This window comes from Lissotriton vulgaris, chromosome 12 (assembly GCF_964263255.1).
Source record: "Lissotriton vulgaris chromosome 12, aLisVul1.2, whole genome shotgun sequence".
In the NCBI taxonomy this organism is placed as follows: Eukaryota; Metazoa; Chordata; class Amphibia; order Caudata; family Salamandridae; genus Lissotriton; species Lissotriton vulgaris.
The window spans coordinates 3924215-4068393 of record NC_141700.1 but is presented as its reverse complement, the minus strand read 5'-3'; the positions used below and the strand labels follow the sequence as shown (position 1 = coordinate 4068393).

Below are 144179 nucleotides of genomic sequence, written 5' to 3'. Positions count from 1 at the left end.
GTGCTTTAAGGAAGCTTGCATAGTTGCAGCCTCTGCTGTATCTGTTTTTGGTCAGTTAATGACACTTCAAATTATGAAAAAGCCTGCTAAAGCGTCTTCCATTCCCTCATCCATTTCGTTTCTCTACCTCTTGTTGCTGCCTTTGCTCTTCAACATTTTTTTCTCCCCTCTCTCTGCCTTTATGTCTTGCTTTCCTTCTCTTCCCCTTTGATTCTTTCACACTTTGTTTTATCCCTGTGCATTCCTTCTTCCACCTGCTGCTTGCCCTTGTTTTCTCAGACTGAAATTCTTGGTGTCACTTTTAGTTTCCTGTATTTCCCATCCCCCTGCTGCACATATGTGGCCCAGTCTGAGTTGATTTAACAGCCTCTCCGATGCCCAGGTTGCTGCAGTCTGAGCTGAACTTGCATATCAGCCCCGCGATGAGCACCAGTTCCAGAAAATGTTTTATACTAATTTAATATGGGAAGCCGCTTATGTTGTCAATAACATGGAAAAATATACAGAGGGAACAATGATGAACTGCTTTTACTGAGGCAGAAAGGGAAACAGGGTATTTCAGGTATTACATGCTTGCTGCCTGGCCTAGGCTGAGGGTCAGACTGGGGTCGGAAAATTAATCCTGGCTGCAATGCGGCCTATTTCCAAAGCAAATTTGCCCACTGGAATTTCTGGTTTATAAATTCTGGCACGGCGTTTCTTCAAGTGCACACAAACTAAGTAGGGAACAGCAGCCAGGATATAAATACACAGGCTGTGTGAAGTTGTAGCAATATTTAAAATCTTCATCTTGACTCGAGTGAAAATGTCACGAGTCTGTGATTTGCGCCCTACATAACTCTGGTTCCCCAGCAGTCGTGGTGAAAAGGCTGGGCATCCACATTGATGGTAATCTGTCTATGAAGAAGCAAGTGTCTTCCGTGGTGGGCACATTCGTCGGCCTCCTTAGGCAACAGCGAAACATTTCCCAACTGTTGTCTTTTTCTACCTTGAGGAGCGTGGTGTCTGCAATGATCCTAGGACGTTTGGATTATGGGAATGCCCTCTATGTTGGGCTTCCCCAGCAACAACTCTCAAGACTGCAGATAGTCATGAATGATGCCGCTAGATTGATTTTTAAAAAACCCAGGAGTACGCATGCCTCTCCTCTCCTGTGTCAACTGCACTGGCTCCCCATCAGGCAAAGGATAATATTTAAAGGTTTATGCATTGCGCACAAGGCAGTTTATGGCAATGCGCCCAGTTACATCAAAGCCAGATTGTTGCAGTACACCCCTAGGAGGTCTCTGCACTCGTCTGAGGATACTCTTTTGGTTAGCCCTCGCTACGGCCTGTCCACCTTGGGTGGACGAGCCTTTTCAACTATCCTTCCGGTAGCTTGGAACAAACTGCCATTCTGCCTTCGGAAGGAGTCCAATCTACTGCCGTTTAGGCGGATGTTAAAAACTGTGCTTTTTCAGGATGCATGGGGCTTTCTGTAATCTGACTGCCTGTTTCTTGTAATGTTCGGTCTTTCCAAGTACAAGCGCTTAGAGACCTATTGGTGATAACGTGCTATATAAATTGAATAAATAAATAAATAAATAAATACTGCGCCACAAATTTCATTCATTTTCACCTGTTTGCTTAAGTTGTTCTGCGAGGAGCCTATGTGTTCATTAAGATGCACTCCTGTTTTCCGACGAGACTGTGGGCCACAAAACATTTATTTAAGTTGTCCCTTTCAAACTCCACTTGTCAAATTAAACCCGTTAATGAGCGTGCAGTGATTCAGGCCTACTTGAACTTGTGAAGAGGGTCGTCCGAGGCATGGCACAACATGGCGGGCAGCAATAACGTTCGACAGTCATGATGTGCATGTGGAGGCTACGTCTGTGAAAGCACGTAGGCACTATGGTGGCATTGCGCTCCTGGGCTAAACCCCGGATTATGCAGATGGCATTTGTAACCCCCCTGGGAGTTTGGCTGTGGCTGGAATAAGGTTCACTTGCTGCATTCTGGTAGGCGTCAAAAGACGCATATTATTTCATTGGCCCACATTCTCACAACATGATAATAAGCTTGCTCAGCACACGGCCACCGCTATCTTTCCCACATCGTGCGCGGCGACCCTGGCTACTCCTAACGGCGCACCGGGGTGCTGCGGCGCACAGTTTGGTTTGGGAACCACTGACTTAAGGCTTTTCCTATCAGCTCCTTCCGCACCTTTGAATGCCTATCTCTTGAGCTTTAATTACACCAGCGCTCACCCCTCAGATTCCATGCCATTTACCACCTGCGTTGTAGCGGCCCTTCGTTTATGAAGGAAAACACTGACTTCATCAGCGACCAATACTCGCAAAGTGACAATCAGACCTTCGTGGGTGACTTCAATCTCCACTGGGGCGTAATGCAAGACTCTTCTGCGAATTTGCTGGCCACCTTCCTCTCTGCAAACGATCCTATCCAACACTGCACAGAATCAACTAACTCTAAGGGCTCAATCCTGGACCTCGTTATTTCTAAAGCAGGCATGCTTTCTATCGCTTCCCCCATTCATGTAGACTGGTCTGACCACCTCCTCGTCCCTTTCTCTCTTCACCTATCACACTCTATAACTCTTGGCCAACCCAAGAGGGCTACCTCCTGGTCTGTGACACTAAAAATATTGACGTTGGTTCCCTCTGTGAATCAGCTTTGCTATCACTTCCAAGGCTAGACCCGAACCTAGATGTTGACTATCTCACCTCCCAATGCCTCACAGTCCTTGCAGTCGAAATCAACAACGTCGCACCTCTCCAAAGCAAAAATAAAAGGCCCAATCCCTCAGCACCTTGGTTCAGCAAATCCCTCTATGAAGAAAGGAAGCACCTAAGATTCCTGGAGAAACAATGGAGGCAAGCGCCCTCCACGCTTCGTTCAGCAAGATCCAAGTACCACAAGCACATCTTCCTTTTGAAAGCGTCGCACTTCAGAACCCTTCTTGACTCAGCCAAAAATAGACCCAAAAAACTATTTGATCTCATCAAGAATACTAACTGCTCTCCCCCAACCTCCAAGTTGGAGGATTCTACAAAGAAAGCAGCGGATTTCGCTATATTCTTTGACAAAAAAGTGAAATCACTTGTGGATCAGGTCGCTCATCCTACCCCTCCAGAGGAGCGCAAATCCTTAGCCATTTGGCAGAACTTTGACCCCATCTCTGAAGATGCCCTCCTCAAATGCATCCTCGTAACAAAGCCCTACAACCATTCTCTTGCCCCATCCCTAGTGCCATTGCCATTGACTTCTATACCCATTCTCTTTCCTATTGGACCACTCTGGTCAACCTCTCCCTCTGGCAAGGCTCCCTTTCTGTCTCCTTCAAAACTGGGCAGGTCACCCCTCTGCTTAAAAAACCCACTGCTGATGCGAATGACCTCAACAACTTCCGCCCCATCACCAACCTTCCCTTTCTTGCGAAGATCACAGAAAGATGTGTAGCGAAACAACTCTCTTGTCATATCAAGGTCAATGATCTTCTTGACAATTTTCAGTCCTGCTTCATCCAAAACTGCAGCACTGAAACAGCCCTACTGCAAGTGATTGATGATGCGATGCGGATACTCGATTCGGGAGGGTCCTGTCTTCTAATTCTCCTTGACCTTTCTGCAGCTTTTAACACTGTCAATCACAACACTCTCCTCAACACTCTTCAGCAGAGAATGGGCATGGAGGGCACTGTGCTTAAATGGTTTGCCTCCTTCCTCTCTGATAGATCCCAAATGATCAAAATAGCGAATAGTCTTTCATCTCCTTTGGCGGTTGGTCAAGGTGTTCCTCAAGGCTCTATACTTGCACCCACATTGTTCAATCTCTATTTACAACCACTGGGAAATCTCCTAAGCAAATCCGGGATCCACTATCATCTATATGCGGACGACACTCAAATTTACCTCAAGGTTGCTCCACTTACGATCTCTCCATCCTAAGCTCTACTCTCGACTCCATTCAAAACTGGATGTCAACTCATCAACTGATTCGGAATCCCTCCAAAACTGAATTCCTCCTCCTCTCCTCCTCACTCTCTCCTCCCCCGGTTCAATCATGGATGGACCAGATGAATCTACTTAACAATAAATCCATCATTGTCGACAGTGCAAAACCCCTTGGAGTCATACTCGACACAAAACTCAATCTAATCTCCCACATCAATTCCATTGCAAAGGCTGCTCAATACCAACTGCACCTTCTTTGGGGAATTTGTCGCTTCTTCCCGGAGCAAGACCTTAAAACCCTGGTCCAATCGCTGGTCCTCTCCAGACTGGACTACTGCAATTCTCTTCTTACTGGCCTCCCCAAGTCTCACCTTTAATCTGTTCTCCATTCAGCAGCTCGTTTCATTTATGGGGCCAAAAGAAGCGACCACATCACACCCATGTTATCCACCCTCCGCTGGCTTTCCATCGAGGCAAGATCTATCTACAAGACTGCCTGTATCACCCAAAAAAACCTTGCACTCCTCCTCTCCTCGCTACCTGGCGAATAAACTGAAACTCTCTGGATGCTCTAGACCAGCACGTCATGTGGAAAATTTACTGCTTGAACCACCCACTTTCAAGAGGGAAAGATCGATGGCCCAATCCTTTTCAGGCAACGCGGTGATAATCTGGAACTCACTTCCGCCTCAGCTCTGGACCACCACCTCCTCCAAGGCCTTCAAAACTGACCTCAAAATTCTCCTCCTTCAAAGACACTTCCAAATTTAATTCACACCCTCTCTTTTATCTGAAGGAAGACCTTCCATTATAAAAAATTCTATTCTCCGTGACTATGGAAGTGCCTTCCCAGTGTGTTCTTGTGGTTTGAGTGTCTGCCATTTATTGCAGTATTATCCTTCTACCTGTGTTTGGTACTCTTTTGTAACATGCACACGTCACTTTTCTCTTGTAGCACACTGTTTGCTACCTCTTACATTTTGTTTGCTTTAGACACTTGCACAAGTGCCACCATTGCCTACGTAACGTTTGTTCTTGTGTTTGAGCTTCTGCCATTTATTGCAGTACTATACCTCTACTTGTACTTTGTACGCTTGTGTAACCTGCACACATGTCACTTTTTCCTCCTGTTATGTACTGTTTGCTACCTCTTGTATTTGTTTACTCACGATTGTCACTTTTGCCTCATGTAACCTAACGTTTGCTTTTGTAATTTGTTCACTTGTAATTTTATCCTCATGCATTAGTACTGTTCCTACTGTGAAGCGCTCTGACACCTTCGGGTAAAGTCTGCGCTATACAAAAATGCATAAAATAAACAAATAAAAGAGGGGACAAGGGGGCAGTCCTGTTTCGTCCCCCTGTGAAGATGGAAGATGGCTGATTGTTTTTTATTAACAACTACTTGCGCAAGGGGGTCCGCATACAGGAGTTGCACCCAACTGGTAAAATTAGGACCAAACCCAAGTTTCTCCAGGACGGCAAAGAGATATGGCCACTCAATGGTGTCAAACGCCATGATAGCATCCAAGGACGCCACCATTGCATCTTCTCTTATGGTATTCATCCTTCCCGTTACACCATGCAATCGTTGCAAGTTTAAAGATGTATTTCTAGACGGCATGAAGCCCGATTGGTCAGGATGGACTAGTTGGGAAATAACCCAGACCAGCCGGGTTGCCAGCAGTTTGGCCAAAATTTTGACCTCTGCATTCAGCAGTAATATAGGTTGGTATGAGGAGCATTTATTTTTGGGTTTTCCGTCTTTATATATCACTACCAGAGTGGCTATCCTTTGGTCTTGCGGAAGGTGTCCCTTCTCAAGACTTTCCTCATACATTGTCTTAAGGTGGGGGGCAATTCTATCCGGTCGCAGCTTGTAGAGCTCGATCGGTAGACCATTTGGGCCCATCGCCGACCCTGTCTGGAGAGCAAGTATAGCCTGAGCTATTTCTTCCTGTGTGAGGTCCGCATCTAGCAGAGTTCTATCATCCTCCGCTAGCACCGGTAGATGCATTTCGGACACTAACCCTTTCACTTCCCTTTCCTGCCTAGTGATCCAGGATGTATAGAGCTGCTCGTAATACTTGGCATATTCGTCCGCAATGTCTTGAGTATCTGTAAGACAGTCACCAGCGTCCACTAGTAGCTCTGTGACTAGCTGGCTCGCCAATTCTCTCCGGTCTAGCCACGACAATAGTTTCCCGGCTTTGTCCCCTATCTCGTGTATGCGACCTAACTTGTGCCTATTCAGTGTTCTCGCTATGTCTCTCACCTCTCTTCTGTACTCCTCTTTCTTCAAATTAAGAATGTGAGTCTCATCCTGCTTGTCTGATGTAGTGACTTCACTCTCTAATTTCAGTATCTTTTCCTCTAACCTGAGTAAACCTGCACTCATTTCCTTTTTTGCTCCCGCTATCTGGGACACTGCATGACCCCGTATCACCGTGTTGAAGGCTTCCCAGAGGACCTGCGCTGATTCGACAGATCCTTCGTTCTCTCTAAACTAATGTTCTATTTCCTCAGTGATCTTCAGTTTAATCTTCGAGTTTCAGAGGTGCCAAGGGCGCTAATCTAGTACCATCGCCTTTCCCAATTTCCACTTGCGCCCGTACAGTGGAATGATCTGATATGCCCCTTGCTAGATCAAATCAAATCAAATCAGGAACATTTATTTAGCGCACACATCACCCAAAGGTCTCATTGTGCTGTAGAACGGCTCCTGAGTTGTCAGCATAAGAATGACAGAGCTAAGGGTCGAACAGCCATGTTTTTAGATTGTGACGGAAATGGTTATGGTCAGAGATGATACGTAGGTGTAAAGGCAGTTTGTTCCACAGAGTGGGAGCAAGAAAGGAAAAAGGCTCGGATCTCCTTAACGTTTCGTACTTGATCCGCCAGGGTAAGGATATAGTCGATCAGAGAGACTAATATGGGCCCCAGAGTGAAATGTAAAAGTGTATCTCAGTGGGGTGGTGAACCCTCCATGCATCCACTAGTCCCATTGCGTCTATGAAGTGTGGGAGTATTAGTTGCGATGGGGCTATATCCCTGGGTGGATAACGGTCTAACCTCTCCGACATCACTGAAATAAGGTCTCCCCCTATTATCAATTTCCCAAAGAGGAACGTTAGCATTACTTACCCTAGATCTCGGAAAGCTGCCTCTTGCAGGCCTGGCAGTGAGCATACCGATATTAGGGTCAGCACTTCGCCCTCCCAAGTCCCAGACACCGCTGCATATCTCCCCAAGTTATCGGTGCACGTATGATCTATGGTCATGGGGAAAGACCGTTTCTTCAGAATACCCACTCCCCCGACTCCGTGGAAAACCCTGAGTTTACCACCAGCTGATAGCCCCATCTAGCCAAGGCCTTGCACATATTTTCTATATGATAGGTATTGTTAATTATACATGAGATGGCATGTATTCTTTGTACATCAATAAATGTAATCAGGCATGTATTTTGAAGCCCTGATGATGATTCTGCATTCATCACGGATCGAAACGTCATCGACCTTAAACACTCTAACCCTTTAAATATGTGTATATGACTTCTGGGTGCAGCAGTGTCGCCTTGATGTAAATAAGTGACCCCCATTGTGGATACAACTGACGGCCATTTAATGTCTCATGCCTGTTTGTTTTCATGTTTTTCACACCTATTGAGGATTACCCCAGTGGGGTTAATGTTCCACACATATATATGTTTGATTAAAAATGTATTACATATCCATTTTTCATTACTCCTGGACATTATTCTTGTCTCCAAAGCATTATTATCTATTCATTGACTGTAGGGACCTTTGTTCCTGAAAATATATACTACCCTTGGTCTCTATCGATTCTGGGTTTCCCTTGTACTTATTAACTCTATTAAGGAAATGGGCATTAAGCTCCGCCCACTTTCCGCCCATCTATTTAATTGGCTCCTGTTACTGTCCTTTGTAAATGGTGGCTTTTCATTGGTCAATAGGCTTAGTTGTCCCTCCTTAGTACCACCTTTCATGTTGTTGTAACCTCCCACGAGGACTGGCCCTCTTACTGTGTTTTATTTACAGTTTATGAGGACTATTTCGTTAAGTGACTTTCTCCTGTGTCTGGCGCGACATGCTTTCCTGCAACCGCTTTAATCATTTAAGCTGTGTGGCTGCGCTTTAACTTGTTTTATGTGTAGTGTTTCAAGAATGGCGGCTGTGTTGTTAATGCTGCTCATGCCATATTATATTGTGTTGTTTTAAGACGTGCTTTGCTGTATTTTTTCAAGCGCGGGGCACGCTTTAAGTTCCATAAGGGCAGCCGTGCATTTCTTTTGTTATCGCCCAAATCAACCAACATAGTCACAATTGCGCCAGCGGCCTGCAACCCCTTATTCCCGCCTCAACCCCGGGTGCCACACTTTAGGTTTAGGCACGGCGCCGGTTTTTCACTTTACTATTAACACGCCAGCTTCACCTTTAAGAAAGGTGGGCACGCCCTTTTTTCCCGTTTTGTTATGTGCGGCTCACTGGCATGATGCAATTCAGCTCTAACAGTGGCTGCTGCATACCTTTCTTACAGCATGGCTTGCTTAATAATTTCTTTATTGAAATTAAACTTTGCTAGGCCGCGGCACGCCACGCTTGATATTCGTGGTGGTCGCACAGCTTTCTCCGCGGCTCGAGCTGACTCTTTCCCCGCCGCTCAGGAGAAAGGGCTGCCGTTACAGGCCACCCGCCTGCAGCCGATTCATGCCCCTCGCACCAGGGGACATAAGAAAGCCGCTCCCTTGCTGACAGGGAAATGATAGAGTGGAAGGACCATTCCCCGCATATATGGTTGCTAGAGCGCGCAGTTTTCCCCAGGTCACCCGGGATACCAATTCTCTAACACGCACTGGGCCCTTGGCGTGAAGAACTCATTAATTTCGTTTGGGTGAAACTGGGTGAGGATTTCTCCTCCTGCACGCTGCTAGGAGTAATCAAGTTTGGATTTACCTCTGCTTACCATGCACCCGACTTACCACAGGCGCAATTCTTTGACGGACCTGGAGCTGTTAAGGAAAAGTAGACAGGCCTAACATCCAATACACCTTAAAATCCACAATATACTTTCCACAGTTTTGTAAAATGACCACAGACACCTGATTAAGTTCGAGTTTTTATATAAGAATTCAAAGTGAAGAAGCCAGAATAATAAGCGATACACAGAGTAATATATCAAACATCAAAATCAATACCAAAAGATAACTTTGCACAAACAATATGACCATTTAGAATATATGGGAAACTACAGGGAGAAGTTTAGCACATACTATTCACTGCAACTTTACACTAGAACATAGGATGGGAATGGGACCTAGAACATGTACTTAACCTAAGTATTGAACTATTCTTGCTACTTTCACTGCAATCCACTAAAGGAAAGGGAAAAACGGGAACATGCTATGGTTTTATAACATCGATGAATTTCTAAAGGAGAGGGGGAGAGAAGGAACCAACTAAAATTCAGGCACATATATGTTCAATGGCAATAAGGCAATAACACAGGTAAGAATGCTTTAACCGATCAGAGAGAGAGAGAGAGAGAGAGAGAGATACGCAAACCCACAATCTATATTTACCTAATTCAGACTGAAGACCAACCCTGGCCACGGGTCAGTTGGGAAGACGGGGACAGGGACCCTCAGGAAAGGAATGCCAGACTGTGAGCAGGTACAGCTCACGGAGAGTAAGGACAGGATACCCCTCAGGTTCGGATCAAGGACTGGGCCTCCCAGGGTACGACCAACACCCACAGCTTCGGACAGCAACGCCTGCGTTACCCCCTCCTGCAAGTAATCCGCCAGAAACCCTGATTGGATTTCGAATTCCCCAGCAAAGTGCTTCGCCAGCACTTAGGATTTTCCACCCCTTGGGAGTTTGTGGAAAGTATGGACAAAGTGCTCCGCAGCACTTTCAGAATGAGCACCTATTGAGATCGTAGGGTCAGTGACAGGTCTGCTACTCGGACAAGTCGGACAATTTTCATAAGCTAAACTAGGGTAATTATACAATTTTGGGGACCCTCAGACCACCCCCTAATGTTGCAAGTGACAGTTTCCCATATTGTGATTGGTCAGGAGAGGTGGTGTGGTCTTTACCACCTCCTAGAATTCAGTTTCACATGATAAATATGCAATTTTGAATACCCGCCCCTCAGGTTCACGTTCCCATGCATAGAATACAGCAGTACAGAACAGTTTTCAATAGGTAGCAACAGTCTTGCTACTTCCAAGGTGAGGCGCCGTATTCCCAGCGACGTTCCCAGGCGCATTGTGCTTCAGGAGCCAGCTGGCTAGGTTTAGCTTCTGCGCAGTTGGAACTTTCTCCGGTCACGTGACAGTGCCCAGCAGAGCTTCAAGTATGGCTCCGCTCATGAATACCCAGCCCACAAAGACGCGGTACATGAAAAGTAAGCGAAAACAAATTAGAATCATACATAAAAATGATCGCACTGTATACCACGATAAGAGATAACCAACCCTTACTTTATAATAACTATAGCATTAGGGATTAATGCGAAAGAATAGATAGGCTAAAAGCTGCTGCAGTAAGCAGAGAGCGTGGTGAGAGACAAGCGGCCATATTCAGCATCAATGCGCATGAGCACAGAATCCCTCCAGAATGCGAGTGCGTCACATCACATGGGTATGACCGACGCATGTGCAGACTGAATTGCGGCAAAGCAGCCATTTTCAGTGCAAGCTTCGTTAGTACGTGAAAAGACAAACAAGCAAGCATCCTAGGGACACCCGCGTGTAGGGGAAAACACTTTACAAATGACGAACAATGGTGTTAATATTATTATTCCATTTAGACAAGGGTTTTGCATACGAGCAAGGCGCTATACGTGCGAATCCTTGCTTCATCAATCCCCTCTTTGATGATATTTACTATCATCACTACATGAAGGAAACAGATGCCAACTTTCTCATTCATTCATATCGTCCATTTCGATTTCAATAAACTTATTGTTTAGTTTTCTTTCAGCTTCCTTATGAGAGTGGTGATTTTTCGCCTTTTTATAAATTGCACTTTTCAGCTCTTCTAATTCTAATTCATCAATGTTTCTTTTCACCCCCCTCGGATTGACTGTATATTTCTTCTTACACTTCTGACATTTGCAGCAGATAAAAATGATCAATACAATCACACCTATTATGACTATTGGCATCAGTATTTTCCACAAAATATTTCTACCTAGATTAGTAAACCAACTACCTATCGAGGAGAGACCTCCAGTCAGTCTCGTCCAGGCACTGTCAACCTCTAATGGTTTGAGTTCCTTTTCCAAATTAGTTATGTTCCTCACATATTGTTTTAATTCGATACTCTTGTCAGGAATGTAGGTGCAACAATGTTGCGCCTTCAGCATTCTACAGACTCCGCCCTCTTTTGCTAATAGGGTGTCAAGGGCAAGACGGTTTTGTAAAACCATTGATCTGATCGCAACCATTTCAGTATTGACCAGCAGGAAACCAGCAGCAGTGTCCGTTGATAACCGGTCCACTACTGTAGACAATTTGCAGATTCTATGGGTGTTCAGAACTACCCCCATTCCAGGTATCAGTGCACTAAAAATATCACCTACAATTTCGCCAACACTTTCGCGTCTACTACGCACTAAGCCATTAGTTTCATCATCGCTTCCAGCTGCATTGGTCACATGGTATATTTTCGGGAAAACAATGCCAAAGTAGCAGCTCCCATACCAGTGATCCGGCAATTTGAAATAAGCCTTGTTCCCACATATATAATATATTCCGGGAAACACAGGTTCTGACCCATTTTTGAAACCCCAACCTCCAATTACCTTATAATTATGTTCACACTCGCTGGAACCGATGAATACATTGTTATAGTACTCTGTCCTTTCCCTATGAATACAAAGTTTCCCCTTTCTTTCAAAATCCAGCAACAAGGCAGGACTGGCTTCGCCTTCTGAGGTGTTATTCATGTGCTCAGCCCACTTAGGGATTCTATCCTTCTCGTCATTTGCCTTCTTCTGAAACTTTTCTCTCCTTCTGTCTGCCATCTTTATAAACATCTTTTCCTGCTCTTGCAGTGAACAGGTCAGATTGTCTTCCCTTGCTTGATCTAAGTCTATGTTACCTATAGTCAGGAAATATTCTCCCATATAGCGGGTCACGTCACTTGTAGTATGTACACGGTTCAAATGTCCTCTAACAGGAAGTTCAGAAAATACTACGTCATCATTTGAATAATAGTACTGCAAGGTGCTTCTATAGAACAAGCTAGCTAATATACTACAGGATATTCCATAGGTCAAAGGTAGGTGGTGGTATGTCACGCCTTCAGCCACTGAAGTTGGCAGCTTCATGCAGACATAACAGTCCTCTATTTCCATAGCTTCTACATAATGCACTAACAAGTTAGCAAAAACATTTAAGTGCGTCCTGTTCTTCATTTTGTGAAAATGTAGTCCATCCTCATCTGGTGCTTCTAAATCAGGTCGTGTGTGTGTCAGTCCTACTCTTTGGTCGCGTCTTTCTAGTCTTCGTGGTGTTTCTGCAGTCTGTACAACCCCTACATCTACTGCTTCGGGTTCAGTAGGGGACAAGTTAGGATTCTTACTTATCATAAAAGGTAGAAAAACTGTTAGTCCTATCCACATTACTATTAGCATAGCTACACTGCACAAGCATATCTTACAACAGGTTTTGAGACACCCACAGCGGGATCTCCCAGAGACACTCGGATCAGACATATTTAGCTTACAGGTGGCTTTTGCTACCCCTCTTCGTTTCTCTGCACCAAAGGCTCACTTCGGGCTCTCTTAAGGAGGGTCTTCGTCCGAACTCCGATCAGCAATGGACTCGTGGTCACTGTTGCCACTGTGGTGAGGCTCGTCAATCTCTTCCAATACAAAGTACGTCCACTCAGGGCTCCGATACAGTCGGTTCTGTTTCTTTATTCTGTCGCTCTTTCTCAGCGATTTGCCTTGGGCTGCATTCCTTTCACTTAAAGCCCTTTTTCGGTCTTTATCGTTTTCTTCGACTGTCTTTAGTCTGAGCCTTAGTCTCTTGACGTATCGAGGTGTACTTCTTCCTCCGTGCCTCCCAGTGGTTGAGGAGACTTCTCCTTCTTCGTGCACTCTTTTCACTTTTTGTTGTGGCACTTCTGTTTTCCTGCCTGTCTGACTAGTTCCAGGTCTTTCGTCTATTTCTTCTGCCTGGTCGCTAATCTGTCCCTGCTCAGATTCAAATCGCACTTTCTTTTTACCTTTTGTTACTGTTGTTTCCGTTGTCTGAGCACTCGGATCTAGTTCTATCTGTTCCTGTTCATGCTCTTCGACCTCTTCGCTTTCTTCTGCATGAACGTCAGCCCTAATTTCTAACTGTCCCTTTCTCGGCTCCGGAGTTTCAGGAGGAGTCTCGAGATTTTGATCTGACCCTACTTGGCCTATGTCCTGATCAGGTGTGTTGTGGCTTTCGTTGACCTGACCTGCTTCTTCTATTTCTGACTCACCTGGACTATCCCACTCACTGTCTAAGTAAGAATATTTCCGGGTTCGTATTGGATCATGAACCGGTTCGTCGGCGGGATACCATTCAACGTCTCGACTTGTGCTCGGCAGTTCAATGTCAGCTAGCTCCGGACTCTCTTCCTCGGAGGTCTCTTCAGCTGTGCTGCCTTCAGCTCCAGTCGCGTTTTCTCCAGATACCCGCTTTGTGTGGCTGGCGTGGATCCACTTCGGTACACCAGCGCACTTCACAGCAGTGGTAGTGACGAGGATCACTTGTCGTCGCTTTCCCCACCTTGGCTTCAAGCAGCTGCTCCGGGTGTGTTTCTTTAACACCACCCAGTCTCCTGGCTGCAGGTTGTGTGCTGGAGTCTTTGGCCACTCGTCTTCAGTCTCTCCAATCTGCTGAGAGAGAGAACGCACTTGGTCACCCAACTGCTTGCAGTATTCTAGCACCATATCATCAGAAATGCTTAGCAGTTTGTTTCCGGGTACCCATGCCTGGCGCATCACTCTTCCCATCAACACTTCATGGGGACTCAGGCCAGTCTTTCGATTTGGGATACTTCTCAAACTCATCAGCACCAGGGGTAAAGCTTCTATCCAGTTCATTTTTGTGGAATCACACATTTTTCCCAGTCTGGACTTCAGAGTGCCATTTATTTGTTCCACTACCCCAGAAGCCTCTGGGCGGTAGGCGCAGTGCAATCTCTGCTTCATTTTGAATGCTCTACAGAGTTCCAATAAGACATCGTTGGCAAAATGCCCACCTTGGTCCGTTTCGATTGTCTCTGGGATCCCATACCTAGGTATCAACTCCCTGAGCAATAGCTTGGCTGTGGTGATAGCGTCATTTTTCTTAGCTGGATATGCTTCCACCCACCTAGAGAATAGACAAACTATGACTAAAACATATCTGTATCCGTTGCATCTGGGCATGGTTATGAAGTCTGCCTGTATTCTTACGAAGGGACCTACTGCCTTTCCAATATTACTCTGTTTCACTACAGTCTTCTTTCCTGCATTGAATTGCTGACACACTAGGCACCTCTGGCAAAACCTGTCCGCCTGGTCCCTGAACCCTGAATTGCAGAACACTTGTTCAAACACCCGACACATCGCATCTCTTCCCATATGTGTTGGCTCATGTATCATTCTGACCATGGGGTCGATCAAGCTATCAGGCAGTACAGGCACCCCATCCGGATTTACCACTACACCATCTTCTCGCAACTCGCATTCCTTTGCGGCCCACCTGCCTTTTTCTTGCCTGTCTGTGGCTTGTTGTATCTCTCTTAATTCTTCCCACGTTGACACATTATCAAACAACATAAGTTGGCAGCTGGTTCCATCCCACCGGGCAATTTGTAGGGACATCTGGTGTCGGGCACAAAACTGTGCAATTTTGTCAGCGTACCTATTACCGGCAGTCACGTCGTCATTTCCAGACCTGTGAGCCGCACACTTGACCACAGCCAATTCTTTGGGCAATTGGATAGCTTTCCCATTTCGGATAGGTGTGCCAGAGGAAGTCATGAATTCTCTTTGCAACCACAATTGGCCGAAGTCATGAACAACCCCGAAACAGTACTGACTGTCGGTGTAAACAGTAATTCTTTTGTTTTTTCCCCTCTTGCATGCTCGAGTTAACGCTATAAGCTCCGCCACTTGTGCAGATTTCACCTCGCGCATGTAAGATGCCTCGATGACTCCTGTCAGAGTAACCACAGCATAGGCAGCACTCAGACTCCCACTCTCATGTCTCAAACACGAGCCATCCACAAACATGGTTTTATCCCCGTCCCGTAGTGCTATTTCACGAATGTCAGGACGGGGCTTGGTGCTATATTCAGTCAGATCAATGCAATTATGTTCCCCACCCTCATCCGATTCTGCATCCAGAGGGACAGGTAACAGTGTCGCAGGATTTAGGACATTGCACCGGGAGATAGTTATATTTTCAGCACCAATCAAAATTCTCTCATACTTAGTCAGCCGACTAGGTGTGAGGTACTGGGTCCTAGTTCTAGTCAGTAGGATGACAACAGAGTGAGGAACATAGACAGTGACGGGATGTCCCATGACAATGCTCTCGCTCTGTTCCAGACTGACGCAAGTAGCAGCAACGGCTTTTAAGCAGCCAGGCAGTCCAGCCGCCACTGGATCTAGGGTGGCCGAAAAGTAGGCGACTGGCCTTCTGACTGATCCGTGCTCCTGGGTTAGGACTGAAAGAGCACAATTTTCTCTGGTGTCACAGAACAGTTCAAAGGGTCTATTGTACTCAGGCATACCCAATGCAGGTGCGGTACACAGACAGTTTCTCAGAGTTACCCAAGCATTCATACTTTCACTGTCCCAATGGACGGGGTCTTCCACTCCTTTCTTTGTCATATTTATCAGGGGTCGGGCTAGAGCCGCAAAACCTGCAATCCATTGCCTGCAGTAACCCACAACTCCCAAGAACATTCTCACCTCTTTCTGAGTTTTGGGCAGTTCCATTGCTCTAATTATTTTGATTCTTTCGGTAGTTACTTTCCTGATTCCTTTTTCTATCTGGTGCCCCAGATACTTCACTGAGTTTTTACAAAACTGCAATTTGTCAGGCGACACTTTATGTCCTCCCTTTCCTAGGTGATTCAGCAAGGCAATGGTGTCAGTGACACAGTCAGACTGGGTTTTAGATGCCACTAACAGGTCATCTATGTACTGCACCAAAACAGACTCTCTTGGCAGCACTAGGGATTCAAGGCACTTTTTCAGTATCTGGTTGAAAATCGAGGGACTTTCGGTGTACCCTTGAGGGACGCGATTCCAGACATAGATATGGCTGTCGAATTCAAAACTGAAAAGGAATTTGCTTTCAGGGTGTAATGGGATGGAAAAGAACGCGTGGCACAGATCAATGACAGTGAACCATTCTGCATTCCAGGGAATCTGGTAGAGAATGACTGCAGGGTTGGGTACAATGGGACAGCAAGGTACGACAATTTGGTTTACCTTGCGCAGATCTTGCACTACCCTGTACTTCCCACTAGGCTTTTTGATCCCAATGATAGGCGAATTACAGGGGCTGCTCAACACTTCTTCTATTATTTCTGCTTCTAGCAGCCTCGTTATTTCAGTCGCTACTCCTGCCTTCACTTCTGCACTCATCTTGTACTGTCTTGTTTTGGGGTATACAGCATTTGCTTTGATTGTTATTTTAACCGGGTCCACATTTGCCATCAGGCCTACATCTTTTCCCGTGAAATCCCACACTTCGGGTACTACTCTTAGCTGGAGTTCCTCAGGTAAATCCTCAATTGTCAAAGGCTTGATATCAGCATCTTGTCTGACCAACATTAGTTTGTACAGGCCATCTTCATCAGGGGTCTGAATTTCAACGCCATTTGGTGTGCAGTAAATGGTACAACGCATCTTGCACAACAAATCGCGTCCCAGTAGATTTACAGGACTGGAATCACAGACCACAAATCTGTGCATTTCCTTGAAATTTCCTATAGAAATTTCCATTGGTTCAGTTACAGGGGTACTTATTATCTGATTTGATACGCCCACTACTTGGATCGCTTCTCCCGAGAGGGGTAGGTTAGGAACATCCACTGTTCTTACAGTAGATCTGGTAGCACCAGTGTCCAACAGAAAGGTGACGTCTTTGCCTTCAACCTTTCCTTCAATGTATGGTCCAGTCTGGTCTACCGGTAAGGAGGCGCCAAGTACGCACTCCTCATCCTCCCCTCTCAGGCCCCGTCAATCTTGATCTTCACAAAGGAAGGTATCACTTAGCAGGTACTGTGGAATGACTGCATTTCTTTCACTCTCAACCTCCCATACTTCCGCCCTCTCATTCTGCTGACCCTGACTCTTAAAATTCTGTCTAGGAGCGCGAGGTACTGGAGGTAATTTTACCTGTTGCTGTGTTTTCCTTGTCCCCTCTTTCGGCACCTGTGGATTTAAACCATTTACAGGGGTATTACCAGCCTGTAGGTGTGGACACTCGTCTCTCCAATGCCCCATCTGGCCGCACCCATGGCACGGAAACTTTTTCATGGCCTCCTCACGACTCATTTTAGGTCTGGGCTTTCCTCCCCCCCCAGAATTGGTATTCTGAACATTATTATCAGAAGTCATTTTACTTAACTGTTTTTCTTGCTGTTCAGCTAATTTCACCTGTGCCCACATCACTTTCTCCTTGAGGGCTTTCTTTTTATTTTCGATTTCATCTTCGCAGTATTTTGCATATTTCAGGACATCATCTATGGGCTTTCCCTGCCAACTGATTTTGTTATCTCGAATCCACTGTGATATTTCAGGCCTTAATCCTAGCACAAATCTGTAACTGAAATGGGTCATGTCTTTCATGTCCACATTATCAATACCACTGTAAGTTTTGAATACCTGTAGTAACCTTTCGTAAAATGAATGCACTGTCTCATCGCGTTCTTGGGTTGTTCTATCTATTCGGGTCCAGTCTGTCTCTTTGGCTGGCACCTTTTTCTTAAGATACTGTATGACCTGGTCATATTTTCTCATCACATCCGGTGAAGGGGCTCCCGTTCTCTCATCTCTGGGATATTCATCATTAGGCCAATCAATTTCTATCTTACATTCCGTCCACAGATCCACAGGGACCACAATATCGAAAAACCCATCCAGGTCTTTCAACAGGCATTTCTGAACCTTTATGAACCGCTCTACCTGTCGGTACCAGTCAACTGGTTTCTCACGTAATTTCGGGAAGTCATTCGTAAATGACACAATGTCTTGTCTGGACCAAGGGACATGGACATACTTTCCTCCCGGGACCTCCCTCATGGGACACAACTTTTCTGTTGGGGTTACTTCCTTTAATACAAATTCTGAAGTTACTGACCCAGCCCTGCTGCCTTCCTTTTTCTTTGCCCACCTTGTTCTCCACTTCCCCACTTCGCCCCATTTCTGTAGGAGTTTTAATAATTCCTTTACTTGGATCTGTTTCCCCATCACATTCAGGCTTTCTAAGTCTTTGTCTGAGAAGTCTACTCTGTAAGGTTTCTGAAGAACTTTGGAGCGACTAACATCAACTCCCATTTCTGTAGCGGCATCCATTATCTTTTCGTGGAGCACCCTAGCACTCCGGGTAAGATTTTTACTGATGAATAGTAACTCTTCTTCATTATACGAGCTCAGGCGCTCAACTCCCACGTTCCCAGCCATCATTTCTTCTATTTCTATTCTTAATTTATATATTTCCAATGTTTTAGGTTGAGAAGTGGTCTCTTTCTCTATCTCCTTTGTCCACCGGTCTAATTCTTCAGGGGAAACTAATGAGGCGTTCCTAATTCCAGATGCACTTTCAATCACCACTTCCCTTTGTCTGGGCTGACTCCTTGTCCCTATTACACTGGCCCTCGACTCCCTTATGGGCAAATCCATTAGACTTCCAGATTCACACTCACTTTCCTGATCCTCATCTATGAATACTTCTTTCCTCGGGGTCTGGCAGCTAGGAGTAGGCAGTATTGGGGTGATGACAGGAGGAAGGGGACTAATCAAGTCATTTTTATACATTGGGATAGCAGGACCAATAGTTACCGGAATGGTCAAGGCCTCAGGATGGGGATGCATCTGTGCAATGGTTCTGGCTAAATCCTCTCGTTGTTTACAGAGGACTTCTCTCTCTTTTTCCTGCAACCCCCTTTCAACAGTATTGCCATGTAATACCTGGGGTACTAAGGATGGATAAATACTCGGGGCAGTCGGGGTAACCAATCGAGGGGGACTTTCCCCGAATGGCTGATAATTCGGGACTGTGGACTTGGGTCTGCAAAACTCATCCCTTCCACTAGGTTTACTGCTTGTAGCTATCCTGTCTGTATCACTTTCCCTCCTACTCCGGGGGTAATTGGTAACAGAGCTTTGAGAATGCATCGAATCTGATTCGGCTACATAGGGAGGTGGATCCTTCATTAACAAGTCTTCCAGGTGTTCATCTTCTACATCCCCCATAGGTGCTAGGTGATGGGTTTTTGCTTTACATTTTCCTTTTTTCTCCTCTAATACTCCCATCATGGGAAACAGTCCTTCAGTTAACATAGACTGCCTCCACTGTTTCATTTTCTGCTCTTTGGTTGGCGTTGGAAGTCTGGGATACCACTTACTCACTCCTTTATCCATTCGGGGTTTATCTCGCTCTGCAGCCTCAATCTCCCATTCCTCCAAAGCTTCGTACTGGGTCAACCTAGGTCTCGGGTGTAATTCATTCATGCGGGTCCTTAAGTTAAACAGGATCCGACCATTAAATGTACCTTCAACAGGGAATGCCAGGACTCCGTCATCTATAGTATACTTTGCCCAATTTTCTAGCCAGACACAAGTATGATACCCTTTATCAAACAACATAAAAGAGGCAGGGGTATTTGGCGGGGGAATGAGTACACCTTCTCTCGTTCTAATGGGCTTGTCAGTTTTGAAAAAATTCTTTACTTTATCCGAAAATGACAATTTTCTCTTTATTCCATACATCATGTGCGGTCTACCTTGTATAAGCTGATCCTTATAAAATCCTAGGTATTTGGGATTCGGTATGAAGTCTGGATACCACATATAATCTTCGGGATTCTCTTTGAACTCGGCTTGATCAATTTTGTTTACTTTTGTACTTCCAATGCTAGCGCGACTTTTATTTCGCGCCACCCAATCAGGTCAGAGAATACAACTACGGTCAACCAATGGGTGCGCGGCCTTTTCGCAAGACAGAGTCTCCCGTTTCGGCACTCACCCCTCCTTCACAAATTTAGCTCCGCTACACGCCCGCTGTCCTGACCAATACCAGCGCGGCACGGAGTGACGTCAGAGCAGCTCTCCGACTGACTCCCGCCTTCACAAGGTAACGGAAACTTTTTACTCTCTCTAAAGTGCGAGTGCAAGTTTTAGTTAACAATACGCAACGTTTGCCACTATGTCTGAGTGTTCTAAAAAGAGAAAAGACTTTTCTTTCGCTACTAGTAAACCACTTCTGTCTACTTTTCATTCACTCTGGATAGACTTCTTTGCCTGTCCCTTCACACTAGTAACATAGAACCCGTTATTCTTCTAGCTCATCCACCTTAGTCGGGGATATGTACTGAGCCAGGATTTCACCAGCGAACTATTTTACTTACCAGACAAGCCTCGGAGACCCTACTACTCCTTCCGTATGCGACCCTTACTAGGTGATATCGCAATGAAAGTTTTATAATGGACTCGTAGCTATCATTCACTCCAGAAACAAAGGTCCTAATTAGTGCTTCCAGTTATCCTTAACCCTGCACTAATTATTCAAACTTAGTGACTTCAACAGCTAACCGGATTCTACTCACCGTTAGCTAAAATACTTCCCCGGGGATTCAGACTACACTGAACATTTACAAACAATTCTGGGTTAATTCAACATGCAGTATTTATAACAGCAATGCAAATTCATGAACATTTACGTATAAAAACACATTTCAAAATTATTGTAAAAATACAGTAACAATCAGCAGCACGTTTTTGTATTCACGGTTTGTTTATGACTATCCTGTCTACCTAATCTAACTAGTCCAAACCATCCTCTGCTACCAGAAATTACTGCTAGAGCGCGCAGTTTTCCCCAGGTCACCCGGGATACCAATTCTCTAACACGCACTGGGCCCTTGGCGTGAAGAACTCATTAATTTCGTTTGGGTGAAACTGGGTGAGGATTTCTCCTCCTGCACGCTGCTAGGAGTAATCAAGTTTGGATTTACCTCTGCTTACCATGCACCCGACTTACCACAGGCGCAATTCTTTGACGGACCTGGAGCTGTTAAGGAAAAGTAGACAGGCCTAACATCCAATACACCTTAAAATCCACAATATACTTTCCACAGTTTTGTAAAATGACCACAGACACCTGATTAAGTTCGAGTTTTTATATAAGAATTCAAAGTGAAGAAGCCAGAATAATAAGCGATACACAGAGTAATATATCAAACATCAAAATCAATACCAAAAGATAACTTTGCACAAACAATATGACCATTTAGAATATATGGGAAACTACAGGGAGAAGTTTAGCACATACTATTCACTGCAACTTTACACTAGAACATAGGATGGGAATGGGACCTAGAACATGTACTTAACCTAAGTATTGAACTATTCTTGCTACTTTCACTGCAATCCACTAAAGGAAAGGGAAAAACGGGAACATGCTATGGTTTTATAACATCGATGAATTTCTAAAGGAGAGGGGGAGAGAAGGAACCAACTAAAATTCAGGCACATATATGTTCAATGGCAATAAGGCAATAACACAGGTAAGAATGCTTTAACCGATCAGAGAGAGAGAGAGAGAGAGAGAGAGATACGCAAACCCACAATCTATATTTACCTAATTCAGACTGAAGACCAACCCTGGCCACGGGTCAGTTGGGAAGACGGGGACAGGGACCCTCAGGAAAGGAATACCAGACTGTGAGCAGGTACAGCTCACGGAGAGTAAGGACAGGATACCCCTCAGGTTCGGATCAAGGACTGGGCCTCCCAGGGTACGACCAACACCCACAGCTTCGGACAGCAACGCCTGCGTTACCCCCTCCTGCAAGTAATCCGCCAGAAACCCTGATTGGATTTCGAATTCCCCAGCAAAGTGCTTCGCCAGCACTTAGGATTTTCCACCCCTTGGGAGTTTGTGGAAAGTATGGACAAAGTGCTCCGCAGCACTTTCAGAATGAGCACCTATTGAGATCGTAGGGTCAGTGACAGGTCTGCTACTCGGACAAGTCGGACAATTTTCATAAGCTAAACTAGGGTAATTATACAATTTTGGGGACCCTCAGACCACCCCCTAATGTTGCAAGTGACAGTTTCCCATATTGTGATTGGTCAGGAGAGGTGGTGTGGTCTTTACCACCTCCTAGAATTCAGTTTCACATGATAAATATGCAATTTTGAATACCCGCCCCTCAGGTTCACGTTCCCATGCATAGAATACAGCAGTACAGAACAGTTTTCAATAGGTAGCAACAGTCTTGCTACTTCCAAGGTGAGGCGCCGTATTCCCAGCGACGTTCCCAGGCGCATTGTGCTTCAGGAGCCAGCTGGCTAGGTTTAGCTTCTGCGCAGTTGGAACTTTCTCCGGTCACGTGACAGTGCCCAGCAGAGCTTCAAGTATGGCTCCGCTCATGAATACCCAGCCCACAAAGACGCGGTACATGAAAAGTAAGCGAAAACAAATTAGAATCATACATAAAAATGATCGCACTGTATACCACGATAAGAGATAACCAACCCTTACTTTATAATAACTATAGCATTAGGGATTAATGCGAAAGAATAGATAGGCTAAAAGCTGCTGCAGTAAGCAGAGAGCGTGGTGAGAGACAAGCGGCCATATTCAGCATCAATGCGCATGAGCACAGAATCCCTCCAGAATGCGAGTGCGTCACATCACATGGGTATGACCGACGCATGCGCAGACTGAATTGCGGCAAAGCAGCCATTTTCAGTGCAAGCTTCGTTAGTACGTGAAAAGACAAACAAGCAAGCATCCTAGGGACACCCGCGTGTAGGGGAAAACACTTTACAAATGACGAACAATGGTGTTAATATTATTATTCCATTTAGACAAGGGTTTTGCATACGAGCAAGGCGCTATACGTGCGAATCCTTGCTTCATCATGGTATGTACAGCAAAGGGACGGCAGGTCGCTGTGCACAGCATGCCCCTCCCCTTCAATATACGAAGGTCTTTGCTGCTGATTGTGCGCTATGTTTGTGCTCCTGGGTGTGTTTCAGCTTTGCCTTCGAGTGCATATTAACCAAAGCACGGCATGTAAGGCTGGCAGCTGCTGTACTTCCGTAAGCCTTCCAGTGCATATTAACCAAAGCACGGCATGTAAGGCTGGCAGCTGCTGTACTTGCGTAAGCCTTCCAGTGCATATTAACCAAAGCACGGCATGTAAGGCTTGCAGCTGCTGTACTTCCGTAAGCCTTCCAGTGCATATTAACCAAAGCACGGCAGGTAAGGCTGGCAGCCGCTGTACCTCCGTAAGCCTTCCAGTGCATATTAACCAAAGCACGGCAGGTAAGGCTTGCAGCTGCTGTACTTGCGTAAGCCTTCCAGTGCATATTAACCAAAGCACGGCATGTAAGGCTTGCAGCTGCTGTACTTGCTTAAGCCTTCCAGTGCATATTAACCAAAGCACGGCATGTAAGGCTTGCAGCTGCTGTACTTCCGTAAGCCTTCCAGTGCGTATTAACCAAAGCACGGCATGTAAGGCTTGCAGCTGCTGTACTTGCGTAAGCCTTCCAGTGCGTATTAACCAAAGCACGGCATGTAAGGCTTGCAGCTGCTGTACCTGCGTAAGCCTTCCAGTGCGTATTAACCAAAGCACGGCATGTAAGGCTTGCAGCTGCTGTACTTCCGTAAGCCTTCCAGTGCATATTAACCAAAGCACGGCATGTAAGGCTTGCAGCTGCTGTACCTGCGTAAGCCTTCCAGTGCATATTAACCAAAGCACGGCATGTAAGGCTTGCAGCTGCTGTACTTCTGTAAGCCTTCCAGTGCGTATTAACCAAAGCACGGCATGTAAGGCTTGCAGCTGCTGTACTTCTGTAAGCCTTCCAGTGCGTATTAACCAAAGCACGGCATGTAAGGCTTGCAGCTGCTGTACTTGCGTAAGCCTTCCAATGCGTATTAAACAAAGCACGGCATGTAAGGCTTGCAGCTGCTGTACTTCCGTAAGCCTTCCAGTGCGTATTAACCAAAGCACGGCATGTAAGGCTTGCAGCTGCTGTACTTCCGTAAGCCTTCCAGTGCGTATTAACCAAAGCACGGCATGTAAGGCTTGCAGCTGCTGTACCTGCGTAAGCCTTCCAGTGCGTATTAACCAAAGCACGGCATGTAAGGCTTGCAGCTGCTGTACTTGCGTAAGCCTTCCAGTGCATATTAACCAAAGCACAGCATGTAAGGCTTGCAGCTGCTGTACTTGCGTAAGCCTTCCAGTGCGTATTAACCAAAGCACGGCATGTAAGGCTTGCAGCTGCTGTACCTGCGTAAGCCTTCCAGTGCGTATTAACCAAAGCACGGCATGTAAGGCTTGCAGCTGCTGTACTTGCGTAAGCCTTCCAGTGCGTATTAACCAAAGCACGCCATGTAAGGCTTGCAGCTGCTGTACTTCCGTAAGCCTTCCAGTGCGTATTAACAAAAGCACGGCATGTAAGGCTTGCAGCTGCTGTACTTGCATAAGCCTTCCAGTGCATATTAAACAAAGCACGGCATGTAAGACTTGCAGCTGCTGTACTTGCGTAAGCCTTCCAGTGCATATTAACCAAAGCATGGCAGGTAAGTCTTGCAGCTGCTGTACTTGCGTATGCCTTCCAGTGCATATTAACCAAAGCACGGCATGTAAGGCTTGCAGCAGCTGTACTTCCGTAAGCCTTCCAGTGCATATTAACCAAAGCACGGCATGTAAGGCTTGCAGCTGCTGTACTTCCGTAAGCCTTCCAGTGCATAATAACCAAAGCACGGCATGTAAGGCTTGCAGCTGCTGTACTTCCGTAAGCCTTCCAGTGCATATTAACCAAAGCACGGCATGTAAGGCTTGCAGCTGCTGTACCTGCGTAAGCCTTCCAATGCGTATTAACCAAAGCACGGCAGGTAAGGCTTGCAGCTGCTGTACTTCCGTAAGCCTTCCAGTGCGTATTAACCAAAGCACGGCATGTAAGGCTTGCAGCTGCTGTACTTCCGTAAGCCTTCCAGTGCGTATTAACCAAAGCACGGCATGTAAGGCTTGCAGCTGCTGTACTTCCGTAAGCCTTCCAGTGCATATTAACCAAAGCACGGCATGTAAGGCTTGCAGCTGCTGTACCTGCGTAAGCCTTCCAGTGCATATTAACCAAAGCACGGCATGTAAGGCTTGCAGCTGCTGTACTTCTGTAAGCCTTCCAGTGCATATTAACCAAAGCACGGCATGTAAGGCTTGCAGCTGCTGTACCTGCGTAAGCCTTCCAATGCGTATTAAACAAAGCACGGCATGTAAGGCTTGCAGCTGCTGTACTTCCGTAAGCATTCCAGTGCGTATTAACCAAAGCACGGCATGTAAGGCTTGCAGCTGCTGTACTTCCGTAAGCCTTCCAGTGCGTATTAACCAAAGCACGGCATGTAAGGCTTGCAGCTGCCGTACCTGCGTAAGCCTTCCAGTGCGTATTAACCAAAGCACGGCATGTAAGGCTTGCAGCTGCTGTACTTGCGTAAGCCTTCCAGTGCATATTAACCAAAGCACAGCATGTAAGGCTTGCAGCTGCTGTACTTGCGTAAGCCTTCCTGTGCGTATTAACCAAAGCACGGCATGTAAGGCTTGCAGCTGCTGTACCCGCGTAAGCCTTCCAGTGCGTATTAACCAAAGCACGGCATGTAAGGCTTGCAGCTGCTGTACTTGCGTAAGCCTTCTAGTGCGTATTAACCAAAGCACGCCATGTAAGGCTTGCAGCTGCTGTACTTCCGTAAGCCTTCCAGTGCGTATTAACCAAAGCACGGCATGTAAGGCTTGCAGCTGCTGTACTTGCATAAGCCTTCCAGTGCATATTAAACAAAGCACGGCATGTAAGACTTGCAGCTGCTGTACTTGCGTAAGCCTTCCAGTGCATATTAACCAAAGCATGGCAGGTAAGTCTTGCAGCTGCTGTACTTGCGTAAGCCTTCCAGTGCATATTAACCAAAGCATGGCATGTAAGGCTTGCAGCTGCTGTACTTCCGTAAGCCTTCCAGTGCATATTAACCAAAGCACGGCATGTAAGGCTTGCAGCTGCTGTACTTCCGTAAGCGTTCCAGTGCATAATAACCAAAGCACGGCATGTAAGGCTTGCAGCTGCTGTACTTCTGTAAGCCTTCCAGTGCATATTAACCAAAGCACGGCATGTAAGGCTTGCAGCTGCTGTACCTGCGTAAGCATTCCAATGCGTATTAACCAAAGCATGGCAGGTAAGGCTTGCAGCTGCTGTACTTCCGTAAGCCTTCCAGTGCATATTAACCAAAGCATGGCAGGTAAGGCTTGCAGCTGCTGTACCTGCGTAAGCCTTCCAATGCGTATTAACCAAAGCACGGCAGGTAAGGCTTGCAGCTGCTGTACTTCCGTAAGCCTTCCAGTGCATATTAACCAAAGCATGGCAGGTAAGGCTTGCAGCTGCTGTACCTGCGTAAGCCTTCCAATGCGTATTAACCAAAGCATGGCAGGTAAGGCTTGCAGCTGCTGTACCTGCGTAAGCCTTCCAGTGCATATTAACCAAAGCATGGCAGGTAAGGCTTGCAGCTGCTGTACCTGCGTAAGCCTTCCAGTGCATATTAACCAAAGCACGGCATGTAAGGCTTGCAGCTGCTGTACTTGCGTAAGCCTTCCAGTGCATATTAACCAAAGCACGGCATGTAAGGCTTGCAGCTGCTGTACTTGCGTAAGCCTTCCAGTGCATATTAACCAAAGCACGGCAGGTAAGTCTTGCAGCTGCTGTACTTGCGTAAGCCTTCCAGTGCATATTAACCAAAGCACGGCATGTAAGGCTGGCAGCTGCTGTACTTGCGTAAGCCTTCCAGTGCATATTAACCAAAGCACGACATGTAAGGCTTGCAGCTGCTGTACCTGCGTAAGCCTTCCAATGCGTATTAACCAAAGCACGGCATGTAAGTCTTGCAGCTGCTGTACTTGCGTAAGCCTTCCAGTGCATATTAACCAAAGCACGACATGTAAGGCTTGCAGCTGCTGTACTTGCGTAAGCCTTCCAGTGCATATTAACCAAAGCACGACATGTAAGGCTTGCAGCTGCTGTACTTCCGTAAGCCTTCCAGTGCATATTAACCAAAGCATGGCAGGTAAGTCTTGCAGCTGCTGTACTTCCGTAAGCCTTCCAGTGCATATTAACCAAAGCACGGCATGTAAGGCTTGCAGCTGCTGTACTTCCGTAAGCCTTCCAGTGCATATTAACCAAAGCACGGCATGTAAGGCTTGCAGCTGCTGTACTTCCGTAAGCCTTCCAGTGCATATTAACCAAAGCACGGCATGTAAGGCTTGCAGCTGCTGTACTTCCGTAAGCCTTCCAGTGCATATTAAACAAAGCACGGCATGTAAGACTTGCAGCTGCTGTACTTGCGTAAGCCTTCCAGTGCATATTAACCAAAGCACGGCATGTAAGGCTTGCAGCTGCTGTACTTCCGTAAGCCTTCCAGTGCATATTAACCAAAGCACGGCATGTAAGGCTTGCAGCTGCTGTACTTGCGTAAGCCTTCCAGTGCATATTAACCAAAGCACGGCATGTAAGGCTTGCAGCTGCTGTACTTCCGTAAGCCTTCCAGTGCATATTAACCAAAGCACGGCATGTAAGGCTTGCAGCAGCTGTACTTCCGTAAGCCTTCCAGTGCATATTAACCAAAGATGGCTGCCCCACTGTTATACCCTCTTCCATTTCCAAGTCCCTGTTCAATGCCAATCCCCTTCCCCAAACATGCCACCGCAGTTTGAGGAAGAAGTATACACCGTATTGACCGGTAAGTCTATCCCCCGTCACCATGTGTATGACCTTGATTGTTATACGTTCCCACAGTACAGAACTTAGACCGGTTATCCTTTCTTCTAGGTTCCTTCCCAACCCTTACGCGATCAAATCCTTTTGATGCGTATTACCAAAGGCTCCCGACTCTGGTAAGCAGTTGTTCATCCGCGGCTCACAACGACCGCTTTACGCCCATGGAATATTGTTATTAATTTCCCCGATTTATTCCAGGGCATCCCGTTCACCATACTTCACTACGTGATCGAACCCTTTGACGCATATATCAAAAGGCTCCCTACTTTGGTAAGCAGCTTTTCACTCACGGTTCACAGCGACCGTCTGACGCCCGTGGAATATTGTTACTAATTTCTCCTTTTATTCCAGGGCAGCCCGTTCACCTCACTTCCCTCGAGCACGCACCCACAAGCTTGCCAGGGTCACTACCCCGAGGTAAGCCCTGGCTCCCTTGAATTACTGCGCCGCCCTCACTTTTAAATCTTCACTTGAACTTCGGCGTCGGTAACCACTTTTAATGAACCGGACACGCGCCACCTCTCAAATACTGTCACACCCCTCTGAACCAATCCTTGGGTTCTCCAGATTCACTGCGCCGCACTAATTTTAATATTGTTTGAACCACGCGCAATTGAATCTCAATGCATGCAACTTCAGGCACGGTGCCGGTAACCTGACACGCGCCATTTCCCAATACAGTCACAACCCCTGGTTGCAATCCTGATTACCTTACAAGTCACAAGAATTTACGCTCGTAATAGGGTGTCTAATTCTCCGGCTAGCAAACCGGTTATGCGCCGTCTTCTCACTTTTGATTGTTATAGTCACCAGTTTTTATTATTATTATTTTCACTGCGCCGTTACCAATTATTCACTTAAACCTCTATCTCGAGGCACTTGAATACTGCGGTTATGCATGACCATGCAGCTCACGTCTTCACTTCATTTAAATTCCGTGGACACCACAGCTCTTCTATGCACCACGAGATTGTAAGATTACTCTAATCTGTATGTTCCTGTAAAGTAATTGCTCTATGTTTCCCTTTTCCTAGGCAATCAAAGCTTTTATTTTTTAGGCATTAATCAAATGTCCTGATGATGATCCCCATGATTAAATAGTGGGATCGAAACGTCGTCGACCTTTATATGCACCCTATACAGAACGTATATCAATTGCCATGTTTTTGTAAAGGTGCCTTTTGAATTTTCTGTCTCATCTGAAATTACAGAAAATCTGCAGCTTTTGCCTAAAAGCCCTGTTCTTCTCTTTGGTTATTCACAGTATTAATCTGTATGTGCTTGGGTACAGGCTTGTGCCCCACTACGTTGATTTGTTGAAGGAATTCCCCTATTGTATTCTTCTTCATTAAGTAAAAACTGTGACCTCTGCTGGCTGGACATGTCAAAAGTAATATAGAATCGATTGTGTCTGTATTTATTGTTTTGATGAAATTCCTTTGCATGGGACCATGTTGCTTTGCGTATTAACCAAAGCACAGCATGGAAGGCTGGCAGCTGCTGTACTTCCGTTGAGTGGGCACTGAGAATCTGTTATGTCGGGGTAGGTTGAGTGGAATATGTCTCATTACAACGCGAGGCATTACATTGCGTGCTTTTACAACGTGGTCGTTACAACGACCGCATTGTTATACAGACCCTTCAGGATATCGCGATTTCGCGATTTGCCGCAAAATCGGCACTTTTTAAAAAATGCCGCGATTTTTACAAAAATGCCCACGAAATCGGCATTTTTGTAGAAATCGTGCATTTTTCGCTATATCCTGGGGGGTCTGCTTTATGTGGCTATCGCCTGTGCCCCTGTCTCCGATGCTGCACCAAAGCTCCTCAGATACTCAGCAGCATTGAAGCGTCACAGCGGGATGGCAAACCTCACACCTCCAGCCCTTGATGACCTGTTAAGAGGTGCTTCGAAGGTGACTGAGACGGAGGGGCTGCAGGTTCAGGAGCTGCGACATCTATTCACATGGAAACAGCCCTGAAAGTGTCATGTCTCTGCTATTTAAAGGGGGGCTCACACATTCCATTTCTACCCAGGGCCCCAAACATCCGAGACTCGGCCAGATTACACCCCTGATTACACCGAGGCAGCACGTGGTTCTCTTCACAGAGCGTAATTACTGTCACTAAATTGTAAGCAAACCTCGGTTCTTCAAACATGCAGTCTATAATTTAAGAAAATACAGAAATGGCACAATCGCACCCACACTGATTAACAGAGTATGGAGGACAATCAGTTCAATCAGTTCTCTTAGAGTATCTCCTGTAAGTACTGTACATCACAGTGGGGGATGGCATTTTGGACAGAGAGCCTGTCTTCTCGTTGTCTTGTGCAGGAGGGGGCGAGGAGCCCAAGATGATACTAGAATACTGCATGCCCACCCCTGTGCCCACCCTGGTAGATCCTGTTCCCTCTCCTGTGATGGCTCCTGCCCTCCCCTCAGTGACGGCTCCTGTCCCCCCATGTGGTGGCTCCAGTCCACCTACACCTGTGATGGCTCTTGTCCCCCCCTGTGGTGGATCCTGTCTCCGCCCTGGGTGGCTTCTGTCCCAGTCCTGGAACGGCCCCTGCAGCGAGGGTGAAGTTCTTGGTGGGCCTCTTCTCAAAAGGGCTCAGCTCAAAATTAATATGGAAAGGTCGGCGAGTAAGTAAGTGAAGGGATGGGTGAATGGCTGGATAAATTAGTGAAAGGGTGAATGGATGAATGAAAGATGTAATAAATGGATAATGAGAGAGGATGGATGGATTGATGAGAGGGGAAGGATGGAGAGAAAATGTAAATAGCTGGATGTATGGGTGGAAGGGTAGCTGGATGATGGATGAGGGGAAAGATGGATGAGGGTAAGGATGATGGATGAGGAGATGGATGGATGGAGGGGAAGGATGGATGGATGAGGGGAAGGATGGATGGATGGATGGATGAGGAGAAGGATGGATGGATGGATGGGTGGGGGGAAGGATGGATGATGGATGAAAGGAAGGATGGATGAGGGGAAGGATGGATGGACGAGGGGAAGGATGGATGAGAGGAAGGATGGATGGATGAGGGGATGGATAGAGGGGAAGGATGGGTGGGTGAAAGGATGGATGGATGATGAGGGGATGGATGGATGGATGGATGGATGGTTGATGCGGGGTGGGTGAAAGGATGGATGATGAGGGGAAGGGTGGATGGATGGATGATGATGGAATGGATGGACGATGAGGGGGCGGGTGAAAGGATGGATGGATGATGAGGGGAAGGATGGATGGATGATGAGGGGAAGGATGGATGGATGGGTGGGTGAAAGGATGGATGGATGATGAGGGGATGGTTGATGAGGGGGTGGGTGAAAGGATGGATGATGAGGGGAAGGCTGGATAGATGGATGATGAGGGAATGGATGTATGATGAGGGGGCGGGTGAAAGGATGGATGGATGATGAGGGGAAGGATGGATGGATGGATGATGAGGGGAAGGATGGATGGATGAAGAGTGGGTGGGTAGATGGATGGATGGATGATGAGGGAAAAGGATGGATGGATGATGATGAGGGAAAAGCATGGATGGGTGATGAGGGGAAGGATGGATGATGAGGGGAAGGACAGATGGATGGATGGATGGATGGATGAGTGAAAGGATGGATGGAAGGAAGGATGGCTAAGTGAAAGGGTCAATGGAGAGAGAAAGAGAGGATGGATGGATGACTAAAATAGTGGATGGGTGGAAGGATTAGTAAAAGGATGGCTGGATTGGTGAAAGGGTAAATGGCTGAATGGATGAGTGAATGGATGGATGGGATGAAGAGTGGATGGATAAGTGTACAGATGGATAGGGTGAAAGGGTTGATGGATAATGGAGATGAGTGAAAGGATGGATGAGGGGATGGATGAAGGGATGGATGAGTGAAATGATAGATGGAAGGATACATGATGGATAGGTTTGCAAACGGTTGAATATGTTTGGAAATGGCTGGGCTTACTTATTTACTATTGCGCGACCTCTGATGTGTCTGTAAAACGTACCTATTGTCCTGAAGTTTTGTCCTGAATTTTGACCTCCTGTCCTGAATTTGTGTTCTGAATTTTGACCCTTTGTCCTGAATTTTTACACTCACCGTCCTGAATTTGTACCAATGCCAGTTGGTCACCCTATTCGCTGGCTTGGAGACGGAGCGCCGTGCAGAGATGTCTGTCCCTTAAGATAAACAGACAGAACCACTCAGCCGAGAGAGCTGAGGCGCACACGGTATGGGGTATCTGCAGAGGCGCGCTGGACAAGGGATGAAGTCAGAGGGTTGAGCTCACCTATTGCAGACCATTTCCCCCTGGGAGTGAGCCATGGGAAAAATCCTAGAGGCGAGAAATTTAACATGGGCGTCAAGTGGCCCCATGTCATGGGTGTCAACTTCAACCAGTCCCCGCTTTTAAATCGGAGACGATTTGCAGGCTGACATTTTGCAACGAAACTACAAGTACCAACATGCAGTTCGCTACTGTTTAACAAGTGACCATTTGGCGGTTTTGACTGCTCTTTCTCTAGTGGTTAGGTCTGTCGAACGGGCATCCGGTGGGATATCAGGTTGTGTTAAAAATACACTGTACTATTTAACGTGCTTACTAATAAAAGGGGCGATAGGTATAGCCATCATTAGTGCAGCAGGTACAGTGGCACCAAGCTCTAAGGCTATTGCAAGACACAAACTGACCTGCAATGGTACGCCTCTTCTGGCGCAGGGCTTTGCAACGTGACGCATCTGGGAGATGCGTCACGTAGTAAATACCCCGCACCATGGTGCATCTTTTGCGCCGCCGCTGCGTCACAAAAGTGACGCAACGGCGGCGTAAAAGCAACGCAAGGGGCTTGTAAATCTGCCCCAAAGTGTCTACATTGTAAAGAAACCAAATATACATAGCTTCATGTTGTTAAATAACTAAAAAAACTAAGATATCTGTGTTTGTTGTAGGAAAAATGGCCACATAAAATGCCGCAAAATTGCCGCTAAATTTCCATATTTGTGCTGCTAAATTTCCATTTTTGTGCCGCTAAATTTGCTAATCCATGCCGCTATATCCTGGGGGGGTCGGTCTGGTTATACAACACAGTACCATTACAATGCAAGTCCTTACAATGACATGCTCTAGATGGTGTGCTGGACTTACGAATAGTATAATTTTATATTCCAACTCCAGTGTGTGCAACAATAGGGATGGTGTTGGAATAGTAAATTATACTATTCCTTAGTTTAGAGTGCCATCTAGAGCAAGTTGTTGTACCGACTTGCGTTGTAATGGTACCGCGTTGTAACAATGCGGTTGTTGTAACTGATGCGTCGTAAAGGTTACGGGATGAGATTACCGCATTGTAAAGGTTGCTTACCGTGCAGTGGGTGTGGTGGGGTCAGGAGAGCACATTCACAGCCCTTGATTATTACAGTCCAGCTTTTGCAGTTGTAAGACGAAATTCGATAATACAACAAAGTACATATTCAAGGTTGTTTCTGCAGCTTTTTACACCTCTGAGTCAACAACACAGTGCGGCTGCATAAATGGTGCAATTAATACAAAAACTGTTTTTATGCACATAAAAGATTATTTTATTGCAAACAAGCAAAAATGAAAAGGAATGAGCAAATACAAGAGAATGAACTGCTAGAAGTCCAACAACTTGGTTGGCGTTAAGGACACAGCTTTGGTTACTTTTTTCCTTGCCGCCATTCCTAGGTTTGACTTTTAATCACCCGGAAACAGAGAAACCCAGCTTCCCCGCCAAGCACAGTGTGATCTCGAGCGCATGTTCCAATACCTTCTTTCCTTTATTTACAAAGATAACAGGAATACAGGAATGGTCTAAGCACCAGCTTTAAAAACAGTGCAGCCAGTATTGGGTCCCATATTACAGGCTGGGAGCGTACACAGCCTTCTGCACAGTTGTGTGCCTAGGGGTACCCTTTGTAATGGAACTGCAGAAGCTTCTGTGCTTCCTGGTCGCCACGTGTGGGATAATGAAAGTACTTCATTTTCTTTTGTGATAGTAGTCGGGCTTGTGTGTCTATAGCATGCACAGAACACTGGCAACAGATATAAATATTCTATTGTGTTTATAGTCGCCACATAATTGAACTCCACTGCAAAACAAAACACATGGTTAAAAGACATTTCATTTATAACGCCAATAGCTCCAACTCCAATGCAAGACCAATTGCATTGCAGATGCTTGTGATTCTTAAAAAAACTACTTAACTGATTTATAGTAAATCATAAAAGCACTCTTTTTAGACCAAGATCAAGTTTCCTGCTAAACTTGGTGTAATTCCAGTCAGCAATTTTTGCAGTAATTCTTTTTAAAAGGTCTATTGAAATTGCTTGGGGATATTGTGTTTTGGGACCCCCCTTTTTCTCAGCGCTACTCAACGGATCACCCTAAGAATTTCCATGCACAAACTAGACAAAAAAAGGTACCTTTTTTTAAAGTTTTGTGAAGATTCATCAAATGGCGCCAGTTATTCAAAATGAAGAAAAAAAACACTTTCTATGGAAATGCAGACCTAACTAGAACTACCCAGTTGCAACCATTTTATATATATATAAATATATTCACCAAAAACTAAAGGTTACAGGGACGTTATAGTTAGGTTCAGCTTTTACTCACAAAACAATAGAAATGCAGCAGTTCTAGTTATCTCAAGAAACTATAACTGCAATGCACTTTTCTCCTCAATTATTATACTGCAAATGGTGCAGTGATTTTACCAATGATGTCATAGAAGCTGCAAACTCTGAACATATGGGTATGTGTTAAGAGCCCTCAGCTTTAGAACCAGCCTGTTAAATGTGCATTTCGCCTTAGAAAAGCCATCACAAATAGCCAGGGGCCCTGGACTAGCAGCTAAACCCATCAAAGGCTTATCTGGGCAATTGGGGAGGACTAAAGGCACAATGGGCTTGGAGCCTCAAGGGTTAGTCGATGTCTCAGAAGTGGCCCGTCCAAGGGCAGCGATCGGGTAATTTAACTGGGAAAGCGTGAGTCCAACGCCAGATGCGTGACACTTGCATGGGCGTAGGAAGTGTGGGGGACGCGGGGGACATATCCCCCCCAGATTTTGGAGTGGGGGGGACACGGGGGACAAAGGAATTTCCCTCTCCTGTGAATCGCAGGGCCATTAGCACGCGAAAGCGCATAATGGCCCTGTACTTGACTTGTGACCTGCCTCAAATTACCTGTGATCAGCTGCATGCCTGATAGGGCTAAAAGGGATTAACACCCCCCGCCCCCTCCCTTCAACCCCCTTCTCCCTCGTTGTGTGTCTCAAGCCGGGGCTGCTGCAGCTCGAGTGTCTGTGCGCTCTGCTGGACAGTGTCTGGTGTCTGCCTCTGTCTCTGCTAACATGTTTTTCACAGGTCTTTAAAAGACCATTTATATTCATTTGGAACTGGCTAAGAAGGCTTTGTTGTTTTGTTAACTTATTCCAGAACCCCCTGTGTCCCCACTCCGCCTATTCTCTATTCCTTACTTACTTAATTTTATTTTTACTGTCACAGTAGGAGAATGCATTTAATGAAAAGGCATCTCACAAGTAGGGAAGCCACCTTTCCAAAAGAAAAATACCTACCATTTGTTGTTTGCAGAGTCCGCAAGAGAACTTTTTGTTGAGAATATATTGTTGCTTGATTTTTGTTGTTGTAATTTAGTCTTTAATGTTGGTTTTTCAGGGCTATAACACTGCTTTGTTGGAATCTTTTAAACCTGAATAACTATTTTCCTGTGGAGGCATTCATTTTTAAAAATTGAGTGCAATTCTAACAGTTTTAAAAATGTACACGCTTTTGTTTTACTTGCATACTGTGATCATTATTGCTTAGCTTCAAAATCAGTGTTCAGCCGTTGAAGTGCTTGCTCTTCCACATGCAAAGCGCGGTCCCATTTTATGTTAGTTTTCAGTGCCTTATGGACAATGCAGTTTAAAGACGTGCAGGCATTCTCTCTGGGATTTGCAGCTTGGAGTTCATACCCTGACTAATGAACCTCTGGCAGTACCCCAATAATTTGACATTACAGTCTCAAAGTTTGGACACCAGGGGTGGGGGAGAGGGGGTGGGACTTGACAACTTCTGCAACAATAGGAGCTAGAATCAGGATAATTTCTCTCATTGTTGACCTCTGTTAATGTTAGTTTTTTCTGACTTCACTCACACTTTGTTGATGATAATTGCTCAGAAGTGACCACAAGCATGTGTGAGCACTGTTAAAAGATTCTACAAAACCAGAAACAAATTTGTGGAGCAGTTATAAACATGCAGTACATTTTTCATTGAAACGAGTTTGATTACTTTCAGTTATGTGCAACATATGTTCTGAAGCGGATATCTGTTGCTAGCAAGGCTTGCATTTTGTAAATTCAAAGAGAAAAACGTTATTGACCAACGATTTTCTTAGGATGCAGCCAGGCAAATGTGAACCTGAAACCATGTTTTTGTAGTTTACCACAGTGGTGACCAGTATGCAATTGATGCTTGAACTCCTGTTCGGCTTTGCAGTTTTCTAGTGCAGGGGCTACTGCGTCTGGAGCTGGCAAGAGTGCCTGTAACATGTTGGAGACCAGAAGACTATTTCTATGGCACTCAGCATAACAGAGTAAATGATTTTGCGGATTCAAAGCAGGCAAAGAATGGAGGGGGATTGCTGGTGAAAGGGTGCAAGGTCAGCAGTCTATGTATGAAGTTGTATGGAGGCTTCTCTACTGTGGCACAGAACGGAGAGAAGGTCCCATCCCCCACCTGATACAGCAGAGAGAGGAAAGGATGGCACCCCAAACTGAATATTGGTGAGCAGGGTATGGTCCTCAGAGAGAGCAGAGGAAACAGGCAAAAGGAGGACTCTGTTGGGACTGGACAGTAGAATTTCTTTGTAAATGAATCCTTTGATTTCCCCGTTTGGCATCCACTGCCATGTTGAGAGAACTTCCGACAAATGGATTTTAGGTCACACCTGAAGCTGCTTTCATAAGATATACAAGTTTAGTAATTTCCTTAGGGCAATAAGGCAGTGCTCCACATTCCCATCTACTGGCTCGTAAAGCACTGTTCACATTTGGTTTGCAGTTGAATGTGATTTTCAGAAGTAAGCAGGGAGCACCTACTAGGACGAGTCATACTGTGCACTCCAATTGAAACTCAGGAATTGTGTTCAGAAGCACCTCCAGGCAACCAATGGTGCAACAGGTATGCTAGAGGATGCTTGAAGACATTATAAAAATAAAGGCAGTGAGGCACTCAGCACGACAACATCAGAGGGGAGGGTTATTTGGATCTGATGCCGGTTTGCTGACGATGTGCTGAGATAGTGGAGGAAATCAAGTGATGGAATTCTGGGGGTGGGGGGGGTCTCCCGTTTAGAGGTGCGTGTTCCCCCTGTGAAGGTAATCCTCATAATTGTCTCGGGATGCTGGGACCCTGGACATGGATGACTTATGAGTGTGCAGCTCATGTATGTCAAGTAGGATGTGTGTGGAGTTTAAATGCTAGAGGAAACTGTGGTCTCTCAGGAATCCATTTTGATTTCCTGTACTGGCGAAGTGGATAAGGTAGTGGTTGTAGAGAGCCTCAACATCATTCTGAATTAAGGGTTTCTCCAATGCATTACTAAAGTCCTCTGAGGTGGACCAGACTCTATGGATTGGAACGAAGGAGACAAAGGTCCTTTTGTAGTGTTGAGAAACCCTTTCCCCCTCCATCTCCATTCTTCCCTAACAGTGTTACCAACAGCAAGTTGAGGGAAATTGAATGGAGAAGCCTCTCCATCTTATGAGCCTTAGTTTTAGGTCCCCTCTGACAGGAAACCTCCCAGATAAGAAACCTCCCTGATATGAAACACCCAACATAACCTTGCCTTCCTGCTGGCACTGAAGCAAAGGCTATGGCTGTAAGAAATACACCAAAGACGGGGACTATCTGAAACAGCTCACAGAGCTGAGTTTTTCTTCTGACTTGCTAAAAGTATGGGGCAGAAACCACTAGCCAATGTGCCAGGCTTTCCCTGGAACCAGAATCTGAGGTCCCTTACAAGTGGAGAACGAGAAACTCTTCTGTGCGCCACGGTATGGAGTCACTGACTGACAACTCCACTTTGCTAGGTGCTGGGAACAGAGACTGGAAAGTTCTGCAACCTGCACTCTCAGGCTGTGTTGTGATATATTGATACCCTGGTGCCCCTGCAACGTGCCCAGAAGCAGAAGTGTTTGTGACGGCTAAGTACTCAAAAAATCATTTCCTCCTGTGATTCCGCCCCTTACCCCCTCAAATAAAAGCCAACGTACCAGTAGCTGTAATTGGATTTATGTAGCGCTTACTCCCCCTGGCAAGGCGTGGAGTTCTTTACGACAAGTAGAATGCTACTCTGGAACACAAGGTTAGTGGTTAGTTCAGTGGTTATTGTTAATTATTGTGATTAGTACTGTGCTCTCAAGGAAAAGTGCATACATTTACACCAATTATTTTGTGATGTATTAATACCAGGTGGTGTGCTCATTCGAGGAGGCTCTGTGCTTTTAGGTGAATGGTTGGTGAGGTAGATAGGCTGGTAGAGATTAGTTAATGTTGCATTACAGGGATAGGGTCTTAAGGAGGAGAGGTTGTAATTGATGACATGAGGTATCAGCCAATTGCTGAATTACAATAAGAAGGATTGAGACAGAGGAGGCCATTCTCAGAAATAGAAGGTATGCAGAGGATGCAAGGCCAGAAGAGGGTCACTCAGGAGAAAGAAAGGAGAGGAATCAAGCAAGAGTAATTAAATGTAAATTTTTCATGCAGGGTTGGGGAACATATTGGGAGAAGGCTTTCTGAGTTAGCAATTAGTCAGAGAATGTAGGCTGTAGCAAGAAACAATATTACACATAGAGCTCCATATCCGAGGAAGATAGCTTAAACATGTGATTCTGAGTGCAGACATCATTTAAACATTAAGAGTTCAATCCTGCTGTACGCCAAGCTCTGGGTAGCCTTTTTAAGCATAGTCTGGAGTATCCCAACCTTGGTACGTGGTCTGTACACTGCACAGGGGAGCTGGCACAGACAAAAGAGAAGTTCTCATGTAAAGGTCTTTCTTCACTCTTCTGTAAATAGATGTTTTCACTTACTCAATAAAAATAATTTTTTTGTCACTGGTTGAGATTGCCTCTCCAGTATGCAAACATATGTATACCCTGTTTAATCACCTAATCCCGTCCAAGTGTATGTTGTGTGTAACTATTGTAGTACATACAGTATACATGTATGCAAAGCAGTGATGAAGGCCTATGTGTTCCATTTGGACATCCCAAGAATGTTTCTGTTCACAAGTCATGGGTGAAGTTGTTTTCCCAGACAGTGGAAGTGTATCAGGATGCAAAAGGGAGGCTTGATGTTTAGAAAGTCTGACAACATTTGTCAGTCTCAACAGAATAAACCAAAACACCTTGAGAAAACTGGCCATAAACCCAGATTTCTTACAGCGATCAGTGGTTGCTTTGACCCCCATTTGGATCACCTCTGTGAGGCAAGGTGGGATCTTCACTTTGAGTGTTGGGTTCCTGCTTGGGATTGAGCAATATCTCACACTGAAAACCCCCCGATCATCTTAAGATACAGTGAAGCAGAGCCTCTTCATCTACCAGAGTTTAATGGCATACTTCCTTCAGAGGCACAAGTATGCGCACCAGAAACCTAGCCTGTCTCGGCCAAGTCAGTGCACAATCACTGAGTCGGACTGCCTTGTGTTGTAGGGATGACACACCACTAAAAGCAGCATAGCTTTCAACCTCGCTTGCAAACAGCAGACGGGGCCTGCAGATGACTGTGAAGACGGAAACAAGGTACAGTGCAAAAGCAAGGCATTGCAGCAATAACTTTGGAACACATCACTCTATATCACTATCCATTGGGAGGGTCAACAGAGTACAACTCAGCAGCCTTTCCCTCCTGCAAGAGTACACGGATGCCAGTGCCTTTTAAATAGCACAAGTCAGTACTGGCTGCCCTCTGCTTATGGAAAAAATGTCTTACTATTTGCATGCCATATTAATGCCCTCTAACATTTATGTACAGTATTGAATTGTGTGTTGAGATGAAGTGATTTTTCCTCTAAGTAAACACCCTTGATGGACAATTATTGAAAACACACACCCACCAACACACACAAACATCCACACACACACCAAACCCCCCTTTCTCTTTCTCTCTTTTCGCAGTTAACTTTGTTTCCAACAGAAAGGTAAAGACCCAGGACATCAGTGATAAAAGCCTATTATTGATGAAATCGGAGCCTGGTAACCTTTCATTGCTGTGGGATTCCTGAAAAATGTGCAATTGCAAACTGAACAGTGTTTTTGTCACAGATGTAGCACCTTTGTAACTGTAACTTAAATTAATACCCACACCAAAGATCCTTTTGTGGGCCCTACTTCTACTAGCACAAATGTAACTAAAAGGCTTCAGTCTGTGGCCAGGCTCTCTACTGTGCATATACAACCCACAAGTCAATACAATGCTGAGTTGCTACAGGTGTCTGGGTATACACCCTGCATTCAGACACCTCACCCCTCATTCTCATCACTCACCCTTCATTTTCACGCTCACCCTGCACTCACAGCGATCACACTGCTCACCATGCACTAACGCCATTCACCCTCCTCCTACCCTGCACCCACTTAAGCATACCTCTTACCCTGCATGCACATGACACTCCACTCACTTGTCATTTTCACTGCTCACCCTGCACTCACATCCATCACACTGAACTCACGCTGTTCCTGTCTACTCGCACATTCATCCTCCTCTTACCCTGCGCTCACACAAGCACACCACTTACTTTGTACTCACAGCGACCACACTGCACTCATGTCCCTCACGCTGTTCTCCCTCCACTTACCCTGTGGTCACATGAACACACCTTTTACCCTGTACTTACAGTGATTGGGCTGCACTCACACCACTCACGCTTTTCACCCTGCACTTACACGAGCACACCACTCATCCTGCAATCATGTGCCGCTTCAATCACCTGTCAGTCTAACTGCTAAATTTGCAGTCTCACTCAAGCAAGCACATTTCTCACTAAGCATTAATTTCTCCAACTCTGCACTTTCACCCGCACCCAAACTCATATGTCACAACACTTACCCTGCAGTCACTCCTCTCACCCTACTCTTCCACTGTCACATCGCTCACTGTGCACTCACATAGGCATTCCTGTCACTTGCACAGCTCACTATTCACTCACATCTTCACACACATCTTCACTGACATCTTGACTTACATCTTGGCTCCCATGGGCACAACATTCACCCTGAACTCATATTACACAAACAAACACAGCACTCACCCTGGAGTCAAACCTCTCACCCTGCACTCACACAGGCAAATCTCTCAGCCTGCATTCATCAAGGCACCCTTTTCATCCTTCGTGCACACAGGGACAATAGTCTGCCGGAACACATCACTTACTCTGCACTAACTACACTCCACATGCACTCACCAGACACTCTCACAAATCACCCTTCACCCTTGCCGCTCACCCTGTACCACACACAGGCACACCACTCATCCTGTACTCACACCACCTTGCATTTGCTCCTATCACTGCACTCACTCCTCCCACCCGACACTCACATGGGCCCTCCTCTCACATTGCAGGCACGCAGCTCACCTGACACTCACAGTGGCAAATTTTTCACCCTACACTCTCGCCACTCATGCTACATTCACTCACACTATTCACCATCAACTAGCACTTACATGAGCACACCTCTAACTCTACACATATACAACATTTTACAACTCTCATGAATCTACAAATATTTCTACAAAGGCACCCTTAAGAATAACTGCTCTTTCCATGGTACTACATGCCTAATTAATCCCATCTACACCAAAGGGGCTGGTGAAGGAACAGAGGGTGGACTGACAATGTGTGACGGCACGAGGAGGGAGACTAGGGCGGAGGCTTTGGGATATGGTGCTGGGTTGAAAAAAGTGTGACAGCTTTAGCAATTCCTGGCTTTCCATTTACTACAATGCTTCATCCCGAGACATGTCGGTTTGTTTTTACATTGCAAGTTGGGTCTCAAAGAAACTAAAATGTAAAGTGTAAAGGATGCAATTCCTAGTTGTCGAAGAAGTCCAGCATTTCATTAGTTCAGTTGGATGCTGTGATACTACATGTTAATACTGTAAACTGCTTGATCCACAAATGAAACCAAATGTAAGCCTTGCAGAGCTATTTTAAGGAAGTGCATTTTTCATTCATATCATACTTGTAACAAACATTGACAAAGCAATATATTACTATTTTGAATAATGTATAGAGAATCTGTTTTTATTAAGTTTCCCTAAAGGGTAAGGCAGGTAAAGCAGTAGCAGCAGGGCAAGCTTTTCCAACACAATAAAAGCAAATTTACTAATTGAAGTGTGAGTGGCAGTGTGTGTGTTTGTGAGAGTGTGACAGAGTACAATGTTACAAGAGTGCAAGAGATATAGTGTGAAAGTGTGTGAGAATGTGTGTGTGTGAATGTATGCATGCTATGCCTACAGAGGGATTTTTTAGAGGTACCCAAGACTATTGCTGCAGTATCCATGGTCACTTTTTGGCACTGTCATATTGAATGTACTCATTGGCATACGGGGCTCGACCATGAAAAAATTAGGACCTTGGCAAAGTGGAAGGTATTTCTGACATAAGACATTTGAAAAAAATTCAAATTTACTCCTAAAAAAGCCAGGCCTCCTTGGTGCGCCTTGAAAGTACTGGAATATTTTAAGAATGCCCCATAAGGGTCTGCCACGTTTTAGAAATGAGATCCCACAAATTACAAAACATTGTCAGGGAAGAAGTCAACTCTCCCTTAAATCTTCTACAAGAAACTTGGTAAATTGTTTTGCTTGCTGCAATCTGGGGGAAGTATCCCACCCCACCAATTACATGGATGATTTTCCTCATATAATGGCTATAAGGTTAGGTCTGACCCCGTTTCAGGAAATGCTTGTGCTGCCCCATTGCTGGGAGCTTGACAAGCTTTAGGGCAACCGCACCTCGCGTTGACTTTGATGAGGGACACTGAGTTTAAAAATAATTTTTGTTTTAAAAGCAAATGAACTTCCTTGTGCATCAGGCAGTTTTAGGGCAACAATAAAAATGTCAAGATAACTCTAGTGATTAATGTTCCTACTAGTGAGAGTTCGAAATTTTGTCTAGTGAAAGTTTTGGCTCATCGTAAAGTAGTGCGGAGGGTTAATTTGGCTGCTGCAAAGAACATGTTCCATGCAGATCACAAACTTGAGTGAACTATGAGTAGCACTATGAACAATAGACATGATTTTTCCACATTTGGTCTAAGTACTTTATGAATGCAAATAACAATAAAGCATAATGTGACTAGATTCCTGCCTTTCTCAATATTTTTCTTCAAAACTATCCGAATATATTCGTTTACGGGGCGTACGGTCTCATGCAATGGGCGATTTGTATAGGGACGCTGGAAAGTCCACAAGGTTGTCCCTGTCCCCCCCAGAAATTTAGTGTCTCCTACGCCCCTGGACACTTGGAAGGTACTCCTGTGACACATAGGCATATTCCGTGTCTTCGGGTAGTCAAGGGCGCCGCAGAGGCGCGGGCACGGCCCCGCCCGCTCTGCAGACGCTGCAGCCAGCCGAGCAGGCCCCGGTGCCACACCCGGACCGCGGGTCCCGCTCAGCCGAGCCCAGCCCGAGGCGCGCGTGCGGCCGGGGAATGTTTAGGCGATCCAGAGGCACGTGCGGACTCCGCAGCCAATCAACGGCGCGCAGCTGGGGCTAGCGCTGGGATTGGCTGAGGTCCGGTCAATGCTCCAGTCCGACGTCACACACACAGCACGAGCCCCTCCCGGCGCGTGACGACCGGTGCTGACAGTGGGCGGGATCCGTCGAATGTAACCCCAGTACTTCCGGGTCGCCTGTGTCTGATCCCATGTGCGGCGAAGGTTTCGGCGGCGACGTGACCCGGAAGTACTGGACTGCGGGCGAGTGCGGATAGGAAGCGATCGGTGGCGGAGAGCGGACGCTGGGCTGAGGCGAGCCCGGGACCCCGCGGAGCCGCCACACATGAAGCGCCGGCATGAGCCCCCCCGGACACGTCCTGTGCACCTGGAATGGCCGCCTCTGGCCGGCCAAGGTGAGGCGGGGGAGGGACAGCGAGGACCCCGGGACGGGGAGCGGAGCGGGCCCCGCCGAGCCAGTCACAGCAGCGCCCCCTCGGGTCCTGGCTGAGGGGATCCTGCACGGAGGGGAGGGGTCTGACCTGTCCTCCCCCCTCAGGGCTCACCCTCAGGGGCACTGGGGGTCCTGGGTTCAGTGGTCCTTCCTGAGGGGTTCTGACCTAAGCAGCTGCAATGACCTGCTTCCAAGGCCTGGAGTGAGGGGATCTGACCCATGCATCCTCCCCTGAGGTCTCACACACAGACGTCACTGGAGGCCCTGGATGAGGAGGGTCCTGGGGTGAGGGGGTCTGGCCCATGCATCCTCCCCTGAGGTCTCACACACAGACGTCACTGGAGGCCCTGGATGAGGAGGGTCCTGGGGTGAGGGGGTCTGGCCCATGCATCCTCCCCTGAGGTCTCACACACAGACGTCACTGGAGGCCCTGGATGAGGAGGGTCCTGGGGTGAGGGGATCTGACCCATGCATCCTCCCCTGAGGTCTCACACACAGACGTCACTGGAGGCCCTGGATGAGGAGGGTCCTGGGGTGAGGGGATCTGACCCATGCATCCTCCCCTGAGGTCTCACACACAGACGTCACTGGAGGCCCTGGATGAGGAGGGTCCTGGGGTGAGGGGATCTGACCCATGCATCCTCCCCTGAGGTCTCACACACAGACGTCACTGGAGGCCCTGGATGAGGAGGGTCCTGGGGTGAGGGGATCTGACCCATGCATCCTCCCCCGAGGTCTCACACACAGACGTCACTGGAGGCCCTGGATGAGGAGGGTCCTGGGGTGAGGGGATCTGACCCATGCATCCTCCCCTGAGGTCTCACACACAGACGTCACTGGAGGCCCTGGATGAGGAGGGTCCTGGGGTGAGGGGATCTGGCCCATGCATCCTCCCCTGAGGTATCACACACAGACGTCACTGGAGGCCCTGGATGAGGAGGGTCCTGGGGTGAGGGGATCTGACCCATGCATCCTCCCCTGAGGTCTCACACACAGACGTCACTGGAGGCCCTGGATGAGGAGGGTCCTGGGGTGAGGGGATCTGACCCATGCATCCTCCCCTGGGGTCTCACACACAGACGTCACTGGAGGCCCTGGATGAGGAGGGTCCTGGGGTGAGGGGATCTGGCCCATGCATCCTCCCCTGAGGTCTCACACACAGACGTCACTGGAGGCCCTGGATGAGGAGGGTCCTGGGGTGAGGGGATCTGGCCCATGCATCCTCCCCTGAGGTATCACACACAGACGTCACTGGAGGCCCTGGATGAGGAGGGTCCTGGGGTGAGGGGATCTGACCCATGCATCCTCCCCTGAGGTCTCACACACAGACGTCACTGGAGGCCCTGGATGAGGAGGGTCCTGGGGTGAGGGGATCTGACCCATGCATCCTCCCCTGAGGTCTCACACACAGACGTCACTGGAGGCCCTGGATGAGGAGGGTCCTGGGGTGAGGGGGTCTGGCCCATGCATCCTCCCCTGAGGTCTCACACACAGACGTCACTGGAGGCCCTGGATGAGGAGGGTCCTGGGGTGAGGGGATCTGACCCATGCATCCTCCCCTGAGGTCTCTCACACAGACGTCACTGGAGGCCCTGGATGAGGAGGGTCCTGGGGTGAGGGGATCTGACCCATGCATCCTCCCCTGAGGTCTCACACACAGACGTCACTGGAGGCCCTGGATGAGGAGGGTCCTGGGGTGAGGGGATCTGACCCATGCATCCTCCCCTGAGGTCTCTCACACAGACGTCACTGGAGGCCCTGGATGAGGAGGGTCCTGGGGTGAGGGGATCTAACTGTGCAGCCTCCCCTGAGGTCTCACCTGCAGAGTCACTGACTTGTGCAGCCTCCCCCGAGGTTTCTCCCTCAGAGGCACTGGGGGTCCTGGGCTGAGGGGTCTGACCTGTGCAGCTGCAATGACTTGCATCCAAGGCCTGGGGTGAGGGGTCTGACCTGTACATCCTCCCCTGAGGCCTCACCTGCAGTGGCACTGGGGTTTTGGGCTGAGGGGTTCTTGCTGAGGGCTTATGTAGCTGCAGTGCCTTGCATCTAAGACACGGGGGTCCTGGACTGTGGTGGGTCTAACATGTGCAGCTGCAAGACCTTGCATCCGAGGTCCTTGTACTCCTGGGCTCAGCGGGTTTGACCTATGCAGTCTCCCTAAAATCTAACCGACAGGGGCTGAGGGGCCTGACTTGGCAGCTGCAAGGCGTTGCATCTGTGGCAGTGGAAGTGGAGGGTCCTGGCTGTGTGAAAGGAGTGTGGCCTATGTAAGGTTAGGTCCCTCCTATTGTGTTGTGGTGTGTCTCTAAATGTGTCGAGATGGCTCTGGGACACAGCGCCTAGACTTTGTTTTTTCAGATCATTGTTGTAATTAATGTCTGATGGTCCAATTGGCTCAATTAAATTGAACCAAGAACACTACTCCCAGAAAGCATTGATGTGAGATCAGAGAACTGTAAAAGTTGTCCCGGTGGCATGAATATCTTAGGGTAGATTGCAGAGCCTCGCCTCCGTTTCTCCGCCCTGAGAAGGATAAAGTGAACTCCACTGAGAGCAGTCCTTGAATAATCTACTCACACTCTCACTATGACAGGTTAGATTTTATCAGGGTGAGCTATTTCTTGGGCTTACTGGCCATTTTTGGCAAGATAGCTTGAGCTTGCAAAGAAAAGGTGCTCTGAAAGTGAATGAGCAATAAATATTCATTTAATTCTTGTTTTTATTTTCTCACATTTACTGTGGATTCAAAGTAAGGAGCAAATGCCATTTTACGTCTTCTTACAAATTGCTCATTATTTACCCTGGATTTTGCAATTTACTTTTCTTTATTTTGCTTCAAAAGTAGATGATTTTGTAAAGTTAACTGTCTGACAATCTTGCTTGTAGCACACATTTAAATAGCTTGTAAATGAACTGTACACATTTTTCTTTTTTTAAATAATGGGGGAAGCACTTTTTAGGTCTCGTAGAGAGACCTAATGCCGTCCATCCACAAAGCTGACTTTTTACGATCCGGATTTTTTACGAGTGCATGTGCTCTCTTGCACGAGCTTGCCCGAGCCATCTGCCTGCCTCCTGCCTTGAAGGCAATCTGCTTCTCCGCCTACCTGGCAGCCAAACGCTCTTCAAAGGGTTTGCTCCACGCCCCCGCCTGCACCACTCTCCATACTTCTCCTCCCACCTCCCACGGCCGTCCTTTCTGCCCGCCTCGCACACCACATCAAAGCGTCCAGATCACAGCCTGTGCCTTCTCTCCCTACCCTTAACCCTGCCCCCACCACCTCTCGATATTGCTGCTTGTTTTTCGTGCGTTCTTTCTATATTCTGTTTTATCTGTCTTTGCCGACCTTTTTTCCTCTCCTCCATCTTTTATTCTTTCTTCTCATCCACCCTCCTCTCTTCACTGTTTCCTGCATTGTCCGCCCATATTTGCTCCTATTACCCGTTCTCTACTTCTGTTCTTTTTCTTGTTTACATTTCACTGTCTGTTCACTTCTGTCTCTGCAGTAAATTTGATCATAATATCAATAATATAATAAAAACGAATAATAGCATTAAATTTTTGCTCTAGAACATTCCACGGTTTCTGCATCTTTGCACCTGTGTACATGTGTAACAGTTGTTACTGTTACCTAATTCAAGGGCCCTCTTGTTATACGTATTATTATTGTTATTAATGGTATCTAAGACGCTTCAACAATATGCCACCACAAAGCTCCAATAAACTATCAGCTGGGAAGGATATAGCCTGACGGCTAGGGCGGCCGAGCTCTAACCTGGGGAACCAGGTTCGCGTCTCGGCAATGACGCTCAACATCGTGTGATTCTGGTCAAATCCCCCGTGCCTAACAAAAACGAATGTGTCCTTTTGTAACGCAACTGGTGCTCATGTAAAGCGCTCTGATGCCGCCGGGTCACGTTTGTGCTATGTATAACTCCGGCAGAATATTTTTTAAAGCAACGTGGTTCTTTAGTTTGTTCTTTTATTTGTTTAGCAGCCTCCTAAGAATGAAAGTCAGAGGACAGAGCTATAGAGACCCCAAAGCTCTCCGAGCTCCCTGCATCCGCCGGCCGCTCATGGCAGCCTCCACACTTGCCCCAAAGCGAAAGGCACATTTGCACGGTGGCAGGCGTCACAAAGAAAACCCATCAGTGACCCAGGACATGAAAGACAGAGAAAGGCAGCAAGAATTCACTGGATGCCAGTCCTGCTGTGAGCATTCCAGGGCATTTCTTGGTAGACTGGGCAGTCATTCACCAGTGTATTGGCTGATGGAATATATCCATTTGCCCGTTTGCAAGTGCGATCAGGTGACAGTGGCCGGGATGGCGAGCATTAGTTACCCTTTGGAAACAATATGATGTGCAAATAGCTGCTGGACCAATCCAACAGGCTATTTACGGGCTGCCCTTAACATACACACAGTTGCATGACCTGCAGCTGTACACATTTCTTATGAGTTCATTACGTATACGGTTATGAAAATATATGGTTAGTCAGAAAATTGCCAACACCTCCCCAGCAGTGGTACAGCAAGGATGCTGTGAAACCAAAAGCAAGAAAGGAAACTGGGTACACTGGTTGGGAAGTAAAAGCCATTATTGGCGTGCAGTGGGGCCCTGGACCCACTAGCTTCCCGTCACACTGAACTTTCTGCACTTATTATACTAGCCACCATGACCTGAAGTCTCAAATATAGACCACTAGTTTGGATAATACATTTTGCTAGAGGCGGGTGCACTGATTCCCTGTTGAAGCCTGCATCGCCCACATTTAGATGTGTAAATGTCTTTTCACAGGACTCGCAATTTAAACTATTCACTGATTTAATTGCTCCTTGCCTCTACTTTTGCAGGAAATTTGCATTTTTCTTTGCTATCTTGTTGCCAATGTGGTCTTCTTGTCAGCATACTTTATCAAGAGTATTGAACAATTAAAACACATCTACTCTGGCCATACTTGGCTCAGTAAATCAATTATGCACATATCGCTTGCCTAGTTATTGTTCAACCCTCATCAAAAGTCCGATTAATAGTTCGCCCAACTTCAATAAGATGTCTTTGCCAACAATCCACTCAAGGCAGTGGTAACATGGGTGGCTTGTAGCCTGTCACTTCCATTTGGTCAGTCGCGATCAGGTAGCAAGCCCCTTTACAGGCTGACTTAATGGAGAGCCTTCCCATTCCTGTAACAAGGGGACTTTGACACCCCACACTTGACCTGCAGGCCTCCAAACACCATGTGGAGGGGAAGAAGCAAACTTCTAATAATCTGGGATGAGAGGGGGGGGGAGCAGCACCTACACTTGCAATAGGCACCACCGTAGGCGCTATATAGGAAAGTAAGAACGTTGCATGCTTGTTCTCGCGAGGTTTGTGGTTGCAGAGACTGTGCCTAATCTGCAACCACATGAAAGGGGCCCTTCGAGAGGGGGTGCAGGGAGACCCATCGTCTTCACACGTTGAGTGTGTGTATCTTCATGAAAGGATTTCTAAAGACAAGATACAGAGCTCCCGGCCCATGCCCTCTGCGGCCCACCCCCCCTTCCAAGGAGCAGGTGGCTCTTGTAACCCGCAATGTGGAGGCTGAAAAGAAAATGTCTGGACAGGTGGCATCTCATTCAGAGCATCACTGGGAAGGCAGTCTGGTGAGGTGCAGCGGGGGGCTCCTGTATCAGCATCCACAGACCGCCCAGCCATCACCATCCACAGACCGCCCAGCCATCACCATCCACAGAACGCCCAGCCATCACCATCCACAGACTCTCCCAGCTATCACCATCCACAGACTCTCCCAGCTATCACCATCCACAGACTCTCCCAGCTATCACCATCCACAGACTCTCCCAGCTATCACCATCCACAGACTCTCCCAGCTATCACCATCCACAGACTCTCCCAGCTATCACCATCCACAGACCCTCCCAGCCATCACCATCCACAGACCGCCCAGCCATCACCATCCACAGACCGCCCAGCCATCACCATCCACAGACCGCCCAGCCATCACCATCCACAGACCGCCCAGCCATCACCATCCACAGACCGCCCAGCCATCACCATCCACAGACCGCCCAGCCATCACCATCCACAGACCGCCCAGCCATCACCACCCACAGACCTCCCAGCCATCACCATCCACAGACCTCCCAGCCATCACCATCCACAGACCTCCCATCAATCACCATCCACAGACCCTCCCAGCTATCACCATCCACAGACCCCAGCAATCACCATCCACAGACCCCAGCAATCACCGTCCACAGACCTCCCAGCAATCACCATCCACAGACCGCCCCAGCCATCACCATCCACAGACCCTCCCAGCCATCACCATCCACAGACCCTCCCAGCCATCACAATCCACAGACCTCCCCAGCCATCACCATCCACAGTCCTCCCAGCAATCACCATCCACAGACCGCCCCAGCCATCACCATCCACAGACCTCCCAGCCATCACCATCCACAGACCTCCCAGCAATCACCATCCTCAGACCGCCCCAGCCATCACCATCCACAGACCGCCCCAGCCATCACCATCCACAGACCGCCCCAGCCATCACCATCCACAGACCGCCCCAGCCATCACCATCCACAGACCGCCCCAGCCATCACCATCCACAGACCACCCAGCCATCGCCATCCACAGACCTCCCAGCCATCGCCATCCACAGACCTCCCAGCCATCACCATCCACAGACCACCCAGCCATCACCATCCACAGACCTCGCAGCCATCACCATCCACAGACCTCCCAGCCAACACCATCCACAGACCTCCCAGCCATCACCATCCACAGACCTCCCAGCAATCACCATCCACCGACCGTCCCAGCAATCACCATCCACCGACCGTCCCAGCAATCACCATCCACAGACCGTCCCAGCAATCACCATCCACATACCTCCCAGCAATCACCATCCACAGACCCTCCCAGCCAGGTCTGCTGCACCGCCATCCACAGACCTCTAGACCACCAGCCCCTACAATACCATCCACAGACCCACTCACAGCCAGGAAGACTGGACCACCATCCACATGCCCTCACCCTTTATTTTTAGTAGTGGCCCTGGGGAACGGGGCCCCACGGCCTAAGAAGTCTCAGGAGGTGGGCCACCAGCCCCACCCCCTTTAATTAGGAAAACGACCCTGTGGGATTGGATCCACAGGGGATAATCAGGCTCGGGGGAGGGCCACATGGCCCCCGTCCCCTCTAAAAACATAGGGCCCGTTCTAGCTACAGGAAGCTTCATCGGGCCTACTGGCCTCTACATTTTTGTTAGGTCTCGCAGAGAGCCCTTTTGCCGCCCATCCACAAAGCTGACTTTTACGATCCTGATTTGTAAAAGTGCACGTGCTCGTGACCACGCTTCTATCCCCCTGCCTTGCTCTTCAAAGGCTCCCCTTACCGTGACTCGCATTTCTGCCCAGCCATCTGTTCCACAGCCTTACTCGGATTTCTCCTCCCCCTCCCCAGCCAGCTTCCCCCAGGCCGTGTTCCCTCCCACTTTTCCTCCGCAGTCAAACACGCAAACACGTCCATCTGTTTCACAGCCTTACTCGGATTTCTCCTCCCCCTCCCCAGCCAGCTTCCCCCAGGCCGTGTTCCCTCCCACTTCTCCTCCGCAGTCAAACACGTCTCGGCAGGGATACTCACCATCCTGTGATTCTTGGCAAATCACGCAATCTCTGCCTTTCACTCGCGGAAACACGCACACCAAACTCAAACAGCCCACAGACTCTCTCTTCCACCCCCCTCCCACACTCCCAGTCTCACTTCCATTCACGCACGGCAACACGCACACCATAGCTTCTCTCTCATTCATCTGCACGTTCTCCCCCCCCCCCCCCCCCCTCCCAGACTCTCTCCCATTCACGCACGGCAACACGCCCACCATAGCTTCTCTCTCATTCATCTGCTCAAACACGCAAACACGTCTCGGCAGGGACACTCACCATCCTGTGATTCTTGGCAAATCACGCAATCTCCCTGTGCCTAGAAATGAATGTGTCCCTCTGTAATACAACTGCCTGGTGCTTATGAAAAGTGCTCTGATATATTCGGGTCGAGCTCTTCCTGCCTTTCACTCGTGGAAACACGCACACCAAACTCAAACAGCCCACAGATTCTCTCCCACCCCCCCACACTCCCAGTCTCTCTTCCATTCACGCACGGCAATACGCACACCATAGCTTCTCTCTCATTCATCTGCACGCTCTCCCCCCCTCCCAGACACTCAACGCCACCGCACCACTCAACGCCACCGCACCACTCAACGCCACCGCACCACTCAACGCCACCGCACCACTCGACGCCACCGCACCACTCGACGCCACCGCACCACTCGACGCCACCGCACCACTCGACGCCACCGCACCACTCGACGCCACCGCACCACTCAACGCCACCGCACCACTCAACGCCACCGCACCACTCAACGCCAGAGCACCACTCAACGCTTAATGTCACAGCATCACTCAGCACCACTAAAGGCCACAGCATCACCCAACACCACTAAAAACCACAGCATCACTCAGCAACACAGAAGGCCACAGCATCACTGAACGCCACAGCATCACTCTTTGCAACCAATCAACAACAACTGGTTCTAAGATGTTCTCTCGATGTTTTAAGCTTTATTAGAAATGTTACACTTATGTTCTTGGATTTTCCTCACAGTTAAATACACTGAACATAATCTTCCCATAAGTTATTTACAAAACTTTAAGCTATTGCCACTATACATTGCAATAACTTTTATTTAAGTATTAATTATTAATTAAAAAAAGCCATTATTTATAATATTGATACTTCAAAGTCATGTAAATACAAAACCTATTGCATTAGAATGCTATAGGTGTCACGTTTGCAAAAGTTAAAAATATTGGCATTGTAAATAACAAAGTTATTAATTTAGCTACTTTCAATACAGACACATAAATAAAGTATTTGTCATTTGCAATACCAATACCTCCAACTTTCCTAATGCGAGACCTATTGCATTGCAAATGCTTGTTTGTTGTTGTAATTCCTAAGTGTGATGGAAACAAAGATTTTATTAGGATCAAAACAAATCGGAGCACTGTACTTTGCGTTGTGCAAATGATAAATGTATAGATGATAAATATTTGCTGAAACCTGATTTCCACTCATGATCCTTTGTGCACTGTAATGTTTTATCAGTAAGTCTGCTATTCCTGTGTGAAGAGCAGTCTAGCCTGACTTGACAGTATCTCCTCCACTCTGATGTCTTTAAGTTTTGACTGCACAACGCTTGCGAAATCTATTTTATTAAATCTATCTTATAAGGGGCTTACATCCCGTCTTCACTGCACCATCCCTTCTTATTGGGCCATGTGCTTGTTATTTTTTTCCCTCCTTTCTTTTGAATGTAGGCTTCTTTTCCTGTGTTGCTTGGGTGTTTTTCTCGTATCGGACTCTTGTGGTCCATGTACTCATTCACATCCGCCCCTAGTCGTTTTGATGGGTGGAACTTCTTTAACCCCTCCCCTGCTGATGACGGAACCGCTCCGTCATCAGCTATGGTTGGGCTGTGCTGATGACGGAGCGGTTCCGTCATGGCCCGGCCGCCGCGCCTGCACGGCGCTGATTTCGCGCCTGCGCGGCAATTTTAATGAGCGGGGCGGGTCATGACGGAACCGCTCCGTCACCAGCACAGCTCAACCGCGGCTGGTGACGGAGCGGTTCTGTCACCAGCATGCGGCCGCCGAGCGGCCACCCCGCCCACTTAGCGCTGCGGCGGAATAGCTGCCGCAGCGAAAGGGTTAATGTGATTGCTGCACAGCGTTTGTTGTTGTCTGGGACAGCGGTGAGCTGAATCCTCTGCCTTGTTCATATGCATCCAATGGGCACTTTAACCCCGCCCCTCCATTCTCCATGGTTGGTCAGCCTTTCCTGGGTCCTACCTTGTTGCTTCCCCCCCCTCCTGCGCCGCTCACTGTTCCCCCTCCTCCGTTGCACATTAATAACACGGTAAACATTGGCACACGTATTTTCACTTCCGATTTCTTGACTATGGTTTGGCCATATGGAGTCTGTTGTCTAGTTTTATGGTTCCATCGTGCACAAGCACTGTAAATGTTATCAAGTACGCACATTTGCTAACCATTGTGGCATAACTCGTTTAGGAGCTAACTGAACATTACATGCAATTGCCATCATTCTGCCATCCCAGTGAATAAAGTTACTTGAACTCGTGGTCATGCATATGTTTTACATGTTTCGTTCATTTGTCTCCTGGTATCAACTAAGGTTATTGTTGGTTTCCTTCGGGGTTTCAGCATGTACTAAGCTAAATTGGCTATGTCTATTTTCCACGCTGCACTGTCGGCAACGAAGGCGTTTCACATTTTTTGCTTGGCTACTCTTGGCATTCTGGTCTGCCGGTTCATCATAACTCAGCTGTTTATATATTATGTTGCAGCGAGCATTGCATTGTTTATTCACTGTGTTATTTCTTGCATCACTGCTCATTACTGGAGTATGGTAGTTTTGAGGTCTCGCCTTTTCCATTCCGAAGGAATGGGAAATGGCGAGAATTCAAGTGCTCAAAATACTCGTGAAACCACTGTTTTTTTCGTGCGGTTTTCTTCGAGTTCACGTGGCCACAGGCACGCGCTTTTGTGCCATAAACTTTCACGGGCATCTGTTCCCCCAATGTCCCTCCCACCCTTCCTTTGATCTTGCCGCGAGTTCTTACAGGCTAATGGCCCTCCCCCAGCACAGAGCGTGCATCGCTTTAATTAATTACAACGAAGCAGCAGCACATATAGGCCCCAAAATTGAAAACTGTCCATGAAAAGACACATTTTCCTAAAGAGAAGAAAGCCAGGAGCATCATTTATCGTTCTGGGGAGACAAACTTGCCCTTTCGCTTGGCCTTTCTTGGTTCACAGAACACCTCTCCGCTTCCATTTTCTCCCCAGCAGGCATGTGACACAGGAGATAAGACAATAGTGCTGCCTTTCTTCTCCAACTGAAATACCCCTTGCCAAAAGCAGGATCTTTACACCCTCCCTGCTCTTTCCTAAAAGAAAAGCCCTGCTAGGTTTTGCTCGTTTATGAAATTAAAGATGTGGCTTCAGAATACCAGACATGTGACCTGCTTAAAAAGCAGCTGTAAACAGTTTGCACAAAACCACAGGCTGCACTGTGAGATTTGAACGGCAAATCGCAGAGGAAAAAGTCAGAGCAGATGCAATTCACATATTTCTGAGCAAATACGAAGAAATAAAACGCTTACCTCTGTGGATGCATTGTTAAAAGAGTGTTATGTCAATACTTAGAAAACATGGAGGCCAGACTCTGTTCTCAGACAGAAAGGGCTTGGCACTTCGGCTTGATGATCAGGCCTGCTGATCGAAGCTCGTCGTACATAGGCTGCTCCCATGTGTGCGGATGTGAAACGTCAACGGATTGGCCGAAACACTTCCTGAGTGATTATCTTTGTGCGGCTCTGGTGAGCAGGAGCCATTCTGCGAGGAGAAAAGAGACAGGCTTCTTACTGCTAGGCCTTTCCTTCAGCAGCCCGTTTTCCAACGTGTCAGGAACGCAGTTTTAATAACGTACGGGTCGTTTCTTGGGTCACACAGATCATGTAAGATGTAAAATATATCTGCAATGATCCCAACGTCGTGAGTGTACGTTTTTTAAAGTTACAATGTTTACACGGCAGCGACTGGTGACTAAAAGAATCGTTTAAAGTTGTTACAATACTGCACTTAGCACCTCGAAGCTACCGGAAGGTAACGAAACACTGCAAATGTGCCGGGTAATGTTGCAATTTCGAGCTAAGGCCGTACTCAAACGCATGTTTACGTGACACGGAGAAATTACGATCATCGTTGTGCCGGTTTCTCGCATTAGGATTATTAAAACGCCAAAACTAAACTTGTGTTGCACGCTTCCAGGCACACTTTTAACGCTAGGAGGATATTTAGAAAATAATTTCCGATGCAAATCGCTTCTAAAAATCTGGCAGAGGTTTGCAGTCAGCACTGCCCAGACGCTCTCACTGCCCCCTCCCCCGAGGCATATTCCAGCCGAGGAGGGTGAAAATAGCTCTGGCATTTCATCGTCAGATCGAGGCAGCTCGCGCGCTATTAACCCGTGAGAGGGCTGCTCTTTAAAACCACGCTGGGTTTATAAGAGATGTATTCTGGCCTATACGCTGTTTTATATTTTAAATAGTTACACTTTCCTACAAACAAGTTTTTTATTCTTTGGCAGTCATTTTTTAAAATTTAGTATTTAAACAAATGCAGGCATAAAATATGCTTACATGAAACACTTTCCGGGGTGAAGCTATCGACAGCTCAGCAGGTGCAGTGCAAGGGACGCAAAAGATGCAAGGGGCCCCTCTATATGTCTGTCTTCTAAAATTCAGCATGATATGTTGTGTGCTTGGAGGCCGGAGGAATTTTTTTCTTGCTTGCATTAGGATCTATGGTCATTTTTATGCGTCTCTGGATGGTATTGTTTTCTGTGAGCTATAATATTGATTCCAACTAGTTCAGGTATATAAGACATTAACCCATGTGTTTCTCGTTTTTTGCGACTCGAGTTATCATATGATTCCATGTCTTGAGAACCATATATTCCAAACCTGGACTTTCATCTTGCGTATCATTGTTCTCACGTCTGGGCTTTAGATGTGTTCAATTGAACAACTAAATCATTAACATTTTGATGCTGCGTTTTCAGACTCCGGGCTGAATTCTGCCGCTTTAAAAACAACACAACTGTGATCCCTTGCAAATACAAGCAGACTAATAAATAACATCAATGCTGACAAGTCGAACAGACCACTACAATCCTGATCCATCATAGTGATTTCGATACCAAATAAAAATAAATTTAAAAAATCACTCAAAGGGTTTACATTTCAGCTGTAGCTACTATGCAAAACAAAAAAATAAAATGTCATTTAGAAAACCAATAGCTCAAACTTTCCTACTGCGAGACCTATTGGCAACGCCAGTGCTTGTTTAAGCTACTACTGTTACATGTCAGGACTTGTAGTGTGTTATTGTGTACATGTCGGCACTGAAGGGGGTCACACCCATGCTAGTGTTGCAGCCATACTGGTTTGGCAATTTAGTAGATATGGGGCACTCTATATGACACGCGTACACGGTTGGTACACAGGTGGCACTTTGCTTTTCAGTTTCTTAGTTTTTACCACTCCAAGCACATTGATCTCATGCTTAGCGCTATACGTCATACGGATTTGGCATGTACTGCCGTGCACGTTTTAAATTCACGTCTATCAGTGTGTTGCCCATGGTGGTTTTTGCATATTTCTGACTCTGCAGTTTTTGTCAGATTTTTACCCCTCACTAGTGTATGCTGTTGTTTGAACCCTGCCTCCCTGAAATGAGACACATGAAGAAAAGCTCCTCCTTCCTGTGTCTTCGTGCATGCTAGCCACGAACACCACTCCTGTTGAGAGTTTGCCTTAACAGTAAAGATGACCCAGGTCCCAGAGGGTGTCGCTTCATTGCTCTCCATACCACACCAGGTCCCTTAAAAACACCAGATTCCACAGTGGAATTACAATTCATTAAATAAATAACCTGTTACAGAGCTGCTATATAACGTGTTTCATTTAACTAATTCTTGGGGCACTTTTATATAGCGCCCGCATCCCCCAAAGGTACAGGAGCGCTTTATATTATCACCAGTTACTTCATACAAGCTCACAAGTAACTAATTGCCCACACGTTTAAACCTGTTTTTCACGTTTGTATTCTAGGGTCCGTTTTTATATAGCACCAAAATCACCCGAAGGTACAGGAGCTCTTCATATTACCACCAGACAGTGCACAATATATTGCCTTTCTCAATAAACAAGTCATACACTTTTACAGAGTTTCGTTAATTTGGATTGCACCACTGCTCACCAAGTCCAAACTGTTTATTTTAGTGACTCAGGGTTACCACTGAATGTATTTTTAGCGGGTGCTCCGCACCTCCCCTGGTTTGTCAGCAGTGTGACGTTTTTAGGTTTTGCCGGGCAAGCTGCGCACTGCGCAGCTGCAGGGAAACCTTATGAGAAGAGTAGAGTGCTTTGGTCCCCGCCTCTGTTTCCATTGGCTCGCTCCATAAATGGAGGCTAGCCATTGGAACCGAGATCTGTCCGTCATGGCCGGACCAGATTCGTGGGCGTTCCCGCGATTTCTTCCCTCTCCGCCCTTTTCGCATCGTCAACGTCATCGCGGCGGTGGGCGGAGGTTTTTTCTTTTTTTTATGTGTTTGTTTTCGTCATTCCATGCCGACCACGGCCGCCGGAAGAAGTACAGATGAGTGCTTTGTTTTTCTTGCCTTCCCGCCCCCTCCCCCTGTCCTGTGCCCATTCCCGCCCCCCTCCCGCTGTCCGTGTCCCACTTGTAAATGCTTGTTAGTTTAGGTTTTTGCACTCAATGTTTTCACGTGTTCACTCTGTAGAAAGGATGAGATGCACAAAAAAAACAAGGCCTGAGATGTAGAGATGCTGATAACGAAGGACTGTAGAACTCTAAATGTGGGGAAGAGAGGTGATGTAACAGGCGAACAGGGAGAGTGTGAAGCAAAAAAAAGATTAAATATAAACTTAAAGAAAAGAGGCAAAAAAGAAAACAGAAAGGGGGTGCACACAAAAGGAATACACAAGCCTCGTGCAATTTCAATACATTTACACACAGCTCATTATACCCGCTTGTGTCACCAACTGTTGGTAGCTCTCGCCACCTAGTGGCAATATAAAAAAAAGCTTTGCAAAATAATTTGAAAGTAAGTGTAAGGCTTGGATGCATAAAGTGAATATTCAACCCCGGGCACGAGAGTAACCCAGCTCCGCAATTCGGTAGCTCTCTCCGCAGGTTTTGTGGCAAGTGGAGCACGTTAATCCACATTATGAGAGCAAGCTCGTTCAAATCTGATAAGGATTTATAAAGTATGTTTATGTGGGTTCTTTACGTGAGTTAGGGGGGTAAGTTGGTGGCAAATTGTGCATTTTAAAACCACATCCATGAAGCTGTCTAATCTCCTACCCAAAGTGTGGGAACCAGCGGGGGGAGAAGGTCATGGTAATCCAGCTTGTTTGCCTGATGCTGACTTCCCTGGCGTCAGAGGCCCGCCCCCACCAGTTTCCCAGCTCAGCCACCTCCGTTCTTACCAAAGCAATGCACAATCCACGAAGAAGCCATGACGCTTGGAAACCAAACCAGTCTTTTTTGGCACAATCATCCTTAGCAGTGTCTGTGCAGAATCGGACCATGTCTTATACCTACAGCATTATAGAACTCCTCCTCAGAACTACGGCTATAGGGCCTTAGGGAAAAGTAGGAAGGGGCAGAGTTGCAATTACTGGCGCATCCCTGCAAATTAGCAGGGATGCGCCAGTAATTGTGCGCCGCAGCTCCGCCACCCAGGATGCGCCACATTTACAATGCGGCGCACCATGGGGCAAAAACAGCACAGATGCATCACGCATCTGTAGCGTAAAAGCGGCGCATTGCAGGAGTTGCATCGCAAGCGCGACGCAGCCAGAAATGCTTCGGGGGTGCCCTATCTGGACAATGCTGCGTCAAGCCTTGCGCCTGCTTCAAGCAGACGGAGGATTTTGACACAGCATTGACCTAAAAGTGACTGAGTGAAATCTTGTAGATTTCACTCAGCCACTTTTAGGAAGCGTTCCTGCGCAGGTAAGCCCCCCCTGTGCCGGAACGCCTCCTTATGGTGCAGGGCTTTACAACGTGACTCATCTCCCAGATGCGTCACATTGTTAATACCCCGCTCCATCGTCACAAAAATGACGCAACAGCGGCACAAAAGAGGCGCAAGGGGCTTGTAAATCTGCCCCGAAGGGTCTGAATCAACAAGTTAATACTGAAATCTGAAAGAGTCTTGGGAACTGTCTGCTATTCTCAAACTGAAAGAGTGAATTTCACCAAGTCTACAGGGTAAGGCAATGGCCATTGAGAACATGGCCGCCAGGGTAAAAACCATGTAAGTCCCTCTCACAGAGGAAAAAAGGTCAAAGTTCACCACGATCTTTCTTATCCATAAAATTGGGGGCAAGGAAAGGAGACACAAGACATAATTCAAAAGCCAGGGACTAGAAAAGTCAAGAATCAACTTCATTACTTGCTGTATCTATCCACAGGTACATGACACAGTAGAATCCTCTGAGGAAGTGTCAGCATTGCTCTATGCAATCTAGTGGGTTATGATGAGCCAGGAGATAGGCGCAGTCATCTGATATATTGCTTCTCGCCAGTGAGGTTGAGAATGTGTGGACCTTCATCAAAGATTCAAGTTACAAGCCATGAACCATGAGAGTATCAACAACATATTGATTGAAACCTTATTTGAAAAAAGAGATCTCAGCCTTGGGGTGAAATCCCATGCAGTCAAATGTTGTTCTTGCCCACTCTCACAATGTGGCATCTGTCTGTGCACGAATCAGCATGACTGCTAGCCATTTGACTAGAGTGTTGATTTTGTCTCACTTTTTCCTTTCTTGTTCTTCTTGTGGCCGGAGAAAGTATGGCCTTTTTAGGTTTCGCCTGGCGTCCACTGAACAGCAGCGTTCGCGCCGGCAAAAACTTTTGAGAAGAGTATGGTGCCTTTGTCACGCCTCTCACTTCCGTTGGCTAGCTCTATAAATGGAGGCTAGCCATTGGAAGTGAGATCTGTCCGTCATGGTCCGAGGCGATTCGTGGGCATTCCGGCGAGGTTCTCATCCTGCCCCTTTTCTCACGTCATGCGGCTGTGGGCGTGTTTTTTTTTTTTTTCTCCCGTGATGTTTTCGTCTTTTTTGGAAGTGCCTTTAGCCGGAGTGGTCGGCGAGATTTACGTTGCCAGGAAGTAGTTGTTATTTTCGATCAGGTAAGCAGCATTTTGTTTAGAATTTGGCTCCGTGTTGTGAATGTTTGTGTTTGCACAGTATGCTTGTAACAGATTTTTTTTTTATTTGAGATTTATTTTGGCTTGTCTTTTACTCGTCTCGTGTATCCCATCTTATGTCGCCTCCCCTTTGTGTGTCTCGTTGCTGTGTTTGTGCGTGTATCCTGTCTCGTCTATCCCGTCTCATGTTGTCTGTTTGTTTGTTTTACGTTTTTAGGTTTCGCCTCCGTGTGCCTGTTAACCCGCCCCCCCCCCCCCCCCTCCCGCTGTCCGTGAGCCCGCTCACCCGCCCCCCTCCCGCTGTCCGTGGACCCGTCCTACCCCAATGAAAAGGTAGCAAATGCGTCCACTTCGCATTGAAGCGGGAAGCAGGGAAGAAAGGGAGTTGTTTGACTTGGTGTCTGTTGTGGCAGCTGCTGGCTACCATCAGCCCCGCAGAGCTGCAGTTGCAAGCGTGAGACCCGTTGACGAAGGGGCACAGGGCCTCTCTTCCGGTGGTCCTCGCTTGGTACAGTAATGGTGCTCACAAGGCGCTCAGACGCAATAGCATCTTTTTGCCTGGCTGGTCTCCCTCCCTCGCCGAGCAGTGCCTAGATTCCGTTCGGCACAGCTGATTAGCTGACCACCAGCCAATACGAAGGGGCTCCTGCAAATAGTATCCAATAGCGCACGGTTCAGGAAGGGTGCACATCAGAGCAGCTGAGCACACCAGCAGGGGCTTATTTACGCCAGGACCCGTGGGCATGAGGGGTCAACTTCACCTCCATTAGTGCCAATGTTTTATTACAAATGTATGTGAGGGGGCCCATTTTCTTCCTTAAACTAGTGCCCATGAAACTCTTTCTACATCACTGCCCACACACCCTTGTTGACAGTCTGCCAGCCCTTCTTTCCATTTCATGGATTGCCACTTCCGGAAGCCCCACCGTCCATGATGCCTCCATCATGCCAGGGGCCCGTGTAGAGCAGTGACCCTGCAGACAGAGGCTCCAGGTTCAAGTGCCACCTGACCACATGGCCCAGTCTCAATCCGTGTACACAGACCACCAGGATCGGACTGGCCCGATTGGCTGGTCTGACAGATCAGTATAAGTATTGTTTGTTTTTTTTAGAAGTTTGTAGGCCTATTTATGGCGTGATGGGTACGTTTTTAGCGATGATCCCCCGCTATTACAACACACATTGGCCGCAGACAACACAGATGCATGCATGGAGCCCCCCATACTTTTTTAAAGAACAGCCCAACGTTGCTTTCCTTCAATTTGTGATTTTGTGTACACACTTCTTATTTTCTTTCCATGAGACAGTCGAAAGCATTTAAAGTGATTTTCAGTCTGTAGAATAGACTGCACTTTTTTTGTAATGTTCAGGTTAGCACTGTTGTGGTTCTGCTACAGTAGTTTGTAAAAAGAGGTTGTACATTTTAAATATTGCCTATTCCTTCTACATTTTCATTTGTTATACTTTTTAGGTTTCGCCTGGCGTGTGTGTGTGTGGGGGGGGGGCTCTGGGTGTGTGTGTGTGGGGGGGGCTCTGTGTGTGTGTGTGTGTGGCTCTGGGTGTGTGTGTGGCTCTGGGTGTGTGTGTGTGTGTGGCTCTGGGTGTGTGTGTGTGTGTGGCTCTGGGTGGGTGTGTTTGTGGGGGGGGGCTCTGGGTGTGTGTGGGCCTCTGGGTGTGTGTGTGTGGGCCTCTGGGTGTGTGTGTGTGGGCCTCTGGGTGTGTGTGTGTGGGCCTCTGGGTGTGTGTGTGGGCCTCTGGGTGTGTGTGTGTGGGCCTCTGTGTGTGTGTGTGGGCCTCTGTGTGTGTGTGTGTGGCTCTGGGTGTGTGTGTGTGTGGCTCTGGGTGTGTGTGTGGCTCTGGCTCTGGGTGTGTGTGTGTGTGGCTCTTGGTGTGTGTGTGGTAGTAATTGCTGTCTGCTGAGATCGTCCGTAGGGTACAATAGGTCTCACATTGCGAGAGATTAAGCTAATGGCAATGTAAATGACAAAACCAACACATAAATACAAATTTTGTCATTTACAATGCCAATAACTCTAACTTTTCCAAAGGCGAAACCATTGCATTGTAAATGCTTGTTTCCTTTACCCGCAGGCATGGATCGAATTAAAGGTTATGTGGCTGCATTGTACCCACATCAGAATACATTCTACTCAAAGGAGGGGCTAGGGTGTCTCCGTTAAATACTGATTTAGCTTCTCTTACTTGCTTTACCCCTGCATGCCCGGACAGCCTGTCATGGTGGTGTGCCTACTGTTCTCCTCCCAACTTCTCCTTTTAAATAATAGGTGGGTGGTCTTTCCACTGCCTGTATTTTTTTCTATTTTTTTTCTTACAAGGTTAATAAGTAGTAGTATCCTCTTCCTCCTTGAACAGGGCATGTTTTGCCCCTGCCAAAATGTTGGCTATTCCAGACACAGTGTCCAGTGCAATATATTTATTGCCTTGCTCAATAAACAAGTCATAACACTTTGTTGACAGAGTTTCAGTAACTTATATTGCACAACTGCTCACCAAGCTATAACTTAAAACAAAAAGCAGCATATTAATCAGAAAGGCAAAGGCTAATGCATTTCCAAATGCTTGTTTAATGTGAGCTATTCACAGAATTATCCATAACTTCCGCTCTCCCCTCCCATCTTGGCCCAGATGCTGACGAAGATTGGTGCTCCCCGCAAGAAACATACCTTGCATGACCCTTCCGAAGTCCTGGAGGTGGAGCTCCTCGGTGCGAAAGAACAGTTAAGTGTCTTGTCCCTGTGTCTCTGTTTATGTGCAGTCATTGTGTTCAGTGACTGTAGGCTGGATTCCTCGTGGGAAGGGGTGGGTAACAGGCTTTATATCTGGCAAAAGCATTATAGCCTTCAGTGTTCTTCTGTGTCCTAAGACCTACCAACACTTGTTACAGTGCCCTAGTAACCAGAAGCAAATAGTGTTTTGAAAAGCAATCTTGTTGCCTGGGAAGTGTGTATTAGAGCCACAGTGACTGATCTGCTTAAAGTTAGTTTGCAGCTGAGAGTTCTGCAGTGCCAGGGCAGAAGTGGCAAGATAGGTCATTTGACAGTCCTCCACCCACACCAACAAGGGCCTCCTTATGTCCCAAAATCCTCTGCCTGCAATAGTGATAAACACTCCTCTCCCGCAGTCGTATAAGTCAATAAGATGTAGCTCTTTTCTTCTCTTTCCAGGATCAGTGTGCTACGCAGGGACATTTTTCCTTTGGAGAAGGCTAAAATTGAAGCTCTCGCCAGTGAGCTGGGTGAGTATCCTTCTGAGGGCAACCAAGCCAGAGCGATTTCAAAAGCTGCCCATTTGAGGATTTTTAGCAACGCTGCTTGGTTGAGGGTAAACCAGGACACCCCTTGTATAGGGAAAAGTTTTCATTTATGAAATTGTGAACAACGTTGTCAACTGTAGAATGAGGTGGACATGAGGCAGAAGACACAACCAGTGTGGTAAGCGATGTAGGCTGCTTAAGCAATAAATACCAAAGTAAGGTCAGTGGGGAGAGTACAAGAGCAGAATGAGGTACATTGAATCTGGCTTGGTGTGCGGAATACACAGTAGAGTATGAGATGCATCGAATCTGGGTTGGTGTATGAAGTACACAATAGGGTGTATCTTGGTTGGTGTGAAGTCCTCAGTAGGGTGTATGAGGTACTTCGGATCTGGGTTGGTGAATGGAATACACAATCAGGTGTATGAGGTACACCAGATCTGAGTTTGTTGAGCGGAGCACACAATAGGGTGTATGTGCAGGGCTCGAAAATCAGGAAAATGGTACTAGTCCTGCAGGTCTAGTACCTTGAAAAATCTCCTCGACCCAACAGTAACCTACTTGACCTCCGTCTCTGAAAGCGGAGCAAATGTGACAAGATAACCAGAATTAAAGGCATCTTTATTGCTCAGTCCCTGTGTGAGCAATAAAAAGGCCTTTAAATCTTGTTATCTTGTCACATTTGCTCCGTTTTCAAAGACCAAGGACGGATGTTTGTATGTTTTCCTACTCGGCAGAAAGGGCGAGTGGGACCTAAAAATAGCTCGACCTCATAAAATTTACCTTGCAAATGTGAGCGGTCGAGTGGATTTGTCGCGCCCTGTATGTGGTACATCTGATCTGGCTTGGTGTGTGGGGTACACAATATGATTTTTACAGTGTATTGCATCAGGCTCAGTCTGGGGAAGAACCCCTCATAATGAATGAGATGATCTCAACTAAATGTGCACTTGAAACTGTCCCAGAGGTGTGCATGTTTTTTTTGTGTGGAGGATTTTAGCCCTTCTACCATGTCATTGTAATGCATGGTCCTTCAGATGTGTTGGGTGGGTGCAATACTCATTTGCTACCTTTGATTGAATGGACTTCCAGTTTGAACAGGGCTGCTGGTGTTAATTTAGCTGCTGTTTTATGTTTCCTAGATGAACGATCAAAGCAGCCGGTGGAAGAAATCACATACCGTAAGGCCCTTCGAATTGCTCTGGAAAATTTGAACAAGAACTTGAAGCGCACACGCTCTTCGCTTGATAAGGAAACTTCACCCACTGCTGCTCCGAATGTCCGCAAAGGCAAGCTTTCTCGTTCTGTGGCTTTAAATGGCTCTGCAGCAGACTCTATCGGGAAAGTTGTGAGGGCGGACACAAGTTCAGATGGGCCGAGTGAGAGGCAAAGATCTCCTAACTTGTCGAGCTGCAGTACCAAAGCCTCTGTCAAACTTGAAGACAAGGCACCAGTTATGGGTGAAAGCAAAGCAAACTCAAGAAAAGCCTCTGATGCAAGGAGGGAGGATCCCTCTAGTACTCCAAAACCAAGAAAGCCAGCCCTCAAGGTGGCAAAGGAGAGGAAAGCTGCCACCATTTCTTCAGACTCTACACCTTCTTCTCCTGGAGATGAGAAGAAACAGAAAACACCAAAGAAATGCCTCAGAAACTCTCTTCAGTTGGATGGTCTTGCTACTGGGACGCACCGCGTAAGTCTTGAGAATGTCCCAGTTTCGGGGTTCCGCCATTCCATTCCACCCACCCTCCTGAAAAAAGGTTCATGTACCAGCAGCCACACCCGCCAAAAATCTGGGAAACTCTATGCAAACAATAACCCCTTTCAGGAGACAGACCGGCGCGCGTTGATTGAGGCCCAGAATTCATCCAGTATGGATTGTGTGACAGACAACCTAGGAAAATCACGTGTGACTTGTAAGCAAGGCTTGGAACAGAACAGATGCCAGAGTTGCCCGGACCCCTTCTCTTCTTCCATCTCCCAGACTAAGTCCTCTAGGGAGACTCGTCGGTCCGGGAGCTATGCCCTATGCAAACCCACAACATACCAACTTCCTGATTTCGAGGTGGACGAGAAAGGTACCACTGTGGATGGGCAGTGTTTTTTATACTGACCAGAGACGCCCACGGGGCTTAGGCTGCATCACTGATGTCCTTTGTGTGTGCGCTGCCTGCAGGTCTCTTCTGTGGGCTCTTATGATTGTGTCTGGATACCAGTCTCGTGGATTCTTGTCATGGTGTGCAAACGGGGAGCTCCCTGCTTCTACATCTACAGCGAGGGTTGGGTCTCTGTGTGTTGAGTAAACTGCTTGACCTTAGGTTTCTTCTTTGGGTCTGCTTCCTTGCATGGCATGTTTGTGCAACATTTGAATCTCTACTGACAATCCTTCTATCCAGGGTCCTCTGAGTGAACACTCTTCTTAAAGGGCTGCCTGTGATTGTACTGATCAGCTCTCCTTACTAGTCAGTTTGTTTCTTTGGATTGTTTGGTCGCTTGCCTTGACGTGAGCTCAATCTCTCCTGCAAATCTTCATTGTATTTCTTGGGTAAGCTGTTACCCTCTTCTGCAGCGCTGTGATTTCTGTTCCACGGTTAAGTTCCTGCTGTCTCCTTTGACGCAGTAGTCTTTGTCCGTTGAGTTTGAATGTTCTGTGTCCCTGGGAGAGTGCATGCTTTTGCCAGTAGGGGTGTTGTTTTACTCCCTTCGATGGGCGCCAGTTGTCCCTGCAGGTATCCCATGGGTGAGTGCCTGATGTCCCTTAAGGCTGCAGTCTTTGTCCCTTGGGTGAGTGCCTGCTGTCACTGCCGGCCTGTCGTCTTTATCCCTCGGGTGAGTGCCTGCTGTCCCTGCCGGCCTGTCGTCTTTATTTCTTGGGTGAGTGCCTGCTTTCCCTGCCGGCCTGTCGTCTTTATCCCTTGGGTGAGTGCCTGCTGTCCCTGCCGGCCCGCGTCTTTATTTCTTGGGTGAGTGCCTGCTGTCCCTGCCGGCCTGTCGTCTTTATCCCTTGGGTGAGTGCCTGCTGTCCCTGCCGGCCTGTCGTCTTTATCCCTTGGGTGAGTGCCTGCTGTCCCTGCCGGCCTGTCGTCTTTATCCCTAGGGTGAGTGCCTCCCATCCCTGAAGGCTGTAGTTTTTGTCCCTTAAAAAATGATTGTTTTTTTCTATTCATTATGTGAGAAAAAAAAATTCCGGGTAGCTGGGAATGCCTCGGATACTTCCTAAGAGACCACCAGTTAGATTTGTGTAGCATTCTGTAAAATGCATAGTGTTATATATGGCCCTCCCTTTCACTCGCTGTTCCTTCCGCCATTGTCTCATTTTCCTTCATTCAGTTTACTCCCTTCTGCTCTCACTTGGTCTCTATTGTTCACGCTCCCTGTTCCTTTCCTCATCGTGCTCTCTCTCATCGTGCTCTCTCTCATCGAGCTCTATCTAATCGAGCTCTCTCTCTTCGTCATTCTTCCCTTCTTGTTTAATTCCTCATGTCCTTCCTGAATGTTTACCTCTCACAGTGCTGTTCTGACTTTCCTTTCTCTCCACCATAGCACCATAAATTAACCCTGCTTGCCTTTCCCTCTTTCCATGCACGCTCATCTTTCCTACCTTTTAATGTTCTTCTGTAAGCTCTATGTTCAGCATTTCACTCTTTCCATAAGGTTGTCTCTTTGCTGCTGTATTTAAATTAGAGTCCTTGTTTGAACTGTGTCTGTAGTGATGGAGTTTTTCCATCAGAAAAATTTCGTAAGCGAGTGATGCTGTGCTGAAATAAAAATCTCATTTAAATTCATTGACAGACGTGATGTCCTCTGATCTGTCTGTGGAGTTTAGCTCGCCAGAGTGTCAAAGCCATATCTCCTCATGGGTTCAGGGAGAGGCTGAGGACGACGACGAGGATGACGAAGAGTTGCCAAGTATTCTCCTGCAGCAAGGTGAGTTGCTGAGATTTAGACAAGAGAACTCAGTGTAACGTTCTTCACTTCCAGCTGAGAGAACCTGGCAGAGAGTTTAGTTGTTTACAGGCAAAAGAACACAGTGTAGACTTTTCATTTTTAGGCAAGAGAACCGGGTATAATGCTAAACCATTTATGGGCAAGAGAAACGCGTATAGAGTTCAAAATTATTTACAGGCAAGAGAAATGGGTATAGTGCCGAATCCTTCAAAGGCAGCAGAACCAGGTATAGTGTTAGTTATTTATAGGCGAGGGAACCTAGTATAGTGTTTCTCATTTAGCAGCCAGTAAACTATCAGTCATTTACAGGTAAGTCTGAGTTGGAGCGCAGTCATTTTCGGATGAGAATATAATGTAGAAGTAAGTAATTTGCAGGCGTGGCCCATTACGGAGTGGAGTCCTTTACAGGTGCAAGCCTGTTATTGTGCTAAGCCGTTTACAGGTGAGATCCCAGTACAGTGCCCAATCATTTACAGGTGAGAGTGCAAAAAAAAAACTCGGCGACTTACAGGTGCTTAGTATAGGTCTAAGTTATTTGCAGGTAAGAGCCCTGCATAGTGTTTGTCATTCACAGTTGAGGTCTAGTATCAAACTTGAGGTCCAATGTAGATTTTGACAGAGTACTCTGTCATAAACATGACTGAGCATCCTGTCCGCCCAACCGGCTGTTTGCCGACCCTGTTCTTGGGGGGCCACCAGCCAGCGGGGTTCCGTCGATGGAAATCTTCCTCAGACAGCCTCAGGGAGTAGGGGCCATTGGAGAAAGAAAAGGCATGACACCACCTGCCCTATGTAGAATGGACATGTGACTTCACTGCTCACCGCCAGGTCAAACTTGACACTGAGCGACCGAACAAAACAGTGATACCCACCCTTGGGGGACAAAGGGGGATGGAAAGGGAGTGGGACTCGCTGTATGTGGCCATTAGTCAACAAAAACTTTGAAAAGATAGTTGATTGACTGTCAAAACTGACTGTGGCTGTCAACCAAATGTTTGTACCTTAACAGCAGTACAACAGGAACTGCCATGACGGCAGCGCCTGTAGAGCACGCAGATCAATACTGAGCCCCCTGTGATCTCTAACTTTGAGCGTTTTTATGGAAAACAAAAAAGTTTGGTGTGTGGTCACTTTAAAGATGGCGGCTGTGCACTATACTTATCAGCACCCTCACAGAGTCCACCGTAGCAACGTTTCCTGTAAATGTACTGAGATCACTGCCGGGCTGGCAGTGATGTCTGGAGTCGTCAGAAGCATTCTGGCTGAGATGGTGGGGGAGGTGACCTCTGCCACCAAGATAGACTGTGGGCCACTTCCTGGGCCTGGCCTGATACTTAGCCATTTACAAGTGAGAGCACAGTATAGTGTTAAATCATTTGCAGGCAAGAGAGAACCTTTTATAGCGCTCAGTCATTGGCAGATAAGAGCCTGGAATAAAGATCAGCCATTTGTATATATGTGTTTGAGTATAGTGCTTAGTCATTTTTTATGTGAGAGCCTAGTATAGTGCTTAGTAGTTTACCAGTGAGAGCCTAGTATAGTGCTTAGTCGTTTACAAGTGTGGTCCTCTGTCGTTTACAGGTGAGCCTAGTTTGGCCCTCAGTTGTTTACAGGTGAGAGCCTAGTATAGTGCTTAGTAGTCGTTTACAGGTGTGGTCCTCTGTCGTTTACAGGTGAGAGCCTAGTTTGGCCCTCAGTCGTTTACAGGTGAGAGCCTAGTTTGGCCCTCAGTCGTTTACAGGTGAGAGCCTAGTGTAGTGCGCAGTCATTTTAAGTGTGCCTACATTGGCATGCTAAACCTTATATAGTGCCTCTTGGCATGAGCGTGTCATTTTGATGCTTGGCAAAACCTGTCCGCTTTGCTGCTTGGTTTGTTCTCTTTGGCACTTATGGGCCCAATTATTTGCTTTGGGGGTTTGGTAGCCCCCCCCCAATGTTCACTTCCACCTGCTTTCTTGACCCTGTTTTGGCCTTTACCCTGTATTATAGTTTTACATTCTAGGTGTGCTTAGCTTCCCCCGCCAATATGGCATTTAACAGGCACCCTCTGATTTTGGGCTTGGTTGCCCCCACCAGCTTTGGTGGACAACTTCCCTTATTAATTTTCGCATGTGACTGCTCCCCCTAGCTCTCCTTCTGTGTTTTGCGTGCCCTCGGGCTCTGGCCCAAAGCAGCTCTGTGTTCTCTTGCTGTATTTGTTTCTTATAACAATTCTTCTTTTTCTAGAGCCGTGTTCCATAGAGACGGGGATGTTGGTCTGGTGCAAATACTACAAGTACCCTTACTGGCCTGGTGTGGTGAGTGAGTTAATCACTGGGTCTGGTGCCGGGGTAGCAATGTTACTGTGCTGGTGTGAATGTGTGTCGGCCTCTGCTGCTGTGCGGCAGACTGTGTGATTCTAAATGCCAAGAGGATAAAAGAGTGCCGGTCTCTACACGGACTACCAAGCAAAGGTCTTAAGATTCTTTGTCAAATCTTTAAAGACCTTAAACAAACCGGTTCTACTGTTCCTCCATCTAGCCATACTTGGTGACCCCAAATAAAGATGGCTCTCCCAGATTTGTTTCTCGACTGGTGACTTGTAAATGATACCTAAAGACAATCCATGTAAAAATGGGATGCCCATCAAGAGGATAGGAAGATAATTCTACTATGTCAATCACACTCACAGGAAATAGTGGCTTTTCTACACAATCTAGGTTATTCAATCAATGTAAAAAAAATCGAATCTGTAGTCACATCAGATAGAGACTCAGTGTGATAACTGCAAAATGCTATTATACATCCACTCTGTGGTTCCCCTTTACTGGACATCACTGCCTCAGACAGTGAGGCACTTCGTCAAGTTGCCTGGGGTGATGGTATTGTGTATTGCATTGGTTCATGGTGCAAGTCTCCGCATGCTCCATAGCAGGAACGTTTACTGAGCCATTGGTTCACAGCTACGGGAAAGATCTAGTGTTGTCATCCAGCATCTGGCACCACAGTTGGGAAAGTTTTTATTGGGCAGAAAATGTGTAGACCCCTTGACGTAGGTTATTGTGACAGCGGATCCCTCAAAGACCTCTTGGGAGGCTCTGGGTTCCGTGGAGTTAGAGCAGTTCAGCATACACTATGGAAGAACCCCATCGATACCCTTGCGTTAGAAGCATTGTTTGTAGCTCTCAAGGATCCAGACAGAGGTAGGCAACAAGGTTGTATTGATGGATAATATTACAACGTATCACAGTTTGAATCAGAGGCAACCGATTCAGTTGTCATAGATAGCACAATGGTTTATTGGCCCAAAACTGTCCTATACATCTTAGTGAGGACATTTAGTGGGAATGGAAAACGTTTTTGAAGATCAGTTTAGCAGCAGCAATCTGAGAGATTGCTTACATTATAACTTAAGGGAAGTACCCCTGTAGAAATATTTCAGTGATGGGATGGTCTTTAGACGAAGGGGCGTCAGCTATGCTGGTGCTCCTGGATCTATCGGCCGCTTTTGATTCAGTAGACCATGGAAGATTGCTGTTAAGGTTAAGAGACACAGGTCTGGAGGATAAAGCACTGAACTGGCTTCAATCCTACTTAACGGATCGCTCCCAGAAAGTTGCATTGGGCACTTTCTCTTCCAAACCAAAACGGCTCTGGTGTGGGGTCCCCCAGGGGTCTGCACGCAGCCCGTTACTTTTTAATATTTACTTAGCCCCACTTTTTACCTTGATCGCCAAATGGGGGGTCAAGGCAATCTCATATGCCGATGATACTCAATTGGTTTTCCCCTTTGCTGAAGTATCTGAGGTTGCTTTCAGTAAAATTAAGGGCTGCCTTAAAGACATAGCCAACTGGATGAACACTATCAAACTCAAGCTGAATGCATCCAAAACGGAAGTGCTATTCTTTGGAAAAAATACACGTCCTACTCCAGACCTATGGTGGCCCCCCGAAATGGGACCAGCTCCAGCCCCTGGATCTAATGCGAAGAACTTGGGAGTAAGATGGGACGAGAATCTCTCTTTCTCCTCGCATGTTCAGCAGGTCTCCACAGGTTGCCTTCACAAACTTAGGAACCTTCGCAAATTTCTATCTCTCCTACCTGCTGAGTGCCGTAAAACGGTAGTCCACGCAACAGTTACCTCAAGACTGGACTACTCGAACAGCCTCTACCTTGGTCTCCCCAAGTATCTGGTGCAGCGGTTGCAGATCGTGCAGAATGCGGCTGCGAGACTTATAAAACCGATTCCTTTTAAACATCATGTCTCTCCGCACCTTCGCGAACTGCACTGGCTCCCAGTGGCGAGCAGAATTAAATTTAAAGTTCTTACCCTGGCGTTTAGAGCATTAAAAGGCACCTGCCCTAACTATTTAAAACTTAGACTCACCCGCTACCATCAGGACAGACATTTACGCTCCAACTCCCTGCTTCAGCTAACTATACCAAGAGTTAGGAAGGCCAGACTTGGGGGTAGATCCTTTTCTGCCGGTACAGCGAAACTGTGGAACGCCCTGCCTCTGGCCATTCAATCCACCTCGACAGAAGCAAGTTTTAAGAAACTCCTGAAGACCTGGCTTTTCATGCAAAAAACCTAGGCATTTGTCATAGCTTCTGTCTTAAGCTGTAAGCTCTCTACTAGCGCCGGGACACCTCCTTGTGAGGTAGCTGTTCGCGCTTTACAAGCATCAGTATTATTATTATTATTATTATTATTGGTGTGAGGTTATAATTGTAGCCTCTTCCTCCTCTCTCGGGTATTCAGTATGTGTTCTTTAAGATGCACCTATGACATTTCTTATTTTGGCTTCCATGTGAGCAAGACTAACCTGGTACTCTCAACTTCCGTTGGTGTCATTTCAGCCATATTGCAAATTACAGTTTATTCCAGCCTTGTTGGGTGAACATGAAGGTCGGATATTACATTCCAAACCACAAGCCGGTTTACCTCAGGGATGCATGAATGTTCAGGCAGAGATTAGGAGCCTGATTTACAAAATGTTCTTTCATAAATTGCTCACAGACTTTTCTGCAAATGGAAAAGAACTTTGTGAATTGACGAATGTACTAATAGACCTTTTCACAAAATTCCCATTCGTAGTGGGTTGCAGTCCGACTTACCTCCTTAATATTCATGAGCCAGTCGCAAATTGTTACTCTCTGAATGTACGCCATCACAGAATGCTTGCCTGCTGGGGCCAGCAGAACTCCTGCCAGTGATCGTATTTTAATAAATACACTTTTTTTAATGCAGCCCATATAACTTGAATGAAAGGGACTGAATCTTAACCGCATGCGCGCTAGCGGGTTTTCCCGCTGCGCGCTGAAATTTAAAAAAACCTGCGTTACGTGACAAAGCCAGCTCGTCATGCGCGCAGCGCAGGTAACGCCCATGACGAGCTGGCTTTGTCACCAGCATCGAAGGGGTTAAAGAGAAAAATAAATAATTTTTTAAAAGTTTGTTTGAAAGTTGGCACTATCACCCCCCCTCCCTTTTCAGACTCCAACCAGGAGTCAATACGTTTTTGACAGGATAGCAGTCGCAAAACATTGATACAAGACTAACTGATTCTCTATTGGGAAGGGATGCTCACTTTGCCACTGGATTCAAGCAAGCCGGGCTGAAGAAGGCTGGAATGCCAGAAACCGGTCCTCGGAAGCTTGTTTCCGGTCCAGGGAAGACATGGCTTGGCAGTTCGGGCTGGACTGTTCCCATGAGGCACAGGGTCAGACTGATTTGCATATAGCCATGTCTGAACTGGGGTGGCAGAGTGGGCTAAAGAACGGTGATGGATCAAACCCAGATCTTTTGACTGGGTGTGAGTGTTTGATTGGTTCAGATGCTCCGTCCATCGCTACCCCCTTTTGTACCGCTTTTGACCTCCATGGGTGTGGCAGGGTATGCTAAGACGTGAGTCCCTTGCTCACTTTGCCACTGGATTCAAGCAAGCCGGGTTGAAGACGGCTGGAATGCCAGAAACCGGTCCTCGGAAGCTTGTTTCCGGTCCAGGGAAGGCATGGCATGGCAGTTCGGGCTGGACTGTTCCCATGAGGCACAGGGTCAGACTGATTTGCATATAGCCATGTCTGAACTGGGGTGGCAGAGTGGGCTAAAGAACGGTGATGGATCAAACCCAGATCTTTTGACTGGGTGTGAGTGTTTGATTGGTTCAGATGCTCCGTCCATCGCCACCCCCTTTTGTACCGCTAAATATGACCCATAACATAGCAATATATTTGTTTCTAAACCCACAGAGTGATTCAGTAACAAATCTCAACATAGGTTTCGTACATAGCAAAAAGCCATTCTGCGGTCACGAGCCCTATGATGTTGTAAATCGCAAGCTTTTTACAACCACAAAATGGCCTTGTTCAGTAGGGGAGGATATTAACTATCTTTGTACATTACCAATACCTGGTTAAGCGTTCATATCGGTGTGGTTGCATCCAGCAGCAGTTGGAGATTTCCAAAACAGGCTCTCAGTAGTCCTAATTACAGCCATTGAATGACCTGTAGCCGGATTAGAGAGGATTATTACCGGAGAACTTTACAGCCACCCTCTTGGGGTATAAGTGTTTTCATAACGCAATTAATTTATTTGTTTCACATTGTTCTAAAGCTTAACTGCACTTCGCAACGTTAGCAAGCTTTACGATTTTCTTGGACCATTCAAGGAATATTTGAATAATAGCGATACCGTGGTGCTGAGTCTTAGGGTCATGCTGACAAGCATATTATATTGGCTATAAAAAGTACGGCGGGTTGGTTATAAGGGGTTAGGGAGCATGGGAAGGCGGATTCAGCAGTGGGTACACATGCGCAGTTCTAGATGGATCTTATTCTAGATGTATTTTGAGTAGGGAGGTGTGCAAGCCCCTTATGAAGGTGCAAGTGCTGCTGTGGTCTCGGTGGCCTGCGGGAGCTCACATGCTTGTTGCTGATTTGGTGAAGCAGTATTGTGTCGTTGCTTCTGGTGTCTCTGCATCCTCGAGAGAGAGAGTGTGAAGGAGCTGGCCTGAGAGTTGGGTATTTTTTGGTTGATAGCTTTCGTGATTTAGGCAGAACATTTTGAATTTTATACTGGTTTTCAGTAAAAGCCCATGAGGGTCGCGCAGAATTGGTGCAATTACTTTCTTTTTGACTGATTAATGTTACTGTCAAATGCAGTACTGCTTTGATGGATTAAGGGGTCCACAATTGAAATGTCAGCAATCTTGTACCTTGCAAACACTGTGAAAGTAGTTTTGTTTGTATTCATTACTTCCTTGTTTAGTTGGCGTTATCACTTGAAGTACTCGTGTAGACAAAGGTAGTGTAGTCTTGCAAGCGCATCCAAGTTTCTTACCAAAGACTACTGAATTGTCAACATTTTTGACAATTGAAAAGGGCAGGTCAATACAATGTTAAGGAATTCAACAAAAATGAAAGGGAGCATTAGTCAAAGTTGAACCTCGTTCCTGACCGCACACCATGTGTTCTGTAACTACACATGCTTCAAACAAAAACATTATTTAATTGTAACAATTGTTTTGAATCTTGTTGTGTTGTTGCTTCATAAATGAGCCTCCCGACTCCCCTCTGACCGGAATGTAGTATAGTACGCCCTTTATTACAGGCAGAAACACGTTTTACACAAATGCCACAGGATAGATGTCCTCTCAGAAGGTGAAAAATCACCGGCCCCGGCCCCCTGGTACTCACCTACTTTACAAAAAGTGAATAGTAAGTGTAAAACAATAGAGAGACACTGGAGGAAAGATTATGCCCCAGAATCTAAAGTAAGATATAAACAAGCAATCGGAGAGTATCATTCTCTCTGTAATATTGCTCGGGCAGAGTACGTTAGTACTACTATCTCGAATGCTCAAAACTGCCCTAGAGTCCTGTTTAATTTGGTTAAGGAACTGTCTGGTATGGCCTGTCAAGCTCCACAATTTACTTTAACTGACTCACCATGTGAGGAGTTTGCAACATTTTTCCTTGATAAGGTGGAACAGATTTATTCCAGATTAAATATCCCTAAAGTTTACACTGCACAACAATACACGGTCACTACTGGTTTATCAAATCCTGAAACTCAGTCAGTGGCTCAGTTTAGTAACAGTATGAATAAACTTGAACATTGGACACTGTTTGACACGATTTCTTTGAATCGTGTTTTAAACAGGGTTAAATCAGGTTCTCCTCTGGATCCGCTGCCCATTACTATATTGCAAAAATTGCACCCTTCTATTCTAGACCAGATTAAGGAACTACTTAATGCCTCCCTACGTGAAGCCCTGATTTCTCCTGAATGGAAGCATGCGATGGGTCTTCCATTGTTAAAGAAACCTAATGCTGATCCAGCTCAGCTCTCCAACTTTCGACCTATTTCCCTGCTCCCAGTTTTCTCCAAGTGTTTGGAGAAACATGTGAACTCGCAACTAACTCACTGTGTGGAGTCCCCAAAGCTCTTACACCCATCTCAATAGGGGTTTAGAGAAGGGTACACAACAGAAACCATACTTTTGGGAGAGAGTGAAATGTTGCGTAGCCATTTGAATGATGGGGACACCGTAGCGCTCATATTGTTAGACCGGAGCGCTGCATTTGACACGGTGTCCCCTACTGTGCTTTTGCAAACACTTAGATCCATTGGCGTGACGGGAGTTGCTTTGGAATGGATTGCAAACTTTCTGTCCGGTCTCACATTTCAGGTCTCTTTCTCTAAAGCAGTTTCCAAAGTCCATGCTTCCCCCTATGAGGTGCCACAGGGCTCGACTCTCAGCCCTTTATTGTCTAACATTTATGTTAAACCATTGGCTGATATTGCGGAGGAGGCGGGGCTGTCAATTTTTTCCTATGATGACGACGACACCCAATTAGTCTTCTCCCTTTTGTGCTAAAGGAAACCTTCGTGCCCTCTTTTCTTCAAGCTGGATTAAGTAAAATCATGCAGTGGATGCAAGTCAATTCACTTAAATTTAATGTAGAAAAGACAGAGGTGCTCATCCTGGGGAAAAAGAAAGAACTTTGGGGCCCCCAACATTGGCCTCCTGAATTGGGTGTTACCCCTCAGCCCACTAAACAAGCCCGTAATCTGGATTTTGTAATTGACGATCAGCTTTCAATGAGGGCTCAAGCCATAAAGGTAGCTGCAACTTGTTTCGCCATTCTTAGATGGCTCAAAAAGATTTTATGGATGCTGCCGGAATCTACAAAAAGAACGGTCGTCCAGGCTTTGATTACTTCTCGCCTGGACTACGGCAATATCCTTTATCTTGGGTATAACAAGGAGGTGATTCACAATGTTAGACGGACCGGGAGGGTCGGCCGAGATTACGGGGAGAGGTCTCCAGGGAGAGCCGTCTCCAACGACTGTACAGACAAGTAACTTCCCCCCCACAGACGGACGCCACACAAGACTGAAGGTTAACGAGATTTTATATGCAATTCTTAGGTTACGTTGGTATGATACAAGGAGGTCTGGACTCAGGGGTCCCCTCGATTCTAGTCTTTGGTTGAGGAGAGGGGTAGCGGGACAGTCTTTAGTTACCAATGAGTACAAAATAGCTCTCAATCCTCGAGCTCGGCGTTCTAGATGATCGGGCCGTGGAGGAGCCAAGCAGGTCCCGAGATGGACGAAGGAAGGATGACGGTCCGCGGCGGAGCCTGCAGGTCCCGGTGAAAGATGACGGTTACAACGGTCCGCGGCCACGCCAGCAGATCCCGACGACGATGAAGGATGAAGGTTACGACGGCTGTGGCAGCGCCAACAGGCAGGACGATGGTGCACAGGACAGAGCTACGGCAGCGCCAGTAGTCCGTCCAGGATGAGTTCCTCTTTACGTCTCTCGACTCCAAGATCCAACTGCCTTCCTGCTCTGGAGCTGCCCCAGTTATAGGGCTGGAGTGCTTTGATGTCCGGACCTTCGCACTTGGAGGTCGGGAGGTCCGGGATGAGGGGGCCCAGACACCCAGCAGGGGGGTGGAGCCAGTGCCCGGGGAGGCGATGGGCGAGCGGCACTTGGCGGGGGAGAGCCATTGACACCTCTTTCTCCTATTGACTTGCCAAGTAGCCCGCTCGCCTCCTGGGTGGATGGTGGTGCCGGGATGTCTGAGGCCTGGCCAGGCCCATGGTTGAGTTCGGCCGGGGGCCAGGTGGCCACGTGGTGGGGTGTCCAAGATGGCGCCCCAGGATGGGCGCGTAGGCTGGCAGTGGATCGGACCCACGAGGTTGACATGCTCGAGGGCAGGGGTCCCTGAGGGGACGGAGGACGTGCAATGGTGGTGTGTGGTACTAGCGTGACCGGGCTCGGGCCTGGTTGAGCCGGGAAGAGCGGCCCTTCATGTGGCCTGTCCAACATGCGTCCCCCCCAGCTGAAGGCTGGGAGAGTTACCCATCCTCTTGGGGACTCTCCTCGTCGAGGCGGAAAAACCGGGACAGGCCATCCGCGTTGGCGTGATCTGGCCCAGGCCGGTGTTCGACTGTGAAGTCCATACCTTGCAAGGAGATGGACCAGCGTAGCAACTTTGGGTTTTCCCCCCGCATATGCATCAGCCACTGCAGGGGTCGGTGGTCGGTCTGCACCCGAAAGTGGGTGCCAAAAAGGTAGGGCCGGAGCTTCTTGAGGGCCCATACCACAGCGAAGGCTTCCTTCTCTATGGTGCTCCAGCGTTGCTCCCGTGGTAGGAGTCTCCGGCTGATGAAGGCCACCGGTTGATCAAGGCCTTCGGTGTTCACTTGAGACAGGACCGCCCCAATGCCCTGGTCGGAGGCGTCCGTCTGGACGACGAACTCCCGGCTGTAGTCTGGGGCCTGGAGCACAGGAGCGGAACACATGGCGGCCTTCAACTGTTCGAATGCCGTTTGACACTCTGGGGTCCAGTTCACTTTCTTGGGCTGATTCTTTGACGTGAGTTCTGTGAGAGGCCCCACTATGGTACCATAGTCTTTCACGAACCTTCGGTAATAGCCCGTGAGGCCCAGGAAGGCTCGTACCTCGGTTTGGGTGATAGGGGGCTGCCAGTTCTGGATGGCGGCAATTTTCAACTGTAAAGGGGCCACTAGGCCGCTTCCCACCTGGTGTCCGAGGTAGGTCACAGATCCTTGTCCAATTTGACACTTGCTGGCCTTGATTGTGAGGCCAGCTCGCTGAAGGGCTTGCAGCACTGCTCGGAGGTGGTGGAGGTGCTCGGTCCAATGGTGACTGTACACAGCGATGTCGTCTAGGTAGGCGGCGCTGAACCCTTCGAGCCCTGCCAGGACCTGATTGACGAGCCGTTGGAAAGTCGCTGGGGCATTCTTCATGCCGAAGGGCATGACCGTAAAATGGTAGTGGCCATCGGGGGTGGAGAAGGCAGAACGTTCTTGTGCTCGGGGTGTGAGGCTGATCTGCCAATAACCTGCTGTCAGGTCGAAGATGCTGAGGTAGCGGGCAGCTCCCATTCGGTCGACCAGTTCATCCGCCCGGGGGATGGGATGTGCGTCTGTTCTGGTGACTTCGTTCAGGCCCCGGTAGTCGACGCAGAACCGTAGTTCTGGTGTGGTTCCGGGGGCGGCTGCTTTGGGGACCAGTACGACCGGGCTGGCCCATGGACTGTCTGAGGGCTCGATGACCCCGAGCGTGAGCATCTTGGCCACCTCCGCCTGGATGCAGGCCCGTACCCGATCAGGTACGCGGTAGGCCCGGTGGCGGATGGGAGGGCTGTCTCCAGTGTCCACATCGTGCACACACCAGGAAGTGACACCTGGGGTGAGGGAGAACAGACTGGCGAACTGTGACAGGAGGGCTTGGCACGCTTGGCGTTGTTCTCTGGTGAGGGTCTCCGAGAGTCGGACCCCATCCACGGAGCCGTCTTGCTCCTGGGTCCGCAGGAGGTCAGGGAGAGGCTCGGAGTCGTCTTCAACCCCATTGTCTGTGGCCATCAGTAGGCTGAGCTCTGTTCGTGCAAAGTGGGGTTTCAGTCTGTTGGTGTGGAGGACTCGGAGTGGGTTCCGGGAGGACTCCATATCGATCAGATAGGTGGCAGGTCCCTTGCGCTCGATTACCTTGAAGGGCCCTGTCCATTTGTCTTGGAGAGCGCATGGCTCCGTGGGGGACATTACCCATACTTGTTGCCCTGGTTCGAATTCGATGGATGAGGCGTTCTGGTCATACCATTTTTTCATGTCCTCTTGACTGGCCTCTAGGTTGGCTTTTGCTAGGTCTCTGAACCGCCGGGACTGGTTTCGGAGGGTGAGGAGGTACCGGAAGACATCTGGAGGGTTCTTGGCCGGAGGCATCTCCCAGCCTTCTTTGATCAGGCTGAGCGGCCCCCGCACTGGGTGCCCGTATAGCAGTTCAAATGGGCTGAAGCCTAGGGATTTCTGTGGGACCTCTCGGTAAGCGAAGAGGAGGCACGGCAGCAGCACATCCCACTGGCGACGAAGGGGCTCTTCCAATCCCCCGATCATCCCTTTTAGCGTGCGGTTGAACCGCTCAACAAGGCCGTTCCCCTGGGGGTGATAGGGGGTCGTGAATCGGTAGGTGACCCCACACTGTTGCCAGAGGGATTTCATGCATTTAGAGATAAAGTTCGTGCCTCGGTCGCTGACGACCTCTCGGGGGAACCCCACACGGGAGAAGATCCCCATCAGGGCCCGGCCGACCACTGGGGCTGTCACGGTCCGGAGAGGAACAGCCTCAGGGTAGCGGGTGGCGTGGTCCACTAGCACCAGAATGAAGCGATGGCCTTGTTTTGTACGCGGGTCCAGGGGGCCCACAATGTCTATTCCGACCCTCTCAAATGGGGTCGTGACTACTGGAAAAGGTTGCAAGGGGGCCTTTAGTTTGCGGCCGCTCTTCCCACTGGCTTGGCACGTGGGGCAAGATCGGCAATGCTGGTGCACATCGTTTCTCATTTTGGGCCAGAAGAAGTGGGTCACTAGGCGACTGTAGGTTTTATCTTGTCCCAGGTGTCCTGCCAGGGGAACATCGTGGGCCAGGTTTAGCAGGAAGTCTCTAAAGCGGAGGGGCACTACTAGTACTCGGTTGGCCCCCAGCTCGACGATTCTTTGCTCGCTGTACAACAGATCATTGTCCCAGTAGACCCAATGAGTTCCGGAGGTATCCCCTGCGCTTTGGGCGAGCGCTTGCTGGCGGAGTCCCTCGAGGGAGGGACAGGTCTTCTGTTCCTGGCGAAATTGTTCTTGTGTGGGCCCCCCCTCTTGGGCCCACTGGTCAAGGTTAGCGAGGTCGGAAGGTTGAGCAGGTTCGAGGGGGGTGTCATGGTCGGTGGTCTCGGCTGGGGCGACCGGAGGCGGTGGCGCCGGCCATTCTGGTTCTTCCGGGGGATGGTTGGCACGGGCGGCCATGGACCGGGTGGTGACGCACGCCCAGTCCGGGACGCCCAACATCCCCAAGTGTTCTTTTCGCTCCACGGCTGCCCACGGGGAGCTCTCCAGGTCATTTCCGAGGAGACAGTCCACGGGGGCGTCGTCTCGGACCGTCACCTTCAACATGCCGGAGACCCCTCCCCACTCAAAGGGGACGCAGGCCATCCGACACAGACTTTCCGAGTTGTCGGCTGATCGCACAGGGCAGAGAATGTTCGGTAGATATTGTTCTGGGGTCACCAGGTGACAGCGGACGGCTGTCACACTGGCCCCGGTGTCCCGAAGGGCTTCGGCCCGTTGTCCATTGATGCTCACCCATTGGCTGTACTTCTGGGTGTTAGCGGGTAGGGGGACCCGCGGGACCATGTCTCTTCCCCCTAAGCACGCGAGAGTCATGGCGGCTGGCTCCCACTCTTGATACTCTTGCTCGTCTGTTTCTTGTTCCTCGGAGATCTGTTCTTCCCCTAGGGCCACGGCGGCCACTTGGCGGGGTTTTGGACTCTGATACTGCGGGCAGCTTGGGTCGTTGGCATAGTGGCCGACCCGTTGGCATCGGTGACACGTGACATTGGCTCTGTACCCTGGTCGCGCCGGGGTGCTGCCCCGGTTGGCCGGGGGGGTGGTGCTGGTAGCGGGGGCGGCCGGAGTGTTGTCTCTTCCTCGTCCTTGGCCCCCTCCTCCTCCTCTGGGTCGGTGGTGACCATGGTTGTTCCTGTTCTGCTCGTAGGACCCATTCCGGCCCACTCTGGTGATCTCCCACCGGTCAGCTTCGGCTGCGAGCTGCCGGGGATCGGTTAACTTGCTGTCGAGGAGGTGTTGGCGTAGTTCAATGAAGCAATTGTTGGACAGATGCTCCCACACCATCAGATTGAACAGCTGCTCGTAGGTCGTGACGTTGTTTCCTCTGATCCAGCCTTCGAAAGCTCGGCTAAAGTACGTTACATAGTCCACCCAAGTGGTACCCGGGATGCGTGTGCAGTCTCGGAACCTCTGACGGTACATCTCGGGCGTGAGGCCATAGCGGGTGAGGAGGGCCGCTTTCATATGGTCGTAGGAGGTCATCTGGTGGTCTGGGAGCTGTAACAGGGTATCGCGGCCCTCATTGAGGAATCTGCCCCATAGGCCGGCTCCCCAATCGTTCCTATCGATCCGGTGCGCAGTCATAGCGATTTCATAGGCCTTAAACCATTGCTGGATGTCGTCCTCTCGGAAATATTCTCGGACAACATCCTTGGGGATGTGTACTTTTTTCTCCGTGGTCCCTGGGGTGTGTGGTCTCTCGGGCACCCCTAACTCTTTATTTTGCTTGCGCAGGTTGATCTCGGCTAGGTTCCGTTCGTGCTCGTACGCCAGTTTCTTTTCCTCGAGCTCCCTTTGTCTCTGTTTCTCCTCTCTCTCTTCTCGGAGACGTAGGTGCTCTAAGTTGATTTTTTGTTCGGCTAACTTGAGTTCTATGTCCATTTTGAGTCGGGCCATTTCTAGTTCGTGTAGTCGGTTTTTTTCTCTTTCTTGGATCTCGTCTTGCGAGAGACCGGTTCTTTGCTCTTCAGGGGCCGTGTTGGTTTTTTTCGTGGTGCTTTGCTCAGGGGCTTCGGCATCCCCGGTCTCTGCCCAAGATTCTAGGGCATGCTTAAAATCGTCCTTGGTGCTTAGTCCGGTGGTAGCGATACCTAGTTCGATGCAGAACTGCTTTAGTTCACGATGGCTGTACTCCTCTAGTTTTTCCATTTGGAACTTCTCAGTTGATCCGCTTTCTTTAGTTGTCATTGTGGTTCGTTGTGGGGTGAGCTACTCTCTGTACGTTATGCGGTGATTCGGATCGCGCCGCTGGCCACCAATGTTAGACGGACCGGGAGGGTCGGCCGAGATTACGGGGAGAGGTCTCCAGGGAGAGCCGTCTCCAACGACTGTACAGACAAGTAACTTCCCCCCCACAGACGGACGCCACACAAGACTGAAGGTTAACGAGATTTTATATGCAATTCTTAGGTTACGTTGGTATGATACAAGGAGGTCTGGACTCAGGGGTCCCCTCGATTCTAGTCTTTGGTTGAGGAGAGGGGTAGCGGGACAGTCTTTAGTTACCAATGAGTACAAAATAGCTCTCAATCCTCGAGCTCGGCGTTCTAGATGATCGGGCCGTGGAGGAGCCAAGCAGGTCCCGAGATGGACGAAGGAAGGATGACGGTCCGCGGCGGAGCCTGCAGGTCCCGGTGAAAGATGACGGTTACAACGGTCCGCGGCCACGCCAGCAGATCCCGACGACGATGAAGGATGAAGGTTACGACGGCTGTGGCAGCGCCAACAGGCAGGACGATGGTGCACAGGACAGAGCTACGGCAGCGCCAGTAGTCCGTCCAGGATGAGTTCCTCTTTACGTCTCTCGACTCAAAGATACAACTGCCTTCCTGCTCTGGAGCTGCCCCAGTTATAGGGCTGGAGTGCTTTGATGTCCGGACCTTCGCACTTGGAGGTCGGGAGGTCCGGGATGAGGGGGCCCAGACACCCAGCAGGGGGGTGGAGCCAGTGCCCGGGGAGGCGATGGGCGAGCGGCACTTGGCGGGGGAGAGCCATTGACACCTCTTTCTCCTATTGACTTGCCAAGTAGCCCGCTCGCCTCCTGGGTGGATGGTGGTGCCGGGATGTCTGAGGCCTGGCCAGGCCCATGGTTGAGTTCGGCCGGGGGCCAGGTGGCCACGTGGTGGGGTGTCCAAGATGGCGCCCCAGGATGGGCGCGTAGGCTGGCAGTGGATCGGACCCACGAGGTTGACATGCTCGAGGGCAGGGGTCCCTGAGGGGACGGAGGACGTGCAATGGTGGTGTGTGGTACTAGCGTGACCGGGCTCGGGCCTGGTTGAGCCGGGAAGAGCGGCCCTTCATGTGGCCTGTCCAACACACAAGTTACAAATTGTTCAAAATGCTGCTGCCCGACTGCTCTGCCAAATTTCCAAATTCTCTTCTGTGTCTAGTTCCTTACGCGATCTCCACTGGCTGATAGTGGAGAATCGCATCACATTTAAGACCCTAACTTATATGTACAGGGTTTAAATGAGTAAGGCCCCCCAATATTTGAGATCTATTGCTCAACTGTACGTTCCTCCTCGGTCTCTTCGTTCAGCTAGTCAGACTAAATTTGTGGTACCTAGATATAGATTATCTAGAGTAGGTGGTCGTTCCTTTTCTTACCTAGGGCCTACTTTGTGGAATTCTCTTCCTCTGTCTTTAAGAAAGGAGTGTAGTTTTGTGCACTTCCGTAGGATGTTGAAGACCTGGCTTTTTAATCAATAGGCCTCCTTCCGTATTTTGTTTGAACTCTGCAGGCGGCGCCGGGAAACCCTTGGGTAGCTGAGCGCCTCATAAAAGTAAATAACCTAACATAGATGCTGAATTGTACCAAACATCATTTACCAGTGGGGAACATTCTTTCTGCCAGTGTGATGAAGATCTGTGAGCTAAAGTTTTAAAGGCTGAAGCTCTGCAACACTCTCTCACCAGCCATAAGGGCTCTCATAATTACTTTGCAGAGAATTAGAGAAATCCCAACTATTTCTTAAGCTGTCTGTCTTGAGGTCTAAAGTCCCAAACGACCGCAACACTGAATCCCTGTGGGGGAAGTCAAATGTAATGCAGCCACGTGCATCACCTAACTTTTATGCACCCCCATTTGTTTAGCAAGTTTTTAAAAAACCAGCACTAGAAAGTAACAAAGTTTAACCCTCTGAAAACAACCATACAACATGCAGTGTAAGTATAGTCTTGATCCCTGTGTAATGGATGTATGTACTTTTTTCAAATGTAATATTTTTTGGCCACAATGTTAATTGCAAACAAAGGTACCTCTATTGTTAGCACCACTTTCAACTACACAGCTGTATGTAAACGTACAAATCTGTCTAATGCCCTAGATACTGAATTCTAATGCAAAAACAATCAGTATACACAAACTAGACACATTTTCCATATGTGTGCTCTATACAAGCAACAACAAACCTGATCACATGGAACATTGTAATCCAAGTACAGTCATGACCTGTGTGGCCCTCTCGGTTTGGGAGGTGACTTGAAGTGGGCAGAATTCATAAAACGGGGGTAATGGGGTTCACAGGAAACCATACTTGAGGGACGAGATGAAGTAGCTGATCTACAATAGTATGCAGAGACGGAGAGTAGAACGTCTGCCTCCGGTTCCTCCTGGTGTAATCCACCAGTTCACAAATGTCTCTTTCTGTGGTTGGAGGACTCTTGAATTTCAATAGCCTGTCAAATTCACTTTGGCTTTGTAAAAAGGACGTTTGATTGTAAGAGTGTTTGGCCTTTTCCGTAATTTCTCGTTCTTTACAAGTTTCAGTCTCTCACTCCAGTCCTTTACCTGAGTCTCTTGCTGCAGTGCAACGCTTTATCCCTTCATTGCAGTCCCTTGTCACAGTTCCAGCCGTGTTGAGACATTAAAGGATCTTCTGTTGTGTACAGCGTTCACACCACATCCCTCTGCTCTTTAACATCTATTTCTGCACAAGGCTAGACATATTTATCCACCCTCAAGCCATTATTTCCCAGTTACCTTTCTACTTCAGTGAAGGCCAAAACTTCTCTCTACGCTTTGATCCAAGTTAATGCTTCCTTAGATGCTGAGAAGGGCGCATGTACAAGTATTCTGACAACACTTCCCTCTTAGATCAGTAAGATTAGCCATGCTTCTCTGGCCGAGCCATAGCTTTTCACTCTCATCAAATCCTCAAACTACTAGTTTGCAGAGCTGTGTGTATCCTTTTTTCCCAGTATTGCTGCCATTTTTCTAAGCTGTTTCCACACCCCTTCTAAGCGCTCCACTTTCACTGCCCCTTTTGGTTATTGAGTGGTCTGTTCTTTTCTTTCAAACAGGTGAATTATGTGCGGCGGAAGGACAAGAAGGCGAGCGTTCTGTTTGTTGAAGAATCTCTGGCAGATGCCACCAAGAAAGCCAAGAAAGGGTAAAAATTGATATAGTCACTTGATGCTCATATTTCTCCTCTTGAAGTCACCCTGGGGTCCCTACTTTTAACCATAGACTAGTAATATCTCTTAACCCGTACACTAGTGCACTTGCTGCCCCGGAGTACCTCCATAGAGGGAGAGAACCTCTGAACACTTGCTGTAGGAAGCTGTCTCTTTCTATGCGTAACTTAAAAAAGAAGTACACTGTGTAGAGAGTCCATTGAATCCCCAATTTGCTTACAGAGGCTAAAGGAGATAATACTAACGCTCTCTTTTGTGGTAGTGTGGGTGACTTATCAGAAGGTAATGCAAAGCATTTGTTGTATTCAAGGAGGCAATAAATGAGACACACACTCACTCCAAGACTAAATCCGAGACCAAATTAGAAAAGTAACACTTCTTTTTTTTAATTTTATGAAACCAAGAATTTTGTTCAAGGGTAAGTACTGTTTTTAGTTCATTAGATTTAAAATAGCAACACAGTTTAAAGTTGTGCGTTTTTACTCGCAATGCAATTCTATGGAAGGAAAATCATATATGCTTACAGGTAGGTACGTACAGTTGGTTTTTATGTGTTCACCTTTGGGGCTTAGGTTTGTAAGTGACCATAGTCTAAGTACTACCAGCAGTTCCTCAGGAGCTGCCCAGGTTTAGCTGGAAACAGCATGCTGGTGGTGTTGGTACCCGAGCAAGCTATGGTGAAGTGGGGATAGGGGTGGGGCTGAAAACAAGCTGCACCTGGAGACTTAGGAACAACTGCAAGAGTGCCCAAATGGGGGCTGAGGTCGCAGGGGGTCTTGGAGCAAGGGGGCACAGCGGTTCTTCAGTACCCGGGCTCGGCGGCTCGAGTGCAGGGTGTTTAGGTTGGCTTGGCTGGATGTGCTCCTTGCATTGAGGGACAGACAGCTGGGAGGGGCAAAATAAAGTCAGCTGGGCCACTCACAACATGGGTCTCGGTCCTGGTGCAGTGGGAATCCAGATTGGACCCCCACTGTTGAAGTTTGGTGCCTGACATCTGGTACCCTGGGGGTTGGTGCTGTATGGTTCCGATTGGTTCTGGTGTCTTCACATTCGGTGGGGCAACAGATCTGGCCTTCCAGAGCACGAGTACCTTCTCCTGGTTGTCTGTGGTATCATTTGGGCTGGGGAGCCACAAGGCAGTGGACCTGACTCTGTTGTTCGGTGCAGCGAACTGTAGGGGAGTAGCTCCTCTACTCTGATGAAGACTGAAGTCAGTTTGTGGAAGTGCTGGTAGACTACCCAAGACTGGGGCAGGTCTCCAGCTCGCACAACAAGTGACTCTGTCGCGAGTGTCGAGAGAGGGTGTGGACAGGCAGGTTTTGTGCTAAATGGCCACAGCTCTTCTGTTGTTCTTGCCAGGCAGTGACTTCTTCGTCCTCCATTTCTTGATTCGTCATATTTGAGTTCTTGGGTTCAGGGGTGCCACCTAAATATTCAATATAGGGGGGTTAAAGGGAGTGAAGGGTAGTAGCCAATGCGCTGACTACCTTTTGCGTGTCTACACCCTTGATATAACCACTTTTCTTGGGAGTGGGCATAACCCTGACTCTAGTAGGCTAATTCTGTCCAAAACAAGATTGAGGAATCTGAAAAGTGGGGTTTAAGCACTGAGGCAGTGCTTCTGGAAGTTGTCGCAGGTTACGAGCACCTTCAACAAGGGAGGCAAGGCCATTCTAATCCTGTTGGATCTAACTGCATACGTTAACACTGTGCCGCACTCCAAAGTACTTCAGCGCCTTCAAGTGATAGCGGTCAGAAATACAGCCTTGAACTGGCTGGCCTCATTTATGAGCAGTCGTACTCCAGAAGTATGGTTGCCCCCATATACCTCACAATCCAGAACCCTGACTGTGGGTGTTCCCTGGGGTTCAGCCCTTAGCCCCACCCTGTCTAACATTTACCTCACACCCCTGCCTATACTGGCATAGTCACTGAGTGCTAAAGTAATTTCTTATGCTGATGATACGCAACTTCTCTTCTGTGGTAAGGAAAGGTAAAAGGACGGGGAGCTCATCTCTAATTGTCTTGCCAGGGTGTTTCAGTGGCTGGCCCAGCACCAAATGAAATGGAGCCTTTACAAGACCGAGATTGTGGTCTTCGGAGATGTCCCCCATAATCTATTGAGAACTTGCTGTCCTTACGATGCGCCTCAACCTGGCCCCCTTCATAACTCTGAAGAACTTAGGAATTAAAATTGACAGCATCCTCTCTTTCCAACTACAGATTCAAGCTTTAAGTGGCTCTTGCTTCAGCACTCTCCGTACGTACATTTTCTTTCCCTCTTTTTTTTTCTGAGTTGGCCTGGACGAAGGTCATTCGGGCTCTGGTCACAATGAGGCTGGACTGTGGGAATGCCCTGATCTCAGACTTCCCGAGTACCTTCTCAAGAGACTCCAGATGGTGCAGAATTCGGCAGCCAGACTGGTTCGCAAACTCCCTCCTAGAACTCGCATATCTGTCCATTTGAAGGCCCTCCACTGGCTTCCTATGAAAAAAAGGTATTTTTTAAGGCCACGGTTTTAATGCATAACATAAAACCTTGCACGACTCTGGTGCTGTATACCTCAGAGAGAAGATTAGTGATTACACCACAGCGCGTACTCTGCGATCCTCCAAACAGGAACAGGGCTCGGAGAAGGTGAACCCGCCGGACGCGTTCGAGAGAGCCGCACACGGCCTGGTGTACGCTTGACAGGAACCACAACCGGTATCCTCGTGCAAGATATAAATAGTACTCATTTCGAAAACTGAACTTCACACAACTTTGTGAAATATATCGGGTGACCTCCGAGCCCTACTCCTACTTCTTGATTACAATATACATAAACAAAGATATTAACCGTTGTTGGATACACTCGAACTGAGTGCAACTGGTCAAGGGCCCGGCTGGGTCGGAATTATCACCAGCTGAGCGACCTTCTGACGTTGACACGGCCATCTAGCCCTGAGGAATCGCGAAGGCGATGAAACACGTGTCGGCTGGCTGTATTCTGCATTAAAGACTCCAAGATTCACTCATCTGTTGGAGCTTTTTGTCACTTCTGTCAATTGGTGTTTTGAACTGTTGTGAATTGTTACCGAACAATCTATATACTCAATTTAGAGTGCATCGGCAATCCATGTACTCTGCGATCCTCCTCCGCTCACCAGCTAAGTGTGCCCCAGATCAACCGACTTAGAGTGGGGGATAGGTCCTTCTCCTATCTAGGACTGCTCACCTGGAAAAAACTCCAGAAAGATCTCCATCTGGTCAGCAAGCTTGCTGTTTTCAATAATAAACTGAAGGCGGGCTTTTTATGCAGTCAGTTTAGGTATTAAGGTCTGTTGCCTTTAGTCTGAGCTACGGGACACTCTGCTGAGTAGCTGTGCGCTATACAAATCTGCATAACGTAACACGTCAGCTAGTCCACCTTAAGGGTGGTGCTGGCTTGATGTGAGCACACCTCCTAATCTTACTTATTTCCCCGCCTGTCTTGCTGCTAAAAAGTGGGGTTGGGTAGCATTTCCACTATCCGGAGAAGCCTGGGTCTCATAACTAGGGCGGCAGGGGCTTTGATGCTTCCCGCCCTGGAATGTAGATCGTGCTTGGAAGAGGTGTGATTACCTCCGCTCAGAGCAGGAGTTGTTCCTGACCTCCAAGAGCGTAGGCTCTCACTTCAGGGGGTCAGAAGCTTGTCTAGGGTGGTGGGCTGGTCGAGACCAGTCGTTGAACACACTAGGGATTGGTAGATTTTCAGGGGACACCTCTATGGTGATCTGGGTGCATGCGTTAATAAATCCATCACTTCACTGGCATCAGTGTGGATTTAGTAAGACAAGATGTTTGGTACCACACATCTAGAGTCACAGTGAAGCCATCATAAAGCTGGAGAACTTGTAATCACTAGTGTCCCGCCTAGGTACTCGGTATGGCTTCCCTGTGCATTTGTGGTATCTAAGGGTGGACTTGGATCTCACAGGGACAGATCCATTCACGCAGATAAACCCACACAGGAGTATAATGCTCCCTGCCTTAGGGCTGTAAGACCTGCTGTAGGGGTGACTTGCCTAAACCTCATGCTTTGTCTTGCAGGTATGGTGCACAGGGATGTGTGTCATGTCGCCGCTTCGCTTTTCTGTGCGCCAAGACGAGCAGGCCGCAGTGGCGAAATGCATGAGCTTGCTGAGGGGTCCCTTAGGGTGGCACAATTCATGCAGCAGCCCTTGGGGACCCTCTTTAGTCCCAATGCCCTCGGTACCAGGGGTACCATTTACTAGGGATTTGCATGGAGCCCAAAGTGGTGCCGATTGCGGAATAAAAGGTACAGTTTAGGGAAAGAAGACTGATGCTGTGGACCTGGTTAGCAGGAACCGATCACACTTCCAATCATAGTTGTATCAGATTCCAGGCACAAAGTTGGTTATGGGGGAGGGGAGACTGCAGTTAAAAAGAAATTTGCTACGCCTGCTCTGTTTCCCCAAAGGATGACTTTTCAAGCTGAAGCTCTGACGTCCTAAGAATTAACCTCTAAACAGACATATCACCCTCTCCAACATAAACATTGTCTGCCCCAAGTGTAACCTGCACGGATTGAGATCAGCACTGACTGCCCCAAGATTTTCCCATACAGAGGGAGGGCACCTTGCAACCCCATCCTCTGTAAGATGGAGCCTTTTCCCTGAATGTGGCAAGTGGAAGGAACGTGTGAAACCTTTTTAAGTGCTGTTCAGTGAATTTGAGTCTGTGACGAGGGCATGTGGTAATGCACAGTCCTCCACCCAAAGTGAACTGGATCTCAAACCACCGAAGGAGCTGAAATGAACCTGTACAGCCTCAAGTCCTTACGGTCTCCTGTGTCTGGGACAATTAACAGGAAATACTGCCTGCAGTGCAGGAGACCAGCAAGGATGCTAAGGTGGTCCCACGCAAGGTTTAAGGTGCCAGTTGGAACTGGGAGACTTATGGGTACCTCGTAGTCGCCACTCAATGCATGTCTGAAATGACTGTTCAGGATTTTTGGGTGGCAGGGGCGCCCTCCAGCCTAGTGGCAGCCAACAGACTGGCATTCACCAGAGGCAGCAAGGTCCTGAGTTAAAGTGCAACCTGCCCTTGAAACACCTTAATATAGCATGCACTGCTGCAGCTGCTATATGGCTCGCATCTATGCAGCTTATACCAAGCACCATCGCTGTCTTGGCATTGCAGCACACATTAATACACCAGAGCACTACTGGCATAGTGTAGTCTACTTGAGAGCATGTGCCCTTTGGTGGCTGTGCAGTGTTGTGAAGCGTTGTTGAGTCACTCCGTGCTGTGTGTGCTTCTGCTGCATGTTTCTCTGGCAGTCCGAGGGCTGACATAGCTGTGTTCAAAATGCAAGGCTATCGTCAGACAGGTCATGTTTGTTTTGTTGTTGTGCAGGGTGTCCGTGTCCCTCCGAACCTTGAAGCACTTCGACTGTGAGGAGAAGCAAGACTTAACGGTAAGTATAAGGTGGGATTTTGAGTTCTTTCAGGACCCCTGTTTTATGTTGCTGGTTTCCCTTCCAATGCAGGTTTGTCTTTTTTCTGAGCTGGTGGGTTCCTGCTGTGAGCATTTCAGATGTGACAGTGTGTGTGGTGTGCCTCCATCGCCATGAATGTCATTTGTTTTCTTAGTCATGCAGGTGTCTTTCCTATAGAAAGACATCTCTTTATTAGTTTGAACGGTCCCACAAAGTCTCCTTAGTCCAGTTTTTTCATTTGGCATTCTTTACCTCTTTCGTTCGCACAGCATTATTAAGGCCCAAACATTTGTCTGTAAGAAGGCACTGGAAGTGAAGAGTATCCTCTTGTTTTACTGTTGAAAAGGTGCACAGCCTCACACTCTGCTCCCCTTCACTGCTGGGATACACTGTACTTGGCTTCACACCAAAGATACATGCTCAGCTTGGCTTCACACCGATACGATAATACTTGCGCAGCTTGGCTTCACCCCAGGGATACACGCGCAGCTTGGCTTTACCACAGGGATACACGCACGGCTTGGCTTCACCACAGGGATACACAAGCGGCTTGGCTTCACCACAGGGATACACGAGCGGCTTGGCTTCTCCCCAGGGATACACGCGCGTCTTGGCTTCTCCCCAGGGATACACGAGCGTCTTGGCTTCACCCCAGGGATACGCGAGCGTCTTGGCTTCACCCCAGGGATACGCAAGCGTCTTGGCTTCACCCCAGGGATACGCAAGCGTCTTGGCTTCACCCCAGGGATGCGCGCGCGTCTTGGCTTCTCCCCGTGGGATGCACGCGCATCTTGGCTTCACCCCGTGGGATGCACGCGCGTCTTTGCTTCTCCCCGTGGGATGCGCGCGAGGCGCTTGGCTTCTCCCCGTGGGATGCGCGCGAGGCGCTTGGCTTCTCCCCGTGGGATGCGCGCGAGGCGCTTGGCTTCTCTCCGTGGGATGCGCGCGAGGCGCTTGGCTTCATACTGAGGCTACCGGTGCTGCTCGACTTCCTATCGGGAATGCATTCACTGCTTGGATTGGGACTGCGGATACACGCGCTGCTTGGATTCAGATCAGGTGACATTTAAACAGCATTCGGTTTCTCAGCGTTGGTGCGCTGTGTGGCCTTACAGTGTTTTACACTATGCTCTGCTTTACAGTGGGGTTGCTCTATGCTCACTTCACACACCAGGACTATACTGTAATCCGCTTCATGGTGGGGATGCACAGTGCTCTGCTGCACAGCAGGGTAACCTGTACTCTGCTTCATAATGGGGATACTCTAATCCGCTGCACAGCAGGGGTGCATGGTGCCTTGATTCGCAATGTGGATTCCCTGTCCTCTGCTTCATGGCGGGGGTGCACTGTGATCTTCACAGCGAGGGTTCTCTGCTTCACAGCAGTGAAGCATGGTGCTCTGCTTCTCAATGGGGATACCCTGTACTCCACTGCACGGCGTAGATGCATGGCGCTCTTCTTCATGATGGGGCTACCCTGTACTTTGCTTCACAGTAGGGGTGTGCTGTACTCCGCTTCACACGAGGAATACCCTGTGATCCGCTTCATGTTGGGGATACCCTGTACTCCACTTCACGATGGGGCTGCCCTGTACTCTGCTTCACGGTGGGGCTATCTTGTACTAAGCTTTACAGCTGGGATAAATGGTGCTGTGTTTCCTTACTGAGCACGCTCCACACCAGCACTATGTTAAGCCCCGCGCCACACCAGCAATACGCTGAACCCCGCTCCACACCAGCAATACACTGAACCCTGTTTCACACCAGCAATACGCTGAGCCCCGCTTCACACAAGGAATACGCTGAGCCCCGCTTCACACCAGGAATACGCTGAGCCCCGCTTCACACAAGGAATACGCTGAGCCCCGCTTCACACCAGGAATACGCTGAGCCCCGCTTCACACCAGCAATACGCTGAACCCCGCTCCACACCAGCAATACACTGAACCCTGTTTCACACCAGCAATACGCTGAGCCCCGCTTCACACAAGGAATACGCTGAGCCCCGCTTCACACCAGGAATACGCTGAGCCCCGCTTCACACCAGGAATACGCTGAGCCCCGCTTCACACAAGGAATACGCTGAGCCCCGCTTCACACCAGGAATACGCTGAGCCCCGCTTCACACCAGGAATACGCTGAGCCCCGCTTCACACCAGGAATACGCTGAGCCCCGCTTCACACCAGGAATACACTGAGCCCCGCTTCACACCAGGAATACGCTGAGCCCCGCTTCACACCAGGAATACGCTGAGCCCCGCTTCACACCAGGAATACGCTGAGCCCCGCTTCACACCAGGAATACGCTGAGCCCCGCTTCACACCAGGAATACGCTGAGCCCCGCTTCACACCAGGAATACGCTGAGCCCCGCTTCTCACCAGCAATACGCTGAGCCCCGCTTCTCATCAGCAATTCGCTGAACCCCGCTTCACACCAGGAAAACACTGCAAGTCTTCCGCAGATGGAATGCTTTGTGTCTGGATTGACTGTGGGATAGTGTGTGTTATGGGTATATAAGCCTTTGTCCTGCAGGGGTGGATGTGAGCGCCCCCCCCCCCCCCCCGGTGGGGGGGGTGTATATGAACAGGGCTCCCTGTTGGTGGGGGGTATGTGAGCGGGTCTCCCGCTGGGGTGAGAGGGCCTCCCGCTGAGAGGGGTGTGTGAGCAGGGCTCCCTGCTAGGGAGGTATGTGAGTGGGGGTCGGGGCATATGTGAGCAGGGCTCCCGCTGGGGCGCTTTTGAGCATGGCTCCCGCTGGTGGTGGGGGGGGGGGGTGTTGTGAGCGTGTTCCCGCTAGGGCATATGTGAGGCTATACTCTAAGGTTCACAGCTGGGTAGCCTGTAATTGGCACAAGTCCAGCTCCTGAGGGACTAGAGGTGGATTTGAACCTCCAAACTTGAGTGAATGCCAAATGTTTACATTAGGGTTAAGAACTGGTTTGAATTGGTTTGTACAGTGACAAAGTATCTGCGTGCCATTGTTCAACTGTATCGCAGTGCAGTTCAGGGCTAGAAAAAAAAGATTAAGGACGTTACGTTTTGATCTTCCGGTGATAAAAGGCTGTTTCTGCTGCTCTATATTTTGTAGTTCTCATTGGATGGGAGAGAAATGTTTATTGGGGCAGGTGTGTAAATATGCACAAAAATAAAGAAATGGCAGTAGGTTACAATATCCGCCCTTATGTTTGCACAGGAGAAGGCGAGATCGGAGTATGGCCGGGCCATTGACTGGTGTATTTCGCTGATTGCCGATTACAGGATTCGCCTAGGTAAGCATTCCTCTGCTCTTCTTCTCCCCTTGGGAATTGTGTTTAAGAATGCCTGTTTTTGTTGCATGTCTCCATTCCGTTGTGTAAGCAAGTGTTGACTCCTCCAAGGAGGATGCAGCAAATGGAAATGCCTGCTTTCACTGCATGTCTGAACTCAACCGCATGTCGTCCTTGGGTGCTTGTTTTCGACAGCAAGGTATAGTCTCTGAGAATGCCTGAACTCCCCTGTGTTGGTGGGTTGCTTACCGACCTGATTCCAACAGACTGGAGTGCCTGACGATGCACATGTGCTGCATATCGAACTTTTCCGGGATGTGAGCCTCGCCGGCTCACTTCTTCCCCAGCAGATGGCAGTAGGAGGCCAGCAGCCTTAGGATTATGGGGTAGATGTGAGTAACAAGAGAAGTGGTGTCGCTAGTCTAGGAGCCTGATAATGCTGGAGGTTGCAATTGCTGATGGGTGATACAGCTGTTTGTAATGGTCTCTGTGTGAGATTAGAGTTTGGGGGGTTGCTGGTGGGGGGGATGACGGTTGCTAATGGCTGGCGGTACCTAGGCTTGTGGGTGGGAGACTGCTTGTAAAGCTCCCCTGCATAGAGTTACAGAAACCTCCTGGAGGTCTCCATAGAGGGTACCACGTGCCGTGTCGTGCAGCTGGTGCCCCTGGTTTGGTTGGAGCTGGGGTGGTGTTGATGTCTGTGTGGGTTGTGGAGTGCAGGATATCTCCAGGGGGACGGGGACCACCGTGAGCTCCTGTGGTCTTTCATAGGGAGGCTGTCCTATAGATCCATTACAGATAAGTGTGTATGACAATTTACACTGGGCTGTTTTTACTTCTTGCAGGTTGTGGCTCCTTTTCAGGTTCCTTTACAGAGTACTGTGCAGCAGAAATCAGTAAGTGTCACCTCACAAGGCAGAGCATGTACGCACACCCTTCACTTCATGTTTAGACTGTTCCTGTTGTCTACTTCAGACATGACGCGTTCACATGCTTCAAGTGCTGATCACCACTCTGATTTTCCTCCCTCTCAACTATTGAGCATAAGGTGAAGTTTTAATGCAGTTTTCTGTTCTATAACTCCTAGTCATCGCACCAGTAACTGAGCTGGTTTTCAAATCCCTTCACTTTCTTTAGAAAGTCTATTGGGCGCACTAGAAAACGGTGTAGGAAAGGCTAATCTAGCCTTACATTGCAAGGACTGTTCTGTCTGAGATGTTGTAGAATGAATCTTAATATAGATTTACGTACTGTACCCAATGCCGCTTCCTGGTGGCAGCGACTCACAGGGCTATTCACAAAGGTAATTTACACTTGTGAGTGACACATGTAAGTTTACTCTTAAACTTTTTTGTTATTTTATCACTTTGGGCTCGTCATAAAATGCAAGTGTGAAGTTACTCAAAAGTGTAGATTTACATGTCTACAACCCCTGAAAACCTTCGTCCACTTTGAGCTAAAAAGCATATTTTTGTTGAAATCCACCAATTATGCAGCAGATAGTGGGTTATGTGGCAGTTGTTGTAAACCCTTCTTTATATGGAGAATGTATGAGTCATTGAGTCGCATAATTCCAGTGATCTTGCGCATTACAGTGTCTTACAACATGCATTTAATAATTTTGCTGACAACTGACTTTTATGCTAGGTTACCCAGTGCGGAGAGAAGTTCAGAAAGGGCCTTTTCAAATGACTTTCCCCATTTTGGAGACAGATACCGACGACTCACAGGCGGAATTAACTCCCTCCAGATCTCACCTTAACAGGAAGTGCCTACCTGATCGCACCCGAGCAGCCAGGGACAAAGCAAACGAAAAGCTTGTGGAGTACATCGTGAAAGCAAAGAAGGCTGAGAAGCACCTGTTGTCGGTTCTGAAGGGTGAGAGACAGTCACGCTGGCTGCACGAGTTCTTGCACCCCTGCCGCTACCTGACATGTGTGGAGACGTACCTGGAAGACGAGGAACAGCTGGAGCTAGTGGTGGATTATCTGCAAACCATCTGCGATCAGATGAGCAGCCTCGTCAAGACACTCATGAACGGAGACCTGATCCGTTTCATCCTGGATGTCCTCCTGCCCGAGGTAGGTGGCTGGGACCCTCCACGAGCAGAGTCTGCGTCAGCTGTACATCCACCTGTTCCTCACTCTGAGGGTACAAGGGATTGGGTCAATGTGTGTTTGGCTATGCAAGCGTTTATGTACCTGTATGTGTCCAATCCTCCCTTACTTCAGGCTCTTCTTGAAGTTTGGAGTAAATGATGTGAGACTGGCATTCCTCAGAGTTGATGCAGGAGTTGTGCATGTCCTTCAGCGTAGGACTGGGAATGCACCATGCTTTATGATGCCAGTTCTTTTCATATTTCTTTATTCAGTTTGTCGTCTCTGCCTTATAGGCTGTGATTTACGCCATCTCTGCTGTGGATAAGATTGACTACAAGAAAGCTGAAGAGAAATACATGAAGGGGCCTTCAGTCAGCCAAAGGTGAGAGCTTCCCCTTGTGGTTCTCGGTTACCCCCGTACCCCAACGCTCAGTGCTCTGAGAAAGCCCTCAATCGGCTGTAGGTAAGATCTGTTCCAAGAGATTTGACTCCCCATGGCCCCTCCAACAAACAGCAGCTCTGTCGAGGCCTGGAAGCATCCAGGTCTGCAGGGAGCTCAACCTAACTCCCCTAAGGTTTCTAAAATAGTGTTCATTTTTCAGCAAAAATTCATGTGAAATAAAATAATATCAATTTTATCAAGTTGAATCAAAAAATCAAATCCAAGAGACTTTCATTTAATGTATTTTGAAGTAAAGAATCAACTTCTTACTCCTTACATTGAAATCGCTGGAGAAATACGTCGCATGAAAGCATCACAACATAAAAAACTTAATGTCAAAGTATAACCAATAGGCGCAACATAAAAGCCCAATGCATTTCGGGTTACGAAGAACCCTTCTTCAGGGGTTCATGTATCAATGCCGCTTCTTAAGTTCCGTGGCTTGGCACTGCAATACAGATTATTAAGTTTCAGTATTTGAAACCATAATGATAATGCTCACGGATGACAAATAGAATTTGCACATGTTAAAAAAGCCCGGGAGGGGACAAAAGCTAAAGAAACATAAAAAGTAGCATAGTGAAGGAAAGTAAGCCACTGTGATTTGAAAAAATAAATAAATAAATGACTTCCATGAGGCGAATACAAAAAATAAGTGAAGGTTCAGTGAAACGCAGCAGTAACCAGAACCGATGCGTTAAGACAACTTCTCGAAACAACTGTGTTTAGCCCCTAAATACTTGTGTAAGGACTGCTGCCTCCTGTGAGTCATCAGTATTAGCAAATGTTTGACGTGCTCACGGTCTTAAAAGTGGAGTGTTCTGTAAGGATACTGAGTATCGATGTTAATCCATACTGATCTGGGCGTGCTACTTTAGAAAATGTGTACCTACATATTTACGAGTCTTACCGGCATGAAACGGAAACCACACTCGGAGGAGATGTCAATCGGCGTTCTCAAGGGACTTACTGTAAACAAAGTGCAATACGGTGTAAAGAAAAACCAAAGGGCGGTCGTTTCTAGAACCAATTCCACAAGTGGTACTAACAGCGGATGCATCGCTCACCGGATGGGGAGCTCATATGGAGAGATACACAGTACAAGGGAGATGGAGTGTGCAGCACAAACGACTGCACATAAACCATCTAGAGCTACTAGCAGTGTTTCTAGCATTAAAAGCTTTTCAAATGGATATTCTCAACAAAGCAGTCCTGGTCAGAACAGACAACATGACAGCGATGTATTATATTCAAAAACAGGGGGGACACACTCTCTCCAACTATCCAGACTAGCGCAGGAAATTTGGAGATGGGCCATTCCTCAAAACATCTATCTGTTAGCCGAACACCTTCCAGGAGTTCAAAATTAGATAGCTGACATCTTAAGCAGAGAGTCAGAACAAATACACGGATGGGAACTGCACAACCAAATACTGCAGCCATTCTTCCAAAGATGGGGACAACCGGAGATAGATCTCTTTGCCACTCATCAGAACGCAAAATGCCAAAGCTTCGCATCCAGGTACCCACACCACCTGTCGCAGGGCAATGCATTATGGATAAAATGGTCCAACAAATTTGCATACGCTTTTCCCCCTCTCCCACTAATTCCATTAGTGGTTCGAAAACTGCAACAGCATTCAATGACCATGATGCTGGTAGCACCCACGTGGGCACGGCAGCCGTGGTTCACCACGCTCCTACAACTCCCACAGGTGCCACACCAAAAACTAAGAATCTCACCCATGCACCTTACACAGAACCATGGAGAAATAATGCTCCCAGATCCCAAACAACTGAACCTAGCGATCTGGCTCTTGAGGTCTTAGAATTTGGATACTTAAATTTACCTCCAAGCTGTATGGAAATTATTAAGCAAGCAAGACGTCCCACCACCAGAGCCTGCTATGCAACAAAGTGGAAAAGGTTTGCTGTATACTGTAACAGTAACAACATCAACGCACTGGACGCATCTACACAAAATAATATTTGCTACTTACTACACTTACAGCAATTTAACCTTGCTTACACCTCTATTAGAGTACATCTTGCAGCTATAGCAGCATACCTGCAAAACAGGCAACATCTATCCCTGTTTAGGGTACCCGCAATTAAGGCTTTCATGGAAGGCCTCAAAAGAGTTATTCCACCAAGACTACCACCTTCTCCAGTCTGGAACCTCAACATAGTACTCACCAGACTAATGGGGCCAATTTTGAACCTATGCATAGGTGTGAAATACAATTTCTTACATGGAAGGTGGCCTTCCTTATAGCCATTACCTACCTCAGGAGAGTGAGTGAGTTACAGGCATTAACAATACAAGAACCATTTCTACAGTTACACCAGAATAAAGTGGTTCTTAGAACAAACCCAAAGTTCTTGCTTAAAGTAATTTCAGCATTCCACATCAATCAGCCAGTGGAACTACCAGTCTTTTTTCCAAAGCCACAGACGGTGGTGTTACCCCATTTTAATATACCAAACTAGGAGCAGAATAAATTATTGAGGCCCACTAGCACGGTATTTTTAAATCCCACACCCACTCCACCACCACAACACTTTACACCACACACAGTCTTTCACAAATAAAGTGCTCCTGCGTAGTTCGCTAGTCGCAGCACGCCCCTTTTCGTAGAGAACTGGGATGGCCCCAATGATGAAGCATGTCACCGTGGGGAAACCCCGGTGAGTGAGGGGACTCTAGAAAGAAATGTTTCTTTCTCTTTTGGTAAGCACTGACATAACTAATGCAGTAACCATAATATACGAACTAGGTTTCTGAACCCATCACCACAGGTTCCTGATTTTTTGATACATGTAACTGGAGGCCGACCTAGCTTTGTTTATCCTCCTTCTCCCCCTGTTTCTTAACTCAAGTCCATTTGAAACATAAGTTGGGACAAATGATGTTCCTTTGTTTAATACATTAACTTCTTCAGTCGTCAAGATTCGCTTGGAGATGTTGACCACTAAGTTACTCGTTTGACAATCCGTTGCGGACGTCCACTCTCGGTTGTATTTTTTTGTGTTTTGTCCCCTCCTGAATCGTTTAATCTTGGTTCCACAGGTTTGTCTGGAGGAAGATTCGATGAGTGGCCTTCTGCTAAAAAAGAAGGTTTGTCTCCCCTTGCTATTGATGGGTCTACTGAAGTTCCACTCCCTTGTAAGCCACTTGTTGGTGCTGGAGGTCTTTGTAGTGTAAGATCCTCATCTTGAACTACACTTTCCTCGGAAGAAGTGTTTCTCGTGCCTTTACTTTTGATTCAACTTGATAAAATTGGTATTATTTTATTTCACATGAATTTTTGCTGTCAAACACTATTCTAGAAACCTTAGGGGCGTCAGGTTGAGCTCCCTGCAGACCTGGATGTTTCCAGGCCTCGACAGAGCAGTCTAATTAATTTGGGTAGTGGGCACACCCACAGCAGGATAGCTCCCTTAGACGTTAAAATTAGTTGTAAATGTGTATTACTAAAGAGTCTTCAGGTGTGCAGGCCTAACATTTACAGAGCCCTCCTACAAACACCCACTCCTACAGTGCACTGGATTTACTCTTCAGTAATGGGTGTGAGCTCATTCCACTTGTGATACTGTTGGTAGATATGTATTGGTGTTTTGCCTGTAAGCTGTCAGTCAGTGGGCAGGGTTGTGTCTCAGTAGGATATGATGTTGGGTTTTACTGCAGTGCTTGTAAACACAGTCTCAGCAAGTGGGCAAGGGTTGTCTCACAGCGGGATATGTCAGGTTTTACTGCAGTGCTTGTGAACACAGTCTCAGCCAGTGGGCAAGGGTTGTCTCACAGCGGGATATGTCAGGTTTTACTGCAGTGCTTGTGAACACAGTCTCAGCCAGTGGGCAAGGGTTGTGTCTCAGCGGGATATGTCAGGTTTTACTGCAGTGCTTGTGAACACAGTCTCAGCCAGTGGGCAGAGTTGTGCCTCAGCAGGATATGTAGGGTTTTACTGCAGTGCTTGTGAACACAGTCTCAGCCAGTGGGCAAGGGTTGTGTCTCAGCGGGATATGTCAGGTTTTACTGCAGTGCTTGTGAACACAGTCTCAGCCAGTGGGCAAGGGTTGTCTCACAGCGGGATATGTCAGGTTTTACTGCAGTGCTTGTGAACACAGTCTCAGCCAGTGGGCAAGGGTTGTGTCTCAGCGGGATATGTCAGGTTTAACTGCAGTGCTTGTGAACACAGTCTCAGCCAGTGGGCAAGGGTTGTGTCTCAGCAGGATATGTAGGGTTTTACTGCAGTGCTTGTGAACACAGTCTCAGCCAGTGGGCAAGGGTTGTGTCTCAGCAGGATATGTAGGGTTTTACTGCAGTGCTTGTAAACACAGTCTCAGCCAGTGGGCAAGGGTTGTGTCTCAGCGGGATATGTCAGGTTTTACTGCAGTGCTTGTGAACACAGTCTCAGCCAGTGGGCAAGGGTTGTGTCTCAGCAGGATATGTAGGGTTTTACTGCAGTGCTTGTAAACACAGTCTCAGCCAGTGGGCAAGGGTTGTGTCTCAGCAGGATATGTCAGGTTTTACTGCAGTGCTTGTGAACACAGTCTCAGCCAGTGGGCAGGGTTGTGTCTCAGCAGGATATGATGTTGGGTTTTACTGCAGTGCTTGTAAACACAGTCTCAGCCAGTGGGCAAGGGTTGTGTCTCAGCGGGATATGTCAGGTTTTACTGCAGTGCTTGTGAACACAGTCTCAGCCAGTGGGCAAGGGTTGTGTCTCAGCAGGATATGTAGGGTTTTACTGCAGTGCTTGTAAACACAGTCTCAGCCAGTGGGCAAGGGTTGTGTCTCAGCAGGATATGTCAGGTTTTACTGCAGTGCTTGTGAACACAGTCTCAGCCAGTGGGCAGGGTTGTGTCTCAGCAGGATATGATGTTGGGTTTTACTGCAGTGCTTGTAAACATAGTCTCAGTCAGTGGGCAAGGGTTGTGTCTAAGCAAGATATGATGTACCATGTTTGCTATGTCCCATCTGATAATCTCTGTTTAAAATCTTGTACTTTGCACCAAACTGATCACACAGCCCAGAGTTTGAGACCTTAGTCTTGAGTTTCTCAGTGAACTCGCTCTCTCTGCAAACTCTCAGCATCCAACATGGTAGGGGTTTAAGGTGCCATGGGGCTTCCCGGGCCTGATCCTAGGTGCTGCTGGCAATCAGGGCACAGTACAGGTGAGACCAGTTACAGCCACAACTGGTCTTGTTCTTCTATTGTACGCATCTTGCCGCCGCAGATGTCGCCAAGGATCAGCATCCTGTGTGCGTTGCCTGGAGCTTCCAAATTGTGCGGGCTGTCTTCAAATGCACGAGCCATGGTCATGATTTAACAGTGCAAACTTGTGGGACCATTGTGCCTTCCTAGGCCAGGCCGCCCCCACCCTCCTCCTGCTGCTCGTACCTGCCTCCTGTGACCTTCCGCCGCTGCCTCCTGCGATTTCTTCCGCTGCAGGCGACCCAGCCGCCGCTGAGCCGCCCGCACTCGTGTCCCCGCTTTTCCCGCCGCTGCCTTCCCTGTGGCCCTGCCCCCGCCAGCCAATTGAGCACCCCGCTCCCGCCACCCAGCGGACCCTCCCTCCCGGCTCCCTTCTTATGATGCCTCCTCGCACGCGCAGCGGGCGCGCCGATTGTGCGCCGAGGGCGCGCCAAAGGCAAGCCCGTCTGCGCCTGGACCGCGCCCAGCGCCAGGACCCCTGGCCCCCACCGCCGAGGCAAGACTACACGACAGGTGTTAGCAGGCACCAATCAAAGGTAGCACACATACCGAACAAACTAATCAAATTAAGATTACAGTGTGCAGCACCCACACACAGTCATTAAAGACTACACGACAGACCTATGACGCCGCAACCCTCCACGCACTCGATGCCGGCCGGAACCCTGCCTGCTACCGCGCCACCCTGAGGCGCACCCACGGACCCTTCACCTACAGAGCCTGCCGATTCACCTGCTACCGGACCTGTACCACCCCGACCGAGTCCAACAGCAACCATCCTGCTCAACACCCGCTCCGTCCACAGGCACGACGTGGAACTCTGGGACCTGCTCGACGCGACAGCACCTGACGTCGCCTTCCTCACCGAAACCTGGATGAATGCCTCCTCAGCGCCCGACATCGCCATCCCGGACGGCTACAAAATCACCCGGAGGGACCGCGTCAACCAGACAGGGGGAGGCGTCGCCATCGTACACAAGAACACCATCCGCATCTCGACTAACTCCCGACGAAACCTTCACCGCCGCCGAACACCTGCACTTCCAGATACACACTGACCCCAAGACCACCCTCAGAGGCACCCTCATCTACAGACCACCAGGACCACGCACACAATTCAGCGAAGACATCGCAGACTTCATCAGCCCACACTGTAATCCCCCTACTTCTCGGGATCGAGGGTATTGGTAAGAAAAACCCACGGCTATAATTGTACTGCTATGTTCTTGTTTAATATGCACAAGTACACATAGGATAGGGAAAACAATAGTAAGAGCGATTCTAGTCTCGCAATGCAAGGTCTCTCATACGTTACCCATCAGCCGTTGGCCCCTAGCTCATTAGGGCCGTGATCCAACCGTCCTCTGCATGGACACCGGTCCCGGTGTCCGGCCAACAGAGGACACTGTGCAGAGAAACGGCCGAAAATGCCGTTCGAAGACGACTGATGGGGTATCACGCTGAGGGGTCCTCTTTAGTCTACAATCCGCCTCGGGAACACCTGGCCTGGCGCTCCACCGAGGGGGTCGGAATCAAATAGCAAAACTTCCCAAAACAGAGACGCAGCAACCACCTCCCATGGTGGGAGTCTCTGTTCCTGTCAGTCCCGGGAGCGTAAAAACCAACGCTCTACCAGGACTCCAATTCGGTAGAGTGAAACGAGCCGCCGCTCGCTTCCAGGAAACAATACCGGAGTTCCAAACTGCGGTACCTACTCCAAACGCCGAACTACTCACAGCTCCTTGTTCCCGGGAACCAAGGTAAAGCGGTACACAACGAACAGCCGGCCAGCAATCAAAAAAATATTCGACAGTGTCCCTTCGGCCAATGCGCATTAAGTACGCATTTCCGGGTGCGTGATGCGCGCGCTCAGCATGCCGGACCTTGTGGTTCCTGAGCCTTTCGTGACGTGTAGAGCTGCCTTCTTTTGCGGCGGTTGAGGTCAGCGGTTCCACCGCGCCCCGAAGATTCTGACAGTACATCCCCCCCCTCAACCGCCCCTCCGAACAGGACCCGCGCAAGCAGGGTGTTTCTTGTGGAACGCCGCAACCAACCGTGGCGCGTTGATGCCTGCCTCGGGCTCCCAAGATTGTTCCTCAGGGCCGTACCCCTTCCAAGCCACCAGATACCAAAGCTTGCCGCCCCGCCACTTGGAGTTCCGAATCCCCGCCACCTCGTACTCCACATCGGCGTCAACCGACACAGGCACCGAGGGCACTCGTCTGCCCCGAGCGGCTGGTTTCAGGAGGGATACGTGGAACACCGGATGGATCCTAAAGTGGCTAGGCAAACACAGGCGCACGTTCACAGGGCTGAGGCACTTGGTGATGCGATACGGGCCAATGAACTTAAGCTGAAACACGCTGCGCTTCCGGAACCGTAGATTCCTGGAGGACACCCACACGTACTCCCTCACCGTATACAGAGGTCCCGGTCGTCGTTTCTTGTCAACCACGGCCTTGTACGACTTCTTGGCCGCCTCCAGGCACACTCGAGACCGAAGAAGTGTGTCCTTGATGTGCGCCACTCTCCTGGCGGCTTCTGGCACTTGCAGGACCTTTGCCGGGTGAACGAAAGGCAGAAACCTGGGGTGATGACCATAGGTGGTGTAAAACGGAGATGACTTGGTGGAGCTGTGGGTAGCGTTGTTGTAGGCGATTTCTGCCAGCCATAGGTGATCCACCCACTCCTCCTTTCCCTGATCCACAAAACATTGCAGATACTGCTTGAACGACTGGTTAAGGCGTTCCGTCTGCCCGTCCGTCTGCGGGTGATAGCTAGTTGACAAAGCTGACTTGACGTGTAACGCTGAACACCACTTCCTCCAGAACTGGGCCGTGAACTGCGAGCCCCTGTCCGACACGATAGTGGTGGGCAATCCATGCAACCGTACCACGTTCTTCAGTAGGAGCAAGGCGAGCTGGCCCGCCGAGGGCACCTGCTTGCAGGCCACGAAGTGCCCCATCTTCGTGAGATAGTCCACGACCACCATCACCTCCGTACAGCCCTGATCCTTCGGCAACCCCACTATAAAGTCCACGGAAATGCTCTCCCATGGTCTGCTGGGCAACGGAAGAGGCTGCAGCAGGCCCTGTGGTCTGCGATGGTCCGGTTTCGCGGCGGCACATACGGAGCACTCCACCCCCCATCTGCAGACATCCGAACGCAGCGATGGCCACCAGAAGTGTCTTCCCAAACTGGACACTGTCTTCTCGAACCCCAGATGGCCCGCGCATGGCGACATGTGGCACCAAGCAAACGCCTGCTTCCTCAAGCGGGTAGTGGGTACCAGCAAACGGTTACCGTGCACAGGCATGCCGTCTACCATCCGCCATTCCTTCTGGCACGATAGCCATTGTTTCCATGCAAACGATTGTATCCCTTTCTGGACGCCCCTGAGGAACCGGTCTGGCTGTACAGTCCCGATAACCGCGCCCGGCGGGATGATGGAGTGCACCGGCGCAGGAGGCGGTTCCAGCGCAGACGTTTGACGGGACAGTGCGTCCGCTTTCCTGTTTTCCGAGCCAGGCCTGTAGGTGATGTGGAAGCGAAAACCGGAGAAAAAAAAGCATCCACCGCATCTGCCATGGCGATGGGTGTTTCGCCGCTGTCATGAACTGCAGGTTGCGGTGGTCCGTGTACACACCTCATGTCTGGCCCCCATCAGCCAGTCAAAAAAGAGATTCCCTTTGGGCAAATGAACACAGAACATCCAGTTCTTACGGACCAAACACATAAAAATACATCAATATATAACACATGAACAAATAGGAAGCAATGTAAACAGAATTAAAACCAAGTGGAAAGACTCAAGTAAAATTAATCTAAACAATTTATTAGTATACACTATATTTGTTAAAAAATGGGAAACATACAAAAACGGAAAACATATACAGTCAATTAATGAAACATTCCAGTAAACAAAGGAGGTACAGGTTGAGGACTAAATTCATACAATAATACTGAATTGTCCTCTCTTTCTTGACCATGTATTACTCCTTTATGCATCGACGCGTTTCGGTGGTGAGTACAGAGTTAAACCACCTTCATCAGGACAGTAGAAATAGTTGTTTCCCAAAAATTGGATTTTTGGGAAACAACTATTTCTACTGTCGATGCATAAAGGAGTAATACATGGTCAAGAAAGAGACTCCGCATTACTCCCAAGAACTCCACTGATGTGACGTGGAAGTCACATTTGCTGAGTTTGCAAAACAGCAGGTGGTCTCTGAGCCTCTGGAGTACCGTGGCCACGTGGCGTACATGTTCCTCTTCAGTGTTGGAATAGATGAGGATATCGTCAATGTACACCACTACGTACTCATCCATTATGTCTCTAAACACTTCATTTAAGAAGTACTGAAAGGCCGCAGGGGCGTTGCAGAGCCCGAACGGCATGACGAGGTATTCGAAGAGGCCGAAGCGAGTCTTAAGCGCCGTCTTCCACTCGTCGCCGTCGCGCATCCGCACCAGATGGTATGCCCCTTTGAGGTCCAGTTTCGTGTACACCTGGGCCTGTTTCACCTGTTCCAGTAAGACACTTATGAGCGGCAGAGGATACCTATTCTTCACTGTAATCGCGTTCAACTCCCTGAAGTCCACACAGGCCCTTAACTCACTTTTTGGCCTTCAGGATGAAGAAAAGGGGTGAAGCGGCGGGAGACTTAGAGGGTCGGATGAACCCTAACCCCAGGAGTTTATCTAGATACGAGCGTAGGTGGAGATTTTCAGGTTCTGTTAGCGCGTACAGCCTGCCGCTGGGGATGCTGGCACCCGGAACTAAATCAATCTGACAATCGTAGATCCGGTGCGGGGGAAGGACCTCAGCCTGAGCTTCATCGAAGACATCCTGGAAGGCAAGGTAAACTCCGGGCAACACAACTGCTTTCTCGGCCGCTGTGGCCACCATGTATTCTATTGCTGAACCGGGTGTGTGTCCTGTCTGTACTCCACAGTGTTAGCTGCAATGCGGGGATGTAATCCTGATCTGGTGGGTTGCCCAATCCACTGTCGGGTTGTGTTTCTCTAGCCATGGCAGGCCCAGGATGATCTTGTACTTTGGGGCCCTAATGATGCTAAAATCGATGCCCTCCTCATGATCTTCTCCGTATCTTACCGGTAGCATACCGGTGTGATGCCCTATGTGGCCGGTTATCAGTCATCTTCCATCCACGGCATACACATCCTCAGGGCGATCTTTGGGCACTAGGGTGATCCCCAACCGACAAGCCTCTTCTTGGTCCATAAAAATGCCAGTGGCCCCGGAGTCCACCATGGCCTCTACCGCCCTCCACCTTGCGTCTATGGATACATGGACTGTGATGTAGAGGTGCTGCGGTTGGGACCGAGAAGGACTCAACAAAGAAGGGATGGTAGAGCGACTCCGAGAGGTCCCTTCGTCTCTCAGGGAATCAGGTAGTTTTCCGACGGGACATCGACTGCAGCGGTTACAGGTCCAATGGTCCTATTGCGGCTGGTCTTTGGTTTGGCAGGGCATTCACGGACGTAGTGTCCCTTTTTGCTGCAATACAGGCACAGGCCCAGTTTACGGCGTGTTTCCTTTTCCGTAGGGGTGAGACTGGCCCTAACAGCTCCAATATCCATGGGTTCGGCCTTGGTAGAGACGCCGCTTTCTGAAGCCCCAGGTGTCCCTGGGGATGGCAAGGTTTTCCCTCTCTTTTTGTGATCTCCCCGGCGTTTGCCCAACCGATGATCCAAGCGTAGGACCAAGGCTATAAGCCCTTCACAAGTCTTGGGCTGGGGGTCGATCTGTGCCACGACATCCTTGAGCTCTTCGCTCAGCCCTTGGTGGAACACGACTATTTGCTTCGACACTGGCCATTTGGTTTCTGCAACCAATCGACGAAAGGCTTCAAGTACTGTACCACGTCGTGGTTGCCTTGACGTAGTTCCAGTAGTTCGCAGTCAGCGGTGTAGGTATCTGCCCGTCGATCGAACACCTTCATGAATTAATAATAATAATAATAAATGAGTTTGTAAAGCGCCTGGTGACGCCTTCCCGGCGTGTCCCCGCGCTGTGGAGAGAGTAGCTGGATGAAGGAGGCCAAAATCATAGGGTGTACAGGTGGGTTTTTAAGCTTTTCCTAAAACTGGTTTCTGTTTCAGCTAGTCTAATATGCGTGGGAAGGGTATTCTAGTGTTTGGCTGCCAGAGCGCGGAAAGAGCGACCACCCATCCTGGCCTTCTTTACGCGAGGCATTTTGAGGAGACCCTTCCCCATTGAGCGGAGAGCTCTAATTGGCTCATAGGGTATTGGTAAGTCTGTGAGATAGTCAGGAGCTGTCCCTGAGATGATCCTGTGGCTAATGAGCAGTGCCTTAAAGAGAATTCTTTTTCTGATGGGAAGCCAATGAAGGGCATCCAAGGCGGATTTAGAAGGAGCTCTCTTGGGTAATTTAAGGACTAGCCGTGCTGCCGTATTTTGTAAGACTTGAAGCTTTTTCTTGTTCTTTTCAGTTGTCCCTAAGAGGAGCACATTGCCGTAATCAAAACGGGAGGTGACAAGTGATTGGGTCAAGGTACGTCTAGCCTCTAGTGGAAGGAGGTCAAGAGTACGATTTAGGGTTTTTAACACCCCGAAACATTTCCCTACCACTTTGTGGACATGACTGTCAAAAGAGAGTCTAGGGTCAACCCAAACCCCTAAGTTCTTGGCTTCTACGGCAGGAGTGGGTAAAGGTCCCAGACATGAAGGCCACCATTCCTGAGTCCAGCTGGAGTCGCTACCGCCTATTACAAGAACCTCTGTTTTGGAGCCGTTAAGTTTTAGGCAGTGTTGGTTCATCCAAACTGCCAACTCCTGCATGCAGTTTTTGAAATTAGTTGCAGCTAAGGTCGGGGCTTGGGATAGCGAGATGAGCAGTTGGGTATCGTCGGCATACGATACTAGATTTATGCCATACGATTGAACCACATCTGCCAGAGGAGCCATGTACAAATTGAACAGGGTCGGACTCAGGGCAGAGCCCTGAGGTACCCCCTGTTCAAGAGCAATGCTATCTGAAAGGAAAGCCCCTCTCTGGACCTGAAAGCTACGGCCCAGAAGGAAGGCTTTAAGCCAGCCTAATGCTGTCTTGGTGACCCCAGCTTCGTTTAGACACTGTAGCAAGATGGAATGAGCTACAGTGTCAAACGCGGCGCTGAGGTCCAGCATGATGAGTGCCATAGTGTGACCCTCATCTGCTCCTGCCCGAAGAGTTTCAGTCGCTCTTAAAAGCGCTGTCTCCGTAGAATAGTTGGTTCTAAAACCAGACTGGGAGCCGTGCAGGGAGTGATTGGATTCAAGGTGGGCCATCAGTTGTTTATTAGCAATTTTCTCGCTCACTTTGGCCAGATAGGGGAGAAGGGAAATGGGTCGAAGATTTTCCAAGATATCCTGACTGATGTTCGGTTTCTTTTTTATGGGCAGGACTATCGCCTTTTTCCAGTCATCCGGAAGACAGGCCGTGGAGAAAGATAGTTGAATGACATGCCTGAAATAAGGTTCCAGTACTTGTAGGCTGGTGGCTAAAACCTTGGGTGGGGCTGGGTCCCGGGGGGAGCCGGATTTGACACTTTTGCATATCTTTATGAGTATGTCTGTGGGCGGTACAAAGAAATAAGAAAGACTTTGTGCCGTAGGCTCAATTTCTGCAGTCTCCTTAAAATCGTGGCCAGAGGTTGGCAGATCAGAGAAGTTGGCATAAATATTGGTGATTTTCCTAGAGAAGTACTGGGCTATGTTGTTACAGGTTTCGGTTGAGTCATTGCAAGATTGATTATCGTTGGTGAGCACCGATATTTCTTTAAAAATTTTGTAAAGCTCTTTAGAAGAGTTCTCCGCCTCCCCTATACGAGTTTTATAGTGGAGAGCTTTTGAGGAGCGTATTTTTCTATAGTACTGTTTTAGTGCACTTTTATACAGTATTTTGTTTGTAAGGCAGCAGTTAGTGCGCCACTCACGCTCCAGTTTTTTACAGGCTGATTTAGCAGCCTGAAGCTCGGGCGTGAACCAAGGACTAGACTTTCTAACATTTTTAAGGTTTTTCACTTCCCTCACGAAACGCACCCCAATCGCATAGGATGGGGTCATCCCTGCTCACAAGAGGCACCGCCCATTGAGCCGCGTTTCCAGCTAGGTACGAGATGAGAAAGGCCACTCTGGCCTGACTCGTAGGAAATGCCTTGGGTTTGCAGGATAAATGCAATGCCACCTGAGTCATGAACACCTGCACTGTCTCGGGGTCTCCGCTGTATCGTTCCGGATTGGCCAGTGGAACAGTCACAGGCATCTCCACCACCACCGCAGGGGCGGTAGGCACTGTTGCACTGCCTGCATCAAAGGGATTCCGCTGCGTTGCCTCAAACCTGGCTTTTAGATCCGCAGTCTCCTGCCTGGAAGCAGTCAGCTCTACTTGAACGGCTGCCAAGGCTGCCACCACATCGTCTAGTGTAGCCATGGCCTTCTTGCCTCGATCGGGAGACGATTGTTATGAGAAGGTTGAATATTATATAATCCCCCTACTTCTCGGGATCGAGGGTATTGGTAAGAAAAACCCACGGCAACAATTGTACTGCTATGTTCTTGTTTAATATGCACAAGTACACATAGGATAGGGAAAACAATAGTAAGAGCGATTCTAGTCTCGCAATGCAAGGTCTCTCATACGTTACCCATCAGCCGTTGGCCCCTAGCTCATTAGGGCCGTGATCCAACCGTCCTCTGCATGGACACCGGTCCCGGTGTCCGGCCAACAGAGGACACTGTGCAGAGAAACGGCCGAAAATGCCGTTCGAAGACGACTGATGGGGTATCACGCTGAGGCGTCCTCTTTAGTCTACAATCCGCCTCGGGAACACCTGGCCTGGCGCTCCACCGAGGGGGTCGGAATCAAATAGCAAAACTTCCCAAAACAGAGACGCAGCAACCACCTCCCTTGGTGGGCGTCTCTGTTCCTGTCCTCCCGGGAGCGTAAAAACCAACGCTCTACCAGGACTCCAATTCGGTAGAAAGAAACGAGCCGCCGCTCGCTTCCAGGAAACAATACCGGAGTTCCAGACTGCAGTACCTACTCCAAACGCCGAACTACTCACAGCTCCTTGTTCCCGGGAACCAAGGTAAAGCGGGACACAACGGACAGCCGGCCAGCAATCAAAATATTCGACAGTGTCCCTTCGGCCAATGCGCATTAAGTATGCATTTCCGGGTGCGTGATGCGCGCGCTCAGCATGCCGGACCTTGTGGTTCCTGAGCCTTTCGTGACGTGTAGATCTGCCTTCTTTTGAGGCGGTTGAGGTCAGCGGTTCCACCGCGCTCCGGAGATTCTGACACACGGGCCCTTCCCTCCGCGACTACATCCTCCTAGGGGACCTCAACTTTCACCTGGAGAACAACGACAGAAACACCACCGCCCTGCTGGACAACCTCGCCAACCTCGGACTCAAGCAACTGGTGAACACCCCCACCCACTACGCCGGCCACACGCTTGACCCAGTCTTCTCATCCAGCAAGCATATCTCCTTCAGCCACGCCACCGGACTCCACTGGACCGACCACAGCTGCGTCCACTTCAGCTTCAGAAGAACTACGACCCACCACCACCCACAACAGGTCCCCCGCCGAAGCTGGAGCAAGATCACCTCCGAGCAGCTCACCGCATCCCTCAGCCAGAATACTCCGACCAGCACAACGGACCCCAACGAAGCAGCCAGCAACCTCACCAAGTGGCTGACCGCCTGCGCCGATGACCTCGCACCACTAAAGAACCCTCCCAGCAGACCCGGCAGCAAGAAAACCCCCTGGTTCACCGACGAACTCAAGGAATCCAAGAAGAACTGCCGCACCCTCGAGAAAGCCTGGCGGCTCGACCACACCACAGACAACAGGACCGCCCTCAAGCACGCCATCCACAAACACCATCAGCTGATCCGCGCCACCAAGAAGACGGCACTCAAAGAACGACTGGACAACAACACCCACGACAGCAAGGAACTCTTCAGCATCGTCAAAGAGTTCTCCAACACCAGCGCCGGAAACAACGACCTCACTCCCTCGCAAGACCTCTGCAACTCACTCGCCTCGTACTTCCACCGCAAGATCGCCGACATACACAACAGCTTCGACGCACAGACCACGCACCCTACCACCGAACCAGAGCCCGCCACCACCACCCTCTGCAACTGGACCCCGATCAGCACCGAAGACACCACCCGCACGATGAACATTATCCACTCCGGATCACCAACCGACCCGTGCCCACACCACGTCTTCAACAAAGCCGACGCCACCATCGCTCCCCATCTCAGAGACACCATCAATTCCTCCTTCCACACCGCCACCTTCCCGGAGAGCTGGAAGCAAGCCGAGCTGACCGCCCTACTGAAGAAACCAACGGCGGACCCCACCGACCTCAAGAACTACCGTCCCATCTCACTCCTTCCTTTTCCGGCCAAAGTCATCGAGAACACCGTCAACAAACAGCTTGCCGCCTTCCTCGAGACGAACTGATCCCTCGACCCCTCGCAGTCCTGGTTTCGGGCCAACCACAGCACCGAGACCGCCCTAATCGTCGCCACCGACGACATCAGAACCCTGATCGACAACGGGGAAACAGCGGCCCTCATCCTCCTGGACCTCTCTGCAGCATTCGACACCGTCTGCCACCGCACCCTAGTGAAGCGCCTCAGCAACGTCGGAATCTGAGAGAAAGCGCTGGAGTGGATCATCTCGTTCCTCACCGGAAGAACTCAGAGAGTCCGCCTCCCTCCGTTCAGATCCGAGGCCACCGAAGTCATCTGCGGCGTACCACAAGGATCTTCACTCAGCCCAACCCTCTTCAACGTCTACATGAGTCCCCTCGCTGCCATCGCACGTCAGCACAACCTCAACATCATCTCCTATGCCGATGACACCCAGCTCATCCTCTCCCTCACCAACGACCCCACCACCGCCAGAGCCAACCTACACGAAAGGATGAAAGACGTCGCCGACTGGATGAGAAACAGTCGCCTTAAACTGAACTCAGACAAGACGGAAGTCCTCATCCTGGTATCATCACCCTCCGCCTGGGACGACTCCTGGTGGCCCCCGGCCCTGGGCATTGGTCCCAAACCAACGGACCATGCACAAAACCTGGGCTTCATCCTGGACTCCTCCCTGTCAATGACCAGATAAGTCAACGCCGTCTCATCCTCGTGCTTCAACACCCTGCGCATGCTCCGCAAGATCTTCAGATGGATCCCCACGGAAACCAGGAAGACCGTCACCCAGGCACTCGTCACCAGCCGACTAGACTACGGGAACACCCTCTACGCCGGAACCACCGCCAAACTCCGAAAAAGACTCCAACGCATCCAGAACGCCTCCGCACGACTCATCCTAGACATCCCCCGACACAGCCATATCACCGGACACCTGATTTACCTGCACTGGCTCCCCGTCAGCAAGAGAATCACGTTCAGACTCCTCACCCACGCACACAAGGCTCTCCACAACCTGGGCCCCAAGTACCTCAACGACCGCATGACCTTCTACACGCCCACCCGCCAGCTACGATCGACCAGCCACGCACTTGCCACCGTACCACGTATCCGCAAAGCCAACGCCGGAGGAAGATCCTTCTCCTACCTGGCAGCCAAGACTTGGACCTCCCTCCCCACCCACCTTCGGCGAACCCAAGACCATCTCTCCTTCAGGAAGCAGCTCAAGACCTGGCTGTTCGAGCAGTGACCTACCCCTCCCCCAGCGCCTTGAGACCCTCCCAGGTGAGTAGCGCGCTATACAAATGCCTAGATTGATTGATTGACCCCAAGAAAAGGACCAGTCCCAACTTGTTACTGCTGTGTGTGGTTAGTACCCAATATCATCTTGAAACCCAGGCCCGCTGGAGCCGTTGGCACCATGAAGATGCTTCACATGGGTCTAGGCCAGACTGACTGGCTGGCCATGGGGCTACAACCCCTGGAAAGTGTTTGTGGGAGAGGCTGCAATGTCCAGATGTGGTCACTATAAGGGGCATGGGGGTGGCCCATGACTCGAGCATTGATCTTGAGATACTCTAGTGACTGGCTGGCTACTCTGCAAAGGATTTTCTGACTCCAGTTTTGCTCAGTCTGTTGTGGCGCTCTGAGTTCAGACCTAGAGTCAGCTGAGCCTTGAACTGTTCTTCTGGCAGTCAGGATCTGCTTCACTCTAAGCGCAGCCATTCAGCTCCCTACTGTCTGGTCGTTAAGAGCAGCATGGATACTGCAGCTTTGAAAGTTTATCTCTAGCCTTAAAGAAGACCGCTAGCAGAAAAGATGTCCTTGAAATCTCCTGTTCTGCACTGGAGCATTGTCTCCTTGAAGTCCAGGAGAAGTGTATGTTACTAACAATCAATGGTAAACTCCTGTTGTACACTGCAGTCTCCTTGAAGTCCAGGAGAAGATCAAGTTACTAGCGCCGCCGCACTAAACTCATGTTCTACGTTGTCGTGGCGTCTCCTTGAAGTCCAAGAGAAGTACTGGTTACTAGCTTAAGAGGGTAAACTTGTGTTCTACACTGAAGCCTTGTCTCCTTGAAGTAGAAGTTGCTAGCTATGAGGTGGTGTAAACTCTTGTTATACACTAGGGTGGCATCTCACTTTAGAAACAAAGCCTCTGACAACCAAAATACTGCCTTTTTCAAAGTTCAGATTCTTCCTCCAATTCTTGTTAAGTGCGTCTTGTCTATTTTATAGGATTTCTCTCAGATAAGTCAGTGGGCATGCCAGTCCACGCTGGTAAAGAACTAAATGTGGCTCGGACATAAACTGGTACAGACGTAGAGTTAAAGCTGCAAGGTCACAGCCAGCAACATAAGAAAGGTAGGAGAGCGGGTTTCACTTGAGTGAAGCAGAAATCTACACTTGCAATGAAAGCGACGAGGGACCCTAACAGGTGACCCTAATTTAAGGAAATATGCAGGGTATTGGGTCAAACATCGAGAGCCGCCTACAGGGCGAGCCATCATCTTGAGCTGCCATGAACCTTGAGCCATCATCTTGAGCTGCCATGAACCTTGAGCCGCCTGCAGGGCGAGCCATCATCTTGAGCTGCCATGAACCTTGAGACGCCTGCAGGGCGAGCCATCATCTTGAGCTGCCATGAACCTTGAGCCGCCTGCAGGGCGAGCCATCATCGTGTGCTGCCATGAACCTTGAGCCGCCTGCAGGGCGAGCCATCATCGTGTGCTGCCATGAACCTTGAGCCGCCTGCAGGGCGAGCCATCATCGTGTGCTGCCATGAACCTTGGGCCTTAAATGGATTACTTTCTGTTTGATCAGCTTACCGGAAAGACATGCGTAGCCACATCAGCCCTGTCCCTTATTCTCTCCCTCACAAGGGTAGGTAGTGGGGACTATATGGACCTTTACAAAAAAGAGACCGTATTCAGTCTCCCCACAGGGTGGCTAGCAAAAAGTTCTGTAGTCTTGACTTAAATTCAGCTGTCACATCATAGCCTGGTTCCTAAAGGATAGACTCCACACTTGGGGTGTATCCCTCTCAGTGGAGCACCTCTGACTGACCCAGCAATCACCTTTCTTAATCTGCTCCTGAAGCACAATGATTATGATAACTTTTGTCGCAACCAGAAGAGGCGCCTCAGTCTGTCTGGGGCTCTTTGTTTGATCTTCCTCCTTTTGGAAAACCGTCCGTCACAGAGAAGGCGTGTTCGATCCCCTTCTTCACAGTCGCTGAGCTTGGACTCCGGCTTCCTGAGACTTTGAACTAAACTTTTATCATGTGGAACCTGTGGCTGGAGTTTGGTTATATAGAAACCACAGATCTGGGCAACATCCCATCAGCTCCTTGCATTATTACTCTGCAGGCTCCATCAGTGAGATGTCGTGCATTGTTTTCAAAAAGATATTTTGAACATAATCATTTATTTTGACCCAAAATAACTACACTTCATATATTCTGATGTAACTGTCTCCCTACCTCACTTCTCCATTTACTGATATGCTCAGCGGACCACACACATTTTTACTGTGCAGACTGCCCTCTAGCTTATTTTGATTGGTTGAAAGGCCTTACACAATTTGAGAATGTGGTACAGAGACTGCTAAAGAGCTATGTTTATCATTTACGTATTGTAGGGAATGGCTCGACCCAAATCTGTGAACTTTCCTGTAGATATAATTTTCAAAGCAGTCAGTTGGGCTACGGTGCATGCCTTCTGTAAACTATGTACATTGGACACTTGCTCCAGGGCTGATGCCCAGTTTGGTTAGAGCATACACAAAGTATTCTGGGTAGCTCGGTGCTTGCGACAGTGAACTACCACGCACCTCGTAAGATCGTGCCTAGATGTCATGGCCTGCATATGACTGAAGAGGGAGTGAGGTAAGAATAACCAGAAGTTCCTCCCGATAGTACCCCTGTTTCTTTTAGTCCGAGACGTTTATTTCCTTCAGTCAACCTTCCTAGCTTTTGTTCTTCCATACTACGATGTTGCTCCCAATTTTGAGTGTAGGCAAGAGAACTGAACTTGCAGATTGGTGTGAAAGAAGCAAACCTCTGAGTGGGCTCTATCTACTCGAAGACCCCTGAGATTGGACTTCTGAGCTCTGAAGGCGTTGGGCACATACCCTGGTACCATGCAGTGGAAGGACATCAATGTATATATCTGAAGAAACCTGGCATTAGAAATGTCTACCTTTTAGTGCGTGTACTTTTCAGGTACCTAGAACTGGACCTGTGCATCGGTCCATTCAGGCTACTCAGAAGACTAGAGGACTTCTCCGCTATCTAAGCAGTCTTTGTGTTATTAACATTTCCTATGAATCAACTGCTTGGGTCAGAAAATGTTTAATCACCAAAGATTGTCAGAGTGGCATCATCATAGCCGTGGAAAGTGAAACCAAAGGAATGCAACTGCTTGAGCCAGTGGCAGGACAAAGAGGTTGAACAGCACTGGGACGAACTGTGGGGCGCTGCAGTAAATCTGCCTGGGTCTAAAAACCATGGGTGCTATGGAAGGGAAGGCACAATTGAGGGTCTGTCGGCACTGCTGTGGAAGGAAAGAGTAGGTCCGCTTGCCCTCCTGATTCCTCATACCAGCACACGGACGGCTGTCAAAGTACACACAGCAAGGCACAGCTGAAAGCCTCAAGCACACATTATAGGTCTATGTGTCAGTTGCTTTCTCACCACTGGGGTCTGTCTCTTGACACTTTCAATAGATAAAATATATTTAATGTTTCACAGCCCAGGGATGGGGTTTTATAGACCTCCTAAGGGTGAAAGGCTTAGTTGACCTGAAAGGAATTTAAAGCTGTGACCATGATGTTCAAAGCTTGTCTGGTAAGGGTATCTAGAGCTAATCCGTGGGATAAACCGAGCTCTAATACTATTATGCAGGCCAATTCTCTCTCCGCTCTCTACCTCAACACGAGATCAATACCCAAACATGCTCTTGAGATATGGAGCCTTTTAGAGAGTGAAAAACCGGATATATGTTTCTTTACGGAAACGTGGCTCCACAGACAAGCCTCACCAGATATACTTATTGCATTTCCTCAGGAATACCACCTGATTAGGCTGGGTAGAGAAGGAAACCGCGGAAGTGGCATTGCAGTAGCAGCTAAAGCCCCTATAGAAATCACCTTATTAGAATCATTCTCCAACCCTATGTCTGAAATTTTGATTATCAATATGAAGCTAAACCAGCTTGATTTTGGGAGGGTAGCTTTGGTATACAGGCCCCCAGGTGCAAAGTCCAAATTTGTTAATCATCCCCTAGACACAATAGCCTCACACGTATTAGCAACCAACAATTTTATCTTACTAGGTGATTTTAGTCATCACGCTGAACTATCTTTAAACCCTGATACCAGCCACCTGTTAAACACGATAGAAACCTTGGGTTTAACCCAAAGGGTGAGGGAACCAACTCACCAGGCCGGGCGCACCCTGGACTTGATCTTTACCAATATACCCAACTTAATCAATGAAGCCCCACTTCCCATGATATGGACTGATCATTTTCTTTTAAAATTTAGTTTTCCTAAACCCAATGGGACGATCTTTAAAAATCATAAACATAAAACTGTTCTAGTTCGACTGTGGCGTAAAATGACTTCGGAGGCTTTCCGGACTCATTTTAAACCTGTCACAGTACAATCAAGCATTGTTGAACACATGTTAACCCAGCTTGAAACCTCCATCGGGGAAACTCTGGATAAAATAATACCTGAAACAAGTGTGAATGTGAAAACCATTGCGGCTCCCTGGTTTACAGCGGACCTAAAAAAAGAAAAGCTGATTTGCAGGTCCGCCAGTGGAGGAAAAGAAAACGAAAACAAGGGGGGACTGGGAGAGTTATAAATTGACCCACTCTAGCTACTTAAAATATATAACAGTGGCTAAAAAACTCTACCTAACTCAAAGAATAAATAAAGCAGTCCATTCCAGTAAAGAGCTTTATAAAATTGTGAAGGAATTCACTACTTCTCTGGTTGAACAACCAGTATTTACTCCCACAGTGGAATGGGTAAACTCCCTGTCTTCCTATTTTGATAACAAAATCAAGTTGATCTATGCTGCTTTTCCTGTCACCAGCCAAGACTCATCTTCACTTATTGATGACGATCCCTTGCTAATACCTACGAGCAATGTAGTCTCGGATACGCCATATCTTACTGAATTTGTTCCCAATACCCCCTCTGAAGCTCTGGAAGGCCTTAGGAAAATTAAATCCGGCTCTTCCACCGACCTCTTGTCTCCCCGTAATTGCGCGGAGATACTGCCGCTATTGGCGACCTCTCTTACCAGCATCTTTAACACCTCGCTTGAGCTAACTCTCATACCCAGAAGTTGGAAGCATGCCCTGGTCAAACCTATTTTAAAAAAGCCATCTAGTGACCCCACTCTACCTATTAACTATAGACCCATTTCATTATTGCCCTATTTTGGAAAGGTATTAAAATATCTGGTGAACAAGCGTCTCACTATCTAAATTGAAACTCATGAGCTCCTGGACCCCTCTCAGTCGGGGTTCCGAGCTGCCCATGGTACCGAGTTAGCTGTAAAGGAGATTGTGGACAATATTAGACTCACTCTTGATAAAGGCGATTCCGCCATTCTGGTCCTATTGGATTTATCGGCCGCCTTTGACACCATCTCCCACAGCATTTTGAAACATCGGCTGTGGGAGATAGGTGTCAGACGTAAGGCCCTATCCTGGTTTGAAAACTATTTGGCGGACCACTTTACCTCCATAAAGGTTGATACCCTCGCATCCAGTAGTCTGACCCTTACTGTTGGAGTCCCTCTGGGGTCAATTCAAAGCCCTATATTATTCAATATTTACCTCACTCTGTTAGCAAATATAATAAAAGCACATGGTTTCACAACAGTATCGTATGCTGACGATACGCAGGTGTTTATCACCTGTAAGGGTGATTTCCATGAAACGTATTAGATTAAAAAAATGTATGCTTGACATCAGCAAATGGATGTGTTACAACAAGCTTCAACTAAATTACAGCCTAACCGAAATCATTTTGTTTGGTAAGGCTCTCGAAGTATGGTCACAGGATTGGTGGCCCCAAGAACTAGGACCCTACCCCGCACCCAAGGAGGTGGTTCGTAATCTGGGAATTATGATGGATTGTTCTCTCTCCATGAAAACCCACTTCAACCAAGTATCTGGCATTTGCTATGGGATCATGCATAAGTTGCGTAAAATCTTCAAATGGCTACCCCTGGAAACCAGAAAACCACTCGTGCAAGGTCTAATCATAAGCCGTTTGGACTATGGCAACTCCTTTTTCACATCAATCAATGAGTGTTTTCTCTTTAAATTACAAACCCTGCAGAATGTTGCGGCGAGACTAGTGCTGGGCCTTCCCCCCTAGATCAGCCGCTTTGCCTAGTCTTGAGCAATTACATTGGCCGCCACAGAAGCCATTTTAAAGTTCTTAGTTTAACTCATAAACTTCTGTACAGCACTGGGCCAGCTTATCTTGCAAAAAAACTAGCCTGGTTCGTCTCACCAGATCATGAAGATCAAGCTCAAAATCGCTTCTAGTACAGCCACGGGCACGGATGGCGCGGAATGGATGTCGGTCTTTTTCCTATATGGCTCCATTTCTTTGGGATAAACTTCCCCCCATCTTCTGTCAATTACCAACCACCAGCTGTTTCGAAAAAACCTGGCTCTCTCCTAAATAACTGCTACCTTGCAGCACTAGCTCATGTCATGGTTGTTGTTCTTTATTGCAAAGCGCCCTGAGACCTTGCAGTGATTTGTGCGCTATAAAAAAGCATTTGACTTATGACTTAAAGGCGGATTTTTGTAGTTGATGCATTAGTCCACTCCACCCCCATATCTATCCAGTATTAACAGATCGATGCTGTGCTTTGGAAAAGCCGCCATGAAAGGGGGTCATGTGCCCCTTTGATTCTGCAGATATACTGTAAATTCAACAGTTTGTTTCAGTTTCTCTAGTGTAAAACAATCAGGTGAGTTTTAGTTGCCACGGTGCAACTTTAAATAACTGATTTAATTTTGTAGCGCTGTCTCAACTGCATCCTCTCTGTCTCCTTTAAAGATGGGGAATGTCTCGGTTTACTGCTAGCATACAAGTGGCAATGCTGCGAGTATGCTCTTCCTTTCGTACTCTCCAGATTTTTGGGGAGTGTAGACCGATCAGTATTGCTCTGTGTTAGACTTGGCTTTTTCAGCGGGTTTTCCCCCAGATGTTTTGCTTTTTGGACTCTTGTTTTTGACCTTGTATTTGCTGGTTCAGTGTCTCTAACACTGAACAGAAGTGAGAAAGTGTGCAAAGTGCAAGTGCTCCTACTATAAAGGATTATGATTTGGTGTTTCCATGAGTGGCTTATTTGATTCACTACTAAGTGTGTAGTACAGTGCACTGCGTGTGTCAGGGCCTGTAAGTCAAATGCTGCTAGTGGGCCTGCAGCACTTTTTGTGCCATCCGCACAAGCAGCATTTCAAAGTGGTGTCAACCCCCCCCCACCCAGTGCAGCGCCTTCTTGCAGTATCTACTGCCATTTCGACCTGGAATGTGCACACACTAGCCAGGCCCTATCCTTCTCTTTTCTTACATGTAAGACACCCCTCAGGTAGGCCCAAGGTTTCCCTGTGGGCAGGGTGCGGTGTATGTGAAAGGTGGGATATATACTGGTGTGTTGTACATGCCCTGATGGGGAAATACTGTGCATTTCGTTTTAGCTGTTTAAAGGCTATCTCTTCCATAGGTTAAAATGGGGGCTTCTTTGTAACACTTACACATGTAACTGGTCAGGGGGAGACAATAGAAAAGCGGAGTTTGGTATCCCGAACTCAGGATTTTAAAATGCATCTTTTAGTACAGATTATTTTTATATTGTGTGTTTGGATTTCCACTTTTAGAAAGTGGGAATTTCCTTGTCTAACCATCCATGTGCCTTTGCCTGTTTTGTGTATTAGCTGTCTGTTCTTTAGACTGACAGGGTTGGGAATGTGCACTCACTCTAGACAGACACAAGGGGGTGTTGAGGTGTACCCTGCCTTTCCTGAGTGACTCGTAGCCAGGCTGAATAGACCTGGCTCTATTTAGACTAGTGGGAGGAGTTGTTGCTTGCAACTGAATCAACTGTGTCTGCCTCTCACAAAGCTGTCTCCACTTCCTGTGGTGACCCTGGCCTGAGTCAGGCTGAACTGGTTTATGTATGCCAGTGGAACTTTGTTTGAACCAACTTCAATGGGGAATGTGGTATACATATTGGGTCCCTGATCCCAGAAACTTAGAACTCTTTTGGATCAAGAAACCTGCCAAGAAGAAGAGCTGGAGAAGCTGTGAGGAGAGACTACCACTTTGCTGTGTTGGCCTGCAGTGACTACTTCTGTCTTGGGCAGTAAAAGGACTGGACTGGACTTTCTGCATCGGTTTTCCCCTGAGTATCTCCAAATGCTTGCTTGAGGCAGAAGTTGTCCCCATTCTAAAAGTCTCAGGAACAACGAAGACTTCAAAGACATCTGCTACCAGCACTGGGAACTGTGTGTTTTGTGCTGCAACAGAAGAAAAGGCAACCCAACGCCATCAATGACGCTGCTGCTGGCTCCGTGACCCAAAGGCACTGCCACACTTTGCACCGCAACCCTGGTCTCACCACCGTTTACACCCCCGAGCTGCTGCCAGCACCGTCACCTGTGGACACCGCTAGTGGAGAAATCTGAGCACCATCCCGCTTCGTACCGCAGCCCTGGTCTCCCAGACGATGGTGGTCCAAGCTGACATTGACACCTCTGCCTGCACCATGGTTTGGGGGCACTGCTTGTAATTAAACAGTGCACCGCCCACAGCCATAGCCCACCGTCATCGACACCATTGACTCCAGTTCCTCAGCCGAAGACATTGCTTCAGCAATGACGCTTCCCTTGCCTACACCATGACCTGCTAGCACTGCAATGAGCAGCTCCCCACTTCGCATCGCAGCCCTGGTCTTACCAAGGCCGTTGGATGCAATCAGCGAGCCCCTGCTATCACCATGACCTAAGTGGGCTGCACTACACACCGTAGCCCAGACGCTCGCGCTCCCGAATTCAAACACACTGAGTTCGACCTGCAACGCATGTGCATTCAAGGGGCCAACGACGCCTGCAACGACCTACGGGACCAACTCCGGCTCGTCAGAGCCCATCGAAAGGTCCCTGATGCCCTGCATTTCTAAATGTAATGTTTTGCGGGTCTTCCCGGCACCTTGGCTTGCGGGCGACCCTGCAGACAGCCAGAACTGTTGTGATCGCCCCGGGTGGAGTTGTCTACTTCATGGAACTGTTTTTAAAGTTTACTTTTGCTTTGAGTATTTTAAATAACTGTATGTTAGTTTTTTATTGTTTTGGTCTTGTTTTATACAGATAAATATTGGCTATTTTTCAAAAACTGGTGTGGTGTCCTTCTGTTATGTTTTCACTGTATTAGTCAAGTCAAGTCAAGTCAGAAATTTATATAGCGCGCTACATACCCATAGGGTCTCAAGGCGCTTGAGGGAGGGGGGAGATTACTTGTCGAATATCCAAGTTTTAAGTCGCTTTCTGAATGCTAGGTGGTTCTGAGTAAGGCGAAGGTGAGTGGGAAGAGAGTTCCAGGTTTTGGCTGCCAGGTAGGAGAAGGATCTACCTCCCATGGTGGTTTTGTTGATGCGAGGAACAGTGGCAAGGGCTTGGTTGGAGGATCGTAGCTGACGGGAGGGGGTGTAGAAGGACAGTCGTGTGTTGAGGCATTCGGGTCCAAGTTCGTAAAGTGCTTTGTGTGCGTGGGTTAAGAGGCGGAAGGTAATCCTCTTATTTACGGGGAGCCAGTGGAGGTTTTTCAGGTGACCAGAAATGTGTTCTTTGCGCGGGATATCTAGTATGAGCCTGGCTGAGGCGTTCTGGATGCGTTGGAGTTTTTCTGGAGTTTTGCGGTGGAACCGGCGTATAGGGTGTTACCGTAGTCCAGGCGACTCGTGACCAGTGCGTGGGTGACCGTTTTTCTAGTTTCGGTGGGGATCCAGCGAAATGTTTTTTTGAGCATGCGAAGAATGTTGAAGCAAGATGATGAGACGGCGTTGACTTGTCTGGTCATTGAGAGTGAGGAGTCCAGGATGACGCCCAGGTTCCGTGCGTGGTCCGTCGGGATGGGTGCTTTTCCAAGGGCCTCTGGCCACCAAGAGTCGTCCCAGGCGGAGGGGGAGGTACCTAAGATTAGGACTTCAGTTTTGTCTGAATTCAGTTTCAGACGGCTGTGCTTCATCCACTCGGCTACTTCTTTCATTCCTTCGTGTAAGTTGTTTTTGGCGGTGTTGGGGTCCTTGGTGAGTGAGAGGATCAGTTGGGTGTCGTCAGCGTAGGAGATGATGTTGAGATTGTGTTGGCGAACGATGGTTGCGAGGGGGCTCATGTACACGTTGAAGAGGGTGGGGCTGAGTGACGATCCTTGCGGCACGCCGCAGATGACTTCAGATTATTTACTTAAGACAAGGGAACCCAAGGCGCAATAAGCTAAGGACCATGGGTAAATGTTACTTTTCAAAGACAACGGTCCTTAGACAGTCAAGGAATATTAGGACACAATAAATATAGGCCAAATGGAGCTATATTGTTATAAGAAATGCCCAGCCGGGCACTTTAATTAAATAGATAGAGAAAATGTCATAGAACAATTTCACACAAGGTGCGGTAGAAGCAGAACACCTGCCGATGTCTGGCTAACACACTTGAAGAACAACAAACAAGGAACAAAATTTCTTTGCAGGCAAATTGCACGTAGTCTGATTATTGTAAGTCATATAACAGACAATCAAAAGCAATACACATATGCATGTATATATTGTATCAGCTATGCATTTAGTGCATTTTTAGTCGACGACGTTTCGAACCACAGTTAATAACGGTTCATCCTCAGGACACAAATAATTTGCCTAAAGAATTCATATTCAAAGAGTTATTTGCTGCATGGGAAACAATGTACCATACTAAAAATAGAAATTGTTTGGGGGAAAGAAAGTAGGAAACAAAAAACATGAAAGGATAAACATGTCAATACACAGGGCCTTTAAATCAACTGCGTTAAATTCTCATGAACCATACCATGCCAGAGTGTCATATGCAGCCGGGTGTAAACCATGCTTAAGAACGTCAGTGTTTTTGAACGAGGTGATTCATATACAACGTCCACGCAGTATTTAAAAAGTGCTCATGCTGTAAACAACATGCGTGAATGTGCATATCATAAAATCTCCAGGATATAAATGTGGGTAGAACCTGGTGTAGGGAGGTGAAATATGGACTATGCTGACGCCGAGTGATGTGAACATGTGTCCGGGGTGTCTAACGGCCAGTATAACGGGGCTAGTTGACTGGAAATCTTACCAGGTCGTTAGTTCCAGTTCTGCACATAATGAGTCTGGGAAGGAATATGGGCACGAAATTAAACCCAGAGTAGGGAGAAAAGAATGGGGTAATGAATAGCAACCCGCATTAATTGAAGGGCTTACCAGTGAAACAAACGCGATCAGTCGGATATCTGTAGAGAAATAATCCGATCACAATCATATAAGCACATAGCGCCGCGGGGCGGTCCAAGGGAATCCTCATGGTTTCTGTAGGGTCTTACCTGATAGTCAGTGAAGCAGGTCCGCAATGGGGTTCCTTGCTTGTGTACGAAGTAGACACTAACAGAGTATGCCGTGTTAGGGAAGTTGCAAATGACCTTCGCGCTCACGTGGAACAGATGAACCAATAGGAAGGCACATGGGCCAAGTGCCCTGTTACAGTGGGAACATAGGAAAAATGTGGCAGACATCTTGGAGTGGAGCCCGAATTGTTCATGAATTGGTGTATTAGTGCTACCCAATTCTCACTTTAAAATTATGATAAAACCAATTAGAACATTTTAAACACTTCTTCCATTATATTCAACGTAATTACGAAAAATGAAACAAGTCTCACATGGTACGAATTAGCACGGTTAGGGCAGTTTAAGCAATTATTGGCCATCACATTCTGCGCAAATGAACACAACAAAGGTATTGCAAAAGTCTTTTCTCATGATGAGGACTATTTGAATCGGTCTCATGAGGGGGAATTGATCAGAGAAACTGAGTCCATTTATCTCAAAATGTCCCGAATAATCCAGGACCCAAATTGCCATCTTAGATCAGGGTAGTCCAGTCCTCAGTGCGATTCAATCCTGTTTGTAGACTCTTTGTCTTTAGGATCCAGCGTAGTTCCTCTCTGTTTAGCATCTGTTGTAGGTTGCCACCACGTGGTGGCAACCTTTGTTGTGTTCATTTGCGCAGAATGTGATGGCCAATAATTGCTTAAACTGCCCTAACCGTGCTAATTCGTACCATGTGAGACTTGTTTCATTTTTCGTAATTACGTTGAATATAATGGAAGAAGTGTTTAAAATGTTCTAATTGGTTTTATCATAATTTTAAAGTGAGAATTGGGTAGCACTAATACACCAATTCATGAACAATTCGGGCTCCACTCCAAGATGTCTGCCACATTTTTCCTATGTTCCCACTGTAACAGGGCACTTGGCCCATGTGCCTTCCTATTGGTTCATCTGTTCCACGTGAGCGCGAAGGTCATTTGCAACTTCCCTAACACGGCATACTCTGTTAGTGTCTACTTCGTACACAAGCAAGGAACCCCATTGCGGACCTGCTTCACTGACTATCAGGTAAGACCCTACAGAAACCATGAGGATTCCCTTGGACCGCCCCGCGGCGCTATGTGCTTATATGATTGTGATCGGATTATTTCTCTACAGATATCCGACTGATCGCGTTTGTTTCACTGGTAAGCCCTTCAATTAATGCGGGTTGCTATTCATTACCCCATTCTTTTCTCCCTACTCTGGGTTTAATTTTGTGCCCATATTCCTTCCCAGACTCATTATGTGCAGAACTGGAACTAACGACCTGGTAAGATTTCCAGTCAACTAGCCCCGTTATACTGGCCGTTAGACACCCCGGACACATGTTCACATCACTCGGCGTCAGCATAGTCCATATTTCACCTCCCTACACCAGGTTCTACCCACATTTATATCCTGGAGATTTTATGATATGCACATTCACGCATGTTGTTTACAGCATGAGCACTTTTTAAATACTGCGTGGACGTTGTATATGAATCACCTCGTTCAAAAACACTGACGTTCTTAAGCATGGTTTACACCCGGCTGCATATGACACTCTGGCATGGTATGGTTCATGAGAATTTAACGCAGTTGATTTAAAGGCCCTGTGTATTGACATGTTTATCCTTTCATGTTTTTTGTTTCCTACTTTCTTTCCCCCAAACAATTTCTATTTTTAGTATGGTACATTGTTTCCCATGCAGCAAATAACTCTTTGAATATGAATTCTTTAGGCAAATTATTTGTGTCCTGAGGATGAACCGTTATTAACTGTGGTTCGAAACGTCGTCGACTAAAAATGCACTAAATGCATAGCTGATACAATATATACATGCATATGTGTATTGCTTTTGATTGTCTGTTATATGACTTACAATAATCAGACTACGTGCAATTTGCCTGCAAAGAAATTTTGTTCCTTGTTTGTTGTTCTTCAAGTGTGTTAGCCAGACATCGGCAGGTGTTCTGCTTCTACCGCACCTTGTGTGAAATTGTTCTATGACATTTTCTCTATCTATTTAATTAAAGTGCCCGGCTGGGCATTTCTTATAGCAGATGACTTCAGAGGCCTCTGATTTGAATGGAGGGAGTCGGACTCTCTGAGTTCTTCCGGTGAGGAACGAGGTGATCCATTCCAGTGCTTTTCCTTGGATTCCGATGTTACTGAGGCGCTGTAATAGGGTGCTATGGCAGACTGTGTCGAAGGCTGCGGAGAGGTCAAGGAGGATGAGGGCGACTGTTTCTCCATTGTCTAGTAGTGTTCGAATGTCATCTGTTGCTGCGATGAGTGCGGTCTCAGTACTGTGTTTGGCTCGGAATCCGGACTGTGAGGGGTCGAGGGATTTGTTGCTTTCGAGAAAGGCGGCAAGCTGGGTGTTGACAGCTTTCTCGATGACTTTGGCCGGGAAAGGAAGGAGCCAGATGGGGCGGTAGTTTTTGAGTTCGATGGGGTCAGCTGTGGGTTTTTTCAGAAGGGTGCCGAGTTCTGCGTGTTTCCAGCTTTCCGGGAAGGTGGCGGAGTTGAGGGAGCAGTTGATGACGTCTCGGAGGTGTGGTGCTATGATGGAGTCTGCTTTGTTGAAGATGTGGTGAGGGCATGGGTCAGTTGGGGATCCTGAGTGGATGGAGTTCATCAGGCGGATGGTGTCCTCAGTGGAGATTGGGTTCCAGTCGTTAAGGATGTTCAAGGGGGGAGAAGGTCCTGCAGAAGGTTGGGTCGGTTGGTCTTCGGGTCGGTTGTCGAAGCTGTTGTGGATGTCTGCAATTTTGTTGTGGAAGAAGGAAGCTAGGGAGTCGCAGAGGGCTTGAGAGGGGGTGATGTCGTTGGAGTTGGCGGATGGGTTGGTAAATTCTTTGACGATGTTGAATAACTCCTTGCTATTGTGGGCGTTGTTATCTAGTCGGTCTTTGAAGGAGGCTTTCTTGGCAGACCGGATTAGTTGGTGGTGTATGCGGGTGGCGTTTTTGAAGGCGTCTCTGGTGTTGGAGTTAGGGTCTTTTTTCCATGCTTTCTCGAGGGAGCGACAGAGTTTCTTGGATTTCTTAAGATCGTCGTTGAACCAGGAGGCCTTCTTGCTGCCTAGTTTGTTTTGATGTTTTTTCAACGGTGCTAGGATGTCGGCGCTTTTGGATAGCCATTGGGTGAAGTTAATGGCTGCTTGGTCGGGGTTTGAGGAGTGGACAGGAGGGATTTGAAGGAGGGATGAGGAGATCTGGTCGATGGTGAGTTTGTTCCAATTTCTTCGCAGGGTGGGTTGAGGGTGGTAGTGGATTGTGGACTTATTGTAGAAAAAGTGAACGCAGCTGTGGTCCGTCCAATGAAGAGCTGTGGTGTGGCTGAATGAGACGTGTTTGCTGGAGGTGAAGATAGGGTCGAGTGTGTGGCCTGCAATGTGGGTGGGGGAAGTGACAAGTTGTTTGAGTCCGAGGTTTGCGAGGTTGTCCAGAAGGATGGTGGCGCTGTTGTCATTGCTCTTTTCCAGGTGAAAATTGAGGTCTCCCAATAGGATGTAGTCCTCGGAGGGGAGGGCGTGTGGGGTGATGAAGTCAGCGATGTCGTCATTGAATTGTGCATGGGGTCCCGGGGGCCGGTAGAGAAGGGTGCCTCTGAGTGTGGTTTTGGGGTCGGTGTTGATCTGGAAGTGAAGGTGCTCGGCGCTGGCAAGGTTGTCATCTGAGCTGGTTGAGATGCAAATGGAATTCTTATGGACGATGGCAATGCCTCCTCCTGTATGCTTGATGCGGTCCTTACGGATGATCTTGTATCCTTCTGGGATGGCAATGGTGATGTCTGGGGCTGATGAGGCGTTCATCCTTGTTTCTGTTAGGAAGGCGACGTCCGGTGAGATGGTGTCTAGTAGATTCCAGAGGTCGATGGCATGTCTGTGGACTGAGCGGGTGTTGAGCAGGATGCATTTTAGGTGGTTGGTGTCGGGTCTCTGTGTCGCGTTGGTGGATGAGGAGTTGGTTTTGGTGCCGTCGAACTTGCAGGAGTTGCATGAGAAGGGACCATGGGTGTGTCCTGGAGCGGATTGGGCGCAGTTGGGGGAGCGGCCGGAGTTAAGGGCTAGGAGGGAGGTGGCATCATATGTAATGCGGGGTGGGTGGTACGAGGGCCAGGGGGTCTGGCGCTGGGCGCGGGCTTGGCGCGGACGGGCGTAGACGGGCTTGCCTTTGGCGCACCTTCGGCGCGCAAGCGGCGCGATCGCTGCGCGTGAACGCTGCGCGCATAGGCTTCTGTCATATATGGATGGTGGGAGGGGAGGGGCGAGGGAGGATCAGCTGGGAGGCGGGATCAGGTCGTAGGGGAAGGCTCCGAAGCACAACAACAAAATGGTGCGATGTTTAAATGGGTTCAGAGTCACAACAGCGCGTATTCTACCTGCCCAGTGCACAACACTGTAAATAGTGAATGCTAAATAAGGTGAGAGTAGGGAAATCGTCAGCAGTGGCTTCAAACACTCTGTAAGGATTTTAAATGGTAAAGCGCTATAACACGCGGCAGCTGGCAGGCAGGCACTATTACTTCTGAGCACTCGATGGGGCAAAGGCGTGGAGACAAGCGGCAGCTAGAGGACTACAAGCGCGGTAATTAATTAAATTAAATCCGCTCTAGCGTTGAGTCAAGTGGCAGCTAGTGGAGTGCACAGCGCAATGGTTAATTGCTACAACACGCTCTAGAGTTGTGTCAAGCGGCAGGAAGAGAACACAAGCGCGGTAATTAATTAATTAAATCCGCTAAAACGTTATGTCAGGCAGCAGTAGCGAGAGGCACAGAGAACAGAGAAGCAGTAACGATACCAAAAGCAGCAGGCAGCTTGGGGAGCGACCTTCTCTGAGGTGCTGGTTCGTGACAAATGCTTTACACACTGCCTCTGAGATAAGCCTGACTGCTAGTGCCAAGCGGCCAAGAGGGTGAGCAGGGGTTAATTTAGAATTTTGACTTCCTTATCCTGACTAGGAAGAAGGTCCGTATTCTGACAGGGTAACAACCTGCCAACTAGAGGCCCCGATTTCTAACACTCTATATCGTGAAGCGTTGCCCAGGGAGATCCGGGAAATTTGAGAATACCCAGTAGGCTGAGCATATTAGGATTACAAGTAACCTTTAAATCTGGTAACATCTGCTGCTTTTGCTAGATGTAAGAATAAAAGTGTGAGTTCTTGGTTCAAGGGTTGGGGTTTTAGCATTGGGCGGTGCCCTGGTAGGCCTCTGTAAGGGCCTTTGGAGCCTGGAATGATTGTTTTTGTGTCCTTGGAGTAGTGTTCACACACATTAGTGATTTGTACAATCATTCGAGCTTTGTTCCCCTCTCTTCCTCATCTCCTTTCCTCCAATTTGATGTGGAACTCAACTTTTGCTGGATTGTGTGAACCATTTGCTGTCACGGTTTTTGGTGTGATCAGCCCTAGCCTAAAATGCACGAGGATGTGTAAACTATACACACAAATCATCTGAATAGAAGGAAGATGACATGCTGCAGACCAGTGTTAACGGTGAGTATGTTCATGTGTTACTAACACAGAACGACGGGGGTCTACTGGCTTAAGGCATCGCTCTGCACGATCACTCTCACACCATTACTTGGTCCTTTCATGAACTCCAGTGCAGTCTCTGTAACAGGCCACCTGTCAGTAGTCCTGTCTGGGGATCTGGGTGAGCTCTTCTCAAGACCCCATTTCACAGCATCCTTCATTTAAGACCAGCAGACAGTCATGGGAAGGCATGAAGTACTCTAAAGCATAAACTGAGCACACAGCTGGCAGGAACTCTAACCTAATGTTTATGTTTCTAGGGAGAGGGAGATCTTTGAAGAGCAGATCCTGGAGAAGAAGATGCTGGAGCTCCAGGATTCAGCGGCCCGGGTGATGGGCACGAGTGCTGGCCATTCCACTTCTTGAATCTCAAACAAGTGCCCCTTCTAGAAAGACTGACCTCAGGGATCCCACTGTGGCTTGAGAGCAGCCAGAGTTCGGGCTCTGGACTTCCAGGAACTCGTTTCTGGAGATCACATGATCCGTTACCACCCGACACTCTGTCGTCCTTGGGAAATCGAGAGAACTTAGTCTTTCTTGTCTTTCTAACCATTGGTGCCTCTAACCCATTTTATGTTTTAAATGTTTAATTTGATCCTTTGAATTCAAGCCGAGGGAACAACATGCTAATTGCGTGGTCCTGTGATTGCACTGAACTGTGCCAGACTGGCCTGTGGTTGTAACTGCCTTTGCTGTTTGAGACTTTCCCCCAAGCTTCTCTGGTCACCCTGCTGCCCCTACTCATAATCTCATTACTCTTCTCCATATTGTCACTATAGGAGGGAAGGGGCCGCTGAGGGAAGAGAGTCCTGTTTCAGAAGGATGTGCTGCACGTGTTTTCTGTATTTCTGAGTGGTGTGCTTGACATCACAGGATCTTTGCGTAGGGCCATGGATTTGTTAACGGTGCGTTGATGTAATGGAATCTGTGAGTGGTTGTGTTCCAAGGCTGACCCTTTGTATCGGAGACTGGTGAGCCAGGTCTGACTGCGGCCTGAAAAGTGTGTTCTGGGTTGGGCAGTTGAAGGGTGTTCCTTCGATCGTGGACCATGTCTCTCTTCCGTGGCCTTAGGTGTGCTCCTGGTTGTGAGTGTAGAAGCATGTGTCTCATGGCGTGCAGATGTCAGAGTCATGGCATCCTAGAGTGTCCTGATTTTAATCTGAGAGTGTGCAGAAAAGTGAGAAGTCTGGTTAGCAAATGAGCCGTTTTACCGAGATATATGCTTAAGTGCTGCCTCACGTGGTCGGGCAAGCAGAGCCGTCTCAGAGAAGTGTGTTAGCACACGCAGTAAGTGGTAAATGAGCGGGCATTAAGAAAGAAAAAGTTTGGGAGGAAACTTTAATTGCTAACTCCATGGTTCTGTTTCTGTGCCTTTAAATGACTGTCGAACTAGCCTTCTTCTGGTGCCCACCCATAGCTCTATGGTCAACGATTGGAGGGGTGGAGGGTTCAGCGGAGGCTGCAGCATAACTTTGTGTGGGGAAGGAGCTGCATCACTTCTTTGGGGACAGGGGTGGGGGTGGGGGTGGCAGTTTGCACTGTCTCTCAAGGTAACTGTTTTTTTTTCCTTTTACTCCTTGATTACTAATTCGCCCTCCTGCGAGGTGCACTTTTTTTACAATGTACATTCACAGAAGGTTTGATATTTTTCTACTAATGTTGCTGCTGTTTTTCATTTGACCTAGAATGTATCCAAGACCCAAAAGGAATAAATAGTGTCATAAACTACAAGTCCAGTGGTGGTGGAGGGGGGATAATCCATGATTGTATTTTAAAAGTATTCACACTGCTCCTTGTGCGGTTCATTCACACTGGCCGTGCACCGGTTCACTGCAGTCCTTCCGTGGCCTGTGTGCCTTGCAAGGGAAATGCTGCCATGCTGTAGGCTCTTGCTGTAGACTGTGCTGACTCCCCCTCATGTAAACACTGGTCTCTCCAGTCTGCTTTGGCTGTGTTTATATGCGACTGAGCAACCGCATGTGGTCCCTTGGAGACCTTACTGCAGGACAGACACAGAATGTGATGTTACTGTCTTCTAGCAAGCTGCAGGCGAGGACTGTAGAGACACTATTTAAGCTAGGGTGGTTGCTTGGTGAGAAACTGCTGAGCAAGTCTTGTGCCCAAGTATTAAAGTTTAAGAGGGTGTAAAGTCTATGCCGGGTGTAACCCAGGCTGTAGCTTTTCCTCGGATAGTGTTGCAACTAATCTGGAGGGCTCGCATGAGTTTGCTGCCAGTTACATTGTACATTTGCCCTGCAGTTTGCGTTCATTGTTCTTCGAGTTGGCTCTTTAATTCTCCTCATCCCTTCTGAGTTACACTAGAACTCTCCAGAGCCTTGCCTAAAAGAAATGTTTGGTGTTGAGTAAAACATATCCTTTGATGTTGGATAAATGTTTGGCTGGTGTTGAAACATTTGATATCTTGGAAAGTTGTCTCTTGTGAGAATTTAGCTGAATTTAACCATAGTGCCAAAAATAATGTTCCCTGCTCTGGTTTGTGACTTCTGATCCTGTGCTGGTTTTGAGACCGCTAGCCTGCCTGTGAATTGTGAGCTCTGACCGTACGCTACAATTGACCTCTGGCCCGATGCAGTGGTGTGGCCTGTGCCAAGGTGCTAGTTGTGTGACCATTGAGCCTACGCTCGTGTCTGATCTCAGACCATATGCAGGTCTCTGAAATATGGGTGTTTCCTGCTATAACCCCAGACCCTGCTCTTCAAATGTCAACATCCACAGTAGTTTGAGGATTTGTCCGGTGTTGTCAGGAAGAAAGGTTGTATAATTTTGTGGAAATTTGCCTTTCTCTATTTTTCAAAAATTATCAGACCCCATTGTTACTATTTCATGCAACCACTCAGTTTCCGCCCTTAGGCCGAACACACCTGGAAGAATCATGAGTCCCAAATACATATATCAGCAGCTGATTTCACCTAACACTGTTGGCGGTCAGTATATCTTACAATGAATGTGTTTAGAGTTCTGTTTAAGCGGACAGTGTCCTTTTGATATTTTTTTACTGAATTTTGAATTGATTATAATTAAATGAATTAAATGGCATATGTTGTATCTTTTTTATTGTTTCATCATTCAAAAATGTTGTAAAGAGTGCGGCTGGGGTTCTGTCTCTCTTTAGGCAGCAGCAACTGCTTTGGAGAAAAAGTAGAAGCGTCAAACTCTTGGCAAAGTCTACAGTGTTTGTGCTGTTTGCTGCCGTTCCTTTACGTATTAAATGTACCTGAAGCAGGTGTCGGAAAATAAATTAAATAACGCGTGTGTGTATCACAGTATTGATTGTAATACCAGAAAACAATGTTTGTTACACATATGGTGAATAGTTTGCTTTTCTGTATCCAGAGAGATTCTTCTGGTGAATAGACTTGCTGGTTCACAAAAGGAATCTGACCGTATCTACCCATTCTAAGCTGATGTGTTGTCCAAAATCATAGAATTACAGCCTCCTCATTTCAAGGGGTTTTCTGTTAAGAAGGCTTTTTACGTCAAAGCCTACCAGACTTGCTAATGACCATTCCGGACATGCAGAAAGCTTCCTTGGGCATGCATTCTGCCCATGGCTTACAATTGGCTTTGTGTTTTTTACTCCAATTTGCTTGCTTTCTATTTGCTGGCTCTGTTAGTTTGAGGCTGTCCAGCTTGAGTTTCTCTCTTTCCTTGCCCAAACCCTATTTACTGTATTCTTCCATTTGTACAGAATTTCTGTAAACAAGCCTTTATATCTTGTCTCCTTTGCTGTCATTCAGAGACAGAAGTCCGATGTCAGGGTCTGTCTTCCACTCAGTATAAACTGGCACTGTGCCTTTAAGGCAGCATTGACCACTAGCTTCCCATCATGCCTCAGGGTGACAGGTCAGTTGTTCTTTCCGGCTCCTTCTGCCAGGACCCTGGTTACTTCAGCTCTAACTTTTTTCTGATTTCTGTCAAAAAATACTTCTAAATTTTTGTCAAAAGTTTTTTACTTCACCGTCTTTTTGTTGTTGGAGTATATCTCTGCTATGTTTAAGAGAGTTGAGCATTATTTTTCATCAAACATGCCCTCTCTCTTTGACTCTTGCCCTGCCTGTGGCAAGAGGAAGGCTAAAACAGACTCCCATCCTGTCTGTATTCTCGGTCTTCCTTCTGATCATGATACCAAGACCAGTCAGCATTGCCAGCTTCTGTCCAAAAGAACTCTTAAGGACAGGGAGAGGATTTGCCTCTATGGGCTGGCTGAGAAGAGGAAATCTCCTTCAAGAGACAGGTCTCCGATGTGGAAGAGGAAAACGACAGCCACCACCACTCCATCCAGAAGTAAGGTTCCAGTATGCTCTCCGTCGGGCTCGGCGCCTCAAATTCCTTCATTGGCAACGATAACGTCGACAAGAAGTTCATCAGCGGCGGGCTCGCCGTAAAGAGAACACCGGTCGTTGACGAAGAACACCGGTACGTCTGATCCTCTGCCATAGTCAACCCGGCGATGATCGGCGTCGAGGAGTCGATCTCAGTTGGTGTGGGCTCGCCCAACGTCGAGAACCAGATGTCCGTCGTCGCCGTCAAGTCGGCGTTCGACGTTGACATGCTCCGCTGTCGCAAGGTCACTGGCGATCGGCGTCTAAGAAGGTGTCTCCATTGCCGTCAACCAGGTGGCGGTCAACATCGAGACACACCTCGTCACCTGAGGCCAGGCACTCATCACCTCCGTCATCTTCCAAGCGATGTTCAACGTCGAAGGCTTGATCTTCGCCGAGGGCGAGGGAGTCGATGTCGAGACCCAGAGTAAAATACACCAAAGGTCATTAGACGTAGAGACGGCGGTCTCCATCTCGACGATAATTTCCTGATCTTGACTCCACTGACTTCTAGTAGACCGTCCGCGTTGAGACTTCGACGTTGAGAAGGATTTCTCCATCCAATCGCTCATCGTTGAGGTCTCCTGCACGCTCAACGTCGAAGACTAGGTCTATGGGCTCCAGACACGCTACAACGTCGAAATCCACTGAGAGGTCGACGTTGAGGAGACTATCAGGTTCTAGAGAATCGCATCGCTCATCAAGACGCCGATCACGCTCCGGAAGCCGCAGTCTTCTCATTCCATTCTGAGCTCTCCCCAGACGATTGTGTTGTCACGCAATTCTTCTGCTAAGAGGCCTGAGCCTATAAGATCACCACCAAGAAGCTCTCCAAGGAGACAGCGATCTCCTTCCATCCATCTCTCACCCAGTTGGCTCCAACCTCTCACCATTGGCAAACAGTGCCCCCGGGTCACGCTCAGCGGCCTGCGGACTATTCTAGTCCGCTGCACAGATCACCGTTGCAACGTCTTGTGCAGGAAGTGGACAGGTCACCCACCACTCCGACCAGAGAGCACAGAGGCAGATCCCCCGAACGCAGGTTGACTCGGGGTCCTCGCAAGAGGCGGCAATCACCATCTTGGTCCTCCTCTTCTACACACTCATCCAAAAGGGATTACTCACCTACCCTGACGGATAGTCCTCTTTCTAGTGTCACCTATCGATGATGTGAACACCTTTCATGATGTTCTCACCAGGGGAGCTCAAAAACTGGGCATCACCATGTCAGCTCCTCAGATCACCACGTCCATCATTTTCTAGACCCTCCATCAAAGTTCTGCGACTAGCCCATTGGTGATGATACCAGGCCTTTGGTCCCTGATCTCATCGAGCCAGTAATGGACATCTTCCTCGCTCCATCGGCTAAAGCAGCTCCAGCTCGGATTCTGAAGAAATATAAACCGGCTGCATCAGATCCTCTTTTCCTCAAATCGGATCCACCTCGAGACTCTGTCATTAGTGCAGCAGCGAAGAAGACACATGCAGTCGCATCTTCCTCCTCAGCTCCTCCGGATAAAGAGAGTAGAGCACAGGATTCTTGGGGACTGAAGGCTTGTGGCTCTGCAGAGTCTTCTCTTCAGGTGTCTAAAGCTGCAGCTCTGCTGGGCTGTTAAGACTGGTCCTTATGGGATTCACTGGAGTGTTTCAAGGACCAACTCCCAAAGGAGGATCAACAGGATTTCTCTCATCCTCCAAGAAGGTGCACTGGTGGCCAACCAGGTAATCGGCACTGCAGCAGATGGTGTGTCTCTGGCGGCTCACTCTTATGTACAAATACAAAACAGAGTAACTGTGGGTCAAACAAAGTGTCTTAGTGAGATGTGTCTGGATGACTAGGTGCGTGCTAATAGGGTGGTTTGAACAGCACACAACAAGATATCGCACTATGGGGGAAGATATCCATCAGTTACTCGCCCTTTGCCGCCCTGTCATCATTTGAAACACTTCCCAAAGTGGAGAGTCTTGGTTGTCGCCACTTCAACAAGGGAAGCAAGGTGTTATGCGGTAGGGGAGGTGCTGTATAGTAACTGAGGAGCAGTGCAGGAGTAATGTTGTGAAAATCAAGAAAGGAAGAATGTGCTCTATAATAAAATTGGATAATGAACGCTGAAAGACTTTATTCTGGTACAAAGATAAAAACGACATTACCATGGTTAGTATGACTTACACTAACCATGGTAATGTCGTTTTTATCTTTGTATGTGTCTTTTTATCTTTGTTGTCTGTGTCTTGATGACGTCTTTCCTGGACATCCCCTGCACAATTAGGAGGATCACCAGGTTTGAACAGGTGATATCTGTATCATAAATCCTTTTTTATCGCACCCTTGAGCAGTAGCAAACACTATAGGTCCTGAAGAAGCGAGAGATACTTAGTGATCTTTAAACTACTGCAGAAACATGTCGACCATCACAACGAGCCAGTGACTATTAGGGTTACTCACTGGTTATTTTGCACTGAATTGTTTTTTAGCCTTGGAAATGAACGGCACCAGAATAAAGTCTTTCAGCGTTCATTATCCAATTTTATTATAGAGCACATTCTTCCTTTCTTGATTTTCACAACATTACTCCTGCACTGCTCCTCAGTTACTATACAGCACCTCCCCTACCGCATAACACCTTCCTTCCCTTGTTGAAGTGGCGACAACCAAGACTCTCCACTTTGGGAAGTGTTTCAAATGATGACAGGGCGGCAAAGGGCGAGTAACTGATGGATATCTTCCCCCATAGTGCGATATCTTGTTGTGTGCTGTTCAAACAAACCTATTAGCACGCACCTAGTCATCCAGACACATCTCACTAAGACACTTTGTTTGACCCGCAGTTACTCTGTTTTGTATTTGTACTTTTGGTTAGGGGGCTGTAACTGTGTGGTCGTTAAATATTCCCTGGGACCCTCGTCTATCAGTTGGTTGATATTATGGCTCACTCTTATGCACATGGCATATGTGCACAAAGATCTTCCTGGTTGCTCCTCACAGCGTTGAAACCGGAGGCACAACAGTGCATCCTGAATCTTCCTTTTTCTGGCACCTCACTGTTCGGTACTCACAAAGATGAAGAAATGCCCAGAATGAAAGCCGAGTTGGACACCTTAAAGTCGGTGGGCCTGGAGAAGAAAAAGGAGTTTAAACGACGATACAGGCCCTACATTCGGAAAAATTACCAACAGAGGGTTCAAACACCTCAATGGTTGCAAAACAAGCAGAACAAGTCCCAGTACCAAGGCCGTCGTTCCTCGAGAGGAAGAGGAGGACATCAACAGCAGTCCCCTTCCGCAACAAAAACTCAAGGGAAGCAATGGGCTTCTGCTTCCTCTAGCACCGTTGCACACTCCAGTGGGAGAAAGTATCTCAAACTACATTCAGGAGTGGCGCAGCATAACCAAAGTTCCGTGGGTGCTGAATATACTGAAAAATGGGCACGCACTATGCTTTTGCGATTCACAAAGAGACATTCCTCCGGTAAAATCCTGTCATCTATATCTAGAACTCTTGCGTCGGGAAGTGTCGACCCTTCTCAAGAAACTAGCAATAGAAGAGGATCCTCCTGCACAGACAGGAAAGGGAGTTAACTCAAGATACTTACTTGTTCAGAAGAAAGACCAACCAAAGAAGTTCAGACCAATTCTAGATCTACGTTCTCTGAACAAGTTCATCAAAAGGGAGGAGTTTCGATTGTCAGCGCTCCATCAAATAGTTCCACATCTGAGGAAAGGCAATTGGATGTTTTCGGTGGATCTCCAAGATATGTACTTTCACATTCCAATCCCACCACGGCATCGCAAGTTCCAGCGGTTCATAGTGGCACAAAACATTACCAGTTCAAGGTCTTACCCTTCGGCCTAAAATCTGCCCCAAGGGTATTCACGAAATGCATGGCAGTAGTAGCGGCAGCATTACATCGCAAGGTCTGTTTCTGTATCCATACCATGGACGACTGGCTGTTGAAGGGATCATCTCCTCACATGGTGCAGGAACACCTTCATATCGGCCTAGATCTCCTTCAGCGCTTAGGCCTGCATGTCAACCTGGACAAATCGGTTTTTCAACCGACTCAATCACTCCACTATCTGAGTGCCAACCTAAACTCCGACCTCGGAAATGTGTTTCCTTTGGAGGAGAGATTGTCCACAATGAGAGACAAAAGCAACATCATAACATCATACTCCAAGCTCATCAGCAATCAGCAGAGGCTTCTCTGCTGGGGTCGATGCCCTCTTGAATTTTTCTCATACTCCATTTCAGATTGCGGATAAGACCGTTGCAACAAGATCTCGAAGACAAATGGGACCAATCCTCGGGTCAGTGGAACGATCAGATTCTACTCTCTCCCACAGCGAAGACGTCCATTCTCTGGTGGCTGCAACCACAGAACCTTCCGGTGGGAGTCCCATTCCATCAACCTCTGCCAAAACATTCTCTGATCACGGATGCGTCGCTTCAGGGTTGGGGAGCGCATCTGGGTCATCTGCAAACTCAGGGCAGATGGACCATCAGAGAGCAGACTTATCATATCAACATGCTGGAACTGCAGGGGGTTCATGTAGCCCTCGGGGCTTTTCAACCGTCAATTCAGTCCGAATCGATCCTAATACAAACTGACAATACAACCTCCATGTATTACCTGAACAAAAAAGGTGGAACACTCTCTCGCCCTCTGTCTCTCGAATCCCAGGCGATCTGGCACTGGCTGCTAGCCAGGAACCTATCAATCACGGCAGTGCATCTGCCAGGAGATCAGAACGTGATAGCAGACGCCCTCTGTCGTCACTTCGAGGAGCAAGAAGACTGGGTGCTCAACGACGAAGTGGTGGCGGACATTTTTCATCAATGGGTTAATCCTTTCATCAACTTTTTGGTAGACGATCAAAACAAAAAATGCCACACCTTCACATCCAGGTTTTACCGACCAGGAATGAGGGTGAATGCTCTTATGATAGACTGGTCAGGGACGTTTGCATACACCTTTCCACCCCTCCCTCTCATTCCGAAGGTTGTGGCCAAACTTATCTGATCTAGAATGATGATGATCCTCATAGCACCGGACTGGCCTCGCCAATGGTGGTATCCAGACCCGTTGCAGCTCTCGGTTCGCTCGCATCGGAGATTTCCTTACAGGCCGGACCTTCTTAACAAAATGGGAGAGAAGATTCTGCACCAGCCTTCCCTCGCGCAGCTTGGCAGCATGGCTCCTGAAGTCTTGCTGTACGGACATTTGAACATCCCTCTGGACTGAATGGGCATTTTGATGGAGTCAGAGACTATCCACAAGGACCTCATACTCTCTTAAATGAAAAAGGTTTTACTTGTGGTGTATCTGTAATGGTTGGAGTCCAGTTAACGGGCAAGAAGAGGTAATCTTGCCATATCTGCTCTACTTGGCCAAATCTAGTTTGAAGTATTCAGATATAAAAGTACATTTGGCGGCTATCACAGCATATCGTAAATCGTCTAACCAACCTTCGTTCTTTCAACATCAGGTGGTCAAGGACTTCCTACATGGGGGTAAGAAGGTTTATCCTCCTGTTCGGCCTCTTTCTCCTCCTTGGGAGTTGAATCTAGTGTTGTCCAAATTGATGGGTCCCCCATTTGAGCCCATTCATAAAGCCACATTACAACACCTTTCTTGGAAAGTAGCTTTTCTAGTGGCGATTACATCAGCACGCAGAGTGAGTAAAATACAACACTGTTCTAAGGAACCGTATACGGTTTTCCACCACAATAGGGTGGTTATGAGGACTTGCCCTTCCTTCCTGCCCAAGGTTGTGGCTGATTTCCATGTAAATCAAACAATTTCTCTACCCTCTTTCTTTCCCAATCCTGCTACTCCAGCAGAAAGGTCTCTTCATTCGCTAGACCTCGAGGGTTCTCAAATTCTGTTTGGAGGGAACAAAATCCATTAGAAACGCTGATCAATTGTTTGTAAACTATGTCTCTGTTAGAACAGGCTTCCCAGCTTCTAAAAGATCCATTTCACAATGGATAGTGTCTTGTATAAATTTGGCCTACGAAATAGCGAACACGCCTCTGTTTGCCTCCCCTAAAGCTCACTCTACTGGGGCAAGGCTGCTATGGTTGCATTCTTATACAATGTACCGATGGGCGAGATTGCAAGGCTGTAACTTGGAAGTCGGTCCATACATTTACTAGACATTACTGTCTGGATTTGGACTACAGCGCGGATACCCGAGTGGGCCAGGCCTCCTTGAGGAATCTGTTCCAATGCTAACCTATTGGAGTCTGTATATGCCTTATGGCTGTTATGTATCTTGATTGTACTCTGTTTACTTGCCCGCAGAATGAGGGGATGGGCTTGCTATTCTATTCATGTGCTTATGACTATTGATGAGGATCTCCTGGAAGAGAAGGATAAGTTACTTACCTGTGATCCTAGTTCTCTTCCAGGGGTATCCTCATCAAAGTCATAAGCAATCCACCCGCCTCCCCAGGCAAGTGCACATGATACATATTCATCTCTTTGTAAAATGGTCTGCGGTTATATGCAAAGAAAAACTGACCTAAATGTCACCCCTGAGGCATGATCTGAAGGAGGAGTCATGGCTGGCAATGTTTTTTCATTCTTCCTTGCAGGATTGTGATTTCTGCTATATATTAAAGCAGTTTTCAAATGCTTTCTTTCACCCTGCTTTATTAGAATGTACAAGAGACTTTCTTGCAACATTGCTCAGCATTGTTATGGAAGGCGGCATTGTTTTATATATATATATATATATATATATATATATAGATATATATATTGTACAACGCTAAAAACCCCAAATCCTGGGTTTTCCCAAATGAGAGCACTCCAAACCAATATAGCGTAGGTTCGTCACGTTTTTTATTAACAAAACCTTCAGCAAATCAATCCACAAACGCGTTTCGGCGTTGCCGCCTTTGTCAGTGTAGATTGACACTGTTTTCGAATTACATTTAAAACAGAAGCCGTGATTAACTTTAGGTCACGTGTCCTCAGAAAAAATAAAATAAACAATGACATAAAGAAAGGTACATAGAGTAATTCATTAATTACTTCCACGGCGGCCATCTTTGAACGGCTAATCGGCTTATTTAAATATATACATTCTAGGTTACTCTAGGAGAGCCTTTATCTCCTCTCAACTTAATCATATATGAAAATTCATTTTCTTAGGTTTTTCTAGTGTCCTATACTTTGTCTATATGTTCAGATGACATCAATGCCGAAAGTACCGGATATGTGATTTACACAACTGAATCTTGGTGAAAATCACTAGGTGTTCACAGTATTGCAAGTCACCAAAAATCCAAAACACAGTTAAATAAAGTATTTACAATCTAGCCCTGAATGGGCAAAGTGATATGCTTTCAAATACTGAAGAAATCATTGTTTCAGATTATCACTGTGATTAATTAATACAAAAAACATGAATAATATTATGTAACGGAAATTCCATTTTTGGTGACAGGTCATACTTACCTGTTTACTTAAGGGGAACTATATACATGTCTGTTATTCCAGGTAGTTCAGAAAGAGCATTGGGGGACAGGAAGGGATTAGTTAGATGTGAGTCCACATCTCTTCTTCGTTATTCATCCCTCCCGGGGTCTTGGTCTGTAACTGGATAATAAATCTTGATTCTAGTGTTCTTAGTTTCTTTAGCCAGCTACCCCCTCTTTCTGTCCTGACTAGTTGGTCCAAAATGAAATAAGTCAGTAAGTTGATATTGCTATCATGTACCTGCTCAAAATGACGAGCTACTGGGTAGTTTGGATCCTTTGAGGAGATAGCCCTCATATGTTCTAGGACCCTAAGTTTCGTGGGTTTCACTGTGCTCCCTATGTATCTCTTCCCACAGGGACATGTTAAACAATAGACAGTGTAGTCCGAGTTGCAATTTACCAACTTGGTTATTTTGCCCTTCTTCTTCCTTCCTGGAATATGGTATTCCTTGACCTTTTGGGA

At 48.0% G+C, this 144179-nt stretch overlaps 1 protein-coding gene across 1 annotated transcript; it reads left to right on the top strand.

Annotated features, from left to right (window-relative positions):
• Positions 1-43933: 43933 nt before the first annotated feature.
• On the top strand, positions 43934-134941 carry PWWP3A (PWWP domain containing 3A, DNA repair factor). Its single transcript, XM_086946669.1, has 13 exons — positions 43934-44182; positions 63778-63869; positions 64317-64387; positions 65548-66480; positions 68195-68329; positions 70577-70647; positions 86567-86655; positions 92082-92142; positions 95358-95433; positions 96276-96326; positions 97078-97511; positions 97823-97911; positions 132145-134941. Exons 1-13 carry the CDS (start codon positions 44126-44128, stop codon positions 132248-132250), a joined length of 2265 nt encoding a protein of 754 aa, XP_086802795.1. The 5' UTR covers positions 43934-44125; the 3' UTR covers positions 132251-134941.
• The last annotated feature ends 9238 nt before the right edge of the window (positions 134942-144179 follow it).

What these genes read in the sequence shown, in the direction of transcription:
- PWWP3A (XM_086946669.1), top strand. Translation starts at nt 44,126, where the DNA reads ATGAGCCCCCCCGGACACGTCCTGTGCACCTGGAATGGCCGCCTCTGG. An exon ending in TGGATGTCCTCCTGCCCGAG is followed by an intron (nt 97,512 to 97,822) that starts GTAGGTGGCTGG and finishes TCTGCCTTATAG; the next exon opens with GCTGTGATTTACGCCATCTC. An exon ending in GGGCCTTCAGTCAGCCAAAG is followed by an intron (nt 97,912 to 132,144) that starts GTGAGAGCTTCC and finishes TTATGTTTCTAG; the next exon opens with GGAGAGGGAGATCTTTGAAG.